Source organism: Helianthus annuus, chromosome 3 (assembly GCF_002127325.2).
Source record: "Helianthus annuus cultivar XRQ/B chromosome 3, HanXRQr2.0-SUNRISE, whole genome shotgun sequence".
NCBI lineage: Eukaryota > Viridiplantae > Streptophyta > Magnoliopsida > Asterales > Asteraceae > Helianthus > Helianthus annuus.
This window is the reverse complement of record NC_035435.2, coordinates 171,202,610-171,346,788: the sequence shown is the minus strand read 5'-3', so window position 1 is coordinate 171,346,788 and position 144,179 is coordinate 171,202,610. Positions and strand designations below refer to the sequence as shown.

The 144,179-nt window shown below is 37.2% G+C and overlaps 10 protein-coding genes, 3 long non-coding RNA genes and 1 pseudogene across 16 annotated transcripts; 13 read left to right on the top strand and 1 right to left on the bottom strand.

The window, feature by feature from the left end:
* The first annotated feature begins 18,447 nt into the window (after positions 1–18,447).
* On the top strand, positions 18,448–23,829 carry LOC110930855 (pentatricopeptide repeat-containing protein At3g22470, mitochondrial-like). The gene is made up of 8 exons (XM_035987765.1): positions 18,448–20,011; positions 20,120–20,396; positions 21,181–21,409; positions 21,494–21,664; positions 22,177–22,415; positions 22,514–22,598; positions 22,689–22,787; positions 23,669–23,829. Exon 1 carries the CDS (start codon positions 18,524–18,526, stop codon positions 19,973–19,975), a length of 1,452 nt encoding a protein of 483 aa, XP_035843658.1. The 5' UTR covers positions 18,448–18,523; the 3' UTR covers positions 19,976–20,011; positions 20,120–20,396; positions 21,181–21,409; positions 21,494–21,664; positions 22,177–22,415; positions 22,514–22,598; positions 22,689–22,787; positions 23,669–23,829.
* Positions 18,509–25,825, top strand: LOC110930854 (serine/threonine-protein phosphatase BSL3). Its single transcript, XM_022174239.2, has 12 exons — positions 18,509–20,011; positions 20,120–20,396; positions 21,181–21,409; positions 21,494–21,664; positions 22,177–22,415; positions 22,514–22,598; positions 22,689–22,787; positions 23,669–23,868; positions 23,952–24,027; positions 24,121–24,256; positions 25,081–25,220; positions 25,305–25,825. Exons 2-12 carry the CDS (start codon positions 20,170–20,172, stop codon positions 25,386–25,388), a joined length of 1,686 nt encoding a protein of 561 aa, XP_022029931.1. The 5' UTR covers positions 18,509–20,011; positions 20,120–20,169; the 3' UTR covers positions 25,389–25,825.
* A 1,127-nt stretch (positions 25,826–26,952) lies between these two features.
* On the top strand, positions 26,953–28,979 carry LOC110928349 (annotated as a pseudogene).
* Positions 28,980–35,371: 6,392 nt separating this feature from the next.
* Positions 35,372–35,954, top strand: LOC110928348. The gene is made up of 2 exons (XR_002586308.2): positions 35,372–35,494; positions 35,653–35,954. It is a non-coding gene; the product is annotated as an uncharacterized LOC110928348 (long non-coding RNA).
* A 38,307-nt stretch (positions 35,955–74,261) lies between these two features.
* On the top strand, positions 74,262–78,610 carry LOC110930832 (uncharacterized GPI-anchored protein At1g61900). The gene is made up of 4 exons (XM_022174214.2): positions 74,262–74,481; positions 75,562–75,729; positions 76,346–76,930; positions 78,024–78,610. Exons 1-4 carry the CDS (start codon positions 74,418–74,420, stop codon positions 78,389–78,391), a joined length of 1,185 nt encoding a protein of 394 aa, XP_022029906.1. The 5' UTR covers positions 74,262–74,417; the 3' UTR covers positions 78,392–78,610.
* Positions 78,611–82,686: 4,076 nt separating this feature from the next.
* On the top strand, positions 82,687–85,112 carry LOC110932597 (putative pentatricopeptide repeat-containing protein At1g12700, mitochondrial). The gene has a single exon (XM_022175923.2). It carries the CDS (start codon positions 82,779–82,781, stop codon positions 84,591–84,593), a length of 1,815 nt encoding a protein of 604 aa, XP_022031615.2. The 5' UTR covers positions 82,687–82,778; the 3' UTR covers positions 84,594–85,112.
* A 7,684-nt stretch (positions 85,113–92,796) lies between these two features.
* LOC110932598 (putative pentatricopeptide repeat-containing protein At1g12700, mitochondrial) lies at positions 92,797–94,782 on the top strand. Its single transcript, XM_035987763.1, is given in 2 exon segments — positions 92,797–93,409; positions 93,412–94,782. Coding segments are annotated over 2 exon segments (1,689 nt in total). The 5' UTR covers positions 92,797–92,889; the 3' UTR covers positions 94,581–94,782.
* Positions 94,783–95,283: 501 nt separating this feature from the next.
* On the top strand, positions 95,284–96,291 carry LOC110928343. 2 transcript variants are annotated; one of them, XR_002586304.2, is made up of 3 exons: positions 95,284–95,622; positions 95,900–96,028; positions 96,135–96,291. It is a non-coding gene; the product is annotated as an uncharacterized LOC110928343 (long non-coding RNA). The 2 variants fall into 2 exon arrangements; XR_004888956.1 differs by lacking the exon at positions 95,284–95,622 and adding an exon at positions 95,758–95,827.
* Positions 96,292–107,072: 10,781 nt separating this feature from the next.
* LOC110930833 lies at positions 107,073–109,400 on the bottom strand. Of its 3 annotated transcripts, none has more exons than XR_004888954.1 (7): positions 108,766–109,398; positions 108,613–108,674; positions 108,005–108,135; positions 107,815–107,912; positions 107,461–107,734; positions 107,324–107,372; positions 107,073–107,168 (listed from the first exon to the last, which is right to left on the bottom strand). It is a non-coding gene; the product is annotated as an uncharacterized LOC110930833 (long non-coding RNA). The 3 variants fall into 3 exon arrangements; XR_004888955.1 differs by having other exon boundaries at positions 107,596–107,734; positions 108,766–109,396; XR_004888953.1 differs by having other exon boundaries at positions 107,324–107,734; positions 108,766–109,400.
* A 2,642-nt stretch (positions 109,401–112,042) lies between these two features.
* On the top strand, positions 112,043–113,890 carry LOC110930834 (putative pentatricopeptide repeat-containing protein At1g12700, mitochondrial). The gene has a single exon (XM_022174215.2). It carries the CDS (start codon positions 112,045–112,047, stop codon positions 113,839–113,841), a length of 1,797 nt encoding a protein of 598 aa, XP_022029907.2. The 5' UTR covers positions 112,043–112,044; the 3' UTR covers positions 113,842–113,890.
* A 7,843-nt stretch (positions 113,891–121,733) lies between these two features.
* On the top strand, positions 121,734–123,778 carry LOC110930835 (putative pentatricopeptide repeat-containing protein At1g12700, mitochondrial). Its single transcript, XM_022174216.2, has one exon. It carries the CDS (start codon positions 121,847–121,849, stop codon positions 123,476–123,478), a length of 1,632 nt encoding a protein of 543 aa, XP_022029908.2. The 5' UTR covers positions 121,734–121,846; the 3' UTR covers positions 123,479–123,778.
* A 5,020-nt stretch (positions 123,779–128,798) lies between these two features.
* Positions 128,799–130,789, top strand: LOC110930836 (putative pentatricopeptide repeat-containing protein At1g12700, mitochondrial). The gene has a single exon (XM_022174217.2). It carries the CDS (start codon positions 128,843–128,845, stop codon positions 130,661–130,663), a length of 1,821 nt encoding a protein of 606 aa, XP_022029909.1. The 5' UTR covers positions 128,799–128,842; the 3' UTR covers positions 130,664–130,789.
* Positions 130,790–132,101: 1,312 nt separating this feature from the next.
* LOC110932600 lies at positions 132,102–132,994 on the top strand. Its single transcript, XM_022175925.1, has 2 exons — positions 132,102–132,280; positions 132,382–132,994. The coding sequence occupies exons 1-2, from the start codon at positions 132,102–132,104 to the stop codon at positions 132,992–132,994; spliced, it is 792 nt and encodes a 263-aa protein (XP_022031617.1).
* Positions 132,995–139,587: 6,593 nt separating this feature from the next.
* On the top strand, positions 139,588–141,140 carry LOC110932601 (pentatricopeptide repeat-containing protein At3g22470, mitochondrial). The gene has a single exon (XM_022175926.2). It carries the CDS (start codon positions 139,809–139,811, stop codon positions 141,138–141,140), a length of 1,332 nt encoding a protein of 443 aa, XP_022031618.1. The 5' UTR covers positions 139,588–139,808.
* Positions 141,141–144,179: the final 3,039 nt, after the last annotated feature.

Here is a 144,179-nt window from a genome sequence, read left to right as displayed (position 1 = left end):
GAGTATGAAACTTTAATATCTCTATGGGTAGCATTGCAAATAAATGTTTAATTTTTTCCAGAATCACAGGATGGTTAAACCAAAATCACAGGATGGTTAAACCAAAGGTGGGCAAGTGTTTGAGTTAATGGCTAAAAAAAATACTTACTAATTGCCCCAAAGTTAGATGGTGTGCAACACAACTGGTAGAAATTAAATAAATACATTTACTTTTTGTTTTTATATAAAGATCTTTAAATGATGTTATAAAATCAACTTATTACCAAATTTTGTTTAAACCTTCAAAATTTACACTTAATTTCTTATAAGTTTGTGAACAACCCCATTGATTGTGAACACTAGTGAACAAATCCTAGCCTTTGATTATCAATACATAAGTGTAAACACAAGTGTAAATCAATGACCAGGATTTGTTGATGAAAATACACTTGTTGACAAAAATACACCGGTGTATTTTTCAATTTGATGATGTAAATCAATGACCAGGATTTGTTCACTCAGTTTACAAATACACTAGTGTTCACTCTAGATATATATTGTCACACCCCGGCCGCGTATAACATGCAACCGCGGCGGAAACGCCGGGGAGTGTTGGGACAGAATTAATTGTTTCATAACCATGGAAATCAAAGTTACATTTTATTTATTAAACAAGCGTAATACATTGTCTTAAACAGGAAAACAAAGAGTTCAGAACATAATTAAACTAGTCTGTCTTCATTTTGTTTTTATTCTCTAAGGCACAGGTCCGCCCTAGTGTCATAATCATCATCCTATGGAATAGCTCCCGAAAACACATGTGAAAGTAGGTACGTCAGCATAAAAATGCCTGTGAGATACATAGGTTTTGTGAAAATGGGATTCATGACTTGAGTTTAAAGAAATGTTTAATAACAGTCAGTCATGAACCTTGTAATTTGTCTTGCTTTGTAAACCATTTGAAAAACGATAATATTAGATGATATGTATAGATAAGTGTAAGGTTAAACGAGTAACCAAGTAAAATGAGTTGAATAAGATAAGTTGTTTGCAAAAATAATGTCTTGTGAAGAGTATGTTATTTGTGTAAAATGTAATGTGTCTAAACTGAAATGACTTAGATAATGCTACGATATGTAATATTATACAACCATTTATATATAGGAAGTACCAGCGGCGTATCCACCATGTTTGTATCATATTACATACGTCACGTTACTCCAACCATTTACCCAACCCAACCACCATGTAAATTGTTCATGTATAAATCAATTGTCAAGTGTTATTGTGGAGACCATGTCGAAATGTCTATGTTCAATGTAAACCATGTCGAAATGTCTATGTTCAATGTAAACCGCCATGTATGTATATCAATGTCAAAATGTTTATGTTTAATGTAGATCATGTAATGTGTACCCAAAATATATCTTGTATGGTAAGTGAGATGTATTAACTAAACCATATGTAAAATGCACAAAACAAGGTGTTGAAGTAAAACATGGTTTAAATCAACGTTATGTTTTGTGGAACAATGCATGCTCTACTGATATTAACATTTATGCGGTATTGTGAAAATGCATACATCCAAGCCTTGAGACTGTGGCGATAAACCCTTAAACAAATTAATGGTTTATCTAAGTTATGTATATCGAATTCGGTCATTCCTTTCATCCAAACAAACCTAGGATGTCCGGAACGGGAGTTGTCAATTCCTATGGTACCACTACCTACTAACGAATGGCGTGATCAATGTTAATGAATGTATTGTTCCATGTTAAACAAACCAAATGTCATACCAAAATGAAGGCATGTGATGTAATCAATTGTACTAAGTATGCACATAATGGGCATAAATAGCATGAAATGTAATGTGAAACAATGTACTAGGTACGCACACAATGGGCATACATAGCATGAAATGTAATGTAAAGCAATGTACTAAGTACGCACACAATGGACATACATAGCATGAAATGTCATGTAAAGCAATGTACTAAGTACGCACACAATGGGTATACATAGCATGAAATGTAATGTAAAGCAATGTACTAAGTACGCACACAATGGGCATACATAGCATGAAATGTAATGAAATCATGTACTATAATGTACTAACGAACATAGCAAGTATATGATGTGAAAACAGGAAAGCATGAAAGTAACAAGTAGGCACATGTGTTTCACCCCAAAACAGTTTGGAAAACAGTAAAAGAGGGGTTCAATGTACTCACCTGAGATTGCTTTGAAGTTCTTTGTATAATAACCAAACAATGCTAGAGATCACGGAATATCAAACGGCACCTAATAGGTAGCTATGTTAATATACCGGACCTAAATCGGAAGATTGGATAGTATGCGGGTTCGTAAACCAAGCGAGTATGGAGACTCGTGTAGTATGGTTTAACAAAGCCTACATACTAAAATGAAACCTAACCTAAGTGCTTACGGCCCATTACGACCCGTTTAGGTAGCTTATGCTACCTTAACGTGTCGTCCGCGTAGAACGCGTTTGGAACGCCTAACATTGTGACCACAAGGTATAACCTCGGAAGGTTACCGCTATGGTCACCTAATGTGTTTGGTCGGATCCTAATGATCGACCAAATGGGTCAGGTTTGAAAGTATAAGCGATGGTTTAGATCGCTTACCTTACGACCCTATATAAGCACTATACTAAGAGTGACGAGCTAAGCATGTTAGGACATGCTTAATTAAGTTTAGAAAACAGGTTTGGCATCAAAACAAACGGCTTTGATGCTCACAAGTAGTTTGGTTACAAAATACGCAAGAATGCGCATTTTGGCCGAAACTACGACTCGTCAATGAGCCTAGATAACGTGGTAATCAGTAGGTATAGTCGCCATGGACTATAACCATCGTGATCACGCTCACGTTATGAAGTTCCAATGAACTTCGTGTTGACCATAGGCTGGTCAATGCAGAAAGTCAACAAAACGTTGACTTTCGGACTCGAAAAGCGAATAAAAGAATGAAAGAACACTTACGAAGGGTCCCCGAATGCTAATCTAGATCAAAATAGCTCAGGTATGAAACAAAGGTTCCAACTTAGAGCTTAGATCAGATTTTTGTGGGTTTTAACAAGAATGGGGGTGGGGTATTTATAGTATTTCCCGAACCGTTAGGATCGTTTCTTGAAAAACGTGATCGAATCTCGTGCGTACACTTGTCGAAAAGTTGTGGTTACTGAAAATGACCCTTAGTGAGCTGAAAGGGCAAGTGAAATCATGTGGTTGTGGTTTAATCAGCTGAAATTTGCTGACTAATTGATCTTATCTGATCTGTATGTCTGACGCGGCCCGCGTAAGGGTTGCCCTTACCTTTATGCGCCCCGCCTGAGGGTCCTGATCAGAAACCAAGTTTCAGAATTTACAGTTTAGGTCCCTGTTGTGTATTTAAGCCATTTCCGACACTTCTAAGGCCCGTAAAGCCAACTTTAAGGCCCTAAAATGATGCCTAAACATTGTGGACATGAAACATGCTCAAAAATATGTCAGGTGTCGGTTCGTTTGGCCGTACGATCGCGATGTTCGCTTAATTACGACAGAATGCGCATAAGTGCGAAAGACGATCCAAATGACGCAACGAATGGATTTTTCTCATGCCAAACATCAAGGCATAATGTAAGGATGCTTACATAAATTTTTGGATGTCCGGATGTATTCAGAACGTAAGTTATGCGCGAAATTGCAAACTTGTGCACTTTTTGACACTTTTAGTCCCTGAATGATCCAAAAGTTTATTTTAGCATACCAAACCCCTCAAAGTCTATTTCTAAGCTATTTAAATGATATTTATGGTATATTTAACTTATGGGCATGTTCCGGAATGTTCGTTACAGTTCAAATTGACATACTTTCGCAGTTTGTCAAATTTAGTCCCTGTAAGCGAATTAACTTGTTTTTGCTATACCAAAGCCTTCAAAACTTATTTCTAAGTTATGTAAAGGTTATTTAAGGTATGTTGAGTATATGTTGATGTTCCGGAGTATTTGTTGCATTAAACTGAGTACGCTTACGCACCAATTTGCGTATAATTCTCCAGAAAGCGATGTAGAGTTTGAAATTGAACAAAAGTCAAAACTTGAAAAATGTTAAACACAACCAAACAAACATTGGGATCAAATAACATTGTTTTTAGGGTCAGGATTTAGAGAAAACGGTGAAAAGTGTGAGAACGGTTATCGATCGTCCGATAAAAACAATCTATGGACTTCATAAATAACATCAATTTTATTACGTGGACACGCTTCGTTAAGGGTAAAAAAGGTAAAACATCATTTCTCACATAAAACGCCGTTGAAATATAAAACGCCAAATAAATACAAAACGCCAATTTTATCACTGCGTACTTTTTTCTGTGTTTTTATTTAAGCTCCCAGGCTACAAAAACGCCACAAAATGTGAAACGCCATAATATATAACGCCAAGCCTTACATCCAGATAAATGTTAATTATATTTTTAAATAAAATAATATCCCGCCTAAACTACGCGCCAAAAAATCCTATAAATAGAAACATCTCACCACCTTCCGTTTATCACATAAAAAACACAAAAAAAAAAAAAAAACTGGTTCCTAAAAAATACGACTCAATGTAAAACGCCAAAAAATACAACGATGGCAAACATCTTTTCTTTGATACTCAGTAATGTTCTGCATGAAGTTTCGCTGAATGATTTGTTAGGTGAGTGTAGTAAGATTTTGCTGCATGAGATGGACAAAATTCAAGAAAGAGGGACTGATGACACCCATATGTCATTTTGTCTTCTTTGTTCTTGTAGAAGGTTTGGATGATTAGAAGAGACCTATCCCAGTGTAAATGCTACTTTGGCCTCGATGATTATAATGAAGATGACGGGCAGATAGCATCCACCCATACGGGGTTGATCTATGACACTGAAGTCACTTCAACACATGAAAAAAAAAACCATGAAAAAAAAAACCACGCCAAAGACACTTCAACATCCACAAAGACACTTCAACACATGAAAAAAAAAACCACGCCAAACCCAAAACGTCATTTATTTGTGACAGTTCTTGTAGTTTCAAAAGAAGAAAGAGACCGATGACACTGAAGATTTAGATCATAAATTGCTTCTATTTGTTTTTTTTTTTTTGATTTTCTTTATATGTTGTTTGTTATGTAATTTCAGACAAGAAACATCAAAGTACATTAATACTATAATAAAAATATAATAAAACGCCAAGCGAGCAAATGCTTGTAAAACGCCATCATGCCATAAAACGCCCCAAAAACTACCAAACTATAATAAAATTACTTTGAACAAGTACTATTATAATATATCAAAAAAAAGCTTAAAACAATGTGCAATGAAAATAAAACAAAAAAGTCTCATCATTATCTAAACGCCATTGGAAAACAAAACACCATAATTGTCTGAGTAGATATGATTTTTCTTGCTTGTATGGTTTTTAAGTTTTTTTGTGACACGTTTTTAACATCTTTGTATAAATATTGTAGCCTTCCTGTTATTTGGATACTATCTAGATTTGAACGAGTGCTTGGTTTGTGACGTGGGTAAAGGCGATAAGATGCAGTTCTGCTGTTCTGGACTGATGAGTGGGTGCAGGGGGGGTCAGGTGCAAACACACTCCTCAATTGGCGCCTGAAATGGTGGAATGGAATCAGCTTCAAACCATTTTGGAACATGTGCAAATAAAGGAGGTCAGAGAGATGATTGGCTATGATGGGGTGTGAAGGTGGGGTTTTCAGTTAAATGGATGTGGTATTTGATATAGTAGTTGGCATTCAAATCAGTAATTTGATTACAGGTCAAAGGGATCCATTTCAGTTGCTAATGTATTTGGTTTCATTATATTTCATGACCAAATAAAATGTTAAAAAAGTGTGAGTCATTCCGAAGCGTTTTGGTTCCAAGCTTTAAGCGAAGCTTCAAGCGTGAAGCGAGAGTTTCACGTATACGAAGGGTTCAAAATAAAAAAAATAAAAAAATATTGTACACATCAATATGACCTATTCTACTTGTTAATCAATAATAAACACAAAAACATGATTAAAAACACACTTAACACATAAAAACATAGTGGTCCTAAACACACCGAGTATTACAACCCTAATTATTTTCGTAACATGTGACCAGAGCTCGCCAAATTCGAGTCAAGGGCACACGAAGACGTTAAACTTAATGGATTTTTTTTACTAATAGCTCACACTTAGTGAAATGTAGAATCAAGTATACAAAATGCAATAAACGTGAATATGTTTAGCAACGTTAGGGTTAATACAACACTTTTTGAAAACAAATAAAAGCTCTTAGTAAAACTGGAATTTATCCTTCTACCTTTTCATCACCTGAGATGAACCTCCAAACTGTCATTTCGACAACATTAAACTTACTCAATAATTTATCTTATGACCTTCTATGGTTGTTTGATTCGTTTCCATAACTTGTAGATGTTAAGGTCATTGCTGCAATTTCGTTGCACTCGTCATTCGACCTAATGTTTGGTCCTTCCATAGTATTGACATTTCTTGATGTTGCATTAGCATCAATCCATACTTTGTTAAATTTTATTTTATACCATTGTTAACTTGTGTTGTTGTCACACTTCCGATGTTATCATCATAAACATCTCATGCCCTGACATGTGATGCTACCACAAATTTCAACCACTATTAATTCGTGTCGCTGTCTTTTTGCACTATTATTGATGTTTCACATTTTTGATGTTTTATATTATTGTAGTTTCGCATTACCACTAGTTCACGGCTTGACCCGCAAGAAACAAGGCCACCACTATTAGTTCATTGTTTCACAATTTACATCTCATTTCATACAATTTCATGACTTGAATAGCAAGGGACAGGGTCGTGTCACGACTTAACTTATAAAAGTTAAGGACGTGACGTCATCGTTATTTTGTTACACATTGGTTGTTATGGATTTGATTATGCTTATTTAGTAGTAAGTTTGTGTCGAGTCGTCACACAGAATCAATCATGACTCTATAACAAAGCCAATGAAAAATTGATAAGGACATGGTGGATACGCCGCTGGTACTTCCTATATATAAGTGTCCTTGTCAAACTATTAAAAGCCTCGTTAGACTGGTCATGAGAAGTTCTGTGTAAGTATTGTTTATATCGTTAGTTAGTCATGATTCAAATAACGATGTGGATGAGAGTTTGGTAGAGACATGGTGGATACGCCGATGGTACTTCCTATATATAAGTGTTTCTGACAAATTATCAAAAGCAATGTTAAACTAATCATGAAAGATTTTGTGTGGTTATATGTTTGCCGTTTCAAGTTTTGTGACATTACGTATTTAATTCTATCAATGTGGCGTTTCATGAGGAGATTTCTTTTCAAAATCCTAAGTTGTGACACAAATCGCAGTTTAGGCATCATTGAGTATGTCATGCGACTCAATTTGCCAACTCCCTCGAGTTACAAGTCATCTTTGGGACAGGGATTTTCTCTTATGCCACAATCCATCTTCGATATGCCATTTTTTGGCTCCATGATGTAATACTCGTATCACTTATGAAAGGCTATCTCACGCACTATCATTAACACACTTCACCCCTACATCTATGGCATCAAAAAGCAATTCCTCTAGCAGGGTATTCAACCCTTACCAAGAACGCTACCGCATCAATCAAGATCTAAACCCGACTTTCATTTAGTTGAGCATACCTTCCATATCTTTAAGACTCGTGTTTAACACTTATTACCTAACGTTCCTTAGGAATAATCTGTTCTTGAGATTAGTGTTCCTTTTGCTATTACTACGTATATCACTTAAACCTATGAAAAAAACCCTACATACCATCCTACTCGAGTGGTTTCCTCATAATTTCCGTGAAGAAATTCTCAAAAGTAGGGGAGACTGTAACATCCGCCAAAAATGGACCCGTTTTGAAAATTCGGTACAGAACCGCAACGTAATAATAAGAATTTGACCCTAGTTAGATTTTTTTATGAAACTTAGGTCATAAGATAGAGAAAAACAAGCTCGTCTTAATAGTATTTTCGTAATTCTATAAAACGTTTTTTCGAGTTATACGAGAAAAATGAGTTAAGCAGCTAAATTAATTTAATTATATATATAAAACACATATAATAATAAAACCATTTTGTTTACAAAACCAAACAATAATGCCCATTGTTTGAAAACCTCATTCAAACGACAATAACAATTCCTTCCAAAAGATGCACGCTGTCCACCTTATTAGTATTATAATTTACCCCAATTAAGTCTATACCCAAATACACAATCTAAAACGTCCAAGTACACCTTATAACTTCCTAATTAGCATCTAATTCAAATCTCCATTAAAATCAAGAAGATGCCCAATTTCTATATCATAAAATTTGTTTATTATAACACTTCCCATTAATCCTAAACGACCGCTCCACTTCTAAAACACAAACCCTAACTCTTAAATCGTTCAATACTCTTTGTGATTCATGAGTTCATTGAAGAACACATCCTAGGGCTTGGAACTTCATCTTTTTATATCTCGTTCAATTCTTATCAAATGAGGTATTTCTTGTGTCTATTTCACTCAATGTTTTTGAGATCTACAAAACCCCTCTATCAATTTTTGTGATAGAAAGCATCCAAAATCCGAATTAAATTCCTTGTATTTTAGTGTTCTTGAATCTTGAATTTCTAGGTTTTTGATTTTAATTTCGTGTTTTGCGAAATTGGAAGTTGTTCACTGTTCATAAACATATTAGATTAGATCTCCTAATTTTTCAGAATTTTTGGTTATCTTTTGAATTTATTTCATGTTTTAATTATGTTATAATTTATAAAAATAATATAAAAATATGGAAATCATGAAAATAAAAGTTTATAAATATTAACCTGATTTTTTTAGAGAGATATACTAGTTATGAAATGTTTATAATAATGTTCATGTATCTCGATTTAATTATTTGTAATAAAAAAGACTAATTAAATTATGGAACTAATAATAATCGATAAGTTACTTTTACAAAAAATATTTGCAAAGGTATATAGTCGAGAAAACTCCTAACCTTCTAAGAGGTGACGATCTCCGATCTCATCCAGGTCTTTTGGGATTTACGAAACCATGGTGAAACAAGACGTACCTTGTGAATAATAAAATTAAATAATTGATAGATATATTTCTCATACAAAAATCATCAAAACATATGAATTAATTTATATAGTTATTTACATGTTGGTTGTTGGTATTTTTCATTATTATATATATTTAGGTCACACTCTTATCTCGAAGTTCTCTTTCTCGTGTTGTATTTTTCGCAGATCAAAGCTAACACAAACAATGAGTAGATCTAAAGGTGAACAAGTTTGATAAGATAAGGACGAGGACATATAGGACGTGCCATAATTGATTAAACGAGATTTGTTTATATTTTTATGTCGTTGGACTTTGTTTGAAGTTGTACGGATTATTTGGATTATGTGACATCTTTTAGTTTTGATATAAATAATATTTAAAGATTTAATATGTGTCATGAGCTATGGACAATTATAATGTCACGATCGATAATTCGTCACAGGTCGGGGTGTGATGATCAGCACTCCACCATCATAACACCATGGAAGGCCTCCTTGTTATCATTGCCACCTTCAAACTCTACCATGCTCAACAGGTCTCTGATTGAAAAAGCCACAAACAAGCTAGTTTTGCACCAAGATGCCACTTGCTGCCAAACACAACAGGAATGGAGCAACCTGAAAGAAGGTGTTCCGTTGACTCCTTGATGTGCAAATTATGGTCTATATAAACTACTAACCTAATATAGACACCCTAGTTTTAAATTTATATACTAAGACTCTCTAAATGCTAGACCACTGACAGGCAAGTGTACTTATCGTACGTAGTAAAGCCTAATGAAGTCCGAGTATCGAACCCACGAGACACTAGCGACGCTAAACTAGACTCTGACTCAACTAATACTTAACTGGTTTTAATTTGTTTGGATTTTGAGGTTTTAACTCACTAATTCTACTAAAGAGAATAAACAAGAGAACAAAACAAGCAAGCAAGATTGGTGAAATGACAGGAAGCAGACAATAATGATAAAGAACTACCCAGGCTTCAGGCTTCGAATCCCTAGAATCATGCAATGCTACTCTGACAGTGACAATGGTTAAATATCCTACTCCCTCAATTGACCCCCCGCTAGAGATGTCCCAAATGAAGAAGCAAGACTAAATGTGAAGTGCTAGAACGAACCGGCTCGAGCTATCGATACCAAATCCTACGAAAATAGAATCCTTTTGACCTCAGAGACAGTTATGTTAAGAGAAGATCCCAGAATCGCAAAGCAAACCCAACTTTGATAATTGAAATCCTAGGAAACCTTAATTACGATGCAATAAACGAGCCCGAGCTATCGGTCACCCAATCTACCCACCAATAATTAGCTAATAACCTAGTTCACCCTAATCGTCTTTCGAGTCACAAGATGAGGATGCAAGTTTTAATATAGTGGTTTCAGTTATTAGTCAACTTGGTCAATTTCTCAACACAATATTCAACCCGAAAATCCTAAGATCAATGAATTAAATTAAATCCTAAGTCTAGGGGGAATTTCTACGTGCCTAAACCGCTGAATTTATTGACTAATAAAATAACCAAAACATACCAACATGCAATATCAAGATCAATATCAAAGAAAAGTTATGTAAATCACATCAAATAACTATAATCATGTCAAAATCCATTACAATCATCAAGTTCATCTAAACCCAGGTAGCATGAAAGATTAGCCAAGAATCATAGTCGTTAAAAAGAAATAAGTCTCAAATAATAAATAAAACATAGTATCAAATCTGAAAACACAAAGTCTTAACAAAATTGAATACTAATAAATATCAAACCCGGACTTAATCTTGATCGCGGCTTGAACCCGAACCAATCCTTTTCTTTTCTCTTGTCTTGATCGCCCTTTCTTGTTCGTAGAACTGTTCAGCCGTCACCTTCTGTTATTGTCTATGTCCCCTTTCTTTTTCGTTCAAAGTATATATGTATGTCGCTGAGTAGGGTTTTTAGATATCATCAATACATATTATCCCATATATAAATTTACAACTTTCTTATGCATCATCACTTGTACTCTATGCTTTGGGCTTTTTTCAAAAAAAAATTTTGATTTTCCACTTTCTACCTTAAACTTTTATCTTTTAAATTTTAACCCATTACTTGATTTCCACTTTCAACCTTAAAGTTTTATCTTTTTCATTTTAACCTATTTGAATTTTTACTTTTAACTCAAACTTTTCATCTTTTGAATTGAACACAACACTTTATTATTTACAACTTTGGTCCCCATACTTTTTATCTTTCGCAAGTTTTTCGTTTTACGTTTCGTTCTAAATTTTGCGAGTTAACATGTAGTGACGTGCATGTGAGTTTCAACGTTTTTGCTCTATTTTCTCATATTTGACAGACCCGTCGCAACGCGTCCATTTTTTCCCTTTTGAAAACTTCACCGCAATGGGCGGGTCCTAGATCAACTAAGTTGTTATTTTCTACGTTTTACGTTTCCGGTTAATTTCTTCGCATTAACACACTGTAACGGGTGTGTATGGTTCAACAATTTTAGTCTCCTTTTCGTTCAATGTAATTTTTACCATTTTATCTATTTTATTTTTACGATGTTGAGAGTCGATGCCGTTGTTGCATTGGTGCTACTTGGCACGGTTTTACGAACGGTTTTAACCTATTAATTTTTTTACTAATATTTTGTTTCGGTTTACCCCTATACTTCCTTCACTTAAAAACTATTTTTACGTGCATATTTTATGTACGGGTATGTATAAATATGATTTCTTTTACATTCCGACGTAAACTTTTTTTATAGACGAGTCAAGTCAAATATAATACGTTTTCGTTTAAAGAAACAATTTTTACGTGCATATTTTTATGTACGTTTTCGTATAAATTCAAGTTATTGTTCGATATGAATTTCATTTACTTTACGTTTGATCCAATGACAATGCTTATACAGGTTACACTGAGTTCAACTAGATACGTCGAAATGTGAAATGTGTGTTTTCATATGGTTAATGCATCATATAATGTTTGGACTAATCTATTCAATGTTTACGATGCACCCGCGCCGCAACGCGGACGGATCTTTAACCCTAGTTTAATTTAATTACCATTCAAAGCCCAATACCCTTTTCCACGTAAACATGCTGTGATTTTGGCGGCCCACTAATGTCTTCTGTCTAACTCTCCTTTTTCGAAAACAATAACAATTGCTCTATGTATATCTTGGATTTCGAAAACAATAATAGGTGTACCCCCTATGCCTCTCTTCTCTTTATTTGTCATGACCCATTTTAATCTCTTTTGATATTTTATTATTTCCTGTTTCTCGAGCACACCTACAACCAAATGTCAATCATATATTTTTCTCATTTAGTATCCAAAACCAAACACTAGCATATTTACCTATCATACTACATGCATTACTAATTGTAAATATGTGTTAGTCCAATCTAATATTATACAACTTTATTTATGATTGATGAATACTAATATTTATTTTAGCTCCAACTTGATCGTTTTAGCTCATTTTACTAAAAATCATTCAACTTTAAATATGAATCAGTTATGAATGGAATTTAATAACAAACGATCATTAAGCTATTCAAAAGTGTAGGAATATTTATATAAAAATATGTATATTTTAAAGCACGTCACTCCTCCGCTTGATCATAAAACAAACACCTTTGGTTCTCCACAACAATGTTACACTTAGGCAAAGCATCACTGGTAAGAATCCGGTTCAACTCGGCCCTCCACATACACTTTTTTAGAACCTGCTTACACCACCTCAAATGGTACTATTTTACACACATGATATCATTAAGCCAAAGACCTGTTAGTTAAAAAAAATATCTATCTTTCTTTTCTTGTTTATCCTAAAAAGAATGCAGACTTTTAAACATCATTTTAAGTTTCTCATTTTACTCTTAATCGTATTCGATCACTACACAACAACCGTTTAAAAACACATCTATTAAACATTCATAATATTTTCTTTTTTTTTCTAGTGAAGAAAATAACAAGGGAAAATCACGAATTTAGCCAAGACTTTGTCAAAATTTCAAAAATAGCCCGTTGACATCCCATAAAATGTCGTTTCACGAATTACAACCCGGCTCAAGACATAAGCCTATTTCTTTTTTTTATCTCCTCTTTCTCTTTCTCTCTCTCTCTCTCTCATCTCCCTATTTCTTCTTCACCACTCCCACCCTACTCTCGGTCTTCATCTTCTTCACCAAGCACCACCACCACCCTCACCCTTACCTCCCACCACCCTCACAGAGCACTACCACCCTGCAACCAACCACCACCCTCACCGAGCACCACCACCACCCTCCACCCTCCACAACCCTCACCTCCATGAAGCATATGTGCAGATCGAAGTTCAAGTCTTTATCGTCGTTCAGCAACTCAATCAACTCAACAAACTCATCATCAACCACCGGTTTCACAATAAAAAACTCAACAAACTCCGTCGCATCTATAGTAATCTAGGTAGTGGTTGTGGTGGGTGGAGGGTGGTGGTGCTCGGTGAGGGCGGTGGTGGTTTACGGTGGTGCTCAAGCCGAGCCGTTTCCGGCAAGTGCTCAAGCCGTCACAGGCACTGTTCGAGACGTCTGAGGTGACCCAAGCCGGTTCATCTGATTGGAGCCGTTTCAGTATATCAAGCCGTTTCAGCATATTAAGCCGTTTCAGAAGTTTGTCGGACTCGTGTCGTGTTCCAATTTGATGCAGTTTCGCGTGCAATCAAATGGCTCAAGAACAATTGATAATCAATGACGATAAAAAGAACCAAAAAGGTTCAAGAACATTGTTCTTTTTACTAATAATCAAATCAAAAGCTAACTAAATAATAAAACCTAGACCCCTATTTATACTAGAAACTAAAAATCTTAGAGATAAACATGAATAAACAAAATAAATAAAAGATACGATAACTAATAAAAGACTCGATAATTAAGGACCGGGATCCCATTCCAGACCGGGTTCACCCGCATCATTCTCCCCGTCTTCAAAAAAACTCGTCCTCGAGTTTTGCTTTCGAACCAAGCATCCCACAAGCCGATCACTCAGTTTTGACTTAACCATAATTGTATTTATACTCGTAGGCCCGATGATATTAAGCAGCAGCGGGATTAAACTCTTTTCAAGATTCGTTACGCCTGGCTCTTGACATGAACCACATGGGTCGAATTGGGTATTGTTCAATTCAATCTCTTTTGCCCCTTTATTTGGTAAATAACTAGGGAAATTAAATTGTCCAACCTTTTGGACTTTCATGTGAACAGCAGCAACATGCGGCCCATCTAATTCCATTCCACTTTCACCTACTTCTTTGCTAATATTTCTTTCTATTTGAACTTCCGATAAAAGAGGTTTACTAGTCAAACCTATCACAATAATCCTAGCATTCTGATTGGACCCTCTCATTTGTATTTTTGAAAATAATAGCTCTTCACGTGTATAGCCATCAAAATAATCGGAAAGTTTATTATCAACAAGTGATCTTTTTCCATTAAAATAATAACCATCTCCAATTTGAATTCTCACCTTCACTAGAGATAATTTTATGCAATTAGCAATATCCAAATTGATAAAACTAACCAGTAATATTTTTCGGTCCACCAAAGGACCTCCCCTGACCAAGGTATCACAACCAGTAACCACCATGGCCTGCGCAGGACCACCGTGAGCAACCGCATCATCACCGTTTTCTACCGCTGTAACACCAACCTTACGACTTTTGAAACCCGATTCATCTCCCAATAAGTTTCGATCACCACCGGTAACCCAAGAATACCACTCCTCGTCCTCATATTCATCATACACGGGAGAAGAATCATAGATAAGGTCAGGATCCTCGTTGCCTCGGGCGGCGAATCTACGAGGATGATAACCATCACATGATTCACGAAAGTTTTCATGGTCCACAATCTCGTTGCCTCGGGCGGCGAATCTACGAGAATGATCACCATATCCTTGCGGATTAAAAGGAACTCCGTCGTTGCCTCCGGCGGCGAATCTACGAACGAAAGTTTCTTCTTTTCCACGTAGAGCCATTTGATAAACCATAGCTCTGATACCACCTGATGCAGTTTCGCGTGCAATCAAATGGCTCAAGAACAATTGATAATCAATGACGATAAAAAGAACCAAAAAGGTTCAAGAACATTGTTCTTTTTACTAATAATCAAATCAAAAGCTAACTAAATAATAAAACTTAGACCCCTATTTATACTAGAAACTAAAAATCTTAGAGATAAACATGAATAAACAAAATAAATAAAAGATACGATAACTAATAAAAGACTCGATAATTAAGGAATAAAATATTATCCAAATCTTCGGGTAATCTTCAACCGGGATCCCATTCCAGACCGGGTTCACCCGCATCATAAAACCATAGCTCTGATACCACCTGATGCAGTTTCGCGTGCAATCAAATGGCTCAAGAACAATTGATAATCAATGACGATAAAAAGAACCAAAAAGGTTCAAGAACATTGTTCTTTTTACTAATAATCAAATCAAAAGCTAACTAAATAATAAAACCTAGACCCCTATTTATACTAGAAACTAAAAATTTTTAGAGATAAACATGAATAAACAAAATAAATAAAAGATACGATAACTAATAAAAGACTCGATAATTAAGGAATAAAATATTATCCAAATCTTCGGGTAATCTTCAACCGGGATCCCATTCCAGACCGGGTTCACCCGCATCACAATTGGTTTGCGTTGAAAGAACTCCTTAAGCCGTGTCAGTGAACGGTACCAGCTCGTGGAGAGGTGTCAGTTGGCTAGATTGTGGGATGAAAGATGAAGATTATAAATTGCAAAATGTGGAAAGCTGGAAATCTCTACCAAATTCAATTTGGTCTTCATGTATTTGGTTCACACTTGATTTCATGTGTTTGGTCTCTAGACATTGTCCATTTAATGAATTCGAAACGTTTAGGCATTTGTATTTGTTGTATTTTAATGATATTTTGCTAATATATGAAAGCTAGCAGCAAGATCTTCTTTATGTTTTAGTTTTTGTTTCAGATTGAATTCAGAAGTTTCCAGCTCTCCATTTGAATTGTTTGTTTTGATGTTTATAAACAAGTCGTACCTTGATACCATATGTTGTTGATATATCTGGTGTTATCGACATATTTTCAATATGTATGGATTAGCAAAATGAAACCAAAGGATTTGTAGTTAAGTTGTAGCACAAGTTTTTAATATCCGTCACAAACGTTATCTTTTGACATAGCCGCCTCAATTTCTTTAATCCTCAAGTCTTCAATTTTTTTTTAATCTTTGGCTCCGCAAGTTCCTTAATAACGGCCACCACGATTTCCTTCGTGCTTCAATTTCTTTACCCTTCGCCGTTCCTTTAGCTTCTTCTTTTAAAAGATTAAAAATATTGTATTTGATGGGTACTACGTGGCGTGCCTAGGTTACAACCGAAGATTGAGCACTAGATAAAGCCGTTCAAAAATGTGAGTCGTTTTTTTTTTGCGACCCGAGAACGTTTTTTTCGTGGTGATTCAACCAAAACACCTCAATCTAAAAAAAGTAAATTATGATTTATTTAGTGTAATTTAAAAGTAAAATTATACTAATATTAGCATTTGAAAAATGAAAAAAAAAATAAAGGAATAATTTTTAATGCTTTTCATTAGGTATAATGTTCACATTTTTTAGAGATAAAAGTAATAAATGAGAAACAAGAAAAAAGATGAGTAAATTGCCAAAATGTCCCTAACGTTTAATCACTTTTGTCATTTTAGTTCAAAATTTAAATCTTTTGAATCTGGGTTTAGACTATGGGGTATGGGGCCTGGGTTGTGGCGTGGGTTGGCTGAAAACGCCCAAGCCACCACCCCGGGGGCTTGGGTTGGGGACGTAGCCCAAGGGGCGGGACTTTGAAGCCGGACGTGGGGCGGGCTAGCGATCCTATGTGGCGGGCTCCTATTCGCTTTTTTTTTAATAAAATGTCAAGCCACACCCCAACCCAAGCCCCGCCATACCCCACGGACACGTCATTCACCGGTGGGGGGCTCGAACTCCACGTGTCAACTCATGCCCCCAACGTGGGGCGGGGGTTGGGCTTGGGTTGGGGCATTTGCTGACACGTGTAAAAAGAGTCCCCCACTGCCTGGTTACGTGTCCGCGGGATATGGCGGGGGCGTGGGTTGGGCTTGGGTTGGGTGCACCGGTGGCATAAATTAAAAAAATATACAAAAAATCACACAACATTTATAAAATAAAAGCTACAACTTCATTAAAATTTTAAAAATTACATAATCCTAAAAATTACATCATTTCTAAAAATTACAAAATAAACAAATCTAGAGCGTTAAAAAAATTTCAAAAAGGTCGATCTTGTCGAACGCCTTGTTTTCCTTGCCTCGAAACTCTATGTTCGCCACCGCCACCCTGTCCTCGTGGCTTAACTCGCCACCGGGAACGGCTTCGTAATAAGCCTTGAAACGCTCGAGCTTGGGCCGTAGCTCGCGCCATTTATGTTGGCACGCGTTGAGGTTGTGGCGGTCGTTACCAACGTTATGTCGGTAGGCTCCGAATGCTTCCACCCAATATTTAATATGACCGGGTGGCCGACCCTTCATAGCGTCAACGACGCTTGTGACGAGAGCAATTTCTTCTTCATGGGTCCAGGATGCCATCGCGGTGTTGGGTTCGTGGGATGGGGGGGACCAGTGGGGTAGCGGGTTCAAGAGAAGTGGGTAGCCGGTGGGGTTTCGGTTCGTGGGATGGGGGACCAGAGGGTTACAAATATATAGAGGTTGTTGGGAGGCCGGGGTGGCAGTTTGGTGGTATGGGGGGACCGTTTGAATTTTTAAATTTAAAATTTGAAATGGCCGCCTGTCGTGGCGGGGTGAGCAAATGAGATTCCGCCAGCTCGCTTGGCCATACCACCCCACGCCCGGCTTGAAAGCCAAGCTCCAAGGGGCCACGCCCCAACCCAAGCCCACCCGGGGTTGGTGGCTTGGGCGTTTTACCCCAACCCAAGCCCCATACCCCGTGGCCTTATTTGGTTTCAATTTTGTTGCCATTTTAATCCGAAAGCAAAATCTAGTTAGATTTTTCACTTAACATCCAGCTTTTTTGTTTTTTTTTTCTCGCTTTTAATGAATGACAAAATTGTCAGATTTTTATAATTTGTTATTTATAAAACATTAAAAAACCATTTTACCGTTCATTAAAAGTGAGAAAAAAGATAAAAAAAAAAAAAATAGATACCTGAATGAATTTTAATTTTAGATGAAAATGAAAATAAAATTGAACCATATTCAAAAGGAAATCTCATCAACCATTCGGGTAGGTAACTCAAAAAAGATATTAATTCCATTTTGATTATTAAGAAATACAAATACAACAACAAGGAAGGACATATGCTTTCCACCATTTGATAGTTAGGTTGAGCTTGAAGGCATCAACTCCTTTTCCCTGACGAATCGACGAACATGAATCTCACAAATTCTCTTCTTATCAAATTCAGAGGTAATCTTATCACTAAATCCTTCCTTCTTCACTGTAATTTCTCCACAAATCGATCTATGGTTGATAAAATTACCAACTTGAATGATGCACTCAACCTGTTCGATGAAATGTCACAAACACGCCCTCTCCCATCTGTTGTCAAATTCACTCAGTTGTTGAATGCTGTTACTAAAATGAAACATTTTCCCTCTTCTCTTCATCTTTTCAACCAAATGTGTGCAATTGGTGTTCCCATTGATAAATACTCAATGAGCATTGCAATCAAGTGTTGTTGCCAGTTGTATCGCACCAAAGACGGGTTTGCAGTCCTAGGGTGTTGCTTTAGGCGAGCTATTCCACCCAATGTGTACATATATAGTGCACTCTTAGATGGACTTGTCCTTGAAGATAAGATTCTTGAAGCAGAGATGTTATTCAAGAAGCTCGTCAAACAAAAACTCTGTGAACCTGATGTGGTTATGTATAACACAATGATTAAAGGGCTTTGCAAGTTCGGTAATAACGTTACAGCAGTTGCTTTGCTCAGGCTAATGGAACAAAAAAACTGCAAGCCTAGTATTGTTACATATAGCACCATCATTGATAGTCTTTGCAAGGATAAACTGATTGATGATGCTTTCAAACTCTTTAAAGAGATGGTATTTGAAAAAGGAATTTTACCAAATGTCATTACCTACACCTCTTTAATTCGTGGCCTTTGTAACTTAGGTCATTGGGATGAGGCCTCAAAGCTGCTAAAAGAAATGGAGGATGAAAAGATTTCTCCAGATGTGCAAACCTTTACTGTATTAGTTGATGCTTTTTGCAAGGAAGGTAAAGTAGAAGAAGCTGAGGCTATTATCAACATCATGATTGAGAGAGGTGAGGTTCCAGACATAGTGACATACAACTCACTTATTGATGGTTACTGTCTTCGAGGTGAAATGATCAAAGCAAGGGAGATTTTTGATTCACTGGCGCTTAGAGGTCTCGTCCCTGATGTTGTCGCTTACAGTAGTTTGTTGAATGGGTATTGCAAAAATCTGAACATAGAAAAAGCTATGCAAATGTTTCAAGAAATGACTGGAAAAGGTTTAAAGCCCAATGTAGTCACTTACAACACCATGATACAAGGATTCTTTCAGGTTGGGCGTTGTGTAGATGCACGCAAACTCTTTGATGAGATGCATGCACAAAGCCAAATCCCAGACCAATACACTTATCGAATAGTTTTAGAGGGCCTTTGCAACAATCGTCAAGTAGAAGAGGCTCTCTCTTTTTTTCATTTGATGGGTGATAGCAAGCTTAATTCTGATATTGTTGTGTACAATATCCTCATTGATGGTGCAGGAAAATGTGGGAAAGTGGATATTGCAAGGGTTCTTTTCCAAGGTCTAATTGATAAAGGCGGTGTAGGCACGCGGCTGCTGCTGTAGGGGATTTAATTTTCATTTACGGTGGTTTACGCGGAGGTAAGACCTGATCTATATTTTCAGTTCTCTCGATACACTAGTAATTCACATTTCAAAAAAAAATCTGGTACTATGGTGTTTTATTTACTGTTGCTTTGTTAACTGCAGGGGTATTGTTAGATGATCTTTTAGTTGCTGAAGACCTGGCTGCTGCTGAAATGACATCAGCAGCGTCACATGCAGCTGCTGCAGCTGTAGCCTCTAATGCACAGGTAGGCGGGAGGCCACCTGGACGCTATGGATTTGTTGAAGACAGAACGAGGCAGCCAAATTCTGAAACAGATGCTGACGGTGCAGTCGTACTTGGGGATCCTGTTGCTCCGCCTGCTAACGGTGACATGTATACAGATCTCAGCACTGAGAATGCCATGCTCCCCGGCTCAAGGTAGTTTATCAACTAGAATTGTGCTTTATTTCAGCCTGACCAGTTTGACCCGTTACCAAACTCACTTAACCCGCACATTTAGACTTGTATTAGTTGAAGGACATGCATAAGCTTGATATTGAGAATAGGCCTGTAATCGAATCGAACCGAATGAACACGAACACATGCATGTTCGTGTTTGTTCATTTAACTTTAACCGAACACGAACGTATAAGTGAACGTATTTTTTTGTTCGTGTTCGTTCATTAAGAAAACGGGCGTGTTCGTTTATGTTCGTTCGTTTGTTTAAAACCTAAACGAACAAGTCATGAACGTAAACGAACATAAACAAGCAAACATAAAACAACACAAATGACCAAACATAAAGTAGCTTTTTTATAGTATAAATTATTGATTAATTACGGTAAGTTATATTGGAAAGCTCGTTCTTATTATTGGAACGCCCAATTATCAATTAGTCATAATGTAAGTAGTTAAAAAACCTCTTTTATGTTTATATATATTATATATATAAATATAAATATAACCTCATATGTATATATTTAAATGTTAACAAACATAAATGAACATAAATAAACGAACATAAACGGACGTTCACGAACATAAATGAATGAACAACACGTGTGTTCATGTTCGTTCGTTTAATTAAATGAACAAATAGTTATGTTCATGTTTGTTCGTTTATTTAATAAACGCGACCTTCCCGCCGAACAAGTTTGCGAACAGTTCATGAACGTTTGGTTCGTTTACAGGCCTAATTGAGAATGTCATGGTTCATGCGCAGGAGATTAAGCAAAGGAGTTGAATATTTGGTCGAGGCATCGGCAGCTGAAGCTGAAGCTATTGCTAAAACCCTAGCCGCCGCAAAAGCACGTCAATCTAACGGTGAAGTTGATCTGCCAGATAGAGACCGTGGAGCGGAGGCTACTCCGAGTGGGAAACAAATGATAAAACCTGATTCTGATGTTGTACCTAGTTCTGCGCCAGCTGGCATACGTTTGCATCATCGAGCTGTAATTATTATTTTCCTAGTTTTTTACTGTTTATATTGAGTGTGTATAGTGTGTACAGTGTATCTGATTTCCATGGATTTACAGGTGGTAGTAGCTGCAGAGACGGGTGGAGCATTAGGTGGAATGGTGAGACAGCTGTCAATAGATCAGTTTGAAAATGAAGGCAGGAGGGTTAGTTATGGGACCCCAGAAAACGCAACTGCAGCAAGGAAGCTTCTAGATCGGCAAATGTCAATCAACAGTGTCCCCAAAAAGGTAAAGAAAATTCTAGAGATTCTGTTTCTGTAAAGAGTTAAATGTCATTTTCGACCCTGAGGTTTGGTCAGTCTTGCGACTTTTGTCCAAAGGTTTGTTTTTCTGCATCTGGATCCAAAAGGTTTGAAATCTTGCCATTTTCATCTAACTCGTTAACTCCATCCATTTTTGTCTGTTAAGTCAGGGGTATTTCCGTCTTTTTGCCAACTTAAAGGGTAGTTCGGTCCTTTTCACTTTATGTAAAAAGACTGAATTGTTATTTAAGTTAACAAAAATGACGGAAATACCCTTGACTTAACAAAGAAAAATGGATGGAGTTAACGAGCCTGATGAAATAGGCAAGATTTTAAACCTTTTGGATCCAGATGCGGAAAAACAAACCTTTGGACGAAAGTCGCAAAACTGACCAAACCTCAGACTAAAATGGCATTTTACTCTTCCGTAAATATATGTCTACTGTTTTTGGAAAATAGTTAAAGCCGCTTGCATTCTCTCTTTCTACTTTTCTTCAGGTGATTGCTCACCTATTGAAGCCTCGTGGGTGGAAGCCACCTGTTCGCAGACAATTCTTTCTGGATTGTAATGAGATAGCTGATCTTTGTGATAGTTCTGAACGAATATTTTCAAGTGAACCTAGTGTTTTACAACTTAGGGCTCCAATCAAGATATTTGGTGATTTGCATGGGCAATTTGGAGACCTCATGAGACTTTTTGATGAGTACGGATCCCCATCTACGGCTGGAGACATAGCGTAAGAGATCCTTCTAGATCATTCTTATTACTCATACAATTATGTCCTCTTTAACTTCTGACAGTTGATATGCTAATTTTTTATGCTTTATTTATTAGATATATCGATTATCTCTTCTTAGGAGATTATGTTGATCGAGGCCAACACAGTTTGGAAACCATTAGCCTTCTGTTAGCTCTGAAGGTACAATCTGCGTCTCACTTTTGTACCAAAAACTGATTTTAGCTCTGTAAAACATGATTTATGCATGTTGCAACTGGTGAAATTTTGTAGGTTGAATATCCACACAATGTTCATTTAATTCGTGGGAATCATGAAGCTGCAGATATAAATGCACTTTTTGGCTTTCGAATCGAGTGCATAGAGCGAATGGTAACATCATGCTATTTGTTTTGTTTATTCAGTTTTAATTTTGAGGTTGTCCTTTTTTAGTAGAGGTGGAAAGATGTGGGTTACGGCTTAAAATGACTTTTTTTTTGCATGGGTACAGAAGGATCTTGACTGGTGATCCAAAACTCTTTCATTATAATTTTCTTTAGCACGTCAAATATGATTATAAGTAGGGGTGCAAACGAGCCAAGCGGCTCGCGAGCTGCTTGAGATCGACTTGAGAAAAAGCTCGAAACGAGCCGGGCCTTATCAAGCCCGAGCCGAGCTTGGCCTAAAACAAAGCTCGTTTATTTACCGAGCCCGAGCTTGAGTCTGGCATGTGAAGCCCGCCAGGCTCGTCGAGCCTTAGTGTAATATTAAGTTTTATTAATATTTAATAACATTTACCCTTATTTAAAGTTGTCTAGGAAACGAGCCGAGTCGAGCTTATTTAAACTTGTTTGCGAGCCGAGCCCGAACTTAAAAATAAGCTTGTTTTGTAAACGAGCCCGAGCTTCACTTATCGAGCTCGTGAGCCTAAACGAGTCTATTATTTGTATTATTTCTATTTAATATATTAATGAATAGATAATAAACAAGCCGAGCTCAAGCTTGAGAAACTACCAATGAGCCGAGCTCGAGCCTGGCGAGCTTGGGCTCAGCTAGGCTTGTTGGCACCCCTAAATTTATAAGTTTATATCATTTCATTAATACTTGCTTTATTAATAAAATGGTTTAGGAGAATTTCTGCATTAAAATTACATTTTGGGCGACTTTTGATCTGTTAAACCAGTGATAAAATTGAACCTCAGTTGATCAATGCATAAGTTAATAGGTAGAAATTGTCATTTCTAATTTCAATGATAATAAATAATTATAAACAGGGCGAGAGAGATGGAATCTGGGTATGGCACAGGATAAACAGATTATTCAACTGGTTGCCACTGGCCGCGTTAATTGAGAAAAAGATTATTTGTATGCATGGTGGTATTGGGAGGTCAATTAATCATATTGAGCAGATCGAAAACCTTCAACGGCCGATCACGATGGAAGCTGGTTCAATTGTACTTATGGATTTATTGTGGTTGGTTCTTTGTTCATCCATTGTTAAAACTGAATTTTATCGAATTACTCTATACATGTTCTGACAGTTAGGTTTCTGAATAGGTCTGACCCAACAGAAAATGACAGTGTGGAAGGACTGCGACCAAATGCCAGAGGTCCTGGGTTAGTTACTTTCGGGGTTAGTGTTGTTTCTTATTAGTTATTATATATATGAAAAGATGGTTCATTATTCATAATTCATAATTCATTTGCATATGCATGGATTTGACAGCCTGATCGTGTTATGGAATTCTGCAACAACAATGATCTCCAACTGATTGTACGTGCACATGAATGTGTAATGGATGGATTTGAACGTTTTGCCCAAGGACATTTGATTACCCTCTTCTCAGCCACTAATTATTGTGGTAATTCTTTCGTTCGTTACAATAAGATTCAAATTTTTTATAATAAAGCTAGTTAGCACTCGTAACTGGGTAGGATTTGACATATCTAGGGGTATTATTCAGGTTTTTTAATTGGGTTCTGGGTTATTTGGGTTTTTTTGTCATGTGAATCCTATGCGTAACCCGACCTAAATAAAATTCAGGTTAATAGGTTTCGTGTTAATTCGGGTCGGGTTAATTGGTACACGGATTTTTAAATACAAGCTGCAATGCTTACTTTACAATTTAATTTAACATGATCATTAAGTAAAAAACACAAATTGCCAAATAAAAACACTCCCAATATGATATTTCGTTCAAACCGATTCGCTAAACATATATATTACCTAAAAAAGTCAAATACAATAATCACAAAACCAAACCGTATCAACCCATCGTATAAATTAAAAAGTCAAATCATATCAACGTAACCGAATCTTTTTAGTCCGGCAAACCAACCAATGAAACACCGAAACAAAAAAATCTTGTTCACGACAAAACAAAAACGTGAGGGAGGAACTTTAGACTTTTCTGTTGTGAATTATTTATAAAGTTATAATTGACATTTTTTTAATCTAATTCCCCGGTTAATTGGGTCAATCCGATTAACATTTGTTAACCCAATTACCGACCCGGATACTATTTTTGGGTTTCGGGTTCCATTTTGTTCGGGTTAACTGGGTAACACCGTAATCGGGTTTGGGTTAATTTTATTAGGGTCGGTTGTCGGGTTTAGGTTAAAAAAACACCCCTAGACACATATCTAATGATACGTACTGAACTTTGCCAATTGGTGTATTCTCTAGGTACCGCAAATAATGCAGGCGCGATATTAGTGCTGGGTAGAGATCTTGTAGTGGTTCCGAAACTTATTCATCCTCTGCCACCAGCAATTTCATCACCTGAAACTTCCCCTGAACGGCATATCGATGATACATGGATGCAGGTACGTTTTCAAATCCATATTTTCATCACTTTATTATGTCTTATTGATGTTATTAACATGAACATGTTCTTCACATGTAATTAGGAGCTTAATGCAAACAGACCACCAACGCCAACTAGAGGCCGTCCACAAGTTACAAATGATCGTGGTTCTCTTGCATGGATGTAGTTGAACTGTTGAAGTATCGTATAATCACATCTCTGTAATCACCCAGAAAACTTTGCTACGGTTGGTTCATTCAAGAGCTTTCAAGAATTTTTTCAACCGTATCCTCCCAACCTGACTCCACATAGTTGGTAAAAATGAAGATTTGAGATCGATCACAAAAAACGCAGCAAAGGCGGGTTAGCAATCCCTTTGTGCATTGGCAAAGGGGGAGTTTTGATTTTCATTGCTGGTTTTTGTTTTACATGATTTTTGTTCTTTGGTTAGGTGTATGATTTGTTTATTTTTGTTTTGAGTTTTGTTAAAAAGATAGAATGAGGTTGGTTATATATATGTCTGGAAAGAAGGTGATGATTGTATCATAGTGGAAGTGGTGGTGTTGTGTTTATGTACAATGTAACATTTGTGTGAAGATAAAGACTAAAAAACTTCATTTGTTTCTGTTGTTAGAGCTAAGGTAAATATACTTTATTTTTAAAAATATAAATATTTTTAGGACATTTAATAGTGTTTTATTTTCAGAGCAAAAACACGTTAAATTTTGTTTTTTGAAAAATTAAAATACTTCATATTGTTACTTTTCTCAAAGAAAAGTTCTTGGTAATAGTCGGTACGCATCAGACAAGAATCACAAGATGATTCACTATTCACATGCTAATTTTAATACTCTTATTTTAAAATTCAAGATTCGCCAACATGTGTGTAAAAAAAACTAAGTACTTTGGTGGCATTTTCTTTGAGTGAATTGCAAGTTTTGTCCTTTATCTTTAGGCCATTTTGTAAGTTTTGTCCTTTATGTTTAAATTTGACGAGTTTTCCTTTATGTTTGAAAATCAAGCACGTTTTACCCTTTGGGCCTTAAAAATCAAGCACGTTTTGTCCTTTATGTTTAAAAATCAAGCACGTTTTGTCCTTTATGTTTAAAAAATCAAGCACGTTTTGTCCTTAAAAATCAAGCACGTTTTGCCCCAAAGGGTAAAACGTGCTTGATTTTCAAACATAAAGGAGAAAACTCGTCAAATTTAAACATAAAGGACAAAACTTGCAAAATGGCCTAAAGATAAAGAACAAAACTTGCAATTCACTCCATTTTCTTTTGTTAAAACATTGATAGGTCCAATGATCTCTAGATCTAGTAGTGGAGAGCTTGCAGATTCGACTCCCACTTGGTGCAGAGTGAGGCACTGGTGAACAATGATAGGAGACCCAGGGAAACCTGGGTTGGATCCTTGAGCCAAACGGGTTTTACCTGTAATTTCACTGTCGTGCCTATGGGCGGGTGGGTTACCGGGTCTTCCCTGGAATTAATGATGGACTCGGGTTACTCTCGGAGTACTCCGTTTGTCCAGTAGGTGCCCCGAGAGTGCTCGGGATTGAGTTTGTTGGCCGTTAAAAAAAAACATTGATATGTATAAAATGAATGATGACAAAATGAGCTTCTACAATAAACGAGGTTTTCATGATTTGAGTGTGTATTTTGAGTTTTCTAGAAATACAAAAAGAACATGCTTTCTGCCATTTGATAGTTAGGTTGAAGCTTCAACTCCGTTTCACTGCTGGAGACGATGATGAATCGCACAGCTTTCATCAAATTCGGAGGTACCAACTCCTTCCTTCTTCATTCTCTCTCATCTTTCCAATCCGGTACTCATAAAGCTTCCCTTCACTCCAATGTTTCCTTTTTTATTCATAAAATTACCAACTTGAATGATGCCTTGGAACTGTTCGATGAAATGTCACACAGACAGCCTTTGCCATCTGTTGTTCACTTCACTCAGTTGTTGAATGCTGTTACTAAAATGAAACATTTTTCTTCTTCTCTTCATCTTTTCAACCAAATGTGTGCAATTGGTGTTCCCGTTGATAAATACTCAATGAGCATTGCAATCAAGTGTTGTTGCCAGTTGTATCGCACCAAAGACGGTTTCGCAGTCCTAGGTTGTTGCTTTAGACGATCTATTGCACCGAATGAGTTTATATATAGTGCACTCTTAGATGGACTTGTCCTTGAAGATAAGATTCTTGAAGCAGAGATGTTATTCAAGAAGCTCGTCAAACAAAAACTTTGTGAACCTAATGTTGTTATGTACAACACAATGATTAAAGGCCTTTGCAAGTTCGGTAATAACGTTACAGCACTTGCTTTGCTCAGGCTGATGGAGCAAAAGAACTGCAAGCCTGATATTGTTACATATAACACCATCATTGATAGTCTTTGCAAGGATAAACTGATTGATGATGCTTTCAAGCTCTTTAAAGAAATGGTATCTGACAAAGGTATTCTACCAGATGTCATCACATACACCTCTTTAATATGTGGTCTTTGTAAATTAGGTCATTGGGATGAAGCCTCAAAGCTGCTAAAAGAAATGGAGGATGAGAACATTTCTCCAAATGTGCAAACCTTTACTGCATTAGTTGATGCATTTTGCAAGGAAGGTAAAGTAAAAGAAGCTGGGGCTGTTATCAACATCATGATTGAGAGAGGTGAGTTCCCAGACATAGTGACATATAACTCACTTATTGATGGTTACTGTCTGCGAGGTGAAATGATCAAAGCAAAAAAACTTTTTGATTCACTGACGCTTAGAGGTCTCATCCCTGATGTTGTCGCTTACAGTAGTTTGTTGAATGGGTATTGCAAAAATCTGAACATAGAAAAAGCTATGCAAATGTTTCAAGAAATGACTGGAAAAGGTTTAAAGCCCAATGTATCACTTACAACACCATGATACAAGGATTCTTTCAGGTTGGGCGTTGTGTAAATGCACGCAAACTCTTTGATGAGATGCATGCACAAGGCCAAATCCCAAACCAATACACTTATCGAATAGTTTTAACGGGCCTTTGCAACAATCGTCAAGTAGAGGAGGCTCTCTCTTTGTTTCATTTGATGGGTGATAGCAAGCTTAATTCTGATATTGTTGTGTACAATATCCTCATTGATGGGGCAGGAAAATGTGGGAAAGTGGATAGTGCGAGGGTTCTTTTCCAAGGTCTAATTGATAAAGGCTTGCAACCTAATGTTCGTACATACACTGTGATGATAAGTGGTTTTTGTCAGGAAGGTCTATTGGGGGAAGCCAAGTTGTTGTTTCTTAAAATGGACGAGAGTGGCTGCCTGCCAGATAATGTTACTTACCGTGTTCTTCTCCAAGGATATCTAAAGAACCAGCACTATGATGATGTGGTGATGCTTTTACAGGAAATGGTTGATAGAGGTTACTCACTTGATGCTTCGACTTTATCGTTATTTATAGATCATATCGCAGCTGGTTTACTAGATAGAAGTATGCTTAAGCTGTTAGGTAAGCTTGTGCCAAAAGAATTAATGGACGATCCTAGCTTGTGCGACTGGGAGTGAAACTGAAATAGTAATTGTGGGATGACATGTGGTCTTCATGTGTTTGTTCATTAGACATTTTCAATATAACGAATTCACAAGGATTACGCATTTGTTTTTGTTGTAGTTTAACGATGTTTTGCTCGTTTCATGAATACCAGCTGTAACTTGTTCTTTGTGTTTTATCTTTTGCACCCTGAGACATGATATTTCACATTTTATCGACTTGATGTGGTAGTTCGAGTTTAACATCTACACCGTGTCTGTCATTGTTTTTCTTTTCTGAAATCAGCCCTGTATTAGCAATCAACTCAAGTTAATTTCCTTGTCAAGTTTCACAATTGATATTGTATGACAATTCAGATGGTAATATCTTCTTTGTGTTTTACTTTTTGCTTCTTGAGACATGATGCTTCACTTTTTTTTTGGCTTTATATGCCGGTTCCATTTTTATATATAGAGTAAAGTGTCATTTTGGTCCATGTGGTTTGGATAGTTTTGCCAGTATAATCTAAAGGTTTCATTTATAGCTTGTGGGTCCAAATACTTTTCACCATTGCCATTTTGGTCAAACTAACTTAACCCCGTCCATGAACTCGGTTAAGTGAGGTACAATTTTGTCTTTTTCTATTATTTATAATAATTCATTTATTAAGCCCTCCATTTTAACCCATTTTCTTCAACCTATCACATGTATCACGTACAATACTTGATAATCGCAGACCGTTAAGCAGCAGCAGACAATCAGCGGACACTCCACTCCGGCGAGATAGGACAGACACTTCACTCCGGCGATCTATCAAAGGTGAGAATCTGGCCGGAGTTAGCCGGAACAGGAAGGTACTTCGATTTCCGTTCACTTTTAAATCCTGCATCAATAGATTTTACTGAAACATGAAATTAGATTATGACAAATTAAGTAGCACCCTATCTTACTCAACCTGCTCATGTGTCAAAAGGAGACTCTGTTGTAGCAGCATTCCCTTCTAATGAAACTAATATTAGTTATGGAATTGATTTTTTGTAGGTAATTATATTTGTTCACATCGTTTGTTTTGTTTTGTTTTGTTTTGTTTAGATACATATATACAAACATATTCAAAGATTGCTATGTTTGAGATACACACATTCAACTGTATACAGTAAAAATGTTATATTCATCACATAAGGTCTTCTAAGAGGAGTCCATGGTCACATAGGTTGAAGATAATGGGTTAAAAGGAGAGGGTTTAATAAATGAACTATTATTATTCCATATATAAATAAGAAACAACTTTGTTCATATCTTAATATCTTGGTTGTACCATGAGCTTAGGGAGTTTTTCAAAAAAAAAACTTTGATTTTTCACTTTTAACCCAAGAATTTTCATATTTTGTATTTTAACCCCTTTTAATTTTTTACTTTTAATCCAAACTTTTCCATCTTTTATAATTTAACACAACACTTTATTATTTACAACTTTGGACACCCATACTTTTTTATCTTTCGCAAGTTTTACGTTTCGTTCTAAATTTTGCAAGTTAACACGTCGTAGCGTGTATGTGAGGTTCAACGTTTTTTGCTCTATTTTTTCATATTCGACAGGCCCGTCGCAACGTGTCCATTTTTCCCTTTTTGACAAGTTTGCCGCAACAGGCGGGTCCTAGATCAACTAAGTTATTATTTTCTACGTTTTCCATTTCTGGTTAATTTCTTCGCATTAACACACTGTAACGTGTGTGCGTGGTTCAGCGATTTTAAATATGATTTTCGTTCAGTGTAATTTTTCCCATTTTATCTATTTTATTTTTGCGATGTTGAGAGTCGATGCCGTTGTGGCATTGGTGCTACTTGGCACTGTTTTACAAACGATTTTAACCTATTAATTTTTTTACTAATATTTTGTTTCGGTTTACCCCTATACTTCCTTTACTTAAAAACTATTTTTTACGTGCATATTTTATGTACGGGTAGGTATAAATATGATTTGTTCTACATTCTGACGTAAACTTTTTTTATAGACGAGTCAGGTCAAATTCAATACGTTTTCGTTTAAAGAAACTATTTTTACGTGCATATTTTTATGTACGTTTTGGTATAAATTCAAGTTGTTCTACGTTTCGACGTAAACTTTTTTGGGAAATGATACAGGTCAAATATAATATTTTTCGTGTTTATTTTATGTATGTTTCGTAAAGTTTGTTTCGAACCGAGTGGAGTCAAATTATGGTTTCTTTTTCTCCCTTTTTTACGAAAGCTCTAATTAATCCCTTTCGATTACATGTGCAGATTTTCCTTCATACCCGTTACGTTTTCTATGTATGAGTTGGGTCACATATAATACATTATGATTGTTCGATATGAATTTGATTTACTTTACGTTTGATCAAATCACAATGCTTATACACGTTACATTGAGTTCAACTGGATACGTCGAAATGTGTGTTTTCATATGGTTAATGCATCATATAACATTTGGACCAATTCATTCGATGTTTATGATGTACACGCACCGCAACACGGGCGGGTCTTAATCCTAGTTATAAATAAAAGAAAAGGACAATATTTTACCTGACTTAACGGAGTTCTTGGATGGGGTTAAGTCAGTTGGACCACAATGGCAATGGTGAAAAGTTTTTGGACCCACAGGCTATAAATGAAACATTTGGACTATACTGGCAAAACTGGCCAAACCATAGGGACCAAAATGGCACTTTACTCTTATATATATCAACAATGTGAATATCATAGTTAGTTCATAGATTTTCTTTTCTAAAAGCAGCACTGTATTAGCAATCAACCCTTGATTATTCAAAATATTTAGGAATGTTATCATAGCATGCTTATTTTGATAGGTAAGTGATATAGCGCGTTATACAATAACGAAGATCAAAACACGTTGATTCTACGAATACCCGTGTTGTCTTTCCCAAACCCCCAAAATTCAACCCAAATGGCACATAATTTGAAGTGAAAATTGAGTTAATTCAAAAATACCATAACATTAAAAATAAAAATAAAAAACAAATTTTAATAGTTGGACTCACTTGAAAATAAAACAGAAAAACAACCCTAGCTAACCCATTTAGTGTCGACTTCTCAAACTTCATCACCCTTCCCCAACACCCTTTTTTTTTCTTCTTCTTCTCACCACACATCTCCGCCGGCAACACCTATTCGGAACAAACGAATTGAAGGAGATAGAGAGAGAGAGACCAAATGAGAGATGCAGAGAGATAATCGAGTTTTAGGCGAGGAGGTTATTCGTTGAGTTTTTATAAAATTATCATTCTAATATTTAGTGTAAACTATAATTTTCATCTGTGGTTTGATGATTTTAATACTCTCAGCTTGATAATTTAATAATTGCATCTATTGTCCATTAGTTTGCTAATTCTAACAGTTTTAGTCCATACCACACTTCACAGTGAAGTCATGATAAAAAGACTATAATACCCTTGGTATTCATAAATACGAAAGAGGTATTTATGATCGGGAGTCAATAATTAGGTATAATGTTCACCATTTTTTTAGATAAAAGTAATAAACGAGAAAGAAGAAAAAAGATGAGTAAATTGCCAAAATGTCCCTAAACCTTTTGTCACTTTAATTCAAAACTTAAACCTTTTGAATCTGAGTTTCAATTTTGTTGCTGTTTTAATCCAAAAGCAAAAACTGGTCAGATTTTCAATTAACATCCAACATTTTTGTTTTTTTTCCTACGAAGGGTAAAATGGTCAGATTTTTATAATTTGTTATAATAAAACGTTAAAAACTCATTTTGCCTTTTATTAAAAGCGAGGAAAAAGATTAAAAAAAACTAAATATTAATTAAAAAATTTGACTAGATTTTAATTTTGAATGAAAATAATAATATAATTGAAATCACAATAACCAAATTCAAAAGGAAATCTCATGAACCATTCAGGTAGGTTACTCAAAAAAGATATTGATTCCATTTTGATTTTTAAGAAATACAAATACAACAAGGACAGACATGTATCTCACAAACTAACAGCTTGAGAGTCCTTTACCACCAGTAATTGATTCCATTTTGATTTTTAACAAAATAACCTTTATTTTCGTCGATCTTCAAGTTCACCTTTGCCAGTAATTTTTGTACATAATCCTTTACCCTGAAAGTAATTTTTGTAGGGCTTCTGAAGTTGATTTATCACAGATTAACAGCTTGAGAGTCCTTTTTCAGCTGCTTCTGTTTCCAACAATGGCAAAGGTGGAGCTCGCCGAGGTACAAAAATTAATAAACCTGAAAATTTTCAATTGGTAAGCGGATTTACTTCTACTTTAACTTTGTCTGTGTAGATTATTTGTCCCTTTCCATTTTTAAGGTCTAGCTAAATCTATTGGACATGGATGTGGTTGAAAATACTATGATTGTTCTAATCCATTTGTAATATTATTGTAATCTCGGATTATGTAATGGTTGAATGTTTCTCTTTTAGGATCTTTTGATACTTGGATTCGTCAACTTCATCATACATATTTAGATTGTTCTTCTCTTCGATATGGGCCCCATCATCGATTGTTCTTTCTTCGATGTTTATGCAAGTGATATGGACACCTTCGTTTATTGTTCTTCTCTTCAATATTATCCATCCATGTAATTATTTTTCAATTTGAGTTTTATAGTAAAACTCTTGGTCCACTTGAAACAAATTGCAAACAAGTTACACTAAATGGGACTCCAACCCGTGACCTCCATATTAGTATATATTATATGTTTGTGTTAAGCCACCCGCGAAGCTCGCGGGATCTTAGGCTAGTTTAGAATATAAATAATATCTTGGTAGATTGATTTCTTTTTTTTTTTTTTTTTAATTTTCCGTAGTTGTGCAAATGATTTACTTACCATGTTACCTATTTTCAGGTTTCTTGTGCCAGCTAAGATCAAAACCCTTAATTGGTATATTTGCAAAATCTATGTAGAGGAATCGACAGACCAACGTATCCCAGAAGCCGTAATTTTTTTGACATGTTGGTTCCATAAAAAAAACAAACATGTTTGTAAAGTTTAAGGTGCGGGTATATCACTTGTGACCGTTACATGTGGTGTATACTCTTAAGACCTTTTATGGGCTACCTAAATTAGTCAGTTGTTAGGAAAGTGGTTCGGTTAATAGTATAAACAATTGGTTATTAATGTGGATAAATTAAGTATGTTCCAGATAATAGTGTTTTTCCAAATAAAAAAGTGATAAGCTGCAAACTCTTAAGTTGCTAAGTGTCCTGGTGCAAGAATATATTGATAGGGCATGTTTGCACCAAGAAGCCACTCCATACCAAAGTTTAGTTAACATTCAATGGAATTAGCTAATATACGCTTTCATTTTATCCGTGACATAAATTCACCCTTAGAATTACTAACAAGTGTTGTGTTTTCCGTTGCATCGCGAATTTGGTTTTGGTTATGGCTCAAAGCCGAACCGCCCTTACATAGCCCTAAACTCACCAACCTAAGTGATATGTTTCCCGCCGCATCGCGTGGGTAAAAGACTAGTATATATATATATATATATATATATATATATATATAGAGTGGGGATCCTACGGAAAGTGTGTTTTTCCTAAAAAGTGTAAAAAGTCATAAAACACAATAATTTCAAACATAAAACACACCTAAAACTCACAAATAATAGAATGAATATTACTAAAACACCATATTCAAATTCTAATAGTCCATAAAAACTTCAAACACACCATCGTAGAACTATGAATATAAAACACACAATGCTAAACAACATAAAACACAATAATATTTGTCATTCCACAATCAGAGTCTTAACATCTAAAACACAACACAAAACCCACATACATGATGTTTTAGTAATCTTCATCATATTATTTGTGGGTTTTTTGTGTGTTTTATTGTTGACATTATGGTGTTTTATGACTTTTTACACTTTTTAGGAAATTTAGACTTTCTGGCCAACTCCTATCATATATATATATATATATATATATATATATATATATATATATATATATATATATATATATATATATGGCTCGTTTTAAAAGAGAAACACCACGAGTTGTAAGAACCGTGAGAACTTGTTGTTCCTGCGCGAGTTGGGCCAAATTATTTTTACACAAATGTAGATGAAAACATTATAAACACATCTGTAAAAAAAGTAAAAAAAAAAATTGTTGAGTCGATAGTTTTGACTGATACAAGTTTTTTTTTACGCGCTGGTATAATTTTTGCACGAAGATAAATATTCTTTTTTACGCCTCATGTAAATATGGGTATGCGGCATTTTTTTTAATTGTTTTTACTAAAACAAATGATTTTTTTATGACTTTTGAGAAAAAAATCAGAAAAACCTTTTGGATGACCTAGTTGTCACGATTCTCACAACTCAAGGTCCATCCCTATATATATATACATACGTTCATACATAGAGCAACTTTTGTTTAATATAATATATATTTAGTGCATAATAAATATTGTTAGAGATAGAATTGTGAATTGTGATACGATTAACTTAATGCTATATGTTTTTTTTCCAAATTAATGTATGTAATGCATGATCACCTCTCCTATCCATAATTTTAGGGATCATGTTAACTGCGTGATGTTATTCATTTAGTATGCATGTTTAACTATCGTAATACTAAACGCTTAATATTTATGCAATCCTCTATAAATAACAACAAAAGATAACGATCTTAAACAGGTTAAAATGAGGATGCCGATGAAACGTTCACTTTCATTACATTTTTTGTGTATAAAATTGATTATGATCGTTGCCATCATCACTTCTGGTGTCAATCTTAATTCTCTTTGTAGTTTTTCTAAAAGAAATTTCAATATTTTCTACATCTTTTTTTTTGTTGAAATTTTTAATATTTTCTACATCACTTTACTTTGTATGTTTGGTAGTGAATTGTGATATTAATTATTGTTGGTTTCTAATTTGCAGTGATGACAAAAAGCAGTAGTATTGACGAACACTCAATTGCCTCTCAAAAATGTACCACAGAAAATTGGAGAAGTAACAAATTCAAGGGGAATTGCCGTTACAATTCAGAAAATGAAATAAAATGTAATGATACCTGTAAAGGTGAAGGTGCAAAAAAAGGATATTGTGTGAATGGCGGATGGTGTAATTGTTTCTGCCCGACTGGTTAACTGATGGATATGATCATCAAAATACTATTTTACTTATGATTTGAATAAGTTGTTAACATATTAACGGGTTAAACAATATTAGATATTTTAAAATACAAGTTTTACATGTGGTATAATATGAGATTATATTCTTATCTAGATATGAACCAACTACCACAAATCATAAGTTGTTATATGATTCTTGCCCATAACTTATGACACTATTATAAGTTTCAATATTTCAAGCATCCAAATTAAGTTTGTCACACATAATCATAGAAATATCCAACAAGGTTCAAATAATATTCAAAAGATAAAAGTCATAAACAATAATCCATTTAATTTAATTACTATGTATGTGTCTTCAACCCTTAGTCCACTCATACTTGTGTAGTTGTATCAAGCCGCAAAAAGATTTTGGGTCAACAATGAGTTGGTGAATAGATCTTAGTTTTTGGAAAACAAATATTTTAGTTTATTAATTTATTAAAACAAGTAACATGCAACTTTAAGTGTTTATGTGATATTCATAATCATCCAACAAATCCAATAATACCACAATTTCCAACAGTGCACCACAACCACATGTGATAACGGAACATTACATAATGAAACAATGATAACGAAAAAATATGACACAAAGACCGAATCGAAGTTCAACCCATGGCCGTGGGGAACCGGCTTGGTGGATCTACACGGAACAATATGACACAAAGCGAGTAACAAGTAGATACATTTATATGAAACAAGTTTATGAAATATAAGGGACAAATAACGTAACACATAATGACACTTTGAATTGCATGTTAATGTTAGGAACAAATGAAGCAAATGAAATAAGGACAGTTAATGCACCCCAAAAAATTTAAGTGATAAAACGGGGAAAAGTAAATATCTACTCACAGTTTCCTGTCCTTTTTAGCCTTAAGTAAAAATCGCACGAGTGAAGTGTTCGAGGAAAGATTCATAAAACAAATAGTCACCCTAAAAAAATATAACACCAAAAATACTAAACAACCAAAATACCAAAACTATATAAAATCAATATACATCATATACTTATGGCTTTTGTCTAATTAAAAATTATAATTAATACTATTATCAACCACTAAATCAATATATGTAACTAGATAGCCGTTTAGCAAATATATATTAATCCTACTAGTCACTAAAAATATTTACTAGGTCTACAAACAAAATATATATCTAACTTAGTCCAAAAGACCACACTTATATTTATAAATTACTACTTATACACGTTTTGTATTACTTCATAACAAATATCTTATTTAATAATTTAGTAAAAATAATCCCTTTCCAATATATATATATATATATATATATATATATATATATATATATTTGTAAAAATCATCTTTTCTTATATTTAGATTTAAACCATCATTTTTTCATTAATGTCACACCCCCAAAAATACCACAAGCAGAAAACCCTGCTGGGGTGTGACGTACTAGGATCTAGCCACTAATCATATGGAACTCATAATCAAATCTCAAATGGAGTTATCAATTATAAATAAAAATGTATCAAACAATAAGTTTAATAAAATCCAACAAGTTCAGCGGAAGCTATAAGTAAACCACCGTTTAAATGTTTCAAAACCAAATGTATTAAAATCACTAAGCCTGTCATGTGTGTCCAATCAGTTCGACCCATGACCACTCCAGCCATTCCAGACAGCAAGTTCCATATCCAAGAAATCTAACGAACTGCGAGCATGCAACACGTATGTCAGACAATGTTAGTGAGTTCATAGTTTTACGAAAATGTTAGTTACCAAGTGTTTAGATCAGTTCACTGATAATAATGTTGATAATAACTCGCGTACCGTATAAGATGGCTAGCAGATTGTTTTGCCTGTCCCCAATGCCCCCTATCTAAGCATTGGTCATGATTAAGGTCATTAGTTCACGCCCGTCCTCTCAGGTACGGTGTGAGGTTGCCAAGCCTAATAGCGTTATCAACTAATACCCTGTTACTTCTCAGGTAACTAATTCGGTATAAGATGGGACTTCAGGTGATAGGAAAAGAGTGTATTATCTAACATCCCAGTTTTTACCCCAAAAGATTTATTCCTCTCAGGAATACCCATTTGACTGTCCCACCGATCGGGACGCATGCTCAAGAGAAATGAACTCACCTTTGGTTTGCTTGGTAATATTAGTTACTTGTTTACAGTTGGGCAACTAAATCCTAATGCGGTTACCGATGACAGTTAGTTTCGTTTATTCATAATTCATGTATTCATCGTACACATTACTCAAATAACAAACAAGCCAAACACATGCCATTACGTAAGTCATAGCAAGTATCCGGGTCATGGTTACATTCACGACACAAGTTCGTATCGCACAATATCATATGTCAAGTGGTTCGGTTCACATTCAAGTAAACATGTTAGTTGTGACAAGAAATCATGCAACGTAATTACCCGATTATCATCGTGTAATCATGTAGCAGGTATTTGGGCCTCACACGAATTTACTTTGCAACTTCATGTCTCAAATAAACAATTAACAGTCCAACACGTAATTCCTATAGTGTGCGGCCCATTAGTTCAGGCCCAATTAAGTGTATGGCCGCATTCGGGTGCACGGCCCAATACATGAATAATTTCAGGCGGCCCAATACCTAAATAGTTTTCATGCAGCCCAATACACAAACAGTTACAACTTCGATTATTATTATTATGAATCTTGATCATTCAACATAATTCTAATGAATCATCATTCAATAGTTTTATCACATGAATCCTAATTTAACCAGGCAGCCACTAATTCTTTCACAATCATTAGTTTCCTTTATCAAGAAATTAACCCCATAAACCCATCCAAATCCGAGTTGATCTATTGGGCCAAGACACCACCGAATTATTAACATTGTGCACCCTAACTTACCGATTAACAATTGTAAGCATCAAGTACACTAGTCATTCAATCTAATCAATTAATTATCATAACATGTTCATCACAACCGCACTACCATGCATTCCTAACCATTTACATCATTCATATTGTCACATAGAATTCATGCTCATAGACGCAATCAATATTCATATCATCACATATAACCGAGAGTGACTCATGGTAATCAATACGGGTATACACGAACTAACCGAGAGATTGTAGAGAGTGTGCGAGCAATGTATAATATGCCCCCACAAAGAAGAAGACTTCGGCCGGAGAGGGGTTGCTGTCGATCCAAGGGGAGGAGGAAAGGAGTGTTAGGGTTTGTTACTTTTCCAAAAACCACGTAAACCTCTACCCGCCCTTCATGTATACGGATAACACATGTACTTGGCTTCGGGCCTGACCTAACGTGTGGGCTGAAATGAAAGGGGCCCGTTGGCAAGGAGGTGTGTGTGTGTCTCAAATAAGTTCGCGGCCCAGTTTAGTTAGTAACAGATTCCTAAAATAACTAACCGACCCATATAAACATTTAACGATTTCATGTATAATTAACCAACATACACACATGAACATTTAGTGGTGCACGAGTGTAACCAAATAAGCCTCGTATGGTCGCAATATATAGGCAATTAAATGTAAAGACACATGCCAAAGGTTGTGGAATTTAAGTAGTGCTAACCTTAAATATTCGGGTTGTCACATCATTCCCAACTTGAAAGAAATTTCGTCCCGAAATTTGATAAGTAAATCCAGAGACGTGAAGTGATACATCAAAATTACTGCGGGTTTTCCTCAGGTGCCACATCATCCCCAACTTGAAGTGGAATTTCGTCCCGAAATTCACGAGTTGCACCAAAATTTGATTGGTCAGTAGGGAAGAGTTGAGGATATTTGAGCTTTATTTGATCCTCACGCTCCCACGTGAACTCTGGTCCACGTCTTGAGTTCCAACGAACCTTCACGACCGGGATTCGACTATTCTTACGAACCTTGACTTCCCAATCCATAATTTTGATAGGTTCTTCGACAAACAGCAACTTGTCATCAATCTTGAGCTCTTGAAACGGCACCACCAATGTTTCATCAGACAAACACTTCTTCAGTTGTGAAACATGGAATACATCGTGAACATTACCCAACTCAGCAGGTAGCTCGAGCTTGTAAGCCACCTTACCGATTTGCTCCAGAATTTGAATGGCCCAATATAACGCGGATTAAGCTTTCCGCGCTTCCCAGAGCATACTACACCCTTCCATGGAGAGACTTTCAACATAACACGATCGCCCATGGCGAACTCCAAAGGTTTCCTACGCTTGTCAGCGTGGCTTTTCTGATGGTCGCACGCTGCCGCCATACGGTTTCTGATATGGACAATGTACTCTGAAGTTTCAAGTACAAGTTCCGGACCTGTGATCTGGCTGTCACCCACCTCAGCCCAACAGAGAGGGGAACGACATTTTCGCCCATACAATGCTTCGAACAGAGCTGCCTGAATACGGGTATGGTAGTTGTTTGTCTGAGAACTCTATCAACGGCAAATGTTTTCTCCCATCCCTTTCCAAAATCAATGCACACATGCCCGCAGCATGTCTTCAAGCGTTTGGATGGTTCGCTCGCTTTGACCATCCCATCTGTGGTGATAAGCAGTACTCATATCGATACGTGAACCGAATAACTTATGCATCGGCTGCCATAAATCGGATATGAAAGCACGGATCTCGATATGAGATAATAGAGGTTGGCACCCCGTGCCTAGATACCACTTCCCTAAGATAAACAGCTGCAAGTTTGTGAGAACTTATCCGTTTCCTTGATTGCTAGAAAATGTGCTGACTTCGTGAGACGGTCAACGATCACCCAAATGGTATCGTTTCCGCCTTGAGTCCTTGGTAAACCAGTGACGAAATCCATAGCAATCTGCTCCCATTTCCACATGGGTATCTCTGGTTGTTAAAGCAGGCCTGAGAGTTTCTGGTACTCCATCTTGACTTTAGCACAAGTCAAACACTTACTCACATATGTCTCTATGTAAGCTTCATCTTCGGCCACCAATACATGACTTTGAGATCCTGATACATTTTATCTGAACCCCGGTGAACTGAATACCGAGACTTATGGGCTTCGTCCATCAAAGATCTCTAAGATTACCATACAAAGGAACCCATGCCCCGTTCTATAAAGTAATGAATGCTGTTAGATCTCTCCACAAGTCGTTTTTCCATGCCCCGCAAGTTTTCAGCTTCAAGGTTCAATGCTTCGAACTGAGCGGAACGAATCTGATCAGGTAAGTTAGAGTGGATAGTTAGCTACAGAGCGCGAACACGCTTAGGCTTCATCTCCTTTCGACTAAGGGCATCAGCTATGACGTTAGCTTTGCCTGGTTGATATTTGATGGCACAGTCATAGTCGTTCAGAAGTTCTACCCAACAGCGCTGCCGCATCTTCAACTCTTTCTAATTGAAAATATGTTGGAGGCTCCTGTGATCGGTATAGATAGTGCATTTGGTACCGTACAGATAATGCCTCCATATCTTTAGCGCGAAAAATCACGACCCCTAACTCCAATTCGTGAGTCGTGTAGTTCTTCTCATGAACCTTCAGCTGTCGAGAAGCGTAAACTATTACCTTCTGGCATTGCATTAACACGCAACCGAGACCCTGAATAGAAGAATCACAATATACCACAAAATCCTCGGTACCTTCAGGTAAAGACAAGATCGGTGTACTGCAGAGTTTCTGTTTCAAGAGTTGGATAGCGTCTTCTTGCTTGGTTCCCCAAAGTAAACAACGCCCTTCTATGTCCAATGAGGTAAGAGGTTGAGCGATCCTTGAGAAATCTTTAATAAACGGCGGTATACCCAGCGAGACCAAGAAATTATCTCACCTCTGAAGGATTCTTCGGTGCCGCCCAATTTCTAATAGCATCAATCTTAGCAAGATCCACGTGTATCCCCTTTTCGTTAACAATGTGGCCAAGAAAATATACTTCTCGAATCCATAAATCACACTTAGAGAACTTCGCATAGAGTTGCTCCTTCCTCAGGAGCTCCAAGATAAGACGTAAGTGTCGCTCATGGTCTTCCTTACTCTTGGAGTAGATCAAGATGTCGTCGATGAACACAATAACAAAATCGTCGAGATACGGTTTGCACACGCGGTTCATGAGATCTATGAAAACCGCTAGTGCGTTAGTCAACCCAAATGGCATAACCAAAAACTCATAGTGGCCATACCGCGTTCGGAAAGCCGTTCTTGGAACATCCTCCTCTCAGACTCACACCTGATGGTAGCCCGATCTTAAGTCGATCTTTGAGTGGAAACTTGACCCTTGCAACTGGTCAAGCAGATCATTGATACGTGGTAAAGGATAACGGTTCTTGACGGTCACCTTGTTGAGTTCACGGTAATCTATACACATTCGAAAGGACCTGTCTTCTTTTTCACAAACAGAACTGGGGCTCCCTAGGGCGAAGAACTAGGTCGGATAAAACCTCTATCCAACAGTTCTTGGAGTTGATTTGACAGCTCTTGCAACTCTCCGGGTGCAAGACGATAAGGAGCACGAGCAATCAGAGCTGCTCTTGGTGTAAGGTCAATATGAAATTCCACCTGACGGTGTGATGGTAAACCAGGAAGCTCTTCAGGAAACACATCAGAAAACACACGAATATCTGGAAGGTCTCGATCCTTTTCTCCTCCGGTTGAGAATCGGTAACAAGAGCTAGAATAGCAGGGTAGCCCTTTCGCAGGCACTTCTGGGCTTTCATTGCTGAGATAATGCCAACCATTGTGCACCACGATGACCTTGAACTGACAGGAATTCTCCACTGGGAAGAGGGATACGCACGATTTTCTCCAAACTAAGATTTCGGCTTGGTGCTTAGACAACCAATCCATACCAACGACCACATCAAAACTTCAAGGGTAACAGGTAGTAGATCAATATCGAACACTTGACCCATAAGATCGAGTTTACACTCAACAAGAACATGTGAAGCTTGAATTGGTTTTACCATCAGCTAGTTCTACTATATGTTTGGTCACGAGGGGTGTATGACTCAACTCTAACTGACGACTGAACCCCAAAGATACATAACTCCAATCGGAACCAGAGTCGAATAATACAGAAGCAAATAGATTATTTACTGAAAACGTACCAGTCACTACGTTGCCATCATTCCTAGCCTCCCCAGCACCAATGGTAAACACTCTTCCAAGTGCACCGTTCCACCATTGTTCCCATTGTTGTTATTCCCAGTGTTGTTGTTATTATTACCAGTATTCTGATTCAGCTGAGGGGCAATCCCGCCTGAAATGACCCTCGTCACCACACTGAAACGGTCCTTGCGATTACCCTGGTTCTGCTAAGGCTGTTGTGTATCCTGTTGCTGTGGTTGTTGTTGCTGTGGGGGTTGCTGCTGTTGTTGTCTTGGGAGTGGAGCCCTGCAATCTCTAGCCATATGATCCACCTTGTTGCATCTGTGACAGACTCGGGTGCATAGTCCACGATGATGAAAGTTGCACTTGTTAACTTTGGCTGCTTCCCTGCATAAGAACCCTGATTCGAATTGTTGGCTCTGGTTCGATTAATAGAAGATGACTGACTAAAGCCGCGGTTGCTACCGGTGTCTAGCTTCTTCTGTGACTGTATCGAATTGGACACCTTGTCCAGTTCATTCCATTCCATTTGCGCTTGTTGTCAGTAGCAGGAGTAGTAGCTGTAGTAGTAGTAGTAGTAGCAGTAGTAGTAAGCAGAGACACGTGGTGGTAGCGAGCCACGCTCCACCTCCTGATCCGTGATCTTGTGGGCTAGACGTATGATTCGAGGCAGGTTGTCAAGATTTGCAGTAGTGATCAAACTCTTGACTGACGGTGCTAAACCTTGATGTACAATCGATTCTTCGTGGTGGTGGTCGTGATAGTTAGGACACATATTCGCGAGCTCATGTGACCTTTTTGTGTACGCTTCAATTTCAGACCCTTCCATCTTCAAATTGTAGTACTCATTCTCAAGCTTCTGAATCTCATCACGAGGACAGTACTCCTCTCGCATCAATTCCTTGAAATCATCCCATGTAGTTGCATTAGCCATTTCGATGCCTAACATTTGCACCTGGGCATTCCACCAAGTTAAGGCACCATCCTCCAATGTGCCTGTAGCTAGGGTTGTCCAAACTGCTCGACAATCGCTCGAAAAATGCTCGTTCGATTCCCGCTCAGTTTGTAAATGAGCCGCTCGATCGGTTCGATTCAAATTCAATCCAGCATGAGTAAAGGTCCGCTCACTCGTCGATCGCTCGGTTCCGCTCGAATTATTTCATTAATAATTATATATATATATATAATATATGTTATAGATTTTAGAGTGGAGGGGTATCGTTTAATCACTTTAGGGTGTTTTGAATTATTTCTAGCCAATAATATCATGCCATGTCAAGTCCCCATTCCACTCCCATTTTGCACTCAATCACTAGCAATGGTTCAAACACATGAAGAGTGGTAAAGAATTTAAATAATTGTGATTGGTTGAAACGGGTTGGGACCCACCATTAAACAGCCCCCCGCTCTCTCCTCCTTCCATCCTCTTCCTGATCGGTGTATACTCACCGAAGAACCCTGTCCCCGCTCACCGATTTGAAGCCAGCACCCCTTCCCCGTGCGGCAACCACCCTCCCCTATCAAAGTCCCCGACATGATACCATGTACCCTTAAAATTAACATCCCAAAAATATACTAGCTTTATAGAAACGATCCGCTCGATTCAAATTCAATCCGAGCATGGGCATCACTTTTGTACTCAGTTTTGAAAATTTAATCCGATCGGATCGGATCAGTTGTAATTCAATCTGAGCATGAGCAGACCCTCGATCGGATCAGATCGGCTCATGAACACCCCTACCTGTAGCATACTTCACCCGGTCCCCCACGGGACAGTTACACATAGCAAAGACTGACTCAGCTTTCTCAAACCAACGTAGTAGCCCATGGCTCCTTCAGTCCCACTGAATGTCTGAGGCTTACAATCCATGAACGTCTTAAACGTGCAAACAGGCGAATTGTTTGATTCGCAGGTTGACCTAAAATGAAAGAGAGTACAACACACGGTTAAAATTTGGGTACACAACACAGGAATAAAGAATAATTGGCACTATTGTACCAGCCTGATAAGCCGCTAGGGCTTCAGCCACACGATTGTTGATCAGATCCGTTAACTCGGCGTGAGTCATAGCAATGTTGCCACGTCCACCGCCGTGGCCACCACCACTTCCACCATTACGTCCACTCAGGATTCTATATAAAAGAAGGGGGAAAGGTTAAAATGCGAATTGAGTATGAGTCAAACATCACTATGACTTCCATAGACTACCGAGTTCTATCATTACGTCAAACAACAGAGCGAAACCCCTTTCGCACTTGTCAAGTCTCATTGGGACTCACATGCACCCGCATTATTATTATGTGTGCACCCATAACATCAATGAGATTTGCATGTTCATCTCAGCCCCTCCTAACTCGTGCTAAAAGATTTCTGAATTTTTAGTAGCAAAACAAAAGACACCACAACATAGATCATGAAGGTTCAGAGGAGGGTCACACTATCAAAACACCTAACGTGGGCTAGTAACACATGAGTTCATACTGTAGTGCCAAGTGTGCATTCGCGAGTAATGTCTTACATGAGTGTACACTAGATATGCTATGCAATAAGTAAACGAAACGCGAACCATGCAATCTGGAGCTAAGTGTCATGGTCGATTTTCTTAATTGTTCGGTTATAGTCTGGTTTATAAAAACGTTATAAAACCAAGTTCAAAATAACCAGTAACTCTGATACCAAACAGTCACACCGCCAAAATACCACATGCAGAAAACCCTGCTGGGCGTGTGACGTACCAGGATCTAGCCACTAATCATATTGAACTCAATAATCAAATCTCAAATGGAGTTATCAATATAAAAAATGTATCAACAATAAGTTTAATAAAATCCAATAAGTTCAGTGGAAGCAATAAGTAAACCATTGTTTAAATGTTCAAAACCAAATGTATTAAAATCACTAAAACTGTCATGTGTATCCAATCAGTTCGACCTATGACCACTCCAGCCATTCCAGACAGCGAGTTCCATATCCAAGAAATCTAACGACCTGTGAGCATGCAACACCTATGTCCGATAACGCTGGTGAGATCATAGTTTTACGAAACGTTAGTTACTAAGTGTTTAGATCTGTTCACTGATAATAATGTTGATAATAACTCGTATACCGTACAAGATGGCTACCAGATTGTTTTGCCCGTCCCCAATGCCCCCTATCTAAGCATTGTCATGATTAAGGTCATTAGTTCACGCCCGTCCTCTCAGGTACGGTGTGAGGTTGCCAAGCCTAATAGCGCTATCAACTAATACCCCGTTACCTCTCAGGTAACTAATTCAGTATAAGATGGGACTTATGGGGATAGGAAAAGAGTGTATTATCTAACATCCCAGTTTTTACCCCAAAAGATTTATTCCTCTCAGGAATACTCATTTGACTGTCCCACCCACCGGGACACATGCTCAAGAGAAATGAACTCACCTTTGGTTTGCTCGGTAATATTAGTTACTTGTTACAGTTGGGCAACCAAATCCTAATATGGTTACCGATGACAGTTAGTTTCGTATATTCATAATTCACGTACTCATCGTACACATTACTCAATAACAAACAAACCAAGCACAGGCCATTACGAGTCATAGCAAGTATCCGGACCATGGTTACGTTCACGACACAAGTTCTTATCGCACCATATCATTATGTCAAGTGGTTCGGTTCACATTCAAGTAAACATGTTAGTTGTGACAAGAAATCATGCAACGTAATTAGCCGATTATCATCGTGTAATCATCTAGCAGGTATTTGGGCCTCACACGAATTTACTTGCAACTTCATGTCTCAAATAAACAATTAACAGTCCAACACGTAATTCCTATAGTGTGCGGCCATTAGTTCAGGCCCAATGAAGTGTATGGCCGCATTCGGGTGTATGGCCCAATACATGAATAATTTCATACGACCCAATACCTAAATAGTTTTCATGCAGCTAAATACACAAACAGTTACAACTTCGATTATTATGAATCTTGATCATTCAACATAATTATAATGAATCATCATTCAATAGTTTTATCACACGAATCCTGATTTAACCAGGCAGCCACTAATTCTTTCACAATCATCAGTTTCCTTTATCAAGAAATTAACCCCATTAAACCCATCAAATCCGAGTTGATCTATTGGGCCAAGGACACCACCGAATTATTAACATTGTGCACCCTAACTTACCGATTAACAATGTTAGCATCAAGTACACTAGTCATTCGATCTAATCAATTAATTATCATAACATGTTCATCACAACCGCACTACCATGCATTCCTAACCATTTACATCATTCATATTGTCACATAGAATTCATGCTCATAGACACAATCAATATTCATATCATCACATATAACCGAGAGTAACTCATGGTAATCAATACGGGTATACACGAAACTAACTGAGAGATTGTAGAGAGTGTGCGAGTGAGAGATGATGTGCCCCCACAGAGAAGAAGACTTCGGCCAGAGAGGGGCTGCTGTCGATCCAAGGGTGTGAGGAAAGGAGTGTTAGGGGTTTGTTACTTTTTCCAAAAGCCACGTAACCTCTACTCGCCCTTCATGTATACGCATAACACATGTACTGGGCTTTTGGCCTAACCTAACGTGTGGGCCAAGATGAAAGGGGCCCATTGGCCAGGAGGGGTGTGTGTGTCTCAAATAAGTTCGCGGCCCAGTTTAGTTAATAACGGATTCCTAAAATAACTAACCGACCCATATAAACATTTAACGGTTTCATGTATAATGAACCAACATACACACATAACATTTTAGTGGTGCACGAGTGTAACCAAATAAGCCTCGTATGGTTGCAATATATAGGCAATTAAAGGTAAAGACGCATGCCAAAGGTTGTGGAATTTAAGTAGTGCTAATCTTAAATATTCGGGTTGTCACAAATAAGGCTTCCATAGATCATTAAACCCCAATATATATTCTGTAATCTATTTATTTTGCAAATAAAAATCAGAAAATAATGTTCATGAGTTTTTATATTTTGAGGAAACCAATTTTTATATAGTTTTCCATAAGTAATAATATGATCAACAATACATAATAAATCTACGTGATATCTAAAAATTTATAAAATTGATGCAAGCATATCTAATATGATGACAGGCAATTTCTAAGTCCAGTTTGATCAAAACACAAATCCTAAGCCAAAAGCCCCATTTCTAAGACTAAGAACCCTAGAGAAAAATTCCGTATAGTAATTACCCTCTATCATAGGTATGGATAGAGGGGTTTTATAGAGCTCAAAATTTTAAAGGAAATAGGCTTTGGAATTACCTGATTTGGTGGAGCAATGAGAAAAATATCACTTCACCAAATGTCAAGCCCTAGATGATAATTCTTGTCCAAATTGCGAATTAGCGAGGTAATTGGTAAAAATACAAAGTAGATGGTATATGATATTGTTTGGTCGAAGAGAAATGCATTCAACTTTGGGTGAGATGGTTTGAGTTCTTACAAAAAGCAAAGGATACTTTGTTTTGATTTTTAAGTGTCTAGTTATTAGTAGTTAATGGTCCATATAGTGTGCATTTAGTTTTGCCTTGAATACCCAATTAATTCGGATAGTAAGCAAGACAAAGGTTTAGGATGTGAGGATTTGAGGCTGTTTTGGATGCACAGGTCGAATACTATAGAAAACACGAAGTTGTAGGTCACTGTCGTTTTGCACGACTTGACCGTCGTTTGGAAAATAACCACCTTGGTTTAGACTTTCATTTGGTTACGATGGACCTTCGTTTGGAACAATGGACCATCATTTGGGATCATCACCATCGGTGACGTGTGATGATATTAATTTAAATATTGTACTTAATATAATATTGCAACAACAAGAAACAAAGTAATAAATAACAACTAAAAATCACAAGTAATAATAAAGGAATTCATACTTTAATTTATTACGGTTCGAGTCCGGGTTACAAAGGGTCAGGTTCTAAGATCTAGTTATGGCGGATGTTATAGTGTTGGCAAATAAGTCAAAGCTAAACACCAAAGAGTAGTCAACAAGTCAACTTAGAAGACTGAAGTATTGGAAACCAAAACTAGTGGAATTGTTAGTACAATAAATGTCTAATTCCTGAGTCTTTTATACTTGTCAGTGTTTATAGGTACCACGTTCGTATAAGTTAATTTATGTTTGAATTTAAATGTAAAAGGACTCACACATGCGTAGGAGTCCTACACACGTTTGAGTACTTCATTAGTGCATTGTGCATCATTGTTATTTGAATATCGCACTTATAATGATGACGTAGATATGCATTGTGCATATTTCAAGTCTATTTGCACATCAAAACTGTTCCTACAAGTGGTATCAAAGCTACGAAGAGGATATATACTTGTGTACATGCTTAGAGTTGAAGATTTTGGGCAAAAAAACATTGTTTTTCATCATTTGAAGAGATTCCATGGTCAAAAAGTTCTTAATTTCTTTATAGACCTTTCCATTTCATTTTTGAACAACATATCAGAAGATTACACCCAGATTCATCCATTTTCACATCCAGATGATCAAAATTCTTGCAAAAAATGGGTTTGTGTGCAGGAGTCGTGCTCACGTAGGAGTCCAAACGTAGGAGCTCATATGCGCGCATGAGTGTGAGTGAAAGAGTCATACACTTGAATTAGTCATACGTTGAGGAAGTCATGCAAGAGAAGAGTTTCTACGCACAGGGTTATACGCTTGGATTGATTCATACGCTTGGAAGTTATACGTTTGGTTTGTATGAAAATTGTTAAAGTGTTCATCATGGATTTAGGAGACATTAATGCTTTTGCAGCAGGGAGTTCAACACCTCTTGTTTAAAACCTGAACCTAGAGAACATGATGGGTATTACAAACAAACCTCTGAAGTTGCTTTGTGGAAGATTATCCAGAATGGGTCAATCGGTTCGAGACGTATGTTTAAGCAAATCAGTTGGAAGCATGGATGGAAATAGAAGATGAATACAGGGGTTCTGAGAAATGAATACAGTGAAAAGGTCAAAATCTCTCAGATTCCCACAAGTAATCGACCGTTTTATGAAAGATAAAGAAAAATGTTTAACCTACTTCAACAATGTTTGAAAGATGACATTTTACATTTGTTACAGGGAGTATGAAACTTTAATATCTCTATGGGTAGCATTGCAAATAAATGTTTAATTTTTTCCAGAATCACAGGATGGTTAAACCAAAATCACAGGATGGTTAAACCAAAGGTGGGCAAGTGTTGAGTTAATGGCTAAAAAAAATACTTACTAATTGCCCCAAAGTTAGATGGGTGTGCAACACAACTGGTAGAAATTAAATAAATACATTTACTTTTTGTTTTTATATAAAGATCTTTAAATGATGTTATAAAATCAACTTATTACCAAATTTTGTTTAAACCTTCAAAATTTACACTTAATTTCTTATAAGTTTGTGAACAACCCCATTGATTGTGAACACTAGTGAACAAATCCTAGCCTTTGATTATCAATACATAAGTGTAAACACAAGTGTAAATCAATGACCAGGATTTGTGATGAAAATACACTTGTTGAACAAAAATACAACCGGTGTATTTTTCAATTTGATGATGTAAATCAATGACCAGGATTTGTTCACCTCAGTTTACAAATACACTAGTGTTCACTCTAGTATATATTGTTCACACCCCGGCCGCGTTATAACATGCAACCGCGGCGGAAACGCCGGGGAGTGTTGGGACAGGAATTAATTGTTTCATAACCATGGAAATCAAAGTTACATTTTTATTTATTAAACAAGCGTAATACATTGTCTTAAACAGGAAAACAAGAGTTCAGAACATAATTAAAACTAGTCCTGTCTTCATTTGTTTTTATTCTCTAAGGCACAGGTCCGCCCTAGTGTCATAATCATCATTCCTATGGAATAGCTCCCGAAAACACATGTGAAAGTAGGTACGTCAGCATAAAAATGCCTGTGAGATACATAGGTTTTGTGAAAATGGGATTCATGACTTGAGTTTAAAGAAATGTTTAATAACAGTCAGTCATGAACCTTGTAATTTGTCTTGCTTTGTAAACCATTTGAAAAACGATAATATTAGATGATATGTATAGATAAGTGTAAGGTTAAACGAGTAACCAAGTAAAATGAGTTGAATAAGATAAGTTGTTTGCAAAAATAATGTCTTGTGAAGAGTATGTTATTTGTGTAAAATGTAATGTGTCTAAACTGAAATGACTTAGATAATGCTACGATATGTAATATTATACAACCATTTATATATAGGAAGTACCAGCGGCGTATCCACCATGTTTGTATCATATTACATACGTCACGTTACTCCAACCATTTACCCAACCCAACCACCATGTAAATTGTTTCATGTATAAATCAATTGTCAAGTGTTATTGTGGAGACCATGTCGAAATGTCTATGTTCAATGTAAACCATGTCGAAATGTCTATGTTCAATGTAAACCGCCATGTATGTATATCAATGTCAAAATGTTTATGTTTAATGTAGATCATGTAATGTGTACCCAAAATATATCTTGTATGGTAAGTGAGATGTATTAACTAAACCATATGTAAAATGCACAAAACAAGGTGTTGAAGTAAAACATGGTTTAAATCAACGTTATGTTTTGTGGAACAATGCATGCTCTACTGATATTAACATTTATGCGGTATTGTGAAAATGCATACAATCCAAGCCTTGAGACTGTGGCGATAAACCCTTAAACAAATTAATGGTTTATCTAAGTTATGTATATCGAATTCGGTCATTCCTTTCATCCAAACAAACCTAGGATGTCCGGAACGGGAGTTGTCAATTCCTATGGTACCACTACCTACTAACGAATGGCGTGATCAATGTTAATGAATGTATTGTTCCATGTTAAACAAACCAAATGTCATACCAAAATGAAGGCATGTGATGTAATCAATTGTACTAAGTATGCACATAATGGGCATAAATAGCATGAAATGTAATGTGAAACAATGTACTAGGTACGCACACAATGGGCATACATAGCATGAAATGTAATGTAAAGCAATGTACTAAGTACGCACACAATGGACATACATAGCATGAAATGTCATGTAAAGCAATGTACTAAGTACGCACACAATGGGTATACATAGCATGAAATGTAATGTAAAGCAATGTACTAAGTACGCACACAATGGGCATACATAGCATGAAATGTAATGAAATCATGTACTATAATGTACTAACGAACATAGCAAGTATATGATGTGAAAACAGGAAAGCATGAAAGTAACAAGTAGGCACATGTGTTTCACCCCAAAACAGTTTGGAAAACAGTAAAAGAGGGGTTCAATGTACTCACCTGAGATTGCTTTGAAGTTCTTTGTATAATAACCAAACAATGCTAGAGATCACGGAATATCAAACGGCACCTAATAGGTAGCTATGTTAATATACCGGACCTAATCGGAAGATTGGATAGTATGCGGGTTCGTAAACCAAGCGAGTATGGAGACTCGTGTAGTATGGTTTAACAAAGCCTACATACTAAAATGAAACCTAACCTAAGTGCTTACGGCCCATTACGACCCGTTTAGGTAGCTTATGCTACCTTAACGTGTCGTCCGCGTAGAACGCGTTTGGAACGCCTAACATTGTGACCACAAGGTATAACCTCGGAAGGTTACCGCTATGGTCACCTAATGTGTTTGGTCGGATCCTAGATGATCGACCAAATGGGTCAGGTTCGAAAGTATAAGCGATGGTTTAGATCGCTTACCTTACGACCCTATATAAGCACTATACTAAGAGTGACGAGCTAAGCATGTTAGGACATTGCTTAATTAAGTTTAGAAAACAGGTTTGGCATCAAAACAAACGGCTTTGATGCTCACAAGTAGTTTGGTTACAAAATACGCAAGAATGCGCATTTTGGCCGAAACTACGACTCGTCACTGAGCCTAGATAACGTGGTAATCAGTAGGTATAGTCGCCATGGACTATAACCATCGTGATCACGCTCACGTTATGAAGTTCCAATGAACTTCGTGTTGACCATAGGCTGGTCAATGCAGAAAGTCAACAAAACGTTGACTTTCGGACTCGAAAAGCGAATAAAAGAACGAAAGAACACTTACGAAGGGTCCCCGAATGCTAATCTAGATCAAAATAGCTCAGGTATGAAACAAAGGTTCCAACTTAGAGCTTAGATCAGATTTTTGTGGGTTTTAACAAGAATGGGGGTGGGTATTTATAGTATTTCCCGAACCGTTAGGATCGTTTCTTGAAAAACGTGATCGAATCTCGTGCGTACACTTGTCGAAAAGTTTGTGGTTACTGAAAATGACCCTTAGTGAGATGAAAGGGCAAGTGAAATCATGTGGTTGTGGTTTAATCAGCTGAAATTTGCTGACTAATTGATCTTATCTGATCTGTATGTCTGACGCGGCCCGCGTAAGGGTTGCCCTTACCTTTATGCGCCCCGCCTGAGGGTCCTGATCAGAAACCAAGTTTCAGAATTTACAGTTTAGGTCCCTATTGTGTATTTAAGCCATTTCCGACACTTCTAAGGCCCGTAAAGCCAACTTTAAGGCCCTAAAATGATGCCTAAACATTGTGGACATGAAACATGCTCAAAAATATGTCAGGTGTCGGTTCGTTTGGCCTGTACGATCGCGATGTTCGCTTAATTACGACAGAATGCGCATAAGTGCGAAAGACGATCCAAATGACGCAACGAATGGATTTTTCTCATGCCAAACATCAAGGCATAATGTAAGGATGCTTACATAAATTTTTGGATGTCCGGATGTATTCAGAACGTAAGTTATGCGCGAAATTGCAAACTTGTGCACTTTTTGACACTTTTAGTCCCTGAATGATCCAAAAGTTTATTTTAGCATACCAAACCCCTCAAAGTCTATTTCTAAGCTATTTAAATGATATTTATGGTATATTTAACTTATGGGCATGTTCCGGAATGTTCGTTACAGTTCAAATTGACATACTTTCGCAGTTTGTCAAATTTAGTCCCTGTAAGCGAATTAACTTGTTTTTGCTATACCAAAGCCTTCAAAACTTATTTCTAAGTTATGTAAAGGTTATTTAAGGTATGTTGAGTATATGTTGATGTTCCGGAGTATTTGTTGCATTAAACTGAGTACGCTTACGCACCAATTTGCGTATAATTCTCCAGAAAGCGATGTAGAGTTTGAAATTGAACAAAAGTCAAAACTTGAAAAATGTTAAACACAACCAAACAAACATTGGGATCAAATAACATTGTTTTTAGGGTCAGGATTTAGAGAAAAACGGTGAAAAGTGTGAGAACGGTTATCGATCGTCCGATAAAAACAATCTATGGACTTCATAAATAACATCAATTTTATTACGTGGACACGCTTCGTTAAGGGTAAAAAAGGTAAAACATCATTTCTCACATAAAACGCCGTTGAAATATAAAACGCCAAATAAATACAAAACGCCAATTTTATCACTGCGTACTTTTTCTGTGTTTTTATTTAAGCTCCCAGGCTACAAAAAACGCCACAAAATGTGAAACGCCATAATATATAACGCCAAGCCTTACATCCAGATAAATCTTAATTATATTTTTAAATAAAATAATATCCCGCCTAAACTACGCGCCAAAAAATCCTATAAATAGAAACATCTCACCACCTTCCGTTTATCACATAAAAACACACAAAAAAAAAAAAACCACTGGTTCCTAAAAAATACGACTCAATGTAAAACGCCAAAAAATACAACGATGGCAAACATCTTTTCTTTGATACTCAGTAATGTTCTGCATGAAGTTTCGCTGAATGATTTGTTAGGTGAGTGTAGTAAGATTTTGCTGCATGAGATGGACAAAATTCAAGAAAGAGGGACTGATGACACCCATATGTCATTTTGTCTTCTTTGTTCTTGAAGAAGGTTTGGATGATTAGAAGAGACCTATCCCAGTGTAAATGCTACTTTGGCCTCGATGATTATAATGAAGATGACGGGCAGATAGCATCCACCCATACGGGGTTGATCTATGACACTGAAGTCACTTCAACACATGAAAAAAAAAACCATGAAAAAAAAACCACGCCAAAGACACTTCAACATCCACAAAGACACTTCAACACATGAAAAAAAAAACCACGCCAAACCCAAAACGTCATTTATTTGTGACAGTTCTTGTAGTTTCAAAAGAAGAAAGAGACCCGATGACACTGAAGATTTAGATCATAAATTGCTTCTATTTGTTTTTTTTTTTTTGATTTTCTTTATATGTTGTTGTTATGTAATTTCAGACAAGAAACATCAAAGTACATTAATACTATAATAAAAATATAATAAAACGCCAAGCGAGCAAATGCTTGTAAAACGCCATCATGCCATAAAACGCCCCAAAAACTACCAAACTATAATAAAATTACTTTGAACAAGTACTATTATAATATATCAAAAAAAAGCTTAAAACAATGTGCAATGAAAATAAAACAAAAAAGTCTCATCATTATCTAAACGCCATTGGAAAACAAACACCATAATTGTCTGAGTAGATATGATTTTTCTTGCTTGTATGGTTTTTAAGTTTTTTTGTGACACGTTTTTAACATCTTTGTATAAATATTGTAGCCTTCCTGTTATTTGGATACTATCTAGATTTGAACGAGTGCTTGGTTTGTGACGTGGGTAAAGGCGATAAGATGCAGTTCTGCTGTTCTGGACTGATGAGTGGGTGCAGGGGGGTCAGGTGCAAACACACTCCTCAATTGGCGCCTGAAATGGTGGAATGGAATCAGCTTCAAACCATTTTGGAAACATGTGCAAATAAAGGAGGTCAGAGATGATTGGCTATGATGGGGTGTGAAGTGGGGTTTTCAGTTAAATGGATGTGGTATTTGATATAGTAGTTGGCATTCAAATCAGTAATTTGATTACAGGTCAAAGGATCCATTTCAGTTGCTAATGTATTTGGTTTCATTATATTTCATGACCAAATAAAATGTTAAAAAAGTGTGAGTCATTCCGAAGCGTTTTGGTTCCAAGCTTTAAGCGAAGCTTCAAGCGTGAAGCGAGAGTTTCACGTATACGAAGGGTTCAAAATAAAAAAAATAAAAAATATTGTACACATCAATATGACCTATTCTACTTGTTAATCAATAATAAACACAAAAACATGATTAAAAACACACTTAACACATTAAAAACATAGTGGTCCTAAACACACCGAGTATTACAACCCTAATTATTTTCGTAACATGTGACCAGAGCTCGCCAAATTCGAGTCAAGGGCACATCGAAGACGTTAAACTTAATGGATTTTTTTTACTAATAGCTCACACTTAGTGAAATGTAGAATCAAGTATACAAAATGCAATAAACGTGAATATGTTTAGCAACGTTAGGGTTAATACAACACTTTTTGAAAACAAATAAAAGCTCTTAGTAAAACTGGAATTTATCCTTCTACCTTTTCATCACCTGAGATGAACCTCCAAACTGTCATTTCGACAACATTAAACTTACTCAATAATTTATCTTATGACCTTCTATGGTTGTTTGATTCGTTTACATAACTTGTAGATGTTAAGTCATTGCTGCAATTTCGTTGCACTCGTCATTCGACCTAATGTTTGGTCCTTCCATAGTATTGACATTTCTTGATGTTGCATTAGCATCAATCCATACTTTGTTAAATTTTATTTATACCATTGTTAACTTGTGTTGTTGTCACACTTCCGATGTTATCATCATAAACATCTCATGCCCTGACATGTGATGCTACCACAAATTTCAACCATTATTAATTCGTGTCGCTGTCTTTTTGCACTATTATTGATGTTTCACATTTTTTGATGTTTTATATTATTGTAGTTTCGCATTACCACTAGTTCACGGCTTGACCCGCAAGAAACAAGGCCACCACTATTAGTTCATTGTTTCACAATTTACATCTCATTTCATACAATTTCATGACTTGAACAGCAAGGACAGGGTCGTGTCACGACTTAACTTATAAAAGTTAAGGACGTTGACGTCATCGTTATTTTGTTACACATTGGTTGTTATGGATTTGATTATGCTTATTTAGTAGTAAGTTTGTGTCGAGTCGTCACACAGAATCAATCATGACTCTATAACAAAGCCAATGAAAAATTGATAAGGACATGGTGGATACGCCGCTGGTACTTCCTATATATAGGTGTCCTTGTCAAACTATTAAAAGCCTCGTTAGACTGGTCATGAGAAGTTCTGTGTAAGTATTGTTTATATCGTTAGTTAGTCATGATTCAAATAACGATGTGGATGAGAGTTTGGTAGAGACATGGTGGATACGCCGATGGTACTTCCTATATATAAGTGTTTTCTGACAAATTATCAAAAGCAATGTTAAACTAATCATGAAAGATTTTGTGTGTTATATGTTTGCCGTTTCAAGTTTTGTGACATTACGTATTTAATTATATCAATGTGGCGTTTCATGAGGAGATTTCTTTTCAAAATCCTAAGTTGTGACACAAATCGCAGTTTAGGCATCATTGAGTATGTCATACGACTCAATTTGCCAACTCCCTCGAGTTACAAGTCATCTTTGGGACAGGATTTTCTCTTATGCCACAATCCATCTTCGATATGCCATTTTTGGCTCCATGATGTAATACTCGTATCACTTATGAAAGGCTATCTCACGGCACTATCATTAACACCACTTCACCCCTACATCTATGGCATCAAAAAGCAATTCCTCTAGCAGGGTATTCAACCCTTACCAAGAACGCTACCGCATCAATCAAGATCTAAACCTGACTTTCATTTAGTTGAGCATACCTTCCATATCTTTAAGACTCGTGTTTAACACTTATTACCTAACGTTCCTTAGAATAATCTGTTCTTGAGATTAGTGTTCTTGTGCTATTACTACGTATATCACTTAAACCTATGAAAAAAACCCTACATACCATCCTACTCGAGTGGTTTCCTCATAATTTCGTGAAGAAATTCTCAAAAGTAGGGGAGACTGTAACATCCGCCAAAAATGGACCCGTTTTGAAAATTCGGTACAGAACCGCAACGTAATAATAAGAATTTGACCCTAGTTTAGATTTTTTATGAAACTTAGGTCATAAGATAGAGAAAAACAAGCTCGTCTTAATAGTATTTTCGTAATTCTATAAAACGTTTTTTCGAGTTATACGAGAAAAATGAGTTAAGCAGCTAAATTAATTTAATTATATATAAAACACATATAATAATAAAACCATTTTGTTTACAAAACCAAACAATAATGCCCATTGTTTTGAAAACCTCATTCAAACGACAATAACAATTCCTTCCAAAAGATGCACGCTGTCACCTTATTAGTATTATAATTTACCCCAATTAAGTCTATACCCTAATACACAATCTAAAAACGTCCAAGTACACCTTATAACTTCCTAATTAGCATCTAATTCAAATCTCCATTAAAATCAAGAAGATGCCCAATTTCTATATCATAAAAATTTGTTTATTATAACACTTCCCATTAATCTAAACGACCGCTCCACTTCTAAAACACAAACCCTAACTCTTAAATCGTTCAATACTCTTTGTGATTCATGAGTTCATTGAAGAACACATCCTAGGGCTTGGAACTTCATCTTTTTATATCTCGTTCAATTCTTATCAAATGAGGTATTTCTTGTGTCTATTTCACTCAATGTTTTTGAGATCTACAAAACCCCCTCTATCAATTTTTGTGATAGAAAGCATCCAAAATCCGAATTAAATTCCTTGTATTTTAGTGTTCTTGAATCTTGAATTTCTAGGTTTTTGATTTTAATTTCGTGTTTTGCGAAATTGGAAGTTGTTCACTGTTCATAAACATATTAGATTAGATCTCCTAATTTTTCAGAATTTTTGGTTATCTTTTGAATTTATTTCATGTTTTAATTATGTTATAATTTATAAAAATAATATAAAAATATGGAAATCATGAAAATAAAAGTTTATAAATATTAACCTGATTTTTTTAGAGAGATATACTAGTTATGAAATGTTTATAATAATGTTCATGTATCTCGATTTAATTATTTGTAATAAAAAGACTAATTAAATTATGGAACTAATAATAATCGATAAGTTACTTTTACAAAAAATATTTGCAAAGGTATATAGTCGAGAAAACTCCTAACCTTCTAAGAGGTGACGATCTCCGATCTCATCCAGGTCTTTTGGGATTTACGAAACCATGGTGAAACAAGACGTACCTTGTGAATAATAAAATTAAATAATTGATAGATATATTTCTCATACAAAAATCATCAAAAACATATGAATTAATTTATATAGTTATTTACATGTTGGTTGTTGGTATTTTTCATTATTATATATATTTAGGGTCACACTCTTATCTCGAAGTTCTCTTTCTCGTGTTGTATTTTTTCGCAGATCAAAGCTAACACAAACAATGAGTAGATCTAAAGGTGAACAAGTTTGATAAGATAAGGACGAGGACATATAGGACGTGCCATAATTGATTAAACGAGATTTGTTTATATTTTTATGTCGTTGGACTTTGTTTGAAGTTGTACGGATTATTTGGATTATGTGACATCTTTTAGTTTTGATATAAATAATATTTAAAGATTTAATATGTGTCATGAGCTATGGACAATTATAATGTCACGATCGATAATTCGTCACAGGTCGGGGTGTGATGATCAGCACTCCACCATCATAACACCATGGAAGGCCTCCTTGTTATCATTGCCACCTTCAAACTCTACCATGCTCAACAGGTCTCTGATTGAAAAAAGCCACAAACAAGCTAGTTTTGCACCAAGATGCCACTTGCTGCCAAACACAACAGGAATGGAGCAACCTGAAAGAAGGTGTTCCGTTGACTCCTTGATGTGCAAATTATGGTCTATATAAACTACTAACCTAATATAGACACCCTAGTTTTTAAATTTATATACTAAGACTCTCTAAATGCTAGACCACTGACAGGCAAGTGTACTTATCGTACGTAGTAAAGCCTAATGAAGTCCGAGTATCGAACCCACGAGACACTAGCGACGCTAAACTAGACTCTGACTCAACTAATACTTAACTGGTTTTAATTTGTTTGGATTTTGAGGTTTTTAACTCACTAATTCTACTAAAGAGAATAAACAAGAGAACAAAACAAGCAAGCAAGATTGGTGAAATGACAGGAAGCAGACAATAATGATAAAGAACTACCCAGGCTTCAGGCTTCGAATCCCTAGAATCATGCAATGCTACTCTGACAGTGACAATGGTTAAATATCCTACTCCCTCAATTGACCCCCCGCTAGAGATGTCCCAAATGAAGAAGCAAGACTAAATGTGAAGTGCTAGAACGAACCGGCTCGAGCTATCGATACCAAATCCTACGAAAATAGAATCCTTTTGACCTCAGAGACAGTTATGTTAAGAGAAGATCCCAGAATCGCAAAGCAAACCCAACTTTGATAATTGAAATCCTAGGAAACCTTAATTACGATGCAATAAACGAGCCCGAGCTATCGGTCACCCAATCTACCCACCAATAATTAGCTAATAACCTAGTTCACCCTAATCGTCTTTCGAGTCACAAGATGAGGATGCAAGTTTTAATATAGTGGTTTCAGTTATTAGTCAACTTGGTCAATTTCTCAACACAATATTCAACCCGAAAATCCTAAGATCAATGAATTAAATTAAATCCTAAGTCTAGGGGGAATTTCTACGTGCCTAAACCGCTGAATTTATTGACTAATAAAATAACCAAAACATACCAACATGCAATATCAAGATCAATATCAAAGAAAAGTTATGTAAATCACATCAAATAACTATAATATGTCAAAATCCATTACAATCATCAAGTTCATCTAAACCCAGGTAGCATGAAAGATTAGCCAAGAATCATAGTCGTTAAAAAGAAATAAGTCTCAAATAATAAATAAAACATAGTATCAAATCTGAAAACACAAAGTCTTAACAAAATTGAATACTAATAAATATCAAACCCGGACTTAATCTTGATCGCGGCTTGAACCCGAACCAATCCTTTTCTTTTCTCTTGTCTTGATCGCCCTTTCTTGTTCGTAGAACTGTTCAGCCGTCACCTTCTGTTATTGTCTATGTCCCCTGATGTGGAAAAAGTAGTTCAACTAATTAAACTAAAATTACCCTAAATTAAGACTCAAGTAATAAAATTCTAGACTCCTAAACCTGACTAAACTACTCACCGGCAAGTGTACCGGTCGACTCTAGCACAGAAAAGTAAGTCCGGATGTCGAACCCACAAGGACTCTACGAATTACGTTAACTACTCAATTTAGACTAAATACTGACACGACTAACAAATATTGTGTTTGGGGGGGGGGGGGGTTTGCTAAAATCCTAAAATTGTGATTAAATTAAAATTAACTAAAGCACGCACGAAGAACTAAGGTTTTAATTCAGATGAGATTAAGGGCTACCTAGACTTGAATCCGGTTTGACAATGAGTGGACTTTTAACGGGTTTATTGTTGTATGGAGCCGGGATCGTTGAATACTAAACCTTAAGGTATTTCAATGCTAAGACTTCCCGACCCTTCTCAGGAAGAAACCTAGGAAACCCTACAAGGCTGTTATGATTACCGACTGTTAGATTTCCTCTCAGTCCTCTAACGATTCTAAAAGTGCCCTAATATGACTATCTACCTCTCAGCGCGATAATCTAAGGCAATTCTAGGTTCTGACTTGGTTTACTAGACACAAATGCAATTAGGGAAATAAGATCGACTTCTCTCAAAACCTATCTTAGATATATATTACACTGCGACCTAATAACTAACTCGAGCCTCTCAGCGACAAGTTAAGCAGAACACTTGATTTTGTTAAATTACCAAATATTACTTCTAAGGTTACTTACGCGTTTTCACCCTAAAGGATTAATGATCTATAACGTGATATAGACACTCACCTAAATCAAGAACCCTAATATAACCCTATTACGTGATAAAGACCGTCACCAAGGATCATATGAAGTAACAAGTAGTTATAAAACAATTGTCAAGTATGCATAAGCACCAAATCAGAATATCTAGAACACTTTACTTTCAGAAATCAATCCATAGTCTAACAAATAAAAACCTTTAAAAGATCCAAACAATAATTAAACCATCATCTAGTCTAGGTAGTTACGAAGATCTAGCCAAGAAACATCATGTCTAACGAAAACAAATCAGTTTCAAAACAAGAATTCATGATTAAAGTAACTAAACGGGGAAATAGTGAAAAACGGGAGGTAAGACCCGAGTTATCTTCTTTCCTACGCTCCGTGCTTCGATCCTATGATTCTTGCAAGCTCGAATGCCTCGAAAACCTCCAAAATCTGCTCTTAAAATCGCCCTAGAGTTCTTGGTTCGTCTCCTCTTGTTTAATGATGATAAAATAAGCTTTTATACGAAACCCTAATCAATCAGCAGATAAGACGCGTCAGTTACACCAGTCGCGTAGCGCGACTGGTTAAGCTCATGTGCTCGCGCTACGCGAGGCTTCCCAGGTCAACGAAAATCACTTGGATGCAGTGGTGTAGCGCTACTGCCTGATGTTTCACCCTCGCGCTACGCGAGTGGGACTTTTTCACAGAATGTTGCTTCCAAAAGCTGGTTCAACTCTCCAAAATCCTTGCAATTTATTCTAACACTTTTGTGTATTGAACCAAGACTTGACATTCGACATTTCAGCTCGGTTTTGCTCCAATTCCAGCATTTTTATGTATCACGACCTAAAAAAAACAATAAAGATCAATAGCACGCAATTCTAACCTAAACTAAACTAAAATTAACGATAAAATATACAAACTATACACGATAAAAGTATGTATTTTGCAATACATCAAATATCCCCACACTTACTCTTTTTTCGTCCCCGAAAAAGAATTATGCAACGGAATCATAAACAAACAAACACTCGGGCCGAAAATCATAGATATACTTAATTAAAACCAAAACTTGCGTTAGCTGCGATTGCGGATATATTGATCCACTCTAAACCCGAATCTAATCCTAAACCCTTATCATGTAGATTTAGTTCAAGTGCGGTCAGTCTACCTAGGGTCTCACACTAGAATCAACAGTCCACCTACTCCCAACTCAAGCTTATAGGACTAAAAGAACGATCATTTGACCAATTCCTAACCGTTTTATACCAAGATAAAGAGAGTTTGACATCAAATCTAATTTTTTTTCTTCTTTTTTTTTTTTCTAATTCTAGCTTGCTTCTTTTTTTTTTTTTCAAGTTCATTTTCGTGAGACTAGACGATGCTTTCCCTAACCCAGCGGTATTCCGACTGTAGAGTCGCTATCCCCAATCACAGATTACTTAGGTTTCGGTACTTTTATTCGGCAAGTCGATTTCACACATCCCAGAGGCATTCCGGCTGTAGAGTCGCTATCCCCAACCACAGATTACATAGGCCTGTGTTACTTTCATTTAGTTTCTAGCTCACTTTTATTCTATTTTTTTTTCTTTTTTCAGCGAGATATGATAAAAAACTCTAACTATCTTAGCTTATAACGGCATCCCTTATACTATTTTTGCCAGTTTTAGTTTCCCATATTTCCTAGGCGAGAACCCACTAGCAGACCGACAATTAAGGTATATTAACTCAAAGGGATTTAAAAACAAAACCCGGGCCTACCCACATATCCCTAACTAGACGCAAGCTTGATTTATTATGATCTCATATTATTATTATTCAAACCCGAGCAAAAATTCATTTTTTCTATCATTTTCCGTTCAAAAATGCAAACTTCTTTATATTTCGAAAGACATTTTCTGATTTCTCAATTTTTTTGTATTTTTCAATTTTTTTAATTTTTTTGGATTTTTAAAATTAAGACTCGATTATTTACATGTACTCCCATCCCCACACTTAGAGATTGCATTGTCCCTAATGCAAGAACGAAAACACGACTCGACACTACCTAACAACTACTAAAACGAAAGACGAAATAAAAAAAAAAATACAAAAATACACGGGAAACGACTTAGCTGATTAATAACAACGCGTATGCTCCAAATCTCTCGTCCCATCCTGCACGATCGTATAGCATTTTGGTCGCGATCGGCTTTGACTCTGACACTGGTACGCTTGATAAATGCCTTATATTCGAATAGCAGCTCCAAACTCACCCGGATGAAGATTGCGTACGGGTGGTACATATTCTAATCTGCATAACCAAAAACAAGCACAAACCAAAGCAATACTGACTCTAAAAAAAACGACTCAAGAACCACTAATTAAGACTCATGGTCCAAAATAAAAGACTCAAAGTACACAACCAAATTACCATCTTACCTCCTCCCTGCACTTTGCTCGTCCTCGAACAAACCCAGTGCCCAACCTGACGAAAGTGTGGATGCAACGGGAAACGGGTCGAAAATGTGGTGAAAAATCACATTTTTACGTGTAAAGATTCGCAGCCCGCTTCCCCACACTTAAGATGGTAATAAACCCAATAACAGTGACTCAGAATACAACAACAACAATTGCAAGCAAACATACCTGAGCGTCGACCCGAACCGAATGGTGATGGCGAAGTGGTTAACTGGATGAACTAATGCTGGGCTAAACAGCCCGTTTCATTTTCTGATGGGCTCGCGGCCCGCATGGGTGTGCTATGCAAGTGGGGGCGGGCCGCTTCAACTTAAACTCCAGGCACCTTTTTTATAACCCGCGCGGTCCGCATCATATATGTATGAATCGTAGGCGGGCCGCCTGAACAGCAGACAACAGCAACAACACTGTGATGCTGCCCGCGTGATATTCTCGACCACGTAAAGGTGATGCAACCTGCAAAACACTAGACAAAACACACAAAAGACACAAAAACACGAAAAAGACGCAAACGACGCTAAACCAAACTAACTAACGACACGACACAAAGTACGACTCAATATACAAACGCTACAAATAATCACAACTGTTCACAAAATTACGGAGGATCATTTAAGTGGAGCTCACCTCCAAACCAACTCGTACGGGCCGTAGCACTACCGTCTCCCATATCACCCGTATCTCTCCTAGATCTCTCAACTTCCTTCAACTCGTCATCAAACGGTGTGAATCTAAACATATCATCTCTATACCTATCCCCACACTGAGCCTTGCTCAGTTTCTCTATCTTAAATTCTAACGTACTCATTCTCTCTTCCAATTCTTCGATTCTCCTATCAGGTGGATCCCCACACTTAGGTTTTAACACCTTTTCTAAGCTCGGCTCACTTACCACCCTATTCTCACCTCTCTCCTGCTTCTCACTTTCCTCTACCGATGCTATCGCCTCAACTCTCTCACTCGACCCTCTCGTAGTATTCACGTCAAAGACTACCGACTCCTCACCCGCTCTAAGTGTAATTGTGCCTAAGAAGACATCTATCAATGCTTTAGCCGTGTTCAAGAATGGGCGCCCTAAAATGATGGGAACCTTTTCGTCGGCTTCCATATCAAGAACGACAAAGTCTACGGGGAAGACAAATTTATCCACTTTGACTAGAAGGTTTTCAATAATGCCTCGTGGATACTTAACGGACCTATCGGCTAGCGACAAAGACATGCGTGTAGGTGACAACTCTCCTAGACCTAACCTCTCATACAAAGAATATGGCATTAGGTTTATACTCGCTCCTAGGTCGGCTAGGGCCCTACACTCGGTATCACTCCCAAACAAGCACGGGATGGTAAAAAGGCCCGGATCCGTCAATTTTTCCGGAACTTTGTTCAACACTACGGCGGAACATCCTCCACTAAGGGGGATGTTAGAAACCTCTCCTAACATATCCTTGTTTTTTAGAAGGTCTTTTAGGAATTTTGCATATTTCGGCATTGATTGAAGAGCTTCTATAAAAGGAAGGTTGATCCTAAGCTGCTTAAAGATCTCTAAAAATTTCCCGTACTCTTTGGAATAAGTTTGATTTTTAAGGCGGGAAGGAAACAGAGCACGGGAAATATTAACAGTGGGTGATGGAACGACTTGAACGGGTTTCTTTCCTACACTCTTCTCACTCGAAGGACCCCCGGTGTGTGCGGTGCATGCTGGGATTAACCTAGGTTGCACTTTACCGGGCGTCTCCATTTCAATCTCCTCATCTACGGGGTCCTCATCTTCTTCCTCGACACTCTCGGGTCTCACTACCTCTCCTAGAGTCCTACCACTACGGGTCGAAATTGCCTTCACACTACCAGATGGGTTTGGCTTTGTGTTGCCCGAAAATTGGCCAGGAGGTCGTTCTTGCAACTGGCGTGCAATATCCCCAACTTGCCTTTGAAGGTCTAAGAAATTCGAATGATTATTCTTTAAGAGCGTAGCATGGTCCTCTAAGGTACGTTGGGTAGCCTGATCTCTAACCAATAATTGGGAAAGAAGGTCCTCTATCCTAGACAAACTACCATTTGACCCCTCATTCCTAGGTTGAACCTCTTGGTTTGACCCCTCACCTCTAAACTGCCCCCCTGAACCTGAACTAGCAAATTGACCTGTTTGACCCGACCCCCCACTAGAATAAAAACCTGGCCCCCTACTTTGGTATTGACCTGACGGAAAACCAGGGGGGTTACCTGAGGAGCGATAATTATTAGCACGCCAATTAGAGTTACTATTGTTGAACGGGTTAGTTGGACCCCTATTTTGACCTGCTAAATACTCGACCTGCTCTAGTGTGATGGTTGGGCAATCTATGGTGTCATGTCCCCCTCTACAAACCTCGCATCTATCTACCTTCTTTTTAATTTCTAGCAACTCTTTGGTGATATAGTCAAGCTGAGATATTACCTTTGAGTCTGAAACGACTTGATTCACTCCTCGAGAGGATGAGGAGGTAACCACAGGATTGGAATTCCTGCCGGTAGCACTATGATCTATATCAGCATGAGCGAAGCTCTCAAAGAGGTCGTTGCAGTCAGCCACAGTTTTCTTTCCCATTAGGTGGCCTCCTGCGGATGTGTCGAATCGGGCCTTGCACTCAGGGGTAAGACCATTATAAAATTTTTCTACTAAGGCCCAATCCGACAGTCCATGTTGGGAACAACGCGAGAGCAATATTTGAAACCTCTCCCATGCTAAGTGATAAGGTTCGTCAGGCTCCATTCTGAAGGAATGGATCTGATCTCGAAGGCGGGATGCCTTCGCAGGTGGGAAATACTTAGCAAGGAAGGCATCTCTAAGTCCAGCCCAAGTGGTGTAAGTACCTGCCGGCTGCGAATCAAGCCAGGTGGCTGCGCGGCCAGCAAGCGAAAAGGGGAAGACTTGGAGATAGCGGGCATCAAGATTCACACCTTCGATACCGAAGGTGTTACACAGACGGGTGAGACGGTTGATATGTGCTGGCGCGTCTTCATCATCACGACCGTGAAACTGACAAGAGTTGTTAATGGCAGTCATGATGTATGAAGGAATTTGCCAAGACTTATCATTGGTGATTTCAGGGAGGGTGATGGGTGAGTTTGCGGTAAAACCCGCGGTGGAACGCTGGTGGACAGTTTGGTTTTCGGCCATTTGGTGAACTGGTGGTGGACTAGGGTGACGGGAGGGTGGTGGGGAATTGTGGGGTGATGACTTAGGGGTAAAGTCGAAGTTCGGTGGTTTAGATGGAAGTGTAGAGTCAGAAAGGGCTGAAGATGAAGTTGGGGGTTTTCGAACCTGAGGGATTGGTGTGGAGACGGAAGACTTGTCAATTGGTGGCTTCACTGGTCCCTGCGAACGCGTGTGGGGCATGAACTGCAAAACCAAGAACAAACAAGTAAAACGACTCCAATAAAAGACTCAAAGAAATACGAAAAAGATACTAAAAGTACTTGGACTCCTACGACTCACAAACACACAAAAAGCACGTAACGATATCAGTTGAAATCCAAACAAAGCAGTTAACGCAATTGCCAAGAATCCCCGGCAACGGCGCCAAAAACTTGATGTGGAAAAAGTAGTTCAACTAATTAAACTAAAATTACCCTAAATTAAGACTCAAGTAATAAAATTCTAGACTCCTAAACCTGACTAAACTACTCACCGGCAAGTGTACCGGTCGACTCTAGCACAGAAAAGTAAGTCCGGATGTCGAACCCACAAGGACTCTACGAATTACGTTAACTACTCAATTTAGACTAAATACTGACACGACTAACAAATATTGTGTTTGGGGGGGGGTTTGCTAAAATCCTAAAATTGTGATTAAATTAAAATTAACTAAAGCACGCACGAAGAACTAAGGTTTTAATTCAGATGAGATTAAGGGCTACCTAGACTTGAATCCGGTTTGACAATGAGTGGACTTTTAACGGGTTTATTGTTGTATGGAGCCGGGATCGTTGAATACTAAACCTTAAGGTATTTCAATGCTAAGACTTCCCGACCCTTCTCAGGAAGAAACCTAGGAAACCCTACAAGGCTGTTATGATTACCGACTGTTAGATTTCCTCTCAGTCCTCTAACGATTCTAAAAGTGCCCTAATATGACTATCTACCTCTCAGCGCGATAATCTAAGGCAATTCTAGGTTCTGACTTGGTTTACTAGACACAAATGCAATTAGGGAAATAAGATCGACTTCTCTCAAAACCTATCTTAGATATATATTACACTGCGACCTAATAACTAACTCGAGCCTCTCAGCGACAAGTTAAGCAGAACACTTGATTTTGTTAAATTACCAAATATTACTTCTAAGGTTACTTACGCGTTTTCACCCTAAAGGATTAATGATCTATAACGTGATATAGACACTCACCTAAATCAAGAACCCTAATATAACCCTATTACGTGATAAAGACCGTCACCAAGGATCATATGAAGTAACAAGTAGTTATAAAACAATTGTCAAGTATGCATAAGCACCAAATCAGAATATCTAGAACACTTTACTTTCAGAAATCAATCCATAGTCTAACAAATAAAAACCTTTAAAAGATCCAAACAATAATTAAACCATCATCTAGTCTAGGTAGTTACGAAGATCTAGCCAAGAAACATCATGTCTAACGAAAACAAATCAGTTTCAAAACAAGAATTCATGATTAAAGTAACTAAACGGGGAAATAGTGAAAAACGGGAGGTAAGACCCGAGTTATCTTCTTTCCTACGCTCCGTGCTTCGATCCTATGATTCTTGCAAGCTCGAACGCCTCGAAAACCTCCAAAATCTGCTCTTAAAATCGCCCTAGAGTTCTTGGTTCGTCTCCTCTTGTTTAATGATGATAAAATAAGCTTTTATACGAAACCCTAATCAATCAGCAGATAAGACGCGTCAGTTACACCAGTCGCGTAGCGCGACTGGTTAAGCTCATGTGCTCGCGCTACGCGAGGCTTCCCAGGTCAACGAAAAATCACTTGGATGCAGTGGTGTAGCGCTACTGCCTGATGTTTCACCCTCGCGCTACGCGAGTGGGACTTTTTCACAGAATGTTGCTTCCAAAAGCTGGTTCAACTCTCCAAAATCCTTGCAATTTATTCTAACACTTTTGTGTATTGAACCAAGACTTGACATTCGACATTTCAGCTCGGTTTTGCTCCAATTCCAGCATTTTTATGTATCACGACCTAAAAAAAACAATAAAGATCAATAGCACGCAATTCTAACCTAAACTAAACTAAAATTAACGATAAAATATACAAACTATACACGATAAAAGTATGTATTTTGCAATACATCATCCCCTTTCTTTTTCGTTCAAAGTATATATGTATGTCGCTGAGTAGGGTTTTTAGATATCATCAATACATATTATCCCATATATAAATTTACAACTTTCTTATGCATCATCACTTGTACTCTATGCTTTGGGCTTTTTTCAAAAAAAAATTTTGATTTTCCACTTTCTACCTTAAACTTTTATCTTTTAAATTTTAACCCATTACTTGATTTCCACTTTCAACCTTAAAGTTTTATCTTTTTCATTTTAACCTATTTGAATTTTTACTTTTAACTCAAACTTTTCATCTTTTGAATTGAACACAACACTTTATTATTTACAACTTTGGTCCCCATACTTTTTATCTTTCGCAAGTTTTTCGTTTTACGTTTCGTTCTAAATTTTGCGAGTTAACATGTAGTGACGTGCATGTGAGTTTCAACGTTTTTGCTCTATTTTCTCATATTTGACAGACCCGTCGCAACGCGTCCATTTTTTCCCTTTTGAAAACTTCACCGCAATGGGCGGGTCCTAGATCAACTAAGTTGTTATTTTCTACGTTTTACGTTTCCGGTTAATTTCTTCGCATTAACACACTGTAACGGGTGTGTATGGTTCAACAATTTTAGTCTCCTTTTCGTTCAATGTAATTTTTACCATTTTATCTATTTTATTTTTACGATGTTGAGAGTCGATGCCGTTGTTGCATTGGTGCTACTTGGCACGGTTTTACGAACGGTTTTAACCTATTAATTTTTTTACTAATATTTTGTTTCGGTTTACCCCTATACTTCCTTCACTTAAAAACTATTTTTACGTGCATATTTTATGTACGGGTATGTATAAATATGATTTCTTTTACATTCCGACGTAAACTTTTTTTATAGACGAGTCAAGTCAAATATAATACGTTTTCGTTTAAAGAAACAATTTTTACGTGCATATTTTTATGTACGTTTTCGTATAAATTCAAGTTATTGTTCGATATGAATTTCATTTACTTTACGTTTGATCCAATGACAATGCTTATACAGGTTACACTGAGTTCAACTAGATACGTCGAAATGTGTGTTTTCATATGGTTAATGCATCATATAATGTTTGGACTAATCTATTCAATGTTTACGATGCACCCGCGCCGCAACGCGGGCGGATCTTTAACCCTAGTTTAATTTAATTACCATTCAAAGCCCAATACCCTTTTCCACGTAAACATGCTGTGATTTTGGCGGCCCACTAATGTCTTCTGTCTAACTCTCCTTTTTCGAAAACAATAACAATTGCTCTATGTATATCTTGGATTTCGAAAACAATAATAGGTGTACCCCCTATGCCTCTCTTCTCTTTATTTGTCATGACCCATTTTAATCTCTTTTGATATTTTATTATTTCCTGTTTCTCGAGCACACCTACAACCAAATGTCAATCATATATTTTTCTCATTTAGTATCCAAAACCAAACACTAGCATATTTACCTATCATACTACATGCATTACTAATTGTAAATATGTGTTAGTCCAATCTAATATTATACAACTTTATTTATGATTGATGAATACTAATATTTATTTTAGCTCCAACTTGATCGTTTTAGCTCATTTTACTAAAAATCATTCAACTTTAAATATGAATCAGTTATGAATGGAATTTAATAACAAACGATCATTAAGCTATTCAAAAGTGTAGGAATATTTATATAAAAATATGTATATTTTAAAGCACGTCACTCCTCCGCTTGATCATAAAACAAACACCTTTGGTTCTCCACAACAATGTTACACTTAGGCAAAGCATCACTGGTAAGAATCCGGTTCAACTCGGCCCTCCACATACACTTTTTTAGAACCTGCTTACACCACCTCAAATGGTACTATTTTACACACATGATATCATTAAGCCAAAGACCTGTTAGTTAAAAAAAAATATCTATCTTTCTTTTCTTGTTTATCCTAAAAAGAATGCAGACTTTTAAACATCATTTTAAGTTTCTCATTTTACTCTTAATCGTATTCGATCACTACACAACAACCGTTTAAAAACACATCTATTAAACATTCATAATATTTTCTTTTTTTTTTCTAGTGAAGAAAATAACAAGGGAAAATCACGAATTTAGCCAAGACTTTGTCAAAATTTCAAAAATAGCCCGTTGACATCCCATAAAATGTCGTTTCACGAATTACAACCCGGCTCAAGACATAAGCCTATTTCTTTTTTTTATCTCCTCTTTCTCTTTCTCTCTCTCTCTCTCTCTCTCTCTCATCTCCCTATTTCTTCTTCACCACTCCCACCCTACTCTCGGTCTTCATCTTCTTCACCAAGCACCACCACCACCCTCACCCTTACCTCCCACCACCCTCACAGAGCACTACCACCCTGCAACCAACCACCACCCTCACCGAGCACCACCACCACCCTCCACCCTCCACAACCCTCACCTCCATGAAGCATATGTGCAGATCGAAGTTCAAGTCTTTATCATCGTTCAGCAACTCAATCAACTCAACAAACTCATCATCAACCACCGGTTTCACAATAAAAAACTCAACAAACTCCGTCGCATCTATAGTAATCTAGGTAGTGGTTGTGGTGGGTGGAGGGTGGTGGTGCTCGGTGAGGGTGGTGGTGGTTTACGGTGGTGCTCAAGCCGAGCCGTTTCCGGCAAGTGCTCAAGCCGTCACAGGCACTGTTCGAGACGTCTGAGGTGACCCAAGCCGGTTCATCTGATTGGAGCCGTTTCAGTATATCAAGCCGTTTCAGCATATTAAGCCGTTTCAGAAGTTTGTCGGACTCGTGTCGTGTTCCAATTTGATGCAGTTTCACGTGCAATCAAATGGCTCAAGAACAATTGATAATCAATGACGATAAAAAGAACCAAAAAGGTTCAAGAACATTGTTCTTTTTACTAATAATCAAATCAAAAGCTAACTAAATAATAAAACCTAGACCCCTATTTATACTAGAAACTAAAAATCTTAGAGATAAACATGAATAAACAAAATAAATAAAAGATACGATAACTAATAAAAGACTCGATAATTAAGGAATAAAATATTATCCAAATCTTCGGGTAATCTTCAACCGGGATCCCATTCCAGACCGGGTTCACCCGCATCATTCTCCCCGTCTTCAAAAAAACTCGTCCTCGAGTTTTGCTTTCGAACCAAGCATCCCACAAGCCGATCACTCAGTTTTGACTTAACCATAATTGTATTTATACTCGTAGGCCCGATGATATTAAGCAGCAGCGGGATTAAACTCTTTTCAAGATTCGTTACGCCTGGCTCTTGACATGAACCACCTGGGTCGAATTGGGTATTGTTCGATTCAATCTCTTTTGCCCCTTTATTTGGTAAATAACTAGGGAAATTAAATTGTCCAACCTTTTGGACTTTTATGTGAACAGCAGCAACATGCGGCCCATCTAATTCCATTCCACTTTCACCTACTTCTTTGCTAATATTTCTTTCTATTTGAACTTCCGATAAAAGAGGTTTACTAGTCAAACCTATCACAATAATCCTAGCATTCTGATTGGACCCTCTCATTTGTATTTTTGAAAATAATAGCTCTTCACGTGTATAGCCATCAAAATAATCGAAAAGTTTATTATCAACAAGTGATCTTTTTCCATTAAAATAATAACCATCTCCAATTTGAATTCTCACCTTCACTAGAGATAATTTTATGCAATTAGCAATATCCAAATTGATAAAACTAACCAGTAATATTTTTCGGTCCACCAAAGGACCTCCCCTGACCAAGGTATCACAACCAGTAACCACCATGGCCTGCGCAGGACCACCGTGAGCAACCGCATCATCACCGTTTTCTACCGCTGTAACACCAACCTTACGACTTTTGAAACCCGATTCATCTCCCAATAAGTTTCGATCACCACCGGTAACCCAAGAATACCACTCCTCGTCCTCATATTCATCATACACGGGAGAAGAATCATAGATAAGGTCAGGATCCTCGTTGCCTCGGGCGGCGAATCTACGAGGATGATAACCATCACATGATTCACGAAAGTTTTCATGGTCCACAATCTCGTTGCCTCGGGCGGCGAATCTACGAGAATGATCACCATATCCTTGCGGATTAAAAGGAACTCCGTCGTTGCCTCCGGCGGCGAATCTACGAACGAAAGTTTCTTCTTTTCCACGTAGAGCCATTTGATAAACCATAGCTCTGATACCACCTGATGCAGTTTCGCGTGCAATCAAATGGCTCAAGAACAATTGATAATCAATGACGATAAAAAGAACCAAAAAGGTTCAAGAACATTGTTCTTTTTACTAATAATCAAATCAAAAGCTAACTAAATAATAAAACCTAGACCCCTATTTATACTAGAAACTAAAAATTTTTAGAGATAAACATGAATAAACAAAATAAATAAAAGATACGATAACTAATAAAAGACTCGATAATTAAGGAATAAAATATTATCCAAATCTTCGGGTAATCTTCAACCGGGATCCCATTCCAGACCGGGTTCACCCGCATCACAATTGGTTTGCGTTGAAAGAACTCCTTAAGCCGTGTCAGTGAACGGTACCAGCTCGTGAAGAGGTGTCAGTTGGCTAGTATTGAAATAACGGCGTGGTCCTAGCTATTTTAGTGATTTTCCAAAATAACAAACATATATTTCATCTACACGCTATATATTTTTGTGGGGCTCTTGGCATATAAATAAATAGACAGCTGCAACCAAACTACTTGCTTGCTCTATATATTCCCGTTTCATCACCGCCTTCTTTTTCTCAACAAAATTATGACAATCTTTCTTTAAATTCACTCATTTATTATTTTGCAAATTTGTTACAATAAATTCATATTTCTTGAAGGGCGACAATAACCAACCCATCAAGCATGAGGGAAAGTGAAGCTCAGAAGCTCAATTTCTTGCTCATTTTCTCACTTGTACTGATTTTCTGTAAGTTTTAGCAAATACCCGTCTTAATTTGTCACTCTATTTGCTTGATTTCATGGTTTTTCTCAGTTGGGTATTTATAAAACCTAAAAAGTTTGGATCTTTTCTTCAGGGTTTAGCTATTTGTTGATTCTGTGTGTTGGATTGATGGGTTTCTTTGTTTATGTAACATGGGTTTGAGAATGTGATTTATATTGTTTTTGTAGGAGAATGTGTTTGAGCTGTTAATGGTAGTTGATTGGATGCTTTAAGATTTAAGGGGTTTGCTTAGATTTGTTTGTTGTTGAAGCTTATTTGATTTTAGGGTTTTGAGTGCATTTTTGACTTTTTTTATAGTCAAACCTAGTGAGTGTCAACTACAGAGGTTAAGAATGAAAATTGTTACAAATGTAACATATCGAAATGTTACAGAATCCCAGTTATGTATGTCAGTTATTGAACCTATTCACATGGTTTATGTTGTAGACCTGGGTCGTCGTTTTAGTTTAGATGCCATGATGATCCGCTTACAAAGTCCACATAGAGATAACATGGGTTGTGATCGCAGACCATGTAAATGCAACATGCTATGGTTGATGTCCAGTCCTAACCGAAGTGGTGAATATGTAGCTTCCAGTTTTGAATCACAGCCCTATGGTTGATTTGGTGATGTTTTCTGTATCCAAATTCCAAACTAGTCGTAGCCTATCCCGTTGCATTTGAACCGAAAAATACCAACAAGTTGTGTGGTCGCTGTTAACACTTATATCTATATCGTGTGGTGGATGCTATCCTAGAGAATGGATTAAAAAATAATGTCAACACATCCTCATGGTTCCTTTTGTTCTCATGAAATGCAAAGTGTTCGACTGACTATTAGTTAAATGTCTTAAATGATATACTTTAAAGTTGAAAGTAATAATCTTTAATATGTATAGTGGAAGCCCATTGTGCCACAAACGCACGTCACTCTGTTTCGTAGAGTGTTTTGACTGACTATTAGTCAAATATCTAATATACCCACTGGCATATAAATATAGCTTGAAAACATGCCATGAACGGAAATTTTTTGTATATTTTATTGACACACAAGCGTTTGGACAGGTTTCAATGGCTCCCAATGCAGCTCACTGCATAACTCCCTAATATTTGATCAAAGAGCGGATAACTTGTTGCCCGAGATTTCTCCGACCGGAAATCCTGAACCCCTATATCCTCTTCTTGGACCGTCTCCCTTCACAATCACAAATAACACCGCCCCAAAGTTATCAGGTTCGTTTCACACACCCTCTTTATCTTGTTTAGTGGTGGCATACTTAATGGGCATATTGGTGTACATAATATAAACCTTTTGTAAATAACTAATAGAGTTAATTGCCATTTTAGTCCCTGAGGTTTGGCCCAAAATGTCACTTTAGTCCAAATAGTTCTTTTTTCTTCCCTGGGTTCCCGACGTTTCCATTTTTGGTCATTTTCGTCCATTTCGTTAACTCCGTCAAAAATCTCAGTTAAGTCGGGGGTAATTTGGTCAGCTCACTAAAATAGTTTGGTACTTGCCATTTTCATCCAAAAATCTTTTTACCCCTTTATACATATAAATAACAAATAATTATACATATATAATGTTATTTCTTTAGAAAAACATACACACACATATTTTTAAAAATCTATTTGGACTAAAATGGCAATTTACTCTAACTAATATGATTGTAAAAAGTATACTATCTCAACAATAACTGATTTTCAACTAAATGTAATCTATAAGGTTTTACGCATTATAATACCGTTTGGGTGACTTTTGACCGTAATAAAACATGACCAGAAGCAACCCAGTTAAAAAAAATAATGAATAGCATTTTGTTTAAATATATATTTTAATTTAATCCAGGCCTCTGTACGCTAGACTTCGATGCGATAGATACCATGAGGAGCATTACTGCAACTGATTGTTTCACGGTATTTGCACCGTACCTTGCCAATGTAGTATGCTGTCCACAACTTGAAGCAACTCTCGTGATACTCATTGGTCAATCCAGTAAAAAAACCAAAACACTTTCGCTAAACTCGACTCACGCTAAACACTGTCTTTCCGACTTTGACCAAATTCTCACGAGTCAAGGTGCGGATAACACTTTGCAGCAGATTTGTTCCGTTGGTCCGTCAAACCTAACCGAAGCTTCTTGCCCAGTAAAAGATGTTGACGGGTTTGAAAAAATGGTCAACACTTGTAAGATTCTTGCTAGTTGTGGGAAGATTGATCTTGTTAATGAGTGTTGTCGGGAGACGTGTCAAAATGCTATATCGGAAGCTGCCAAGGATCTTGCGTCTGTTTCTAATGAATTTGATGCAATGGGGATACGACGTATGTCGGATATCTCGACTCGGGTGATTAACGATTGCAAAAGTATTGTTTTGAGATGGTTACGTGCCAAAGAAGCCCTTAGAGGTTTAGCTAATTGCAATCTTAATAAAGGTGAGCCAATCATGCTTCATTTGATCTTTTAAATCATTTAAAGATTTGCTTTGAAATACCCATTACTTTCTACGTCCAAAAAGGAAACACCTTTGCCAGTATATTTCAAGGTTTCTTTCCCATTTTGCCCTTGCTTTCGTCGTGCATTCAATTTACACATTTTAGAGTGAATTGCAAGTTTTGTCCTTTATCTTTAGGCCATTTTGCAAGTTTTGTCCTTTATGTTTAAATTTGACGAGTTTTGTCCTTTATGTTTGAAAATAAAGCACGTTTTACCCTTTGGGCCTTAAAAATCAAGTACGTTTTGTCCTTTATGTTTAAAAATCAAGCACGTTTTGTCCTTTATGTTTAAAAAATCAAGCACGTTTTGTCCTTAAAAATCAAGCACGTTTTGCCTCAAAGGGTAAAACGTGCTTGATTTTCAAACATAAAGGACAAAACTCGTCAAATTTAAACATAAAGGACAAAACTTGCAAAATGGCCTAAAGATAAAGGACAAAACTTGCAATTCACTCCACATTTTATATCATTTACGATCTTTTTTGTGGAAATGTCATATGGAATAATAATATATCCATTTGTTTCATAACAAAATAACCTTTATTTAATTGTTTTTGCAACTGAATGGAATCAATATTTGTTTCATAACAAAATCCAACATTTGATAGATAGTTAGGTTGAACTTGAAGCATCAACTCCTTTTTCCTCACGAATCGACGATCATGTATCTCACAAATTCTCTTCTTTTCAAACTCAGAGGTAATTTTATCACCACACCCTTCCTTCTTCACTCTAATTTCTACACAAATCGATCCATGCTTCATAAAATCACCAACTTGAATCATGCACTCAACCTGTTCGATGAAATGTCACAGAGACGCCCTCTTCCATCTGTTGTTCACTTCACTCAGTTGTTCCAGTTAATGGGTGATAGCACAAGGCCTAATTCCAGACCAATGCACCTATCGAATAATTTTAGACGGTCTTTGCAACAACCATCTGGTAGAAGATGCACTCTCTTTGTTTCATTTGATGGGTGATAGCAAGCTTAATTCTGATATTGTTGTGTACAATATCCTCATTGATGGTGCAGGAAAATGTGGGAAAGTGGATATTGCGAGGGTTCTTTTCCAAGGTCTAATTGACAAAGGCTTGCAACTTGATGTTCGTACATATAACGTGATGATCAGTGGTTTTTGTCGGGAAGGTCAGTTGGGGGAAGCAAAGTTATTGTTTCTTAAAATGGACCAGAGTGGATGCCCCCCAGATAATGTTACTTACCGTGTTTTTCTCCAAGGATGTCTAAAGAACAAGCACTATGATGATATAAAGATGCTTTTAAAGGAAATGGATGGAAGAGGTTACTCACTTGATGCTTCGACTTTATCATTATTTATAGATCAGATAGCAGCTGGTTGTTTAGATAGAAGTATGCTTAAGTTGTTAGGTAAGCTTGTCTAAAAAGAATTAATGGACCATCCTAGGTTGTGCACCTGAAATAGTATATGTGGGATAAGAAATGGAGACTATAACTTGCAAAATGTGGAAAGTGGGAATCTCTGCTTAATTCTATTTGCTGTTCATGTGCTTGGTTGCTTGACATGTGGTTTTCATGTGTTTGGTCATCAGACATTCTGCATTTAATGAATTCACATCTGTGTTTGTTGTAGTTTTGTGATATTTTGCTTGTTGATGAAAGTTACCTGCAATATCATTGTCTTGAGACATGATATTTCACAGTTTATCAATTTTATTTGCTAGTTTGAGTTAAATACAATATTAGCCATTATCTTTGTGCTGTTGGCTAACATTGCTTCTGAATTCTCATCATCATGGTCGAAGCTTTGAAGGAGCGGCCGACCCCCCGAACTTTTCGCTCAGTAGTGGAGAGTATGTAGTTTTCGTATAGAAATTTTTGGGTATATCCGTTTTCGACCCCTTGGTTTTATAGAAATTTTTAGGTCCGGTGACTTCCGCCCCCGGTCGGAAATCTCAAGCTTCGCAAGTCATCATTCATAAGCAAGATGTCTGAAAAGATACATGAATGATGAGAGTTTAGAAGCAATATTAGCCAGAAAGGACATGATGCAGAATCAGTTGAACCCAGTCATGCTTATGTTGCAAACCCAACAATGATGTGCTTCCCGGTGCTATAAAAAATGCAGATATTTCTAAAATCTGGTCACTTCCTAAAGGTTACTTTTGATATTTTACTAAGACTGTCGGGTATGGTGGGGCGGGGTTGGGGACATGAGTTGACATGTGGAGTTCGAGCCCCCCCGCCGGTGAGTGACGTGTCCGTGGGTTATGGCGGGGCGTGGCTAGCCCGCGTGGCTTGGCAGTTTATTAAAATAATAATAAAAAAAAACAAAAATTAAAAAATACACACTAGCCCATGTGCCACATAGGATCGCTAGCCCGCCCCACGTCCGGGTTTAAACTCCCGCCCCTTGGGCCACGCCCAAACCCAAGCTCACCGGGGTGGTGGCTTGGGTGTTTTCAGCCAACCCACGCCCCATACCCCACAGTATAACGGTTTGATAATATTGTAGCAAGCCGAATGTTCATGTATTGATAACCAAACACATATAAACTTGGTAAAGTGTCAACATGCACATTTGTTCAGTGTAGGTAAAGAATTTGGTCAACAAGTCAACATACTTTGCAAGCGTATAACCTTTCTAAGCCAATGAGTGACCTTACACAATGGTAAAAATAACGTTAATGACAGAAATTCATTTGGTTCGCTTCATTACGGCATTGATATAGTACAGACACTCGATATAGCAACCGGAAAGGAAAACTTAAAAAATAAAGTCGTGATAAGCCCCAAAAGATGTCGCAACGTGTTTTACATCGACCAAAAACCATAACAAACAAATACTTGTAACGCAATTGATACTATCGATACCGATGTTTTCGGTCGACAACATAAGCTTGATTTGTCATGTTACCGGTACCGTACTCTATTTCAAATAAAACTCCATTTCAACGAAATTTATGTGCATAAAAATAAACATGTCGCAACGATATATTCTCGGAACTTTATACAGATAGTATAAAGTTTTGCTCTCTGTGGTTTGGTCACTTTAACGGTTTTGCCCCAAACCTTTAAAAATAGCCATTTTACTCCCTGATGTTTTGGTTTTTTTGCCAGTTTGTTCCCTGCTGGCTGCTGGGAGCAAAATGGAAACACAAACAATTTGGATGGAGTTAGAGGCGGGGAGCAAACTGGCAAAAAAAACCGAAACATCAGGGAACAAAATGGCTATTTTTAAAGGTTTGGAGCAAAACCGTTAAAGTGACCAAACCACAGGGAGCAAAACGGAAGTTTACTCAAAATTGTAAGGTAGCGTTTGGTGTGAAGGAATAGAAGGTGAAATGGAATATAAAGAAACATGTTTCGTTATAATGTGGTAATGGAATAGAGGATTCCAAACGAATGTACTCCTTCCAAATATAAAAATTTCATTCCTTGGTGAGGGATGTTTTTTGTTCATTCCTTCGAGGAATAAAAAAGAAATATATTATTATTATATTTATATTATAAGTTTTTTACCATTAATATATTATTATTAAGGCAGTCATATTTTTGTCATTTTTAATACAATTATGTTTCGTTACTTCGTCTTTTTTTATTATCAAATTGTACAAAGTAATATTTCATTATATTCACAAATGAGTAACCAAACATCACAATGGATGGAATGATTCATTTTATTCGGTTGTCCATTCCATTACCTCGCTCATTCCATTCCCTCGTCCATTCTATTCCCTCATCCATTCTATTACCTTGCACCAAACATACCCTAAATCTATGCGGTAGGAATTTGGTTGGTGTCGGTTCGGTTCGTTATGATACCAACATTCGCTATAAAAACCGAAAGAGAAACAAAAATGTTGATATGGAGGCATGTTTTACATCAATAAAAAACAATAGAAATGGATATTTATACTGATACTGATACTGACGTTGTTTAATCGGTGTTGGCCCACTTCGTTTACTTACTTGTACAATGCCGGCAATTGGAATAATTAACGAACACAATTTTTTTAAAGTTTAAAGATGTGATTAAAACTTACAAAACATATTACCTATATATTAATTAATTAAAATTAGAATTAGAATTAGAATGGAATGAATAGTAACATCACTAAGAGATGAGTAAATGGTATCGGGTACGGGTACCGGTACCAATCCCAAATTTACCAAACCGGTGTATTTTCAGTACCGGTATTCACCGGTTGTTACCCTCAAATACCGGTGTCGTACCAGTACCGAACCGTACCATACCAGGTATATTCGGTATCGGTACCCACTTTTGGGGATTTTGGTAATGGTATTTTCGATACCGGTTGGTACCGAGCTCATCAAATCCTGTAGCAACGCAGCAATGCAAGTAATTGCACCGTTTAGACTACTTTTCATACACACAGTAAGTAAACAGTATTTCGTTTGAATGAGGTTTTATATACACAACAATTTCTTTTGCTTTCTTTTTTGTCTTTTTCTGTAATGAATGAATTGTAGCATGTAAAATTAACTTGGATATTTAGAATATTGATGAGCAAATCGTATCAAATCCTGTAATCAAACCGGTATCGTATCGGTACCAAATTTACTATACCAAATTATTTTCTGTACCAATTTGGTACCCACCTTTTGGCGTTTTCAGAATCGTTACTTTCAGTTCGTCACTGGTCTAGCACCATGCCTGTATTTTTTTTATTTTTACCTTCAAATACCACACCGTATTGTACCAAGCATTTTCAGTGCTGGTACCTAATTTCGATGATTTTCTGGATCGGTACTTTCGGTCCCGTTACCGGTACCGAGCTCATCCATATTTTGGCATTGCAGACACGCCTTTTGTAGTTATTGGGTCCCCGCCGCAACGTGCGGACGGAAAATAACTAGTTAGATAAAAACCTAAAAAGAAAACCTACAGTAGACTAGAGCCACATTGAGATGTAAATAGTATTTATAATATGGATATGTTGGGTGAATTATTGAATTTAATATTTGAAATTTATTATTTTTTAATTTTTTTTAAATGACTCCTAATTCTAAGTTATTACTTTTAATCATCTATATCTATATCTGAATCAAGAATCCTTACTCATGGATACAAAGAATACGACTTACAACGGTGTTGTCCTTTCTGGTGTATAATATGACACGTTATTATATTTGTATAAAAGATCAAGTGCTTAGCTATACCAAGCGCTTAGCTACAATACATAAATCATCCCTCATTTTAAAAGGTATTTATAAAAAATGTCATCTAATGACATTTCTTTTTTTACATCACATGTGAGAAATAGGGAGAATTCATTGGTAAAAAAAATTGGTTTTACATCACATGCAAACAAATTAGAAAATATTTCGTTTCCAAACACATGTAATATTCTAGCATATAAGATAATATATTTTTAAATCCTTTAAATTTTTTCATAGAAATAGTGATTGTTAAACTAAAAATGAGTTATTTGTGTGATCGTCGGGTATGACATGTGTCTATCTTTCGAAAAAATATTAGTTTTATAGTTTTAGATCAATGTAAAGCACATGTCAATATTTAGAATATCACGACTTTGGATATTATCTTTTGGTTGTAGTACCGAATGCCACTATCATACTGAACCATAGTAAAATTAACCGACACGAACTTAATTATGTCACAACTCGCGGGAAAATTCCACTAGTTTAAGAGAAAAGTGAAAAATGCAAAATAATATAAATGAAAGATGTGAATGTGGGGGTGTGACTCAATTTTTGAGTTTTGTAGAAATGGAAATTTCATAGCTAGGTTGAAGGCTGCTTCTACTCCGTTTCCTCCTACCGAAGATGATGAATCGCATGGCTTTCATCAAATTTAGAGGTAATTTTACCACCAACTCCTCCTTCCATCTTCATTCCGAAACCCCTTTCTCTTCTTTCCACTTAGCTTTACATTCCGATGTTTCCTCAAATCGATCCATGCTTCATAAAATCACCAACTTGAATGATGCACTCAACCTGTTCGATGAAATGTCACAGAGATGCCCTCTTCCATCTGTTGTTCACTTCACTCAGTTGTTGACCGCTGTTACTAAAATCAAACATTTTTCTACCTCTCTTCATCTTTTCAACCAAATGTGTTCCCTTGGTGTCCCTGTTAATGAATTTTCTATGAGCATTGCAATCAAGTGTTGTTGCCAGTTGTATCGCACCAAAGACGGGTTTGCACTCCTAGGCTGTTGCTTTAGGCGAGCTATTCCACCCAATGTGTACATATATAGTGCACTCTTAGATGGACTCGTCCTTGAAGATAAGATTCTTGAAGCAGAGATGTTATTCAAGAAGCTCGTCAAGCAAAAACTTTGTGAACCTAATGTTGTTATGTATAACACAATGATTAAAGGCCTTTGCAAGTTCAGTAATAACGTTACAGCAGTTGCTTTGCTCAGGCTAATGGAACAAAAAAACTGCAAGCCTAGTATTGTTACATATAGCACCATCATTGATAGTCTTTGCAAGGATAAACTGATTGATGATGCTTTCAAGCTCTTTAAAGAGATGGTATTTGAAAAAGGAATTTTACCAAATGTCATTACCTACACCTCTTTAATTCGTGGCCTTTGTAACTTAGGTCATTGGGATGAGGCCTCAAAGCTGCTAATAGAAATGGAGGATGAAAAGATTTCTCCAGATGTGCAAACCTTTAATGTATTAGTTGATGCATTTTGCAAGGAAGGTAAAATAGAAGAAGCTGAGGCTGTTATCAACATCATGATTGAGAGAGGTGAGGTTCCAAACATAGTGACGTACAGTTCACTTATTGATGGTTACTGTCTTCGAGGTGAGATGATCAAAGCAAGGGAGATTTTTGATTCAATGACACTTAGAGGTCTCGTTCCTAATGTTGTTACTTACAGTAGTTTATTGAATGGGTATTGCAAGAATCTGAATATTGAGAAGGCTGAGCAAATGTTTCGTGAAATGTCCGGAAAAGGTTTAAAACCCGATGTAGTCACTTACAACACCATGATACAAGGATTTTTTCAGGTTGGGCGTTGTGTAGATGCACACAAACTCTTTGATGAGATGTATGCACAAGGCCAAATTCCAAATGAATGCACTTATCGAATAGTTTTAGAGGGCCTTTGCAAAAATCGTCAAGTAGAAGAAGCTCTCTCTTTGTTTCATTTGGTAGGTGATAGCAAGCTTAATTCTGATATTGCTATGTACAATATCCTCATCAATGGTGCAGGAAAATATGGGAAAGTGGATATTGCAAAGAATCTTTTCCATGACCTAATTGATAAAGGCTTGCAACCTGATGTTCATACCTATACTGTGATGATTAGTGGTTTTTGTAGGGAAGGTGTATTGGCGGAAGCAAGGTCGTTGTTTCTTAAAATGGAAGAGAGTGGCTGCCCACCAAATAATGTTACTTACAGTGTTTTTCTCCAAGGATGTTTAAAGAATAAGCACTATGATGATGTAGAGATGCTTTTACAGGAAATGGATGATAGAGGTTACTCACTTGATGCTTCGACTTTATCGTTATTTATAGATCATATCGCAGCTGGTTTACTAGATAGAAGTATGCTTAAGTTGTTCGGTAAGCTTGTGCCAAAAGAATTATTGAACGATCCTAGCTTGTGCGACTGGGAGTGAAACTGAGATGGTAATTGTGGGATGAGAAATGCAGATAATAACTTACAAAATGTAGAAAGCAGGAAATCTCTACCAAATTCTATTTGGTTGTTATGTGTGGTTTTACATGTGTGTGGTCACTAGACATTGTCCATTTAATGAATTCACAACGCTTATACATTTTTCAAGAACTTGTTTAACCGTATCCCCCAACCTGACCCCACATAGTAAATGAAAATGAAGATTTGAGATCACAAAAGCACAGCAAAGGCCACTTATGGAATGGCAAAGGGGGATGTTTGAACCTTGCCATTGGTGATGCTTTTCATTCATGGTTCTTTTTTTGTTTTACATTGTTTCTGTTTCTTGGTTAGGTGTTTGATTTGTTTATTTTTGTTGAAAAGTTAGTATGAGGTTGGTTATATATACGTCTGGAAAGAAGGTGATGATTGTATCATAGTGCCAGAGTGGAGGTCATCTGTGTTTATGTACAATGCAACATTTGTGTGAAAGGTAAAAGACCAAAAAACTTCATTTGCCTTGCTGTCGGGTCATAAACCTTTTTGAGTGAAAAAAGTACGAACCCTATTCAAACCAGTTTGGCTCGGGTTAAAATGAGTTTGGTTCACAAAGCGGTAACCAAAAACTGGTATCAAGTATTTTTTTTTTTTTTTGGGTTGGGTTGAAACCGGTTTGAGTGACGAAAGGGGGAACCAATATACAAATTGGCGGTTTGGGCCCAGTTGAAACCGATTTGGTAGTGCAATCCGGGCCGGGTTACGAGAGATGAACCAGTTTGGCTCAAACTTGGTAAAGTGTCAACATATATACATTTGTTCAGTGTAGACAAAGGATCTAGTTATCAACATCATGATTGAGAGAGGTGAGGTTCCAGACATAGTGACATACAATTCACTTATAGATGGTTACTGTCTTCGTTTCATGAATGATGTTTTGTTGATTTCATGAATGAATGCTAGTTGTAACATCTTCTTCGTTTGTACCTTTTTTTGCTTGTTGAGACATTATGTTTTAACATTTTATCGACTTTATATGCTAGTTCGAGCTTGATATCTTCAATGAGTATATCATAGCTTGATCGTAATTAACTAAAATCAAGCTTCAGCTGTTCTTGATTAGAGGATACCAAACGGGTCGGAACCGCCGAAGCTGGAGCGAACCGACCGGAAACCGAGAACCAAAAGAGATGAGGTTATAGAACTGAGAACCGAACCATTTAAAACATGTCCGGTTCAGGTATGTAGACGGTCCAAAGGGTCAGTTCCAAACTATATAATCGAAAATCCAAATTGGAAGGGTTGCTCAATGTTAAAAATATATTAATTCAACTGCAAACATTTTTGGTTGATGTCTTACTGTGTGTGTTTATAATATTGAGGGGCAACTGTTAATCAGAGCTTGCCATATGTCTTAGCAAACGTTCGTCCTCTGTAACCGGATCACTATCTTTGACTTTTTGGTTGACTTTGACCAACAGGTCAACGTTGACTCTTGTGTTCAGAATTGTAAACCATGTATCCAGGCATCCAGCTATAAACCAAACCTTCTGTTTAAATTCAAAAATCTTAAAACAATTGTTCACGCTATATAATCAGCGCGGAAAGTTCGTTTACATTCCTTTGTTTTATTTGGATTGAGAATGTTCTACACAATATTCGGGGTTCATTGGTTAACCCTAGATATGGTTTTAGAAATCGTGTTTTATCAAACTGTCGACAGCCGAAAACCCTATTTGGACAGCCGAAAACCCTATTTGGGAAGCTTGGTAGACTTTGAAAATATTACAGAAACTATCTGGACTTATTTCAGTCATTCAGTAAAAATTTTGGAATTAATGGAAGTCGGATGGTATAAATCGCCAAATTAATGATTAATCGGATTTTTAAAACCAAATTATTAAACTTAAAAAATGAATTTAATATTTTCTAAAAATAATTTTCCTATTACTTATATATCAGAAGGGTTAAAAACACGTTATGAAAATTACGCGTTAAAAACACTATTTTTAATATAAGCCGCCAAAACAATAACTTAACGAACCCGTCAGGACTTTTAAGCGTTTTAATGACTAATTGGCAATGGTCAGGAAGTCTGGAATGAATCCGAACTTTTCTTGGGTAAATTGGATAATTTGAATAAATTACACGCTTGCTTTGCGAATTCCAAACTAATCGGTTGGGCAATTTTGATTGTTTTAACGCCTAAACTTTATTTGTTAAACAAATCATTCCATATTATTCAACGAGTTATTCTATTGTATGTGATCATGCCATTATCCTAAACCTCAAAACGATCAACCGTGACGAGCACGGATTATGGTGAACAGAAGCCAAACCTGATTTTGAAACTAAGACATTACCCAGCGCCATACTTTGAGGGTCTGTTTGGTATGGCGTAATGGAACAGATGGGGGAACGGAACAGACGATGTAATGGAATGGACAAAGGAATGAAATGGATCATTACATTCCATAGTCTTGTTTGATTAGAGCATTCACATCCATTCCACCATATGTTCACCCTAAATTACACTAAAAAACACTACATTTTCTCTCTCCTTTTCAATTAAATAATATTTTTTATACCTTTATCATTACCTTTTATGAATAAATCATCACCTTGTGTTGTTTGGTAGGTAAGAAAAAAATGAATGAATTAAATCGCCTTGTGTTGTTTGGTAGGTAAGAAAAAATGAATGAATTAAATCGACGATGGGTGGTGGCGGTGATCGGTGGCGACTAGTGGCGGTGGGTGGTGGTGGGTGACGGTTGTTAGCGGTGGCGGCGACGATGGTCGGGGTTGGTGGTGGTCTGCGGTGGCAGGTGGCGTCGATGGTGGTGGCAACAGGTGGTGATGGCGTCATGGCGACGAAGACGGTGGGTGGTGGTGGTGAATGGTAGCGGGTGGTGGCGGCGGAGGATGGTGGCGGTGTTCGGCGGAGGGTTGCGGTGTTCGGCGGAGGGTGGCGGTAGTGGTTGGGGTGGTGGGTGGCGGCGATGGTGGTCGATGATGGTGGCGGCGATGACGGTGGATGGTGGATGGTGGTGGTCGACACTAGCGAGTGGTGGCAATGTAGGATGGTGGTGGTGGTCAGCGGAGGGTGGCGGTAGTGGTCAGGGTGGCGGTGGTCTGCGATGGCGGGTGGCAGCGATGGTAGTCGATGGCGGCGGTGGCGACGGCGACGGAGGACGGCGGCGGCGGAGGACGGCGGTGGTGGTCGAGGGAGGTTGGTGGCGGGTGGTGACGACGGCAGGTGGTGGTGGTGGATGGTGGCGATGATGGGCGGCGTTTGTGACGTAGGGTAAGAGAGGGAATGGAATGGAAAAAAACAGGGGTAGTGGATGGAATGAACTTGAGGGAATGGAATGACTTATATAATGGGTGATTCTATTACATTGACCAACCAAACATACTTTTTTTCATTCCCTCGCAGTAGCTCATTCCATTCCATTCCACCTCCCATTCCTGCATACCAAACACTAACTGAGGCTATTAACCCATTTTCAGATGAATATCCGTATCCGAACTTAGTATACAACAAATATCGATCCGAAAGCTACTTTTGGTAATTAACCGTACAATACTAATCCTAGGACCGAACTAGCACTACGATTACACTACTATACTGCTATTGCATACTGTGAACAAACCTTACCAGGTGAGTTTCATGGCCCCTCTTTTATACACGTTTTTTTAAACGCCTTGGGGGGAAACATGTTTTATACACATATGCACATGAACATTTGAATTATCTGTGTTAGACATCTAACACAAGGAAAATCCTCACGAGCACAAGTGATTAACTATTTGGCCAGCGAATATTGTGGATAGTACTATTTGGCCCGGTGAGCCTAAACCGCACGACAAGTTTGCCAATGACAGGATGCCACTCGAGACAACGCGGTTGCACATATTCATACACTGAAACAAGCTATGTTGTATTAGGCATAACTATTGGGGTATTGTTATGCTGGGTTTGTTTGTTGTGGTTGGTGTTGGCCATGGTGATTTGGAAACACGTTGAGGCTTCACATGTGGACTTAGTATAATTACATCACGTGCGCAAAACTCTATTTGTGTACTTTCTCATAGAGATAAACAAACCAGTGAGACTCACCAACTATTTGTAGTTGACCGTTTTTGAACTTGTTTTTCAGGTAAACATGAAGTTGAATGATACGTGTGTTTGCTGCTTCAAATTTTGCTTTACGGGTAGTTACACACATAGAAGCATACCTCCCATAAGAATGAAGTTGTTCGCAGGAACATGTCGTTGTAACATACTCATAGTATGTAAACAAAAGTGTAACAGGATGTACGGTTTAATGTTTAATATAGTATCTTTATAAACAATGTGCTTGTACCAAAGTATAACCTTTTGCTTCCGCTACTAGTTAGGGTGTGACGTATATTTTTTTTTTCTTTCTTCCATGCTTGAGGTATAAACCAAAATGTTTGAGGTACAATCTATGAGTTTGAAGATGTGAATCGGGGTCGTCTCCGAAAATCACAAAAAAGGATTTTTGGCCCTGTTCGAAATAAAAATTTTGGGCCATATTCGCAAATCTCCATATAATATAAACTTATCAGTCATTCAATTACGTATATAAAAACTAAAAGCGCATAACACAACGATAATTGTTATAAAAATAGATAAAACAAATTAACAAAAATATAGTGTAGCAAAAATGACCGAGCTTACTTACTAATCGTACAATATGGTTCTCCTATTTTTTGAAGCAAAACTCTCGATCATTAAACAAAATCTTTCAAATAATCAAAGTCTAAACATACAATTAACACTAAACAAAGTCTAAACATACATTTAAAATATTAAACATCAAAGTTCCAACAAGATCTTGTAATAAACACTCAAATTTCAAACCCTAAATTAAAAAAAAAAAGACAAATATATTTGAATTAATACATTATATAGTAGAAAACATTAGAATAAATGAAAAAAATGGGCCGCTAAAAATATACATATCTTTTATATAAAAAATTAAATACATATATAAACTAGTGAAATCAAACCTATGGGTTTTGCGGGGTGAAAATGCACTCGCTATAAACTACGAAAGAAAAAACCCAAAAAAATTAATCGTATTACGCCCAAATTGTATTCTCTTCGTCAGTTTTTGTATAATAAAATGGAAAACCATTTCAAAATTTATTAATAACTGTTTAGTTAAATTTAATTTAAAAATAAACAAAAAAATAATTAATAATAGATAACACTTTTAAACTAAATAAAAGAACTTAAATTGAACTAGGAAAAAATAGAAAAACAATAAGATAAAAAGAAACATAATGTGGAGAAAAATAAAAGGGACAATAAGAAAATATGATGTGGAGAAATATAAAAAAGAAGAAATACTTTGAAAAACATATCAAACTAAAAGACTTTTGACAGAATTCAACTTGGTACTTGAATATACTTTCTAAATCTTTAAATGTGGAACGTAGTAGACGAGAATACCAAACTTCAATTAGATTAAAATTTCCAAACAAAACATATATACACACAATCAATATATAATATATATTTTTAAAAGTTCGGGCCCTCGAAGAGTTTGGACCTTGGACATTCACCCACCTCACACCCCATATGGGCCGGCCCTGATGTGAATAATGAATTTCTATATGTAGTGATTTACTATTACTTGTTCTCTAAAATTTAGAGATGAAGGAGATGAAGACTCTAATATGAAAGCTCTAGGTAGAGTTTTATATGACCAGTGCTACCGGAAATCGAATGACATGTATGTGGGGTTTGCTTGTTTGGTATTAATTAATATTAAAAAAAAAATACTCGTAAACACCATGTAATATGATTATATTACGTATTTGTTTTTTAAATTATATGTCTGGTTTCAAGTGCTTGCTCAAACATAAGAGAATTTACTTTCCATCCATCGAACCTTCCCTTATATTTAAATTTTAAAAAATCTACTAAAAATTCACTACACCCCATCCACCAAACGTTTCTTTATCTATAAAATTAAAAAAAAATCTACTAAGAACTCACTACATCCAATTAACCATTTCTCTACCCCACCCCTATATTTTTATAAAGGGAAAATTACGAAAATGGTCATTGACCAAAACCACTTTCGAATTTTGCCACCTCACGCGTCCTTGGAGCGGCGCATTATGCACGGGATGCGTCTAGAGGTGCTGGGATGCGTCTTGAAGTGCTGGGATGCGTCTGGAAGTGCCGAGATGCACCTGAAAGTTGCAGTCATCTTCGACGAGTTGCAGACGCATCCGGCGAGTTGCAGTGATGGGTAAACAGTCCGGCGATTCATGTGTCCTCAAGCGTGAAAGGAGATGGCACCTTCGGCAGATTTGAAATCTCCGTCACCGGATTTGACACCTCCAACATTTGAAATTGGTAACAATAAAGGGCAAGGAGTCAAAAGTGAAAGGAGATGAAGATGAAAATGAGAGCATGGATGACATATTTATCAACAATTCTTGTACAAACATCCATTTAAACTTTTGGTTTCTAAACAAAAAACAGAGCATTTCTTAAAAAAAAAAAAAAAAAAAAACCTAGAGCGTTAGGTAAATTTCAAAAAGCGCGAGCTTGTCGAACGCTTTTCGCTCCTTGCCTCGAAACTCAATGTTCGCCACCGTCACCCGGTCCTCGTGGCTTAACTCACCGCTCGGAACGGCTTCGTAGTAGGCCTTGAAACGATCAAGCTTCGGCCGTAGCTCGCGCCATTTATGTTGGCACGCGTTTAAGTTGTGTCGGTCGTGTCCGACGTTATGTCGGCATCTTGCAAAGGCTTCCGGCCAATATCGTGTTTGACCGGGTTGCCGCCCCTTCATTGCGTCAACGACGCTTGTGATGAGAGCCAATTCTTCTTCGTGGGTCCAAGAGGCCATCTTCTTCGGGTTGGGGTAGCGGGTTTGTGGGATCAAGTGGGTTATGGTTGGGGTAGCGGTGGACAGCGACGGTTTGGGATGGGGTAGCCGGTGGGGTTTGGGGTTACATTTATAGGGGATGTTGGGGGTTGGGGTGACTACTTGGCTTGGCCAAACGGTTGGAATTTAAAATTCAAACCCGCTATGACATGGCGGTGGACAGCAAATAGGAGGCCGCCACATCGAATCTCAAGCCTGCCCTACACCCGGCTTCAAACCTAAACCCCAAGGGCCACGCCCCAACCCAACCCAAGCCCACCCAGGATGGTGGCTTGGACGTTTTCTCTCAACCCACACCTCAACCCAAACCCATACCCATACCCCATAGTCTTATGGAATGGGCGTGAGTGTGAAACACATTATACATATCAATTAAAACTGTCCATGAACAGTCTTTCAGTGTTTTCTCTAATGTGTTTATTATGTTTTAACTCTATTTTTAAGTGTTTATTTATTTTTAAATGCTATTTTATTCAATTATTTAGTTTAACTTACGTTTTTTAATTTACAAAAGAAACAAAAAACCACAACAATGTTCTTTTAACGTTATAGTATCACTTCTATTTAAAATAAATATTGTGCTACAGGTGTACTAAACCAAACAAAAAATGACAATGAATGGTAATTATTATTTTAAAGTATTTATTTATTTTTATAAAAAATTATTATTTATCATTTGTTTCGATTTTTCTAATAATCTGTGTTTATTTTTTCCAATATTGTGATAAGGTTTTTTCTTTGAAATAGATAATGTGCCGATAATGTACCAAAAAGTATCGAATTGATTGAACAACATCTGTATCGATACCGCTATTAATTTTTATTGTTTTTACTTTTAATAACCTGATTGTATTCATTTTTATGGTTTTCGGTTTCGATAACTTTAGTTTATACAACTTTGTCTGCAACGGTATATGAATAATGATATTAATACTATGACGATCTGAATCAATCAATACCGTTTGAACATTCGTGTCAATACCCGTGTTCATTTTTGTCGTTTTCAGTGGATTGATTTCTACACGAAGTGCATGTATCGTGCTGGTATTGTAACGAACCAAAGCGATACCAATCCAGTACTCGCGGTAATGTATCGCCGCAACGCGCGGTCAAATCACATAGTTTGATCATTAAGTGGATGGCTACTGTATAAGTTTTTTTTTTTTTTTTTAAACATTCAAGATAAAAGTGAAAATTTGCAAAATAAGACACAGAGAACATTGCTTTCTAACATTTCTTAGTTAAGTTGAAGCATCAACTCCGTTTCGACGATCATGAATCTCGCAAATTCTCTTCTTATCAAATTCAGAGGTAATTTTATCACTAAATCCTTCCTTCTTCACTCTAATTTCTCCACAAATCGATCTATGGTTGATAAAATTACCAACTTGAATGATGCCTTGAACCTGTTTGATGAAATGTCACACACACGCCCTTTGCCCTCTATTGTTCAGTTCACTCAGTTGTTGCATCTTGTTACCAAAATGAAACATTTTTCTTCTTCTCTTCATCTTTTCAACCAAATGTGTTCCCTTGGTGTTCCCGTTGATAAATACTCCATCAGTATTGCAATCAAGTGTTGTTGCCAGTTGTATCGCACCAAAGACGGGTTTGCACTCCTAGGATGCTGCTTTAGGCGAGCTATTCCACCCAATGTGTACATATTTAGTGCACTCTTAGACGGACTCGTCCTTGAAGATAGGATTCTTGAAGCAGAGATATTATTCAAGAAGCTCATCAAACAAAACCTTTGTGAACCTAGCGTAGTTACTTACAACACAATGATTAAAGGCCTTTGCAAGTTCGGTTATAACGTTACAGCAGTTGCTTTGCTCAGGCTAATGGAACAAAAAAATTGTCAGCCTAGTATCGTTACTGCGTTACATATAGCACCATCATTGATAGTCTTTGCAAGGATAAAATGATTGATGATGCTTTCAAGCTCTTAAAAGAAATGGTATCTGACAAAGGTATTCTACCAAACGTCATCACCTACAACTCTTTAATTTGTGGTCTTTGTAAGTTTGGTCGTTGGGATGAGGCCTCAAAGATGCTAAAACAAATGGAGGATGATAACATTTCTCCAAATGTGAAAACCTTTACTGCATTAGTTGATGCATTTTGCAAGGAAGGTAAAGTAAAAGAAGCTGAGGCTGTTATCAACATCATGATTGAGAGAGGTAAGGTTCCAAACATAGTGACATACAACTCACTTATTGATGGTTACTGTCTTCGAGGTGAAATGATCAAAGCAAGGGAGATTTTTGATTCCATTACACTTAGAGGTCTCGTTCCTGATGTTGTTACTTACAGTAGTTTATTGAATGGGTATTGCAAGAATCTGAATATTGAGAAGGCTGAGGAAATGTTTCATGAAATGACTGTAAAAGGTTTAAAACCCGATGTAGTCACTTACAGCACCATGATACAAGGATTTTTTCAGGTTGGGCGTTGTGTAGCTGCGCGCAGACTCGTTGACGAGATGCATGCACAAGGCCAAATCCCAGACCAATGCACTTATGGAATAGTTTTAGATGGCCTTTGCAACAACCATCTAGTAGAGGATGCACTTTCTTTGTTTTATTTGGTGGGTAACAGCAAGCTTAATTCTGATATTGCAGTGTACAACATTCTCATTGATGGTGCAGGCAAAAATGGGAAAGTCGAAGTTGCGAGGATTCTTTTCCAAGGTCTAATTGATAAAGGCTTGCAACCTGATGTTCGTACATATAACGTGATGATCAGTGGTTTTTGTCGGGAAGGTCAATTGGGGGAAGCAAAGTTGTTGTTTCTTAAAATGGAAGAGAGTGGCTGCCCGCCTAATGATGTTACTTACCGTGTTTTACTCCAAGGATATCTAAAGAACAGGCACTATGATGATGTGGAGATGCTTTTACAGGAAATGGATGATAGAGGTTACTCACTTGATGCTTCGACTTTATCGTTATTTATAGATCATATCGCAGCTGGTTTACTAGATAGAAGTATGCTTAAGTTGTTCGGTAAGCTTGTGCCAAAAGAATTATTGAACGATCCTAGCTTGTGCGACTGGGAGTGAAACTGAGATAGTAATTGTGGGATGAAAAATGAAGATTATAACTTGCAAAATGCGGAAAGCAGGAAATCTCTACCAAATTCTATTTGGTGTTCATGTGTTTGGTTGTTAGACATTTTCCATTTAATGAATTCGTAACGCTTACACAATTGTGTTTGTTTCAGTTTAATATAACTATGTAGGTGTCTTAGCTTGATCCTAATTCAGACAAGGTTACTAGTATGCTATCATATTGCCTTTTCACGTCTTCTGCTCAACCCTTTAGAGTACTGCACGCAGGTACTGTTGCTGAGATAGAAAAAACAATGCATTGTTCTTAGGCTATGGATTTTATCCGGTATCCAAATCGTTATGTAGCATAATAAGAGAATCTGCAGATAGGTATTTGCTCGTTCAGTATTCTTTTGATGTGATAATTTCAGCAAGATGCTTCTTAAAGATGCATGATTGACGAGAGTTCAGATTTGTTTCTTCTCAATTTTGATGTGCCCAGATTTCTTTACCAATAACTGACCAAAGTATAATTTGCTTGTTAAGTTTCACAATTGACTTCTTGCTGGGTCATAGTGCCAAATTGATGGTTTCTATGTGGGTATCTTTCATTATGAAACAAATTGTATGTCACTTCATTCCAAAAAAAAAAAAAAATTGCGCCAGTTCCGTCCTCAACATTCTTGAAACGTGCCACTTCAGTCCAAAAGGATAACGCCTTGCGCCAGTTCTGTCCCCAACGTTTTTAACGGCGCGTTATCTTTTTGGACTTGAATTGGTTCCGACAAGAATGGTAAGCTCTTTTTGTTTGCATCTTAATTTTATAAAATAAGTTCTTATTTCATGTTTTGAGAGATTAATAATGAATTTTTGCAGCTTTTAGATAGTTATGGATTAGGAAATTATTTGAGTTTGTATTGATTTAGGGTTTTTAATTTAGTCATTTTGAAACTGTAGGGAAGGTTACTTACAGGAGTCACCATTGGAGTGGTTATAGCTGGAGGGGTTTATGTCAGCATGGTTGACTAAGCGTCCCATTCGGGTACTTAATTTGGTAATCTTTTTCGAATATGGATTATATTGTGTGGACTGAGTTGATTATTAGATGATATGACGTGATTTGTTCTATTTTTTATTTATTTATTTATTTATTTATTTATTTATTTATTTATTTTTTTGTAAAATGATAGCTTTTGGGATGATGGGCATGATGTACAACAAAGGATACATAATTATCATTGTTTTAAGTTGATTGGGAGGTTAGTGGGTCAGTTTGCTATTTTGGGCTTTTAGGTATTGCTGTGTTTTACAAGGTTACTTAATTTGTGCAGCGTGTCAAGATATGATCGATAGAATCTGAGGTGCAGTTGAAGCATTTTCTAGAAGAAATTTGTCAGGTGGCGCCCGTCAATGTTTCACGAAACCAGATTTGTGATGATGTACCGTCATCAAAATATGTGGTAAGCTTATATATCCCATTTTTGTTTTTAGTTTCTCGGTTGTTTTCAGCTTTAAAAGCCAAAAGTTGACTTTGACTTATAATACTCAAATCGACTCGACTGATAGTTGCCTAATTCTGAGATAATTTGGTCCTCTCAAAATATCAAGATAGGGATTTTTCGAAACAGGCTGCCACCGCTGGCAGCAGACCAGGCTCCTCAGCGATGTGGGTTAGAATATAAGTTAAGGGATAAGATGTAAACGTGTACTAGACGAGGAAGGCGCCAATGAGTTGTGCATAGGGGTGTTCAGAATTCGTTTCGAATTCGAAAAATTCGAAATTCGTTTAAATTCGATTCGATTATCAAGAATTCGTTTCGATTATAAGAATTCGAATTCGATTCGATTCAATTCGAGTCAAATAAATCGAATACGAATTTACAATTTCAAATTCGATTCGAAATTCGAATAAAAATTATACATTTTTATTTATTATTTTTATATATAATACATATATAACTTTTATTAGTCTTTACTACAAATTATTTTCAAAATCTATTCCAAGTATTAAAATTACCCATTACCAAACCAACTACATGGCCCATAACTAAAAGCTAAGTAACAAATATATCAATAGATTCCTAACCCTAAAAATATTAACTTGTAATGTAGAGTGGTTATTCCCGACTTCTCATTTTGAATTTTAGATTTATGATACTTTATTTGGAACTGTTTTAATATGATATCGTGCATTATGGTTGCTTTAAAATTTATGTTTCATTTTAATAGTTTTTTACATGTTTTTAAAGAATCTAAATCAAATCGAATTAATCGAATTCGAAATTTTAATCGAATACGAAGCGAATACGAATTGGGTTTTTTATTCGAATACGAATTCGAATCGAATTTGGTAGATTTTAATCGAATTCGAATCGAATACGAATTCAAGGGAAAATAAAAATTATTCGAAAAATTCGATTCGAATAATTCGAAAATTCTATATACGATTCAATGAACACCCCTAGTTGTGCAGGTTCGTGTATGAACTATGAAGACCAGGTTCGTACTTTCAACTGTGAACACCCCTAGTTGCTTAATGTTAATGTTTCTTTTTTCCTTGATGCTGCAGAATCAAGTCGCGCCTCAAAGAGGACGCGTGAAGAATGATGACACAGGGAACCGCTTTTCGGAGGGCTACAACCTAGGAACATTATGCAGCCGAAACTAACATAAGCCGGAACGCCTATCGCCACCGTGTACCAGAAATGTACAATTGGGATGTGAATACAAGAACCTAATGTCACAAGCTTCAGGCTATCAGCAACTATGATATATATAACCGATCCCCGGGTAGGCGATGTGAATACAAGAATGTAATGTCACAAGCATCGGACTGTCATCCACTGTGATACATATATGATCAATAAATCTAGTTGAAATTGAAATTCGAGTTATAAATGAATAAATGATGTTGTGGTATAAAATAACGCCCTGGCATGAAATTTTAGATCATTAACGGATCACTAGGTATCCTCATGCCACCAGATCATTTCCATCTCTATTAGGCAACAATGCCTATATACCAATTTAGAAGGAAACCCAACAAATCTGAGAAAACCCCTCTTGTGAGAATCGAACCTAGGACCTGATGGTCCTAAACTTATCTCACCCCCAAAATGCCACTAGGATTTAATACACATAATGAACTTTAACTAACCCATCATTTAGTTGTCACGTTGTAGTTTAACTAAAAATTAGAAGAAAAAAAAAACGAGTCCTCCAACTGGGTTACTGGCGAAATTCACTACATCGGGATACACTCGCCTCCGAACCGGGGAAAACCCTCACCTAGGGCCGAAGCCCGTGAACACTTGCCCAGAGGCACGACAGTGCGGTGAGGTAAAACCCGCTCAGTTCAAGGATCGAACTAGCAATCTCCACCTATTCGCCTAATCTCCCATCATCACCAGGTGCCGCAGAAAATAATGGGGAGAGGAGGAATCGAACTTGAGTCCCTTAGAACACCAAGTCTCTCTCTTACCACTCCACCACCATCTTATTGGCAACTTAAAATATTAATTGAACTAGTTTTTTACTATCACCGCGTTGCGGCGAATGCCTTTTATTGTTTAGTCTGTGTTTACATGTGTTTTGAAATCACCACAAACGTGTTGCGCACGCAACCACTCACAAGAATAAAAAGAAAATATAGAAAAAAAAACATAAGTTAACCAAAAGAAAATCAACCAAAAAGTTGTATGATAATGATGTTGTTCGTATGAAACCTGTAGTAAAAAATGAGCAAATGATACTGGGTACTAGTACCGAATTTCCCGAACTGAAAGATCTTAAGTACCAATTCGATACGACTTTTGGTGTTCATTGTACCAGTTCACTACTGGTTTTTACCTTCATATACCGGTACTGTAACTGCCGTAACTGGTATTTTTGGTACCAGTACCAATGTTTTGAAATCACTACAAGCGCGTTGCGCACGGAACCGCTGACAAGAATAAAAAGAAAATATAGAAAAAAAAACACTAAAAGATAATCAAAAGAAAATCAACCAAAAACGTTATATGGAATGATGTTGTTCGTATGAAACACGTGGTCAGAGATGAGCAAATGATACTGGGTACCGGTACCGAATTTCCCGAACCGAAAGGTCTTAAGTACCAATTCGGTACGACTTTTACCGGTTTTTACCTTCATATACCGGTACCGTAACTGGTATTTTCGGTACCAGTACTGATTCGATATTGGTTGGCACTGAGCTCATCCCTACCCCTGAAACGAAAAAAAGAAATCATTAAGTGTTGAAGAAAATCAACAAAATAAGTTGCACGGTACCGTTGTTGTTCGTACGGTGCCTGTGATCAGAGATGAGCAAATGGTAACGGGTAGCAGTACCGAATTTCCGAACTAAAAGATTTTCAAAATCAATTCGATACCGACTTTTGGCGTTTTCTGTACCAGGCTGGTGTCGGTTTTTAACTTCATGTACCGATAACTGTACCGGTATTTTCGATATCAATACCGGTTGAGACAAGCTTATCCATGTTAAAAGTAAAGAAGATAATAAAATAATTAAAAATATATATATTATTATAATGGGTTAAGATTATTTCAGAACTCAATTTTTTTTACAGAACTTTCAGAACTAATTACAAACGTTAGATCATTTGATCAATGGTTTAAAATTATAATGGCATTATCGTAATAAATAGAATTTTGAGACACATTTTAATAAATTAAAAAGGGCATATTTGAAAGATTCAAAAAGTCATTTCCTATTTTTCTCCATGTTTTGCTCTCTATCACCCACAGATGAAAAAATGGGATCGAAAAACACACATATTAATTCTCTGATGAAACTACAACATATATTATTGTCACAGTGTATCTAAATTCTATCTTCGGTAGCAAAATTATTCATGTATTAAAAACGCAATCTCAAAATGGAAGTCTGGTTGATGAGAAAGTCTACAATATTTTAGTTTTGATTTTTATTTTTCAAAATGAATTGTAGTGTTCCGATTACTTTTGCTTTTCATTTTCATTCTACGGTACATAGTTTCAAAATAGATTTCAATCCATTTTGTTTCTTTCATTAAAGTAATTAATTGAGTGGATCAAGTGAATATAGATCTAGTAAGTTATAAATATTAATTTTGAAGTTTTATTTAGAATTTCATTTTTTTGGTAGCTATGCATAGAAAAATTATTACATACATGTAATGGTGTGGTTACATATGTGTAAATAGTTTACTTATAGATACATGTAACATTTACATATATGTAAACAGTTAATTTACATATATGTAATAGATGACCAACTTGAAGATTTACGTGTATTTAAATATACAATTTTTTTTTTATGCATCTCTTCATTTCTCACAATTTCTGTTTTTTTAATATAACCAGAAAACTTGTTAAGTTACATCAAAACAGAAGGTAGACGGGCAACAAGCTGCGCCGCCAACCCTTTCTGAATTGCAAACCCCAACCTCCCGAACACAAACCCCTGCCCCCTTGGGGTCGAACAATTGCTGTGGATAACCCGTTGAACCCTCGTCAAGAAGTTGATGGCTTCTGGCGCTAGGGAGCCAAAAGTATCAAAGGCAAAAGGGATAAAGACATGTTGGTTCTCTGCGCAAGCTTTAGCGTGCTTATCCACTTTCTTTAATTCTGCCTTTCTTGCTGCTAGTCCAGCTACAAACCCGTTTTCCCTTAAACCAACCAAAGGGGAAACCCCCGTGAGGTCTACACAAGCATGTTTCCCCCCAGCCCAGCCAAAGACGAGCAGGTCCGCTGGTCGCAGAGTAGATCTCCCTTCCATAGGGTCCGTGAGGAAATTCACAGGGGCCTCTTTCTTAGCAGAAATCCCAGCTCTTCTTAAGATGTCCCCCAAAACATCTCGCACCCAGTCATGGTCATGCCGATATTTAAACCCAGGGAGCTCTTTACAGTGAACTGCGTGCTCCCCATATTTATCCATACAAGCTTTACGACATATCGGACAGGTTTCATCTTCTGGGTACATAGGGATCATTAGCCGGTATTTGAGAATGGTTGCTATAAAGATTATATACATGAAAATATACAATTAGTTTAAAAACTTGATAATTGGTATGAAGATTATATATGTAAATCGACACTCACTTTGAAAAATGGAGGATTAGTATGAAGTCTTATGTAAATAGATGGTAAACTTATAAAATATGATTGCTATAAAGATTTTCATGTATGTAAATAGACGTTAGTCTTTGAAGATATTTATGATAAGTTTGAAGATTTACATATGTTAATATACTGTAATTATATAGGACACTTGCACATATATAATTTGGTTAATTATACATGTTAAAAATAAAGAATTACATACAATTGGATGGATCATATGTAAAATGCAAATTACATACATGCAACTGGTCAAATATATAGATGTAAATACATCGATCACATTGTATAAAATTATAGAAAAGAGTTACCCTGATTTACATTTTCCATTAAACTAGGTGTTTTCATCGTTGCGCGTTGCGCAAGTGCAACGATTGATTTTTGTGTTGGTTCCATTAAGTATTGCATTGCATTGCGTTCGAACAGTTGAGGGGCCGCCGGCCCTTCCGTGCACAGATATAGATTCATTCTTCGTACTTGGTCCAGCCTCACAACTCTTCGTGGGTTGGTAAGAAGTCAGTCTTGTTTGGTAAGACGGAATTTGACAAAGAAAAGAGAGTGCTCGCCCCAGCCAACAAAGGTCTCTTCGCGCATCGTGAGATGCTAAGGATTAACTTAAAACTTGATATATAAACTAAAAAAAAGATTACCAAGTTTCAAAGACAAGAACGCCAAAACCTTCTCCTAGGCTGCATCAAAAACATGTTGAATATTACATATGACTTATATTGCTCGTGAGATATAAAACTACATATGCCAAAAATATCTCTACTAACATAAACAAATCCTTCTCTTCACAATCAAAAGGTCCTGAAGCTTCTTGAGAGTTGGAATTGTACTATGTAGATACTGCCCTTGACCTGCATTTTGATAAATTGTATCACATTGTTGGCCCGAACTTGGATCTTGATCTCTAACGAGCGTGATAACAAACTTGAATAATAAACAATAATCGAACTTGTATATAACCGAAATGTATGAATGTGAGTATATACAAATCGAATAACTAGAATCGAATGACAAATGAAACAAATTTCAGCCCTATTTATAGACTTGAATGGATGCGAATGAAAGGACACGTCTCTTCGTGAATAGTCGCGTCTTTTGGATCTTGTGGATGAGATTGCTTGTGAAGAGTTGTGTCGATTTATAGCCATTTATCCGAACAGTTGCGTCTCCTTTGGTGGTGTCTCTTGGCCGATCGGTATGAGGAGAAGAGAGGAGGACACACCCCTTCGGTGGTGGTGGTGGTTATAATCTTCCATCTTGTCAATTTCGGCCCCTATACTTTGTAACCGCTAATTAACTAACTTTAAACTATCTATCTAACTAATCATGGTGTTAAGAGATTAACCGGTTTTCATTCACCCCCTTAATCTCGAACATCCATGAATTGCTTTAAGTCTTGAATTCCGAGCAGTTCTCTCATTGTAGCAAACTTGATCCTTGCTAGTGCCTTTGTTAGTATATCTGCCCGTTGTAGTTCTCCACTTATATGCTCCACACTGATATCTTCGTTTTCCACGCATTCTCTTATGAAGTGATAGCGTGTGTCAATGTGCTTGCTTCTTCCGTGAAAGACTGGGTTTCTCATGAGTGCTATTGCTGAAACATTATCTACTCTGAGTGTTATCTTCTCTTCCTTCCAGCCTGTGATTTCACTTAACAATCTTTTAAGCCATAGTGCCTGACATGCTGCTGCAGTGGCTGCCATGAATTCTGATTCGCATGATGATAGTGCCACTGTTTGTTGCTTCTGTGTACACCAGGTTATAGGTGATTCTCCAAAGTAGAATACCAGACCAGTTGTTCCTTTTCCTTTGTCTGTATTAACTCCAAAACTACTGTCGCTATAACCCGTGATCTTACATCCTCCTTGTCTTTTGTAAATGATTCCATGCTCTTTAGTTCCTTTGATGTAACGTAGTATTTGCTTTACTGCTTTCAGGTGTTGCTCCTTTGGTTCTTGCATGAATCTACTAAGTAGACTGACTGGGTAACATAGATCTGGTCTTGTATGCAATAAGTACCTGAGAGAACCTATCAGGCTTCTGTAATGTGTTGCATCTACTAGATCTCCTTCTTCAGTCTTTGTTAATTGAGTTCCTGGAGTCATGGGTGTCTTTGTGTCATTGCAGGATAACATATCAGCGTCTTTGAGTATCTTGTTGATATATCCTGTCTGCTTGATGCCTATCTCACCCCCTGTTTGAATTACTTCTATTCCCAGATAATATGCTAGCAATCCTAGATCGCTCATATCAAATTTGTTCTTCATCTGAGATTTGAAGATGTCTATTTCCTTCTTTGATGTTCCAGTGACTATCAAGTCATCAACATAGACTCCAACTATTAGTGTAGAGGCTTCACTTGTTCTTGTATAGATTGCGTTCTCTAAAGTACACTTCTTGAAGTTAAGTGACTTTAGGGTTTGATCTAACTTCGTATTCCAAGCTCTTGGTGCTTGTCTCAATCCATACAGTGCTTTTGATAGTCTGTAAACCTTTCCTTCATTTCCTGGCTTTATAAATCCTTCTGGTTGTGATACATAGACTTCCTCCTTGAGGTCTCCGTGTAAGAATGCAGATTTCACATCTAGATGATGTACCTCCCAACCTTGATATGCTGCTAAAGCCAACATTAGTCGTACTGTTTCCATACATGCTACTGGTGCAAAGACTTCGTCAAAGTCTATTCCGTGTTGCTGAACATATCCCTTTGCAACTAGCCTTGCTTTGTGTCTGACAATATTTCCGTTTGCATCTTTCTTAGTCTTGAATACCCACTTTAAACCTATTGCTTTGTGACCAATTGGCAGTTCCGTCAACTTCCAAGTGTTATTCTTGTTTATTGAGTCTAACTCAGCCTTCATTGCTTCAATCCACTTTCTGTCACTAGATGCTTCCTTGTAATTCCTTGGTTCTTCTTCTGCGAGTAATAATTCATGTGGATCTAGTTGTATTTCTTCTGTCTCTTCATACAGGCCTTCGAGACTTCTTAGTCTTACTGGAGTGTCACTAATACTCTCCGTTGTACTTTCAGAGGTAGATGGACCTCCACTTGATAAACTGCTTGAGCTTCCTGCTGAGTTCTGATTGTTTGACTGTGCTGGCGGGGTTACATAGGAGTCTTGTTCCTCTGTCTGATCTACTCCTGAGTCGTCATGATGTGGCCCGCTACTGCCTGGACTTCTTGGTTCATTTTCTTCTAACTCTGGTGGTATGTCATCTTCTTGAATGACAAAGTTAGTCCATTCGGGATTCCCTGAATCTACCGTTTCCATATAACTATTCCAGTTCCATGGTTGACCTTCCATGAACTTTACATCTCTACTGACACATATCTTGTTCTTTGCTGGATCATATAATCTGTACGCCTTTGATCCTTCTTCTATTCCAAGGTATACCATAGGTGCGCTTCTATCATCTAACTTCTTTTGTTGAAGTGGTAGTACCTTAGCGTAAGCAGTGCAGCCAAAAACCTTCAAGTGTTCTAAATTTAGCTTCCTTCCTTTTAGTGCTTCATATGGTGTCTTGTTCACCAGGGCTTTTGTCGGAACCCTGTTTAGTACGTATATCGCGTGTCGTATTGCTTCACCCCAAAAGTTCTGTGGCATGTTCATTGCCTTTAGCATACTGCGAGTAGTGGATAACATCGTCCTGTTTCGCCTTTCTACTACTCCATTTTGCTGTGGGGAGTATGGTGCTGTAAGCTGTCTTGCTATGCCGTTGGTTTTGCAATACTTGTTGAATTCAGCCGATGTGAATTCACCTCCTCTATCCGTCCTTAGCATCTTTAACTTGGTCTGCGCTTCCTTTTCAACCTTTTCTTTGAACTCCTTAAATGTTTCGAATGCTTGATCCTTGGAAGTTAGTAAATATGCCCACATGTAGCGAGTACAGTCGTCTACAAGTAAGAATATATACTTCTTCCCAGCATGTGTTGGTGGAGTTATAGGACCACACAAATCTCCATAGACTAAGTCCAGAGGTTTTAAAGATCTGAACTTTGCCTGATTTGGAAATGGTGCCCTACTATGTTTTCCTAATAAGCATGCGTCACAGACTTGACTAGCATGACTTATTTGGGGAACTCCATGTACCAAGTTCTTACGAGTCATTTCCTTAATAGCGTCGAAGTGTAAATGGCCTAACCTTGCGTGCCATAACCATGTTGTATCTTCGGTCTTTGATAGTAAGCAGATTGGTTTTCCCGTTTTCAGTTTGACTTTGTACAGCCTGTTCTTCATTCTCTTGACTCGCATTAGTAGCTTTCTATTTCGATCTCGGATAGTAAGTAAATCTCCGTCCATAACCACTTTGCAACCAATTTCTGTAAGTTGTCCGAGGCTCAATATATTGGTCTTCAGACTTGGAATGTAGTATACTTGTGAAACAATCTTTTGTTCTTGATTCAGACATTCCAGTAGTATTGAACCTTTGCCTTTAATTTCTACGTGTGACCCATCACCAAATCGTACTTGCCCTGTCACCGTTTCATCTAACTCCTTGAAGTGACTTCGCACTCCTGTCATGTGGTTGCTGGCCCCGTTGTCTAAGTACCATAGATTTTCATCTCCTGAGGCATAACTTGTCGGTTTTATCCGTTCCTCGTTTAGCAGAGCCCTTTCTTGAACATTTTCTTCTTGTATTGTCATCAGCAATACGGGTGCTTCGTCTTCCTCGACGAGGTTTGAATGCTCTTGCACATCGTCTTTCTCAGAACAATCCTTCTTGTAGTGTCCAAACTTCTGACACTTAAAACATTGGATCTTACTTAAGTCGGTTCTTGCAAACTTCCTCCAGTTTCTTGAATTTCCATTTCTGGGCCTTGATGTAGATCCTTCGTTTCTGGGACTTTGCCTATTTCCATTGTTTCGCCAATTTCCACGCGTCTGGTTAAATCTACCACGACCGCGGTTTCCAGATTGCCTTCCTCTGTTGTTATCCTGATGTGTAAACATAAGCCTATCTTGGCTTTCTCCTTGGTTTCCTTTCTTTAACTTGAGACGTTCTTCATACGTCTTTAGTCTTCCGACCGCTTCTTGTAGCGTCATAGTTTCTAGATCGGAGTATTGTTCCATAGAGGCAACGATTTGAGTAAACCTATCTGGTACGCCATTTAAGAGTTTGCGTACTAGAGTCGATTGACTCATAGTCGATCCTACTTCTGTTGCTCGGGTAACGATACTATTAATCTTTGCGGTGAACGAATCAATAGTGTCGTCATCCCTCATTTGCAACATTTCAAATTCTGACATTAGCGTGTGCATACGCGCCTTTTGTACCCGATCTACGCCAACGTGTCTAATCTTTAGATTCTCCCAAATCTCTTTTGCGGTTTTACAACTTGCAACTTGCAATACAACGTCTTCTGGTATTGCTTGAAACAGATATGCAATTATAGACTTATCTTTCTTAGCGTCTACCGTTGCATTTTCTGCCGGTTCAATCGTTTCCCATAAACCATTCGCTTCAAGAATCGTCTTGATACGAATAGCCCAAACCGTATAGTTTGTTGGTTTCAGAATCGGACACTGAAACTGGGAAAGAGAATTTCCATTTATCGGATTTTGCCCGGTTGCTCCTGACATTTCTTCCTGTCGAATAATCTTCACTTTTACTAAACTTTCCTTTTGGTTTCAATATATCTTAACAACCCCGATTACCCGAATCGTGTAATAACCAAAACAACCAAATCAATCTAATTCGCACTATAACCCCGGAATCAAAGCAAACGAACCCTAGATTCCTAACCGTTCGGTTCAACCGACTTCCTAGAACCGAAAATAAATTCTGAAATTGAAACTTTGCGAATTTAAACGAAATTGAAACCTGATCGCGAATTCCCTGCGATGCCTTGCGATTCCCACGCCTAGAGCCTGATGCTCTGATACCAATTTGTTGGCCCGAACTTGGATCTTGATCTCTAACGAGCGTGATAACAAACTTGAATAATAAACAATAATCGAACTTGTATATAACCGAAATGTATGAATGTGAGTATATACAAATCGAATAACTAGAATCGAATGACAAATGAAACAAATTTCAGCCCTATTTATAGACTTGAATGGATGCGAATGAAAGGACACGTCTCTTCGTGAATAGTCGCGTCTTTTGGATCTTGTGGATGAGATTGCTTGTAAAGAGTTGTGTCGATTTATAGCCATTTATCCGAACAGTTGCGTCTCCTTTGGTGGTGTCTCTTGGCCGATCGGTATGAGGAGAAGAGAGGAGGACACACCCCTTCGGTGGTGGTGGTGGTTATAATCTTCCATCTTGTCAATTTCGGCCCCTATACTTTGTAACCGCTAATTAACTAACTTTAAACTATCTATCTAACTAATCATGGTGTTAAGAGATTAACCGGTTTTCACACATGAGTCCTTTTAATGCAAAACCTTGCTATAGATAAAACATCAATGCTGGATGGCCAAACTGGATCATTCTTGATGCATCGTCGACAACGGTTCAGTTTCTGAATCCAAAACAACATAGCAATATGATCTAATTAAATGAAAATAGTAATGGATCTAATCTTGAAAATCGTCTCCATGCAATCTTCACAAATTTAAACATATTTACTAAAAAGAAATAAAAAAACATGGTGTTCACTTGTTAGTGATTACATACTTTGAAGCCATACTTCACGCTTACATGACCAGCTCCCATGTTTATCAATCTGCGATTATAAAGAAGATAACTTTATAACTTATGAATTTAAATAGTTGAAAGAAAGAAGGGAAAAAATGAGAATTTGAATTTTCGACTTTCACATCAACAGGTTCAAATAACCCGGTTGGATTTGATTAGCCATAGACGGGTTTTGCTGCGTGTTCATCCATTAGACTAAAGACACAACTTTGTTCTCTTTAACCTATTATCAATATCCGCTAACTCGCCACCTAACATTCCTTCTTGGTTGGGTCGTTTTGTTTGCTAAAAGGGTGGGATATATGAATGAAAAAGGGTTGTAATGGGCTCAATCTCCCAAATCGATACACGGTCATGCCTTTCGCCAGCAGTTGCCTCGTGCCAGCAAACCTACTCAAGACCAAAAAATGATTATGTTAGACCGACACTTTAGTTGTTCTGAAATATGCCAACATGAGAAATAAGTATACCTGTAGGTTATGCCATTGCGAGTTCTTCCATCGAACACCATTCAGATCACTAATACCAGTAATCATACCCATATGCCTAAGTAATCGTACCCATATGCCTGTAATAATTTTTCCACTAATATATTTAAACCACAATATACAAAAAAAAAAAACAAACAAAGTAAGTATGTTTAATATTTAAAAGTTAGACCTCTTTACATTCTTGTTCCCAGTTCTTTAGTCTCGAACATCAATTGGAACCACATGCCAAGAGATATCTGGTTGTTGTAGACTGCTTTATAGTACTTGGCTAATGGAATTACAAATTCTGATGGGCTAGTCCTGTTTTCAAAAATTAGCAAAGTGAAATGGATATTTGGGTTTGCTCAGGTGATTTGTAACGATGATAATACTCAAATATGTAATTATAAAATCTATGATAATTTGAATAGGTCTTATAAAGATCAATAACTATAAATTTTCAAATCATTATAAGAGCATTCACATCCTAACCATCAAATTATGTGAGGAGGGGTTTTTATATTATAAATGGTATAAAAAGTGGTTGTGAGTAGAGGAGAGAAAATGTTACTGTTCATCTGTATATTTTGGGGGACACTGTTCACCCGTTATAATTTTTTAATATATTTTGAAAGTGGTTGTGAGTGGAAGTTAGAGAAAAATGTAATGATAATATTATTTAATTGAAAGGATAGAGAAAAAGTATTTGTTTTTAGTGAAAATATATTGATATAGGAGTTGTTTTTTAGTGGAATGTATGTATAATTTGATGGATTGGATGTGAATGCTCTAATATACCAAAAACAAAGCCATCCATCAGAATATTTTTCCTTTGCCTCATTTAATCTCGAATATAACACCTGGTACCGTAAACAAGAACACGAAAGTTAGGGTTCTCCGCGGTCTGTATTGAAAACCGGTGGGTAAAAATTAATTAATCAGAAAATTGACCTTCGACGCCGGAGATCCATGTTCGGTTGACCGGTTGTTTCTCTTTTAATTCTGTCGCAGCCTCCAAATCCACATCTGACTGTTTATTCTGATACACCACCGGAGGTTCCACCGTTACGGCAGGCTCAAAATCGTAACTCACTGTCGGAATCTCATTTGCACCGAAAAACCCGGTGGATGCCTCTTCACCGTTGCCGACGCCGGAGAACCGACATAACTCCACCACCATGTACGGCGGACCCGTCTGTTATGTCGACGCTGGAGAGCCATGTTCGGCGCGTCCACCGTGTCGAAGCCGAAGACTTCTCCGCCTCTGTCTCCTATCTCTTCTCCCCTCTCTTTCTCTCCAGACTCTCTTTCATGTGGGTTAGGGTTAGGTTTTGAAGAAAGGAGAAAAAGCGGTGGGTATTTGGATTACCCCACAAAGCGTCGTCATGACCATCGTCTACACAGCGTCTCTCTCTTAAACCCTCAGCCGTTGTTCGTCAGTTGGGGTTGTAGAGGCGCCGGAATCAGGTGGCGTCGGCGTGGCTCCGCCACCAAAGGCGGTGGTCAGCCACCACTCCCTCACGATTCTCTCTCACTATCTTCTCTCTCTATACATTTGCATCTTTCTCTCGCTCTAAGGTGGTGGAGTCCTCCGGCGTTCCTCTGTTGGTCTTTTGCCAAATGAGGAAGATAAACAACAGGGGTGTGCCCTTTTATTTCCCTGTTTTACTGTTGGATGTACTGTTCATTACATTTCTTTTTTAATATAAGGAGATTCTCTCTCTCACTATCTTCTCTCTCTATACATTTGCATCTTTCTCTCACTCTAAGGTGGTGGAGTCCTCCGGCGTTCCTCTGTTGGTCTTTTGCCAAATGAGGAAGATAAACAACAGGGGTGTTCCCTTTTATTTCCCTGTTTTACTGTTGGATGTACTGTTCATTACGTTTCTTTTTTAATGTTGGATGTACTGTTCATTACGTTTCTTTTTCAATATAAGGATTACGTTTCTTTTTTAATGTTGGATGTACTGTTCATTACGTTTCTTTTTCAATATAAGGATAATGATTTAATAAAGAAATGAAAGATTTGATTAAATTGACTTTTCAAAATAAATTATTAATAATTTGTTATTGTACGTTTGAAACTGAGAAAAATAAGGAGATTTAAAAATGTATGATAACTTGGGATATTCATATTTACTTTTTTACCCTTTACTAAAAAATAAAAGAAAATTTAAATAAAATGAATAAAAGAAAAATCAAATAAAATGATTGGCTACAAAAGGTTCTGTAAGTTCTGCAAATATATAGAGTACTGCAATGATCCTAACCCTTATAATATTTAATTCACTGTTCATTCGATTCTATTTTTAATATATGTAAACTAGTTAAATTTCCGCCCGCGCGTTGCGGCGGGGACCTAATAACTGCAAAACGCGTGTCAGTAACGGCAAGCAGATACCAAATATCAAAACATAAATAAAATTGTCGTGAAAAGGATAGTCAATCTGTCCTAAAAAGCGATTTTAAATAACCTAATATATAATAATAGGACCCATACGTCCTACACGTTGGAAATTCGGTTGTTTCCAGTTCAGTTATTACGGTGCTAACACGTTAAAATATGGATGAGCTCGGTACCGGTAACGACACCGAAAGTACCGATCCGGAAAATCATCAAAGTTAGGTAGTAACGGCACCGAAAATGCTCGGTACAATACGGTATGGTATTTGAAGGTAAAAATTAATAAATATAGGTATCGTGCTAGACCGGTGTCGAACCAAAAGTAACGATTCTGAAAATGCCAAAAGGTAGGTACCAAATTGGTACCGAAAGTGATTTGGTATAGTAAATTTGGTACCGATACGATACCGGTTTGATTACAGGATTTGATACAATTTGCTCATCAATAATCTAAATATCCAAGTTAATTTTACATGCTACAATTCATTCATTACGTAAAAAGACATAAAATAAAGCAAAATAAGTTGTTGTGTATATAAAACCTCATTCAAACGAAATACAGCTTACTTACTGTGTGTATGAAAAGTAATCTAAACTATGCAATTACTTGCATTGCTACGTTGCTACAGGATTGATTAGCTCGGTACCAACCGGTAACGAAATCCTCAAAAGTGAGTACCGGTACCGAATATACCTGGTACAGTACGGCTTGATACGGTTGGCACTGGTACGACACCGGTATTTGAGGGTAAAACCCGATGAATACCGGTACCGAACGAATACCGAAAATACACTCAGTTTGATAAATTTGATACCAATGTACCCAATTCTATTCATTCATTTCTATTTTCTCTTTTTAATATTTATTTATTATTCTCTTTTTATTATTTATTTATTATTATTATTACTACTCTTCATTTACTTGTCTTTTTAATATTTAGGTAAATAAATTTCTTTTTATGTTAATATTACTATATAAAAAAAAATTCAACGAAAAAATAATAGACTTTTATTTAAGCCTATGATATAACTTAAAATATTAATTGAATTACTTTTTATGTTAATATTACTATATAAAAAAAAATCAACCAGAAAATAATAGATGAACTTTACGCTTTTATTTGGTCCAAACTCTTTAGGTTATTAAGCGAACAAAATAAACTATAAATATGTGTTCGGTTCACCGAATGTTTGGAATCGGAACTAGAATTTATATAGGAATTGAAATAGAAATTGTTGGAATTGTAATCTCAATTCCATTTTTGATGTGTTTGTTTTCAAATAAATTGGAATTTATCACTCCGACCCTCACCACCCCAATTCGGGTCGAAATAGTTTGAGATGAAAAGGCACGGGTTGAAATGGTACTAGTCGAAACGGTAAGATGTCACCAGTGTCGTCTGCGTTCACGAGTGTGGGTGGCCTTTTGTCATTAGGTCTACCCTATTTTACCACAATGTGTCTTTGGGCGGTGAGTCGGGTCACCAACAACATCTGTATTCATGGGCGTTGATGGCCTTTTGCTATTAGACTTACTCGGATGATTGGGCTTTTGCTGGTTATTCATAAAAAAAAAGGTTATAGACCAGAAATATCAAGTAGGTAAACTAGGTTTTCATGATTTGAGTGTGTTTGGGGGGTCTATTCTGCGCTCTTTAGTGTGGACTCGATTAAAATAACGTATGATAGAGGTCCTGATATTCGCGAGTAATTCACACGTTAAAAAAAATGATTTGAGTGAGTATTTTGAGCTAAAAAAACACATGCTTTCTGCCATTTGATAGTTAGGTTGAAGATTCAACTCCGTTTCCCAGCCGGAGACGATGATGAATCGCACAGCTTTCATCAAATTCAGAGGTACCAACTCCTTCCTTCTTCATTCTCTCTCATCTTTCCAATCCGGTACTCATAAAGCTTCCCTTCACTCCAATGTTTCCTTTTTGATTCATAAAATTACCAACTTGAATGATGCCTTGGAACTGTTCGATGAAATGTCACACAGACAGCCTTTGCCATCTGTTGTTAAGTTTAATCAGTTGTTGACTGCTGTTACCAAAATGAAACATTTTTCTTCTTCTCTTGACCTTTTCAACCAAATGTGTTCCCTTGGTGTCCCTGTTAATGAATATTCTATGAGCATTGCAATCAAGTGTTGTTGCCAGTTGTATCGCTCCAAAGACGGGTTTGCAGTCCTAGGCTGTTGCTTTAGGCGAGCTATTGCACCTGATGTCTACATATTTAATGCACTCTTAGACGGACTCGTCCTTGAAGATAGGATTCTTGAAGCAGAGAATCTATTCAAGAAGCTTATTAAACAAAAACTTTGTGAACCTGATGTAGTTACTTACAGCACAATGATTAAAGGGCTTTGCAAGTTCAGTAATAACGTTACAGCAGTTGCTTTGCTCAGGCTAATGGAACAAAAAAACTGCAAGCCTAGTATTGTTACATATAGCACCATCATTGATAGTCTTTGCAAGGATAAAATGATTGATGATGCTTTCAAGCTCTTTAAAGAAATGGTATTTAGGAAAGGCATTCTACCAGATGTCATCACATACAACTCTTTAATTTGTGGTCTTTGTAAGTTAGGTCGTTGGGATGAGGCCACAAAGATGCTAAAAGAAATGGAGGATGAGAACATTTCTCCAAATGTACATACCTTTAATGTATTAGTTGATGCGTTTTGCAAGGAAGGTAAAGTAGAAGAAGCTGAGGCTGTTATCAACATCATGATTGAGAGAGGTAAGGCTCTAGACTTAGTGACATACAACTCACTTATTGATGGTTACTGTCTTCGAGGGGAAATGATCAAAGCAAGGGAGATTTTTGATTCCATTACACTTAGAGGCCTCATTCCTGATGTTGTTACTTACAATAGTTTATTGAATGGATATTGCAAGAATCTGAATATTGAGAAGGCTGTGCAACTATTTCGTGAAATGTCCGGAAAAGGTTTAAAACCCGATGTAGTCACTTACAGCACCATGATACAAGGATTGTTTCAGGTTGGGCGTTGTGTAGCTGCGCGCAGACTCTTTAATGAGATGCATGCACAAGGCCGAATTCCAGACCGCTGCACTTATCGAATAGTTCTCGAGGGTCTTTGCAACAACCATCTAGTAGAGGATGCGCTCTCTTTGTTTCATTTGGTGGGTAACAGCAAGCTTAATTCTGATATTGCTGTGTACAACATTCTCATTGATGGTGCAGGCAAAAATGGGAAAGTAGATGTTGCGAGGATTCTTTTCCAAGGTCTAATTGATAAAGGCTTGCAACCTGATGTTCGTACATATAACGTGATGATCAGTGGTTTTTGTCAGGAAGGTCAATTGAAGGAAGCAAAGTCGTTGTTTCTTAGAATGGACGAGAGTGGATGCCCCCCAGATAATGTTACTTACCGTGTTTTTCTCCAAGGATGTCTAAAGAACCGGCACTATGATGATGTGGAGATGCTTTTACAGGAAATGGTTGATAGAGGTTACTCACTTGATGCTTCGACTTTATCGTTATTTATAGATCATATTGCAGCTGGTTTACTAGATAGAAGTATGCTTAAGCTGTTAGGTAAGCTTGTGCCAAAAGAATTATTGAACGATCCTAGCTTGTGCGACTGGGAGTGAAACTGAGATAGTAATTGTGGGATGAAAAGTGAAGATTATAACTTGCAAAATGCGGAAAGCAGGAAATCTCTGTTGGTTCAGGCCCTTTGATTTATACACACAAAACTCACTTGCAGGAACTACACGAATATTTGTATGTGAACTAAAAGAAATTATGAGGAGTAGATATTTTGAGAGTAAATGAAATAAAAGCTACACTTCTTATTGAATCAGAAAAAGGCTTTATATAGCCTGCATACACAACGTGGGAACCACTAAAATAGCAATAAAATACTCAGTCTACCTACAGAACCGGTTGACGATCACCAACGTTCACTTTTCAACTTAACTGTCCTCCTAAATCGGTCAAACCCTTCTACCCACTATTCTTTATTCAACAACTAAATAAAACAACTAAAAACTTATTTAATAAAACTAATAAAAACACCAATAGTCAAGATTAAAACCCAACATTCTCCCCTTTAATCTTGACCCGTTTCTTCATCAAAGAAGTGTCGGCTCGTCTTCTTCGATCAAGTTGGCTTCTTTGTCTTTGTCGTTCCATTTCGTGCACTCGTAGCTAAAATGCCCAAAAACTCCACAATCATAACACCTAATTCCACTTTTGTCACCTCGACCTGAGCCTCTTCCACGGCCTCTTCCGCCTCTATCACTGCTTCTTCCACGACCTCTTCCTCGACCGTATCGCCTATCACCATCACCATTCTTTTGCTCACTAGCCATCAAGAGTTGGCCTTGCTCTCCCTCCTTTTCCTCATGGCTTTTCATACGCTCTTCATACGCCTTTAATCTCCCAACGGCTTCATCGAATAACATTGTGTCCAAATCAAAACATTGTTCGATTGAAGCCACAAGTTGAAAGAATGGCTTCGGCATCGAATCAAGTAATCTTTTCACTAAATCAACTTCTTCAAGTTCATAACCTAGAGACCTTACCTTCGATGCCATGCCGTTCAATTTTACCACGAAATCGTCAACCGCTTCACCCTCTTTCATGCGCATAGTTTCAAGCTCCCTTCTTAATGTTGCAAGTCGAGCCGCTCTTACCCGATCTACACCCAAGTACCGGGTCTTCAGTCCGTCCCACACTTGCTTGGGATCGGTGTAGCTAGCCATTTGCAACACCATCTCCTCGGGAATAGCTTGAAACAAAAAGGCTAAAGCTTGTTTTGCTTTCTTTTCATCCGGTTCAGCACCTAACGCCCTCGGTTCAACAGTCTCCCATACACCATTTGCATCCATAATGGCCTTAACCTTGACTGCCCACACCGGATAGTTTGTTGGGGTCAAAACCGGAACTTGAAACGACATCGAACCAGCCTCTTTAACAGGTACCATTGCCATGCTTCACTTCCTTTTCGGTCTTGAGCTTTCCTTTTCGGTCGGACCGCCAGTCACGGTCTTCTCTGCGGTCTCGGTCTAGTTGCCGCGGGTCTCTTGGGGCTCGTCGGTCTTCTCGGTCTTCCACCGGAGTTCACTTTCCGGCAGCGGTCACGGTCTTCGATCTTCTCTGATGTAAGCTTTCGGTCTCTGGCTCACACCTACGGTCTTCCTGGCGAGAGTTCTTCGGTCTGATTTTCAAGCCACCGGTGAATTATGGCTTTGTTCTTCTCGCCAATGTCGGTCTCTCTCTCGGTCTTCTTTCTTCCTTTGCGATTCACATGAAATCGCAAGCTCTAACCTGGGTGCTCTGATACCAAATGTTGGTTCAGGCCCTTTGATTTATACACACAAAACTCACTTGCAGGAACTACACGAATATTTGTATGTGAACTAAAAGAAATTATGAGGAGTAGATATTTTGAGAGTAAATGAAATAAAAGCTACACTTCTTATTGAATCAGAAAAAGGCTTTATATAGCCTGCATACACAACGTGGGAACCACTAAAATAGCAATAAAATACTCAGTCTACCTACAGAACCGGTTGACGATCACCAACGTTCACTTTTCAACTTAACTGTCCTCCTAAATCGGTCAAACCCTTCTACCCACTATTCTTTATTCAACAACTAAATAAAACAACTAAAAACTTATTTAATAAAACTAATAAAAACACCAATAGTCAAGATTAAAACCCAACAATCTCTACCAAAATCTATTTGGTGTTCATGTGTTTGGTTGTTAGACATTTTCCATGTAAAAGCTAGCCGCGACATCTTCTTTGTGTTTTACTTTTTGCTTCTCGATACATGATGTTTCAAAGTTTATCAATTTATAAGGTAGTTCGAGTTTAATATAACTATGTAGGTGTCTTAGCTTGATCCTAATTCAGACAAGGTTACTAGTATGCTATCCAAGGTTTAAAAAAACGGAAACGAGTTTCGAGGCGTCTTCCCTTCGCCTCACGAGGCGTAAGCCTCGAGGCGAACCGAGGCGTAAGCCCGAGGCGGATTTAAAAAATAAATATAAATATTATATATCTTATAAAAATAGTAATACTTACTAAATTCATCATCAAATTCATCAAAATAATCAAAAACACACATATAAAAGACATAAATTGCTTGAAATTGACACAAAAACTCAAAAACATCAAAAACAAATAACAAAAACCCCTGAGGCGCACCCGAGGCGCAGCCTTTTTAGCGCCTCAGCCCCTCTGAGGCGCACATACAGTAGAAACCCCCTGAGGCGCGCCTCAGAATCGTTTTTTGGCCGTTTCGCCTTGAGGCGCGCCTCGAGGCGCACGCCTCAACCGTTTTTTAAAACCATGATGCTATCATATCTTGCTTCTTAAAGATGCATGATTGATGAGAATTCAGAATTGACTTCCATAGGCGTGGCGTGGGTTTTATTAGCAATCTAGTTCTTTGTGTATTATACAAGCACCTGCAAATATTAAGTAATTGGTTTCCTAGTATTAATCAATTTCCTTCTATGGTCAAGGTTTTTTAAGTATTGTTGCAAATATGTGAGTCTTGGGCTTTGGTGGGAGGCCCCTGCTTCTCAAAATTTAGGAACCATCTTCTTTTTTTCTTCAGTAATATTATGGTTTGATTCGTATCAAATTGGTATGAAAAATGAATTTTGTTCATGGAAAAAAAGCATATTTTTTTCTGATTTCTGCAACTATGGCCAACAAAAATATTGACAATTTGGAAGCTGATATCGCTCAGTTCCGTGCAGAAGTTGACAATGTTCCAAAGGGGTCGCTGACAATTTGGCGAATAGGGTCCGTGGCTTGCAACAACAGCGGGTGACTTGTCCACCAAGCAACCAAAGATTATGGTTTCTATAGTTTGTGTGCATCAGGTGAAAAAAAAGGATCAACCTTTTTCATGGTTTGAACCATACAGATAGAAGGTATGTATATGGGGACCAAGTATGGGTTGAGGAAACTGAAGATGTCATCTTTGAGTGAGAAGACGCGTAGGCTGGATTTATCGTGTGGAATGGTATTTTGAGATTCAATCTAGGGAACGACTTAGGGTGACAGTTTTGTGCATGGAAAGCTCAATTTTATCATAGTACCGTTTGAGTGAAGGACAGGCATCGTTTCAGTATCGGGAAAGGTTAAAGAAACCGGTTCTGTACATGTATTTTTGTATGCATGATTATTGAGAGATATGCTAAAAACGGAGTAGTGCATGAATTTTTTTGCATGTATTACACTAAATCTATAGTGGGGTTTATGTGTCGTTACGGTGACCATATCGTGACTAGCAACACCAATTACCAAAATCTAATGTTGGCCTAGATTAGCTTTTGAAACATTGAAACTTGAGTTATAAATGAATAAATGATGTTTTTATACAGTTTTTGTGTCTAAAATATGTCTACTTAGACGAGCTCTGAAACATATTTTATGTAACGAAGTTAATTGAGACTTGAAGTAAAGACTAGCCCTAGTTGTACGGTTATATAACTTTCAGTTCACCATCTTCCATGCAACAAGCACTTAGTATGTCGAGTTACTAATGATAATAACAAGTGTTTGGTATAACATAACGCCCTGGCAATTCACTGCCACATACATAATGAACTTTAACTTATTTTTGAACGACAAATTTAGATCACTGACAGATCACTAGAGTGTGCTCGTGCCACCAGCGGAACTACCCGATCATATCTATCTCCATTAGGCAACAATACTTATACACTAATTCAAGAGGAAACCCAATAAATATGAAAAAAAACCCTCTATGAAAATCGAACTCGGGACCTGATAGTCCCTAAACTTTATACCACCCAAAAATGCCACTAGGCTTTAATGGCACATAATGAACTTTAACTAACCTATCATTTAGTTGTCACCTTGTAGTTTAACTAAAAATTAAAAGAAAAAAAAAACAAAAAAAAAAGTTTGATTGATGCGTTAGGGTGGACCCCACCTGATTTATCAAGCATTAAAGACTATGATATATCTTAAAATATTAATTGAATTACTTTTTAGGTTAATATTACTATATAAAAAATTTCAACCAGAAAATAATAGATGAATTTTACGCTTTTATTTGGTCCAAACTCTTTAGGTTATTAAACGAACAAAATAAACTTTAAATATGTGTTTGGTTCACCGAATGTTTGGAATCAGAATTGGAATTTATATGAGAATTGAAATAAAAATTGTTGGAATTAGAATCTCAATTCCATTTTTGATGTATTTGTTCTCAAATAAATTGGAATCTATCACTCCAACCCTCACCACCCCCAATTAGGGTCGAAATAGTTTGAGACGAAAAGGTCCGGGTTGAAATGGTACGAGTCGAAACGGTATGATGTCACTAATGTCGCCTGCGTTCACGAGCATGAGTGGCCTTTTCCTAATGTGCCTTTGGGTGGTGAGTCGGGTCAGGGCCGGCTTTGGGTCTGTGCGGGAGCTGCCATCGCACAAGGCCCAAAGCATCTAGGGGCCCCAAAATTGTTTAAAAAATATATATGTTTTTAGGGTCAAGTTATTCTACAAAGGCTTCTAATTGTAAGAAATGTAAGAAGGATTTATAGAGTGACAAGTGTCCAATGACCTAAAACAAAACCAACTACATCTAGGAATGGCAATGGGCCGGGCTTGGGCCGGGTATTGGTAATCCCAGGCCCGTACCCGGTTGTAATTCTTTGGCCCATACCCGGCCCGTTACCCGTCGGGTATTTTTCGGGTAATTACCCGTCGGGTATCGGGCATACCCACGGGTATCGGGCATACCCGCGGGTATCGGGAAAATACCCGTTAGTTTCTTAAAAATACACGTTAGGACAAATATGCAATTTTTACTTTGATGTTTATATAATTTACTATTTTAATGACTATAATAAATGAAAATATGACTAATAACTTACATATCATAATCAGACCACATATACTAAACTAAATTAAAACGATTACTTAATTAAATAATTATATCAGGACAACCTATTTGCATAAAACATCCACATAATAAAGGGTGATTACTTCCATATCCAATATACATGCTTAAAAATAAGTTATATGTTAACTAAACACTTGCCAAATAAATAGGCACATATGACTATAAAGAATGTAATAAGTACATTTACTAAGTTTATATATATGGAAATCTATAATTCGGGTATTATTCGGGTAAATGGGCCGGGTATCGGGCGGGTATCACTAAATTCCATACCCGTACCCATACCCGAATTTTTTCTATTTTTAAGCCCGTACCCGGCCCATACCCATTGGGCTTCGGGTATACCCGACCCGTATGTTTCGGGTTTCGGGTATACCCGTCGGGCTTGGGCTTTTTTGCCATCCCTAACTACATCACCACCAAAAACCTAAACACCCACCCCCACCCCACCACCACCCAAAAACCTAACCCTCCCCCCCCCCCCAAAAAAAAAAAAAAAAAAAAAACAAGAAAAAAACTATATCTCACCAAAAAACCCCCAAAAAACCTAAACCCCCTACCCCCACCCCCCAAAAACCTAAAAAAAACCTAACCCCCCCCCCCCCAAAAAAAAAAAAAAAAAAAACCTAAAAAAACCTAACCCCCCCCCCCCCCCCCCAAAACCTAAAAAAAACTAAACACCCACCCCCACCCCCTCGGCAAAAAAAAAAAAAAAAATTTAGGGTGGGTGATGGGGGGGTGTTTAGGTTTTTGGTGGTGGTGGATGTTTAAGTGGTTTTTTTTTTTTTTTTTTTTTTTTTGTAGTGGGGTTTTTTTGTGTAGTGGGTTTTTTTAGGTTATTGGACACTTGTCACTCTATAAATCCTTCTTACACTTCTTACATTTAGGATCCTTTGTATTTGATCCTAATCCTATGTTTTTAATATATAAATTTGATGTAGAAAAATAATACATAAAATCTTCCTTTGGTTTAATGGATGCCAGGATTATATGATGAACTGACTACTCTGGGTTCGAATCCTACTCTGAGTTTATTTGTGTTCTAATTTTTCCAATTTTCTTTTGTTTTCTAGTTTTTCAGTTAAGCTGAGGAAACTCATTACTTTTTAGTTTTAGCTTTGATTTTGATTTTTCAATTTAAATTTATTTAACAATTTACAAAACAAACTTTACATGTTTACTTGTTTAAATTTGTAGGTTTTTTATTTCTCATTTCTCATTTAACCATTTACAATATAAACTTAGAATAACTCAGTATCTAATTCTATTTATTTTATTTGTATGACAAGGTTCGTGTTGCCAAACTAACTTGGATATGTTTACACATATATTACAATTCTTTTGCTAAAGAAGATTTAAGTGTTAGTTATTTTTGCTTGTCCAGAGGGTGTTGAAACTAATGTTAGGTGTGTCAATTTATTTGTAAGATAAAACCAGGATTTCTTGTTTTTAATCAATGCTAATTTGCGTTGTGCATTCACTTTACTTTAGTTTATGTATATGGATAATTATGATACATTGAAATATAAAGAAGAACCGGTATGCAGTGGCGGATCTAGAAAATCCGCCAAGCGGTAACGTTTTATAAAAAAGTGGTAACGAAATCGAAAAAATGTCAAATTTTTCCAAAATTTACACTAATTTTACACTACCGCCGGAGCGCCAAGCGGTAGCGGACGCTCCCCCTTACAATGAAGTAGATCCGCCCCTGCCGGTATGGATTATAAATACTTGATCAAGAGCTTTATGTTTAAAAACGCTAGGAGTGTCTCATGATTTGTTTAAGTAAGTTTGATCATTTTGCTACACTATTTTTTATTTTTTCATTTTCTCACAATTAGTGTCGGGGGGGGGGGGATATTCCACGGTCCTCCCAACCGCCGAGGTGATCCCACCTCGCAGACCGCCACCCAGCAAGCCTGAGTCTGGGGGTAAATCCGCTACCGTAGGGGGCACTGGGAACGAGCAAGACTCGAACCCGCCACCTCCGGGTTAGAATGCGGGCTGGTGGCCATTGGGCTGACACCCAATGGTTACAATTAGTGTTGTATTGTGGTTTTTTAATATATGATTGATGAGTTTATATTATAGGGAGGGACCCAATTTTTTTTTGTCTCGCACGAGGTCTAAAAGTTTTATATCATTCTCAGAGACGGCCTTGAGTCGGGTCACCAGCAAAGTCTGTATTCAAGGGCGTTGATGGCCTTTTGGTAATAGACTTACCCAGATGATTGGGCTTTTGTTGGTTATTCATAAAAAAAAGGTTACAGACCAGAAATATCAAGTAGGTAAACGAGGTTTTCATGATTTGAGCGTGTTTGAGGATCTATTCTGTGAGAGGCTCTCTAGCGTAGACCCGGTTAAGACACGTACACTAAACCTCTCGGTATTTGCTGAGTAATTCACACATTTAAAAAAAAATTGATTTGAGTGTGTACTTTGAGATTTTTAGAAATACAAAAAGAACATGCTTTCTGCCATTTGATAGTTAGGTTGAAGCTTCAACTCCATTTCCCCCTGCTGGAGACGATGATGAATCGCACAACTTTCATCAAATTCAGAGGTACCAACTTCTTCCTTCTTCATTGTCTCCCATCTTTCCAATTCGTTACTCACACAGCTTCCCTTCACTCCAATCTTTCCTCTTTGATTCATAAAATTACCAACTTGAATGATGCCTTGGAACTGTTCGATGAAATGTCACACAGACAGCCTTTGCCATCTGTTGTTAAGTTTAATCAGTTGTTGACTGCTGTTACTAAAATCAAACATTTTTCTTCTTCTCTTGACCTTTTCAAACAAATGTGTGCAATTGGTGTTCCCGTTGATAAATACTCAATGAGCATTGCAATTAAGTGTTGCTGTCAGCTGTATCGCACCAAAGACGGGTTTGCAGTCCTAGGATGCTGCTTTAGGCGAGCTATTTCACCCAATGTGTACATATATAATGCCCTCTTAGATGGACTTGTACTTGAAGATAAGATTCTTGAAGCAGAGATGTTATTCAAGAAGCTTATTAAACAAAAACTTTGTGAACCTGATGTAGTTACTTATAACACAATGATTAAAGGGCTTTGCAAGTTCAGTAATAACGTTACAGCACTTGCTTTGCTCAGGCTAATGGAACAAAATAACTGCAAGCCTAATATTGTTACATATAGCACCATCATTGATAGTCTTTGCAAGGATAAACTGATTGATGATGCTTTCAAGCTCTTTAAAGAAATGGTATCCGACAAAGGTATTCTACCAAACGTCATCACCTACACCTCTTTAATTTGTGGTCTTTGTAAGTTTGGTCGTTGGGATGATGCCTCAAAGCTGCTAAAACAAATGGAGGATGAGAACATTTCTCCGGATGTGAAAACCTTTACTGCATTAGTTGATGCATTTTGCAAGGAAGGTAAAGTAGAAGAAGCTGAGGCTGTTATCAACATCATGATTGAGAGAGGTGAGGTTCCAAACATAGTGACGTACAGTTCACTTATAGATGGTTACTGTCTACGAGGTGAAATGATCAAAGCAAGGGAGATTTTTGATTCCATTACACTTAGAGGCCTCGTTCCTGATGTTGTTACTTACAATAGTTTATTGAATGGGTATTGCAAGAATCTGAATATTGAGAAGGCTGAGCAAATGTTTCATGAAATGACTGTAAAAGGTTTAAAACCCAATGTAGTCACATACAACACCATAATACAAGGATTTTTTCAGGTTGGGCGTTGTGTAGCTGCGCGCAAACTCTTTGATGAGATGCATGCACAAGGCCAAATTCCAAATGAATGCACTTATGGAATAGTTTTAGATGGCCTTTGCAACAATCGTCAAGTAGAAGAGGCTCTCTCTTTGTTTCATTTGATGGGTGATAGCAAGCTTAATTCTGATATTGTTGTGTACAATATCCTCATCAATGGTGCAGGAAAATGTGGGAATGTGGATATTGCGAGGGTTCTTTTCCATGGTCTAATTGATAAAGGCTTGCAACCTGATGTTCGTACATATAACGTGATGATCAGTGGTTTTTGTCAGGAAGGTCAATTGGGGGAAGCAAAGTTGTTGTTTCTTAAAATGGAAGAGAGTGGCTGCCCACCAGATGATGTTACTTACCGTGTTTTACTCCAAGGATATCTAAAGAACAGGCACTATGATGATGTGGAGATGCTTTTACAGGAAATGGATGATAGAGGTTACTCACTTGATGCTTCGACTTTATCGTTATTTATAGATCATATCGCAGCTGGTTTACTAGATAGAAGTATGCTTAAGTTGCTAGGTAAGCTTGTGCCAAAAGAACTACTGAACGATCCTAGGTTGTGCGATTGGGAGTGAAACTGAGATAGTAATTGTGGGATGAAAAATGAAGATTATAACTTGCAAAATGTGGAAAGCAGGACATCTCCTTCAAATTCCATTCCATTTAGTCTGCTTGTGTTTGGTCCTTAGACATGTAGTCTTCATGTGTTTGGTCATTTGACATTTTCAGTATAACGAATTCACAACGCTTACACATTTGTGTTTGTTGTAGTTTAATGATGTTTTTCTTGTTTCAGGAATACCAGCTGTAACATGTGCTTTTGCTTCTTGAGATATGATATTTCACATTTTATCGACTTGATATTTCACATTTTATCAACTTGCTGGTTTTTGTTTGACATGATATGCATTCCTTGGTTAGATGTATAATTTGTTTGTTTAATGCTGTTAACAAAGATAGAATGAGGTTGGTTATATAAATGTTTTGACATAAGTTAAGTTTGGAAACAAGTCGGATCTGATATTTAACGGTACAAATTCGAGTCATTTTAAGTTTCGACCTTGCCGCAACGTACGACCGGTCAAAATTATACACGTATTAATAATTGAAGTCTTTGAACAGTAACATAGGGCATGTTCGGGATTTCATATCAAACATAGTTTCCACCGCTTCTCATCCCTTTTCTTTTGCTGTATGAAGTATGAACACAGAATAGGAATAGGGTTTAGACAGAGGAGTAAGAGAGAGAGAGAGACAGATTAGAGGTGGAGAGGGATCGGAGCCGTCGTCTCCAGCTGGCCACCCTCTTGGCGGTGATGATGGTCGGATGGTTTTGACGCGGCAAACGGTAGAGAGAGCAGCGGTGGACAGAGAGAGATAGAGAGGAGCGACGGTGATGGAAAAACCGGCCACGTCTCCGACCGGACACCCATGGTGGTGGTTGATGGTGACCGTGACGGCTGTGGTTTCTAGGATTCTCTCGACATTCTGGTGGATTCCCAAGCCTAAAAGACCAGTGTGAGTCACAAAACCCGGAATATGGCCAGCCAGAGGCGTGGAGGGAGGAGATGGAGGAGTTGCCGGCGGGAGATTGGGAATTACGGAAATGCCTATGGTGACCGTCCGTCGCGTTCTTTATAAGGTTCGATTTTTTCGTTTAGGTATTAGAATTTGTGCTTGATTTGTGAATTAGTTTGGTATATATACTCATCTAACGAGTATGTGATGCTGCTCTAACAACTTTGAGAGAATGAGGTTACATGTATGCTTTCTAACTATTCATCGTCAGACCTTCAAATCGCTCCACTGATCTTTGTTTTAGTCTGACATGATGGTTTTTGTTGGTGTATTTGAAGTAACCATATGGTCGACTTGATTCGCCACAAGGTAAAGTTTTGAAGTTGTTATGGCACGAGTTAGCGGGCTTGTCACGAGCACAGTTATGCCTACCTCGTTGTGATTATCAACATCGATTAAGAAATTTGTAGGGCTTACAAGTGGTACTTTCAGTTCAGAGAAGAATACCAGGTTCCATTTGATGGAGGAATATGACAAGAAACAGATGTATTCAAAGCTTTAGCTCTTGGTGCGAAGTGGTTATGGTAATTTTACCATCAAATGGGAGAAAAAACTCAAAGTTTTAGCGATTTTCTTAGAATTATACATGGTGATATTTTCTAATATTGTAGGTTGGGCGAGCGGTTGTGTGTGGCTTAACAACAAAGGGTGAGTATGGAGTAAAAAAGTGATGGAGATGTTGAAGGATGAACTAGAGTTCACAATGGCTCTTTCCGGTTGCCCCACTCTCAACGATGTTACCACGAACCATATCAGAACTTAGGTCGGTAATCGTCATTGTAGATTGTAGTTTTAAATCATCTTATGAAGAATCATTTGATATTGGTTTTTATAATCCAGAATAATAAAATTAAAGGTACTAATGAATCTACACTAGATTTGATTTGTATTGAAAATTAAAAAACTTGCTTTGTTCAAAAGTATTGCACTTCAATATTTTCTAGCTGGATTTTCATCTACAGATTCTTTAGGGTGTTAGGAGTGGTTAGACACTTGAGAGTGACAAACTAAAAATTCAACCAATGAGAGTGTGCCATGTCAAAGTGGTAAACTATGCTCAAAAGGTTGGCAATGGTTTAGACACTTGGTAAAGTGGTAAACTATTTAAAAAGAAAAAAGGAAAAAAGTGTGATTGGTTGAGATTGGAATGGACCCCACCCCACACTACCCTCTATCTCTCACACTACCCTCTCTCTCATGATTCCCGCATCGGCGAGCCTACACCGCTTGATCAAAGAAACCGAGCGGCAAAGGGCTCGGCGGCGGTGTTGCCGCGCGGCAAAGGCCTTTGTGGACACCCTTTGCCGCACCACTCCTAACACCCTTATATTTGATAATAAATGAAGAAAGTCAAATTGAGTTGAGGGATAAGGCTGCAGAGGTAAGTTTTAGTTCTGTTTTCATTTTTAACATCTGGATCCAAAAATGTTTCATCGTTGCCATTTTGGTCCAACTGACTTAACTCCATCCATATTTGTTAAGTCTGCCAAGGGTATTTTAGTCATTTCATTTTTCTTTTTATCAACCCTTTATGGCTAAAATGACTAAAATGCCTTTGGCAGACTTAACAAATATGGATGGAGTTAAGTCAGTTGGACCAAAATGGCAACGATGAAACATTTTTGGATCCAGATGTTAAAAATGAAACCTTTGGACTAAACTAGCAAAATGGGCCAAACCACAGGGACTAAAATGGCAATTAACTCTTTATTTTATTTTTGAGTTTGCATTTGATGGTGTCATGAATTGGTACCGACGTAAAAGTTGGTTGTCGCTTGGTGATTATTTACATGTAAATGTTGGTTTTGAGAAGGTACTGAAACGAAGGAGCCAATAACTGTGGAAGAAAAGCAAGACAACGGCCTATGGTCAATGACAGCAACGGAAAGATTTTCATTTTTAACATACATGTGCGATTTATTAACGAATAATCTAAGATACGCTTGCGAGTGAAACCAACTATTGTAGCTGCTTAACATATGCCGGATACAACAGGTTCATGGCGTGCCCAACCAACTATTGTAGCTGCTTAACAAATGCCGGATGCAGCAGAAGTATATGATGCCAAAGTGTAATTGTTTCTTTGATAATATTGTATACTAGATTTTATACCCGCCGCGGCGGCGTCATACGTGAAATGACAATGTATAGATTACAATCAACCAGACTCGTTTCCGAACTAAATTGACGTCAAAACGTATGATAGCTCCAATTTATACCGTCAAATCAAAACGTAGACCCGATTTATTTTCAAACAAAGTTTACGTCAAAACGTACATAAAAAACATTTAAGAATTGACCCAACTCATTTTCAAACAAAACTTACGTTAAAGCGTAGAAGAACTCGAATTTATACCGATATGTCTATAAAAATAAAAGCGTAAGAAAATAGTTTTAGGGTAAGCTCGAAACTTTAGAAAGTTGAAGTTAGAGGGTTACCTATGACATTATAGTAAAGTGTAGAGGTAGGATGGGTTATATGTAAAAAGTTTGAAGGTTAAAAAGAAGTTAGAAAGTATGGGTGCTTTTTTGTCAAGTTAAAAAATAGAAGGTTGGTTTTTCTGTAGTTAGAAATTTGAGAGGAGAGTTTTATCAATTAAAAATAGTTTAGGTGAATTTTATAAAAATAGAAAGATGGTCACCACCGACCTTTCATTTTCATATTATATAAATATAAATATGTCTTATGGATCAAGTTTTTGGTTTTTTAAGTAGAACGAAGTGATCTTTGTATCCATATACATTATTTCGCTTTAATGTGACAAAATTGGTTTGATTGTGTACAAATGATTTTTTTAAACGCTTTATATATTTGATGATAACGAGAAACAGGTAATTTAGTAGAAAGACAGGAGAATGTGGTTGAATTGTTTCCTTTTCTTTTCTAGAGTAAAAATCAAAATATTACATGAATTATAGGATAAATAAATTAGAAGTACAATCTACATAGAAATACTTTTTGAGAGAATACTTACAAACCATATGAGAATTATTCAGGGTGTATCCGGTATGAAGTATGGCTTTGGAATAATATTATCATTACTTTTCTTTTTGTTATGCTTATGATTTTGTTTGTGTAATATGTGCTAAGAAGCTTTGCATGTTACTGTTATAGCATCTATAATGTGGGGGCTATGGATGATTATAGATGCCACAAGGGTGGCGAAGGATGGGTGAAACAACAAATGTTGGCATTGTGCGGATTCATCCTTGCCGAAGGAAGAGCAAAAATATTTGGTTAACGGATGAGCTCATTGATGAAAGTGCGAGTCCCATTCAATCTTTCTTTTTCTTTTTAAAAGAAAATCTTTATAAACTAAAGATTAAAAAAACAATTATAAATTGATTTAACTATTATGACTTTGTTGCAACTTAAACCTAACAAATGCATTAATGATACAATGTTTGTATGTAGTTCCGGCCACCATGGTCGGGATAATAGATGGTTTTTTTTTCTGATGTACACCACTATCGTAACCAAAATTACTACTAGACACGTGAAGTCTTGACCCGTGATTTTCCACCGCAACGCGCAGTTGTAGTATAACACTAGTTCTAGTTAAAACATAAGGAAGGAAGTGCACAAATTGGTCCATTAACGTAGAGAATTAATTTCAATGTAAATATTAAAATGCACAAATTGGTCCATTAACGTAGATAATTAATTTCAATGTTAATATTAGTATAATATGAAAATATAAAATGCACAAAATGAAGCTTTAAATAATTTTGTAAAGTTTAAATCTCATCGAGTACGACATGAAATGCGAACATAACAGATGTAAGATAAAAGTGAAAAATGGATAATAAAATCGTGATCTGTTTATGACAAACTAAACTTATTTCTATAAAAGTATATATAATTTTACATGTTTTAAAAAATAATTAAAATTAGTAGAACATGCTTCATTATTAGTCTTTCTTAATACATGAAACATATAAAAAAGGTTATCGGGCAAATCTTCTGGTGGATTGGCAACCCCATGGGTCAGGTTGAGTAAGAGGTTTTACTACAACGTGCCTTCGGGTTGTGGGTTGTGTCACCAGCGTCGTCTGTGTCTACGAACGTGGGTGACCTTTTGCCATTAGGTCTACCATGTTTTACCACAATGTGCCTTTGGGCGGTGAGTCGGGTCACTAGCAACGTCTGTGTTCGCGGACGACTTATCCCGTTATCCGGGTGATAGGGCTTTCTTGATCATTCATAAAAAAAAATGTATGGAACATAAATATGAAGTAGGTAAACGAGGTTTTCATGATTTGAGTGTGTATTTTGAGTTTTTTAGAAATACAAAAAGAACAGGCTTTCTGCCATTTGATAGTTAGGTTGAAGCTTCAACTCCGTTTCCCTGCCGGAGACGATGATGAATCGCACAGCTTTCATCAAATTCAGAGGTACCAACTCCTTCCTTCTTCATTCTCTCTCATCTTTCCAATCCGGTACTCATAAAGCTTCCCTTCACTCCAATGTTTCCTTTTTGATTCATAAAATTACCAACTTGAATGATGCCTTGGAACTGTTCGATGAAATGTCACACAGACAGCCTTTGCCATCTGTTGTTAAGTTTAATCAGTTGCTGGCTGCTGTTACCAAAATGAAACATTTTTCTTCTTCTCTTGACCTTTTCAAACAAATGTGTTCCCTTGGTGTCCCTGTTAGTAATTACACTATGAGCATTGCAATCAAGTGTTGTTGTCAGTTGAATCGCACCAAAGACGGCTTTGCACTCCTAGGATGCTGCTTTAGGCGAGCTATTCCACCCAATGTCTTCATATTTAATGCACTCTTAGACGGACTCGTCCTTGAAGATAGGATTCTTGAAGCAGAGATGTTATTCAAGAAGCTCATCAAACAAAAACTTTGTGAACCTGATGTGGTTATGTATAACACAATGATTAAAGGGCTTTGCAAGTTCGGTAATAACGTTACAGCACTTGCTTTGCTTAGGCTGATGGAGCAAAAAAACTGCAAGCCTAGTATTGTTACATATAGCACCATCATTGATAGTCTTTGCAAGGATAAAATGATCGATGATGCTTTCAAGCTCTTAAAAGAAATGGTATCTGACAAAGGTATTCTACCAAACGTCATCACCTACAACTCTTTAATTTGTGGTCTTTGTAAGTTAGGTTGTTGGGATGAGGCCTCAAAGATGCTAAAAGAAATGGAGGATGAGAACATTTCTCCAAATGTGAAAACCTTTACTGCATTAGTTGATGCATTTTGCAAGGAAGGTAAAATAAAAGAAGCTGAGGCTGTTATCAACATCATGATTGAGAGAGGTGAGTTTCCAAACATAGTGACATATAGCTCACTTATTGATGGCTACTGTCTGCGAGGGGAAATGATCAAAGCAAAAACAATTTTTGATTCACTGAGACCTAGAGGTCTCGTCCCTAATCTTGTCACTTACAATAGTTTGCTGAACGGGTATTGTAAGAATCGGAATATAGAAGGGGCTATGCAAATGTTTCGTCAAATGTCCGGACAAGGTTTAAAACCCGATGTGGTCACTTACAGCACCATGTTACAAGGATTGTTTCAGGTTGGGCGTTGTGTAGCTGCGCGCAGACTCTTTAATGAGATGCATGCACAAGGCCGAATTCCAGACCAGTGCACTTATCGAATAGTTCTAGAGGGTCTTTGCAACAACCATCTAGTAGAGGATGCGCTCTCTTTGTTTCATTTGGTGGGTAACAGCAAGCTCAATTCTGATATTGTTGTGTACAATATCCTCATCAATGGTGCAGGAAAATATGGGAAAGTGGATATTGCAAGGAATCTTTTCTATGACCTAATTGATAAAGGCTTGCAACCTAATGTTCATACCTATACTGTGATGATTAGTGGTTTTTGTAGGGAAGGTCTATTGGCGGAATCAAAGTCGTTGTTTCTTAAAATGGAAGAGAGTGGCTGCACACCAAATAATGTTACTTACCGTGTTTTACTCCAAGGATATCTAAAGAACAGGCACTATGATGATGTTGAGATGCTTTTACAGGAAATGGATGATAGAGGTTACTCACTTGATGCTTCGACTTTATCGTTATTTATAGATCATATCGCAGCTGGTTTACTAGATAGAAGTATGCTTAAGTTGTTAGGTAAGCTTGTGCCAAAAGAACTACTGAACGATCCTAGCTTGTGCGACTGGAGTGAAACTGAGATAGTAATTGTTTAGAGGAAAAATGAAGATTAAAACTTGTAAAATGTTGAAAGCAGAAAATCTCTACCAAATTCTATTTGGTGTTCATGTGTTTGGTTCTAAAATCTAGTCACTTCCTAAAGGTTAACTTTTGATATTTTACTAACGGTTTGATAATATTATAGCAATCCAAATCTTCATGTATTGATAACCAAACACATAAATTAAAGGTACTGATACGAACGAATTGGCAGTTTGGGTCTGGTTGAAACCGATTTGGTAGTGCAAATTGAACCCGGTTGCGAGAGGGGGAACCGGTTTGCCTCAAACTTGGTAAAGTGTCAACATATACATTTGTTCAGTGTAGATGAACTGGTCAACATATTTTGCAAGCGTATAACCTTTCTAAGGCCAATCTGTGACCTTACACAATGGTATAAATAACGTTAATGGCAGGAATCCATTCGATTCTCTTCATTACGGTATTAATACGATACAGACACTCAATTTTTTGCCATTTTCATCCAAACGTCTGACTTTTTTTTGCCAAAATCGTCCCTGAGATTTGAGATTTTATGACATTTTCATCCAAACAACTAATTTGCTTTATTTTTTCTATCAAACATTTGGATGAAAATGGCAAAAAATCTCAAATCTCAGGGACGATTTTGGCAAAAAAAAGTCAGACGTTTGGATGAAAATGGCAAAAAATCTCAAAAGTGAAAACTATATGGTACAAAAAAAGTTGTTTTGTATGAAAATGACAAACATATCCAAACCTCAGGGACGATTTTGGCAATTTACTGTAACTTTTATTTTTAAAATTTCACACTATATATATCCTACCATTTTTACTAAAACCATACCATTTCTACTGTCCATTCTCCATAAATTTTATACATTTTATCATACTCACACAATGTTTCCCAACAATCAAAACGCATGGGACCCCAACAATCCGTTTTGTGGTAATTTAGCAAACAATGAGCAAAATTGATACCGAAGAGACCCGCGAACGGGTGAGATTGCGTATTGTCCTATGCCACCTACCACCACAACCTCCCCTCATCCAACAACACCACCACTGCTTCCCGGTTTTCTTGGATACTATCCCGCACCACCATTTTTTTTGCAAACCCAAAACATACCCCAAACCCAAGCAAGATATCCGAGCAAAATATATGTAGTTTTTTAGTAGGTTTTTATTTTGGGATTATTACATATTTCCCCATTCTAAGCTTTCTTATTACATATTTCCCCAAATGAAAAAAAAAAAAAACAATTACTTATTTCCCCTCCCTAATCCATATATGTTACATAGTTCCCCTTTTCATTAAAAACTCTTATAAAATAACTATATTACCCTTAATGAACTATCAAATTAATATTTATATATTTCCCATTTATAATATCATCAATCAATTATATATCTCCCCAATTCATGTAGTATTTTGCCAAATAGCCCCTTACTCGGATGATTGGGCTTTTGTTGGTTGATAAACGGCAATTATGGATGAATATTGTTGATATTATCACAGCTAGAAATAGTTTATGGGTAGTGGGAGGGGATTTTAACTCAGTTCGGTATGAGGATGAAAGGCGAAATTCCAACTTTAATGCGGCAGCGGCTAGAGAGTTCAACTTTAACGCGGGGTTACATGAATTTATGCTCAGGGGGCGCAAGTTTACTTTTTCGGTAGGTAATAAATTAAGCCGAATTGATAGATTATTCGTTTGTTGGGATTTTTTTGTAGATGGGCGTCTGCTGAATACAGAGTTTTGCCAAAAGGTCGGCCCGATCATTGTCCGGTCAACCTCAAGACATTTTCAGGTAACTTCGGGCCAAAACCATTTCGGTTTTTCAACTCTTGGTTACAAAGGGACGATTTCGAGGGGGTGGTGTTGAAGGCAAATAATGAATTTCGTGGACATGGTTCTCCTGATGTGGTGTTATTACAAAAGCTCAAATGGTTTCGAAAATACATCACAGAGTGGAAGGAAATTATTAAACAAAAAGATCTTGAGGAAGAATTGATTTTAAATAATGAGGTTGAAGATCTTGATATAATTCGCGAACAAAGGGATTTGAATGAAGAGGAAGAATGGGTTTGGGAGGAGAGTCGAAGACGAATTAGAGAAATAGAAGAGTTCAAATATAAAGATCTGCAACAGAAATCTAGATGTAAATGGGCAACAGATGGGGATGATAACACACGGTATTTTCATGGTCTCATTAACAAAAGAAAGGCGTCAAACAGTATTCCAGGGTTGATGGTTAATGGGAATTGGGAGACGAAGGCGTCTAAAATTAAAAAAAGAAGTTTTTCAATTTTTCAAGAAGAAGTTCGTTGTGGAAATGAAAGTTAGACCTAAACTCATAGGTCATGAGTTGAAACAATTGTCTGACGATGAAGCGACGTTGGTGGTTGCACCTTTTTCAGAGACAGACAGAAGTCAAGGAGGCGGTATTTGGTTGTGGTAATGATAAGGCACCGGGACCGGACAGATTTAATTTTATGTTCATAAAGAGGTTTTGGAACATTCTTTCAGCAGATTTTATGAATATTATGAATGAGTTTTATGAAACTGGGTCCGTAAGCCGAGGTGTTGGCTCTTCATTTATAACTTTAATTCCTAAAAATTCGGCCCCTTCAGGATTAGGAGATTATAGGCCAATAACTCTAATTGGGGTGATTAGCAAGGTGATTTCTAAGATCTTAGCGAATAGGCTCCGAAAGGTTATGGGGAATATCACTTAGAAACACAATTTGCTTTCTTGAGTGGTAGATTTATTTTAGACGGGCCGATGATGATTAATGAGATATTGGCTTGGGCGAGGCAGATGGGCAAGGAGATGTTTATTTTTAAAATTGATTTTGAAAAAGCATATGATAATGTGCATTGGGGGTTTTTATTAGATATGCTTCGTCATTTGGGGTTCCCGATTCGATGGTGTCACACCCTGGCTTTGCGGAAGCGTGGTTAATTTGGTGTGACTTCTTAATACCATAGCTTAATCATAACAAGCTATATGAATTAAAAATGTGCAAGATCATCCATTAAAATAAAGATATCAAAACATTGTTTTAACGGGTTAACACCCACCAACCATAAACTTGTCTAAACATTACAAATGCAAACATAACGTAAACATGATTCAAGGACTGTGACTTGTCCAGGAAAGAGTCACATTCCCCGAACCCTGGATGACCCTGGTGACTTATGCAGCGGAAAACATGCCATACCGTGCCAGATCTTTAATTCCCTGAAATACATGTAAGTTGAAAAATCAACAATAATGTTGAGCGAGTTCATGCGAAAGTGAGTAAATAAACCTTTGTATTTATCAAAACCCTGGTATGTAGCAAATAATGAAAAAGAGATCACCAATGGTTTGCAAGTCCATTGATATGTGTGAAGTGCAAGTAGGAAGACTCAAACCTAGCGGATTTCGCGTCGGGCACAAAGTCACCCCGAGGTCCGTTATGCTGGACCTGGAGTTGGGCTCGCTACACCCAGATAGATCTACCGCTTACGTCCCTCGGTCCTACAATGAGGATTAATGGCCTCCAGTTTCCGCCTACCCACTCACATGATCTAAGTAATAACCCTCCTTACGCTAACCATACCATGTATCAAGTATTCATAATCATAGTAACATGTATTTCACCCCCGCAGTTTATAAAACTGAAAAGAGTTAAGAGAAAAGGGGGACATGAACTCACAGTCAGTGCGTCGCTATACCAAGTACTCCAAATATCCAACAGTTGTGCAACGACCTACATGTGCTAATTCTATTAGACGGATGGCCGTGCTTCAGCTTTATAGTTTACATTTTTGGGGAAACAGTTAGACAACCGTTCCTTGTATGTACTTGGTAATTTAATTTCCTTCCCAAGGATGGGGGATTTAATACATGTGTATTTGTATCATCTTATTAAGTCCCACTTAATATATTTTTACTTCTTATTCCAAAATATAAATATTTTTCTCAAAAATATCATATTTTCTCTTCTCATATTACTTTCCAAAATAACACGTTGACAAAGTGCGCGTTTATGAATATTTCCGCATAATGCGTAAGTTACGTTTTAACGATTAAGTGGTAATAGTAATTACCGTTGTAACTTATATGTTTGTCGTATAAGCGTTTGTATTATTTTGGGTTCGTCAACGTTTGTAAATATTATTTTTACTCTAAAAATAATATTCATACATTTTCACAAAATAATCATAAACAGCGTGGTGAAAAAAAAATATATTTATCGAATAAATGTTTATCACGTTTAGTTTTGTGAAAATCCCACCTCCGATTATTTAATAAATAAAGTCATGAAATATATTTGAAAATATGTCAAAAGTAGTCTAACACTTGTAAATAATTCTAACTGTTAGATTTTAGAAAAATTTCGCCAGAGTTTCCCCTGTAACTGGAGGTGGCCACGCTTTCAAGCGTATCATTTTCTTTTACAAAATCACTTCAACACTTCTTTAAATCAACCAATCAATTTCCAATACATCAAACAAATTTTTAACACATCAAACTTACCGATTAGTATGTAAAATCGCATTATTACATGAACTTGTAGTTTTATGAAAAACTATAGTGTAGATCTCGTTATATTTGGTGGATCTATATATAAATTAGTTTAGCCTTGTAAAAACCCCGTTTTTAGAACAAATCATTCTTTACAACTTCCCGTCATCTTTCCCAAAGGTTGTTATTTTGTCGAAAGCTTCTTATTTCACAAGTGTTTACACACTTGTGGTTTGTAAAATCACATTTGTTAGTTTGTCATCCAACTTATATAAAACATGATTTTCTCGACACTTGGTTCTACGAATATACCACTTGTACATACGTAGATCCGCTAGTTTTAAACATCATTTTACTAGTAATTATACTTTTACACAAGTTCATGTTTCTCGTGTGGTGGAGTTTCACCTTTTAACCCGCGTACCGATAGAAACAAGCTTATGTCAAGATCTATGATCTTAACAAAGTCGGGTTAAACGATGATAAGAGCCACCACAACGTAGATCGGGCCTCAATAATCAACATATTCGAATACTACAACTTTTACACATGTTATGAGCTTTTAACCAACAAAATTCAAGTTTTAGTAGACTTTAGAGATTCAAAACGCATGTTTCCGACTTTTAATCATTATAACTCATATTAACCACTTTAGATACGTTCGAGAGTGAGTTTTAAACATTATACCTCTAGCTCGGGGCTAGGGAAGAATCTAGTCGAAAATGTGGTGGATAAAAGCTAAGAAACGAGGTCCTTCCACTTCCGCTTGCTTCAAGCTTCCTAATATGAAACCCGTAAGCCTTGTATGTGCTTGAAATGGAGAGATCAAGGCCGAAAAATGGATGGGTGGAAGAGGGATGCTTGGCCGTGAGTTTGGAGAGGGGAGGGAGAGAGAGGTTTTGGTGATAGGTGGTGTGATAATCTCATGGGTTAAGTGAAGGTATTTATAGACAAAAATCTTGTTCATCGTCCAACGGATTTTGTGTCATCTAGATATTAAACATAAAGCATTATACTAATCAAAAGTTGTACTCCTTGGTTCCTCTAGTTGGCCGATCCCATTAGGGGGGGGGGGGGTATCTAGTTCGTTTCCAATGGTTTAGTTAGTGTTTAGTTTAGTTAAGTAGGTTAACTTTAGGGATTAACCCCGTTAGTTGCATGATGCGTTATATTGCGAGTGTTAGGGTAATCAGGGACCCTAACTGGCTCAGAAAAAGTCTAATAATATTTCTGGCAATATTTTTATGTTCCGGGTATAGTCCGGTTGTTCGGTTGGATAATAATCCGTTAAAGTGCTTAAGTAATCTTTTAAGCGTCGTAAGTAATATTTTTTTAGCGACACAATTTATTCTGCAAAGTGTCAGGAATATTTCCTCATGTTTTGGCACTTTATTAGTTAGCTAGAAGCTAGTATGTTAATAAAAGTGCTGTGTCTTGTGCTTAGAGTACGTTTTAGGCACATCCAATCTCTGTTTCTTATTCCTAGAGACGCAGTTCCACAACCCTTGTATCCCTACACACACTATGGGTGTAGTAAAATATTTCTGGCTCATACAGGCCTTTAGAGGCAGTGTCTACCTGATGCTGGCTATATCAGCATGTTCAATAGGTTATCCGTTCAAATGCTACTGTGCTTTTGTGCATCATGTTTGTCACTAGGGTTCAGTAAATAAATAATGTAGTGACGGAAATCAAAGTATGATGCAGATATGTACAGGTATCAACAGTCAAGTAGCAGTTTATCAGTAATCTCAGTTAAGCACAGTAATTAAGCAGCAATTAATAGTTAATTAAGTCGTACGGATACCTGGTTTAGTGAGGGTTGTCACAGATGGTGTTTATGGGTGGAGGGTATCTTGATGTCGGCGAGGTCGTCAGTGCTTGTTAATGGAGCTCTTACATTTGAGTTTGACTGCAAGAAAGGAATTCGACAAGGTGATCCGTTATCGCCTTTCTTGTTTGTCATTGTCATGGAGGCGTTCTCTAGCTTGTTCAGGAAAGCTAAAGACATTGGGGGTTTTTGATGGTATTCGGCTTCCTAGTGGTGGCCCCGAGGTAAATCATTTTTTATATGCAGATGATGCCATGATCCTAGGAGAATGGTCGATTTATAATTTCAACAATCTGAAGAGAATGTTGCGATTATTTCATATATGCTCGGGACTTCGAATTAATATTCATAAATCCATCTTATATGGTATGGGGGTGGGGTTGGATGTTACTCAAACGATGGCTGCGGGTATGGGTTGCAAGGCGGGTAATATCCCTTTTGTATATTTAGGCATAAAAGTTGGCGCCAATATGAACTGAGTTCTTAGTTGGCAACTGGTTAAGGAGGTTTTCCAGGCGCGGTTATCCAGATCGAAATCACAAGTTCTCTCAATTGGTGGAAGACTAACTCTAATCCGTTCAGTTTTAGAAAGTCTTCCCACTTATTATTTTTCCCTCTATAAAGCACCGAAAAAATTATCAATGATTTAGAGGCGATGATGAAGAAGTTCTTGTGGGGGGGGGAGGGGGTAGTGACGGGGATAAATAATTACATTGGGTTGGATGGGATAAGGTCACGGTGGCAAAAGGTAAAGGCGGTCTGGGTGTTAATAGGCTAGAAAATTCGAATCAAGCTCTTGTGTTAAAATGACTGTGGAGGTATAAGAGCGAGAGCAATGCTTTATGGAAAAAGGTTATAGATGCGGTCCACTCATCGGCTCGCAATTGGGATCTTTATCCGGTTCAAACAAGGTACAAAGGGGGTTGGTATAATATTGTGAAATGGGGAAAGCAATCGAAGGTGGCTGATGTCGGCTTTAATAGCCTTATTAGAGCTATATTGGAAATGGTGATTTGATTCGATTTTGGATGTATCCTTGGTTATGCGGGCAACCATTAAAGGTGCGTTTTCCTTATATTTATAGACTTGAAACTGACAAACATTGTAAGGTGTCGGATCGGGTATTGAAGGCGGGAGGCGCTAGGAGTTTTGGGTGGAAATGGCGGCACGATCCGACATCTTTAGAAGAAACTTTGGAATTGACGGATTGTATTAATATGCTTACGACTGTGAAGCTTTCTGAAAAGAAAGATTCATGGTCGTGGCATGGTACCGGCTCAGAGTTCACAGTGGCAAATGTAAAAGATTGGATTACTTCGACAGACATATCAGTTACGACGACTCAATTTGATTGGTGTAAGTGGTTACCTTTAAAATGCAATGTTTTTATGTGGAGAGCGATGCTTGAAAGACTACCGACCAAAGCAACTTTGATTAAGAGGAACATCCAAGTGGAGAATAATTTGTGCATCTTTTGTGAAGATAGTGAGGAGACTGCAGAGCACATTTTTACAGGTTGCATGCTTTCAACTTTACTGTAGCAGTTTATAGCAAAGTGGTGCAGGTTTCCGGTTCTATATATTTGCGACTTAAAGGATCTCACGGGTCTTTATAATAACATGAGACTCAATGCGTCGACAAAGAATATGGTTCAAGGTTTGATGATTATAGGGTGTTGGAGAATATGGAAGGCTCGGAATGATTGCATATTTAATAACAAGAGTACAAAAATTGCGGAGATCATTTCGGATGTGAAGACGTACGGCTTTTTATGGTACAAACATAGGAATAGAAATAGAACATGTACTTGGGAAGAATGGTGTAAATGTGACATAATGTAAGCTTTTTGGGCCGTTTGATCTCCGCCTTGAGAATCAATCGTGTCATTTCTTTTTGAGTTAATTACTGTTTTCGTCCCTATGGTTTGTTAAAAATCACTATTTCAGTCCATTAGTTTAAAAATTGTGATTTCAGTCCCTGTGGTTTCACTTTCGTAACCATTTCAGTCCTTGTGGTTTCACTTTTGTAACCATTTCAATCCATTATTCTGTTAAGTACAGGGACTGAAATGGTTACGAGGTGGACTGAAATGGTTACGAAAATGAAACCATAGGGACTGAAATCACAATTTTTAAACTAATGGACTCAAATAGTGATTTTTGACAAACTACAGGGACGAAAACAGTAATTAACTCTTTCTTTTTAATGAAGTTTAATTTTCAAAAAAAAAAAAACCATAAATATCAAGTAGGTAAGACAACGTATGTTAGAACCGATGTTTGCAAGTAATTCACACCTTAAAAAAAATGATAAAAACACATGCTTTCTGCCATTTGATAGTTAGGTTGAAGCTTCAACTCCATTTCCCTGCCGGAGACGATGATGAGTCGCACAACTTTCATCAAATTCAGAGGTACCAATTCTCTACTCACACAGCTTCCCTTCACTCCAATGTTTCCTCTTTGATTCATAAAATTACCAACTTGAATGATGCCTTGAACCTGTTTGATGAAATGTCACACACACGCCCTTTGCCCTCTGTTGTTCACTTCACTCAATTGTTGAATGCCGTTACCAAAATGAAACATTTTTCTTCTTCTCTTTACCTTTTCAACCAAATGTGTTCCCTTGGTGTCCCTGTTAATGAATATTCTATGAGCATTGCAATCAAGTGTTGCTGTCAGCTGCATCGCACCAAAGACGGCTTTGCACTCCTCGGAAGCTGCTTTAGGCGAGCTATTCCACCCAATGTGTACATATTTAGTACACTCATTGACTGACTCGTCCTAGAAGATAGGATTCTTGAAGCAGAGATGTTATTCAAGAAGCTCACCAATCAAAAACTTTGTGAACCTAATGTGGTTATGTACAACACAATGATTAAAGGCCTTTGCAAGTTCAGTAATAACGTTACAGCAGTTGCTTTGCTCAGGCTAATGGAACAAAAAAACTGCAAGCCTGATATTTTTACATATAACACCATCATTGATAGTCTTTGCAAGGATAAACTGATTGATGATGCTTTCAAGCTCTTTAAAGAAATGGTATGTAACAAAAGCATTCTACCAGATGTCATCACCTACACCTCTTTAATATGTGGTCTTTGTAAGTTTGGTCATTGGGATGAGGCCTCAAAGATGCTAAAACAAATGGAGCATGAGAACATTTCTCCAGATGTGCAAACCTTTAATGTATTAGTTGATGCTTTTTGCAAGGAAGGTAAAGTAGAGGAAGCTGAGGCTGTTATCAACATCATGATTGAGAGAGGTGAGGTTCCAAACATAGTGACATACAACTCACTTGTTGATGGTTACTGTCTTCGAGGTGAAATGATCAAAGCAAGGGAGATTTTTGATTCCATTACACTTAGAGGCCTCGTTCCTGGTATTGTTACTTACAGTAGTTTATTGAATGGGTATTGCAAAAATCTGAACATAGAAAAGGCCATGCAAATGTTACGTGAAATGACTGGAAAAGGTTTACAGCCCAATGTGGTCACTTACAGCACCATGATACAAGGATTGTTCAAGGTTGGGCGTTGTGTAGATGCACGCAAACTCTTTGATGAGATGTATGCACAAGGCCAAAATTCAAACGAATGCACCTATCGAATAGTTTTAGAGGGCCTTTGCAGCAATCGTCAAGTAGAAGAGGCTCTCTCATTGTTTCATTCGATGGGTGATAGCAAGCTTAATTCCGATATTGTTGTGTACAATATCCTCATTGATGGTGCAGGAAAATGTGGGAAAGTGGATATTGCGAGGGTTCTTTTCCAAGGTCTAATTGACAAAGGCTTGCAACTTAATGTTCGTACATATAACGTGATGATCAGTGGTTTTTGTCGGGAAGGTCAGTTGGGGGAAGCAAAATTATTGTTTCTTAAAATGGACGAGAGTGGATGCCCCCGAGATAATGTTACTTACCGTGTTTTTCTCCAAGGATGTCTAAAGAACAAGCACTATGATGATGTAAAGATGCTTTTAAAGGAAATGGATGGAAGAGGTTACTTACTTGATGCTTCGACTTTATCGTTATTTATAGATCATATCGCAGCTGGTTTACTAGATAGGAGTATGCTAAAGTTGTTTGGTAAGCTTGTGCCAAAAGAATTAATGGACGATACTAGCTTGTGCGACTGGGAGTGAAACTGAAATAGTAATTGTGGGATGACATGTGGTCTTCATGTGTTTGTTCATTAGACATTTTCAATATAACGAATTCACAAGGATTACGCATTTGTTTTTGTTGTAGTTTAACGATGTTTTGCTCGTTTCATGAATACCAGCTGTAACTTGTTCTTTGTGTTTTATCTTTTGCACCCTGAGACATGATATTTCACATTTTATCGACTTGATGTGGTAGTTCGAGTTTAACATCTACACCGTGTCTGTCATTGTTTTCCTTTTCTGAAATCAGCCCTGTATTAGCAATCAACTCAAGTTAATTTCCTTGTCAAGTTTCACAATTGATATTGTATGACAATTCAGATGGTAATATCTTCTTTGTGTTTTACTTTTTGCTTCTTGAGACATGATGCTTCACTTTTTTTTTTGGCTTTATATGCCGGTTCCATTTTTATATATAGAGTAAAGTGTCATTTTGGTCCATGTGGTTTGGATAGTTTTGCCAGTATAGTCTAAAGGTTTCATTTATAGCTTGTGGGTCCAAATACTTTTCACCATTGCCATTTTGGTCAAACTAACTTAACCCCGTCCATGAACTCGGTTAAGTGAGGTACAATTTTGTCTTTTTCTATTATTTATAATAATTCATTTATTAAGCCCTCCATTTTAACCCATTTTCTTCAACCTATCACATGTATCACGTACAATACTTGATAATCGCAGACCGTTAAGCAGCAGCAGACAATCAGCGGACACTCCACTCCGGCGAGATAGGACAGACACTTCACTCCGGCGATCTATCAAAGGTGAGAATCTGGCCGGAGTTAGCCGGAACAGGAAGGTACTTCGATTTCCGTTCACTTTTAAATCCTGCATCAATAGATTTTACTGAAACATGAAATTAGATTATGACAAATTAAGTAGCACCCTATCTTACTCAACCTGCTCATGTGTCAAAAGGAGACTCTGTTGTAGCAGCATTCCCTTCTAATGAAACTAATATTAGTTATGGAATTGATTTTTTGTAGGTAATTATATTTGTTCACATCGTTTGTTTTGTTTTGTTTTGTTTTGTTTAGATACATATATACAAACATATTCAAAGATTGCTATGTTTGAGATACACACATTCAACTGTATACAGTAAAAATGTTATATTCATCACATAAGGTCTTCTAAGAGGAGTCCATGGTCACATAGGTTGAAGATAATGGGTTAAAAGGAGAGGGTTTAATAAATGAACTATTATTATTCCATATATAAATAAGAAACAACTTTGTTCATATCTTCATATCTTGGTTGTACCATGAGCTTAGGGAGTTTTTCAAAAAAAAACTTTGATTTTTCACTTTTAACCCAAGAATTTTCATATTTTGTATTTTAACCCCTTTTAATTTTTTACTTTTAATCCAAACTTTTCCATCTTTTATAATTTAACACAACACTTTATTATTTACAACTTTGGACACCCATACTTTTTTATCTTTCGCAAGTTTTACGTTTCGTTCTAAATTTTGCAAGTTAACACGTCGTAGCGTGTATGTGAGGTTCAACGTTTTTTGCTCTATTTTTTCATATTTGACAGGCCCGTCGCAACGTGTCCATTTTTCCCTTTTTGACAAGTTTGCCGCAACAGGCGGGTCCTAGATCAACTAAGTTATTATTTTCTACGTTTTCCATTTCTGGTTAATTTCTTCGCATTAACACACTGTAACGTGTGTGCGTGGTTCAACGATTTTAAATATGCTTTTCGTTCAGTGTAATTTTTCCCATTTTATCTATTTTATTTTTGCGATGTTGAGAGTCGATGCCGTTGTGGCATTGGTGCTACTTGGCACTGTTTTACAAACGATTTTAACCTATTAATTTTTTTACTAATATTTTGTTTCGGTTTACCCCTATACTTCCTTTACTTAAAAACTATTTTTTACGTGCATATTTTATGTACGGGTAGGTATAAATATGATTTGTTCTACATTTTGACGTAAACTTTTTTTATAGACGAGTCAGGTCAAATTCAATACGTTTTCGTTTAAAGAAACTATTTTTACGTGCATATTTTTATGTACGTTTTGGTATAAATTCAAGTTGTTCTACGTTTCGACGTAAACTTTTTTGGGAAATGATACAGGTCAAATATAATATTTTTCGTGTTTATTTTATGTATGTTTCGTAAAGTTTGTTTCGAACCGAGTGGAGTCAAATTATGGTTTCTTTTTCTCCCTTTTTTACGAAAGCTCTAATTAATCCCTTTCGATTACATGTGCAGATTTTCCTTCATACCCGTTACGTTTTCTATGTATGAGTTGGGTCACATATAATACATTATGATTGTTCGATATGAATTTGATTTACTTTACGTTTGATCAAATCACAATGCTTATACACGTTACATTGAGTTCAACTAGATACGTCGAAATGTGTGTTTTCATATGGTTAATGCATCATATAACATTTGGACCAATTCATTCGATGTTTATGATGTACACGCACCGCAACACGGGCGGGTCTTAATCCTAGTTATAAATAAAAGAAAAGGACAATATTTTACCTGACTTAACGGAGTTCTTGGATGGGGTTAAGTCAGTTGGACCACAATGGCAATGGTGAAAAGTTTTTGGACCCACAGGCTATAAATGAAACATTTGGACTATACTGGCAAAACTGGCCAAACCATAGGGACCAAAATGGCACTTTACTCTTATATATATCAACAATGTGAATATCATAGTTAGTTCATAGATTTTCTTTTCTAAAAGCAGCACTGTATTAGCAATCAACCCTTGATTATTCAAAATATTTAGGAATGTTATCATAGCATGCTTATTTTGATAGGTAAGTGATATAGCGCGTTATACAATAACGAAGATCAAAACACGTTGATTCTACGAATACCCGTGTTGTCTTTCCCAAACCCCCAAAATTCAACCCAAATGGCACATAATTTGAAGTGAAAATTGAGTTAATTCAAAAATACCATAACATTAAAAATAAAAATAAAAAACAAATTTTAATAGTTGGACTCACTTGAAAATAAAACAGAAAAACAACCCTAGCTAA

What these genes read in the sequence shown, in the direction of transcription:
- LOC110930835 (XM_022174216.2), top strand. Translation starts at nt 121,847, where the DNA reads ATGTCACACAGACAGCCTTTGCCATCTGTTGTTAAGTTTAATCAGTTG.
- LOC110930834 (XM_022174215.2), top strand. Translation starts at nt 112,045, where the DNA reads ATGAATCGCACAGCTTTCATCAAATTCAGAGGTACCAACTCCTTCCTT.
- LOC110932597 (XM_022175923.2), top strand. Translation starts at nt 82,779, where the DNA reads ATGATGAATCGCATGGCTTTCATCAAATTTAGAGGTAATTTTACCACC.
- LOC110932600 (XM_022175925.1), top strand. Translation starts at nt 132,102, where the DNA reads ATGATTGGGCTTTTGTTGGTTGATAAACGGCAATTATGGATGAATATT. An exon ending in GAGTTCAACTTTAACGCGGG is followed by an intron (nt 132,281 to 132,381) that starts GTTACATGAATT and finishes ATTTTTTTGTAG; the next exon opens with ATGGGCGTCTGCTGAATACA.
- LOC110930836 (XM_022174217.2), top strand. Translation starts at nt 128,843, where the DNA reads ATGATGAATCGCACAGCTTTCATCAAATTCAGAGGTACCAACTCCTTC.
- LOC110930832 (XM_022174214.2), top strand. Translation starts at nt 74,418, where the DNA reads ATGAGGGAAAGTGAAGCTCAGAAGCTCAATTTCTTGCTCATTTTCTCA. An exon ending in CACCGCCCCAAAGTTATCAG is followed by an intron (nt 75,730 to 76,345) that starts GTTCGTTTCACA and finishes AATTTAATCCAG; the next exon opens with GCCTCTGTACGCTAGACTTC. An exon ending in TAATTGCAATCTTAATAAAG is followed by an intron (nt 76,931 to 78,023) that starts GTGAGCCAATCA and finishes TTGATGGTGCAG; the next exon opens with GAAAATGTGGGAAAGTGGAT.
- LOC110930855 (XM_035987765.1), top strand. Translation starts at nt 18,524, where the DNA reads ATGAATCTCACAAATTCTCTTCTTATCAAATTCAGAGGTAATCTTATC.
- LOC110930854 (XM_022174239.2), top strand. Translation starts at nt 20,170, where the DNA reads ATGACATCAGCAGCGTCACATGCAGCTGCTGCAGCTGTAGCCTCTAAT. An exon ending in GCCTTCTGTTAGCTCTGAAG is followed by an intron (nt 22,599 to 22,688) that starts GTACAATCTGCG and finishes GAAATTTTGTAG; the next exon opens with GTTGAATATCCACACAATGT. An exon ending in CTCAGCCACTAATTATTGTG is followed by an intron (nt 24,257 to 25,080) that starts GTAATTCTTTCG and finishes TGTATTCTCTAG; the next exon opens with GTACCGCAAATAATGCAGGC.
- LOC110932601 (XM_022175926.2), top strand. Translation starts at nt 139,809, where the DNA reads ATGTTATTCAAGAAGCTCACCAATCAAAAACTTTGTGAACCTAATGTG.